Raw genomic sequence first — 144,179 nt, 5'->3', positions numbered from 1 at the left:
ACATTTACATGCACTTATGCTCGATTACACCTGTGCATGTGAACATACTTAGTGAGATTGTAGCATATTTACTATGTGATAAAAAAAATAATAATAATTGGACAATATTTTGTATAAGGGAACAGGTGTCCTTGTAGTTTTCAGCTTGTAGCTTTCTCTAAATATATTTGTATGTGCTTTTTGCCTTACTTTGTTTGTAAAAGTATTGTACACTAATTGAAGGCTGTTACTAACAGGTCTTCACACTCTACATACACAAAATTGACTTGTCATTATTTATTCAAAAATGATGAATTTTTATAGACTCTTAATGTAGCCTTCATGTATACAATAACAATTTATAGTGACTATGTCCACGGGCCTGTACAATGAAGCTGGATTAGCAGGCTAGCCAGGAAAGTTTCAGGTCATTTTGCACCAATCCTGGGTTTTAGGTACCATGTAAGTGGCTTGGCTTTTAGCGGCATTCACTTCCATAGTAACTTACACTCCAAGGCTAACCTGCTTCAGGGCAGGTTATGTTCTGGGTTAGAGAGCTCAAACTGAATGTGGACCAATCAGATGTGAGAAATGTGACACATGTCTGACACAGAGTCACTCCCCTGTTTTATCTTGCGCCAAATTAAAGGTCACTAATGGCAAAAACAAAACAAAACACTGCCTTTAATGGTAATTACGGAGTCATTTTATGATTTATATAATTATTATGATTCATATTATTATTATTATTATTATTATTATTATTATTATATTACACACAATCAATTTTAGAATAGCAGTTAGTATAAATCATTTATTTTAAATAAATAGTAATGTAAACAGATCATGTAATATAAATAAGTTGTAGTATTGCACTATTTAAAACATAAAAAATCTGACCTTACATGTTCGAATCTCTATCACTGTATATTTTCAAATGTATAAACTAAGTTAACAAGTATCACTTGTCACCGCATTGATAGAGCATATATTTTTCATATGATGTTTAAATCTCTTAACCTTAGGCAAAACCTTTAACCGTTAATCCATCTTGCTGGGTCTCTCTCGATAAGTAAATTGAACTTGCTTTGTTTTGCAAGGCTCATGATTGGCTGTTCACCAGTGATGTCACACATTTGTGCACACGCTCCACAATCTCTGGATCAAAGCCTGAATTGACAAAGAAAGTTGATGATCAGCATCATGGTACCAACAAAGCTGGATTGGAGAGGTTCGGTTTTGTCAACTCAAAATTAACTCTGAATTTGTTCAGCTACCATTATGGTACAGGCCCCACAAGGCTAAAAAATCATAACAGCACTATAAAGTACAAGTATCCGAATCCTTTCGACAAGTTAAGGGGTAGACTAAAATTTAATTATTAATTATTGATAAATGCTCTTCACACAAAGTTATCGTATGACTTTTCTTTGGCATGAAATACAGAGCATGTCATATAGACTTCTTTATAATATATTTTTTAGTGTATTTAGACATTGTTGAAACTTTGCATAGACACTTTGCATAGAAAAGAGACATTACTCCTTACGAATAATGTAATATATTAATGCATGTGTGTTTGGAACAACATGAGGGTGAATGCATACTGGGAGGAGGGGCATTATTTCACATAATTAAGAGCACAGACTTTGAGTATGACCTTAGGACCACTGGGTTTATCTGACACCAGCTAAAGAGGTTTAAGTGCCTCCAATTAGAATGTCATTTATGCTCTAATTCCACAGACAGACACTATAAGCTACACATGCATCCAAATTCCACAGTGTCCCTTCCCAGAACTGTATTATGCTTATGTGACATTCAGGAACCTTTTTCTGAGTTTTATAAATAAACGTTAACTATTGAGATCATATCAAGCTTTATCATATCAAATACACTCCCCACTGCCCCATGCCACCTCCTCCTACACACAGGCTCACTCAGATAGGTTTGGAGGCGTATAGAAAGTCATCGCAGATGCATTAGAGAGAGAGAGAGAGAGAGAGAGCGAGCGAGCTACCAGCATTTCCATAATGACTGTGGATTTCACAGCTTTCGTTCATAAATGATTGTTTAAATATTAAAAAAGAATGTGTAAAAAGCTATGCGAAAATGTTATTCAGCCATTTACTAGGGTTATTTTTATTTGTTGTGCTATAGCGATGTGACTATGTGCACACTGTGTTTACTATCGACCCACTCAGAGAAGCTGCCATTTGGGGCTGTGGGAAGAGAGGCACCCATCCTGTGACCTTATGATTGGACAGCTCTCCGTATCTAAATGAATCTCTGTGATTCACTGGACGCTTGACACCCACCAGGGCCCACCCACACACAGTATGGATGCACAAAGAGTGTGAACGCTGCAATATTATTCATTTCTTGGCACAGACTTTTATAGAGTTCTTGTGCAAACAAAGCCTTTAGCTCAAGGTTAAAAATACATAGCTGCCCATGTGTCCTTACTTTGGAATTTTTATAAGTGAAGAGAAAGTTTTTTTTTTTTCTTTAACAACAAATGTATATAATCTTTAGTTAGTTGCTGCTGCTTAAATTGTATAAAACATGAATTCTAGGCTGAAGGATATTAATTTTAAATTGTGTAAATGTTTGAACAATGTAAGTACGTGAACGCAGATGTAGCTTGTAAAGTTAATGTAAATGTCGCATTCTCAGTGTTGCAGCAAAAGGTGCAATAGCCGGAATGGTGCATACAAGTCCTGTTGAGAAGTTTGTATTTACATCATTACGGCATCATGTGGGTTAAAATAACTTTGGTCAGAAGAAGAGGATTTTTTTAACTCCACATTTGCAAAATGATGAATAAAGAATGTGCTATGTATCGAACGGAATTGTACAATACTGTGGCATTTTATACATCCAACTTTCGAATACTTCAGAATTTCCCACTTGTAAATGTAGCTTTGTGGTGATGTTTAACTTGTAAATACAACTTGAACGCACCATTAGTGTAGTTGCAATGTTTTCTTTTAAGGTCATTTGTTAAAGTCAGCTAAATTTTGTGGGCAAAACAAATCTATCAGTTGTCTATTGCCAATTAGTGTAGTGACAGAAGAAGCACAGAAGTCACTTTCAAACCAAGCCAATTTCTGCTAGGACCAGTAGGTTATTGGTATGGAAACTGGTTATCCCTTATGAAACAAAAATATATTGCAGTATATTGGAAAATATCATGTAATATATTAGGCATATATTCTTATATATATTTCTTTTTTCCAATATATTGCAATATATTGAAAGTGGCAATCATTTGTATATTTTGCAATATATTATATAATATATGTTTCATTAATATATTATTAAATGTATTCAAATATATAATATATTAGGAAATAAAAAGGGAAAATAATATATTACAATATATGACAATATATTTTAAGAAATATATTGGTAAATATATTTTCCTTTCGTATGGGATGGTTGAAACACTTTTTTTTCAGCATCTGTAGCTCACAGAGTTTTCATGCTAAAGTAATCAAACTTTAATACGAGGTACCCAAAATTGTGTACTACAAAATGCATCCATTGAAACCTCTTCAAGAAAATAACTTCCCTTATAAGTTTTTTTGTCAAATACATGGAGTGCCTTTGTTACAACTACCCCACTACTGGATGTAACACATACTGGGGTATATTGTCACAATTAGTAAAAAAAAAAAAAAAAAAAACAATAACAACAAAACCAAGCCACATCATGCAATATGTTACAAAACAGGTTTACTGAAAAATTCCAAAAGAAGAAACCAATACATGAACATAACTCAGCTCCACTTTTTGTCTAACTCACGAATGTGAGCATGTGTGTGTAAATTGCTCTACTAGAACAAACTTGCTTAACTGCATTTATTTTTAATTAACACTCATGTAATTTAACATGTAAGTCTAACAACAAAAAACATCCATGTTTGCATGTTTGTATATCTATGTCTGAATTCTCAATCAGAGTCAATGGTGACGAATGAATGTTGTTAATCATGGAGTGCAGGCTTGGTGGGCCCAGAGACTGCACAGAGAACATTTTACCCACACTTTCTTTGACTTTGAGTTAGAAAATGGCTCCATGCAGACAACACAAATGTTTTCGTCATCGGAGGTCTCCAACAATTTCTTTCCATGCTTTCTCTGCTTTTTCTTTTGCTTGCCTTTATTCTTTCCTAAAATACTATTCCTTACATATTTTCTTCCTTGTCTCTGTTCTTCTTGCATCAATGCTCGCTTCACTGGTGTATCAGTGAGTAATTCAGTCTGCCTCTTTTTCTTGATCTGGACAGTTGTTTTTCTTGGCCCTGCTTTTGGAAATGGTTGGATAGCTACCTGGAGGAGAGAAGACCATGGACATATTTTCTCAAAGATCAATCAAAAAAAAAAAACAAGATCTCCAAAACAGGTTTAATATACTCAATACTTGGTTGGTGCTCCTTTTGCATGAATTACTGCTTCAGTGCGGTGTGGCATGGAGGCGATCAGCTTGTGTCACTGCTGAGGTGTTATTGAAGCCCAGGTTGCTTTGATAGTGGCCTTCAGCTCTTCTTTATTGCTGTCAGATATTACTTATCTTCCTCTTATCTTCCTACCCCATAGATTCTCTGTCAGGTTCAGGTCAGGTGAGTTTGGCTGGCCAATCAAGCACATTGTCAGCAAACCACTTGGAAGTGGTTTTGTCTCTGTGGGCAGGCGCTAAAGTCCAGACTCCAGACCTTGATTTCCAAATAAAATTATAAATTAACTTTCATCTGAAAAGAGGACTGTGGACCACTGAGGAACAGTCCAGTTCCTTTTCTCCTTACCCCAGGTGAGATGCTTCTGACATTTTTTTCTGGTTCAGGAGTGGCTTGGTTCTAGGAATGTGACAGCTGTAGCCCTTTTCCTGAAGATGTCTGAGTGTGGTGACTCTTGATGCGCTGACTCAAGTTTCAGTCCACTTTTTGTGAAGCTCTCCGAAGTTCTTGAATCACCTTTTCCTGACAATCTTCCCAAGGCTGTGGTCATCCCTGTTGCTTGTGTACCTTTACCTACCACACTTTTTCCTTCCAGTCAACTTTCTATGAATATATTTTGATAAAGCACTCTGTGAGGCCTTTCAGAAATGACCTTCAGAGGCTTATCCTTTTTGTGGATGGTGTTAATGTTTGTTTTCTGGACAACTGTCAAGTCAGTCTTTCTAAACTAGCCCAAGAGGTATCCAGTATTTATACTCAAAATTAATCAAACTAATCAAGCTAAAAATTGAATATTCAATTTTTTTGACATACTGAATTATTAATTTCCCTAAGATGTAAGTCGTCACCATCAGAATTAAAACAAAAAAAATTATATACTTGAAATATTTAAGTTTGTGTGTATTATGAATCTAGAATAAAAGAAAGTATAAGAATATAAGAAAGAAAAATAAAGACCTTTTCCATGATATTCTTATTTTTTTGAGATGCACCTGTAAGTAAAACAGTTTTATCAGCAATAGTTTAAGTACTATAAAAATATAGATTTGGTAAAAAAAAAATATATATATACACACATCCTTACCACAAATTTTTTTTTTTTCTCTATACAACTAGCACGTGTATTTCCAGCCTTGATAACCATCCATGTGGATCTGAGAGGAAGTGGGTACACACTGGAATGATCATGTGACTCCTATCCTATCCCTTATTAGTGGAACTGGTAGTGTTACAATTCTCCCCATGTTACAACCATAACCGGTCTCCCCTAAATGCTGTGAACTTGTATAACTAGAATAAGCCTGTTGTGCAATCTGCTTGAGGAAATATTTTGTGTGGATTCCTACTGAAATTGCTGGATTTTGTCCCTGGAAATTCACCAAACAACAGTAAATGCAACTGCATCTTTACTCTCTGACCACCAGACTCTCAGAGTGTGTGCTGGCAAAGCGCTTTTGTCTGCATTCACATACTTGTATACTAGCTTAAATGTTCTGCTTAAAAAGCTTGGCTAATGGTGAAGGGTGCATTTTGTTTAGATTAAATGAGTCCTTTCATATAAAAAAAAATCACTGTGTATGTAGTCTGAAATTTAACAAATTCTAGATTTATATATAAATAAATATTTTGTCTCTGTGAATGTGTTTCATGTTATTGTTATTATTATTATTATTATTATTATTTAATTTCTTCAAACTAGAATTATCTAAGGCTCAGATGGACTATTTAATATGATTTTTCTTTCTTTTTTCCATTTTAATCATAGCAGCTGGATATTTTGGTTGTTTGCATTTGATTGAATTAGTTAAATTAATCATAATTATGACAGTGATCAGGAAAGAGGGGAACTGTAACAAATAGGATGTCATTGCTTACAACAAACACATTTGCTAACAAAAAAACAACACGGGCATTGAAAATGGGCACAATTACATGGAACTTGATCTTGAAATGGCCTGCAACTAAATTTAGCTTGACATAACAAGAATGCATATTTTCGAGCACCAGAGTGGAACATTATGTTGCCTTGCAATTGTTTCCGTTTTTTTTTTTTTTTTGATGGTTGAGCATGAGCAAGCCAGTGATTGCACAACAACGCAAACCAAGGACTGTTTTGAAGAAAATTCAGTCCTTAAGGCTGAAGTGATGATGTCAGAGGAAAGTGAGATCAATAGTGCTTCCCATCATAAGCTTAAGACTACAAAGGCAGTCAATAACTGACGATGTCTTGCTGTTTTCTTTTAAACCTAATAATAAATATGCCAAAGTGTTGCAGCACCTCAACCAAACTAGTGTCCTTGACATCTTGACAAGTTGTTGATGGTGAATATGGCTTAGTGATACGGTCAGGCTGCTTTCAGCAATGTCTGAGTGATGGAGGCCCATTTTGGAAGCCTTCCTTATTTGCGCTCTAAATGATTTCTAAATGAACTTATTAGCTGAATGTAGTGTGTCAGACCAAAAAAATAAACAACAACAAAACACACACACACACACACATCTTCAATTCCACATCCAGTCTCATGGTATCTGTAAAAATGTATAGTTGCTCCTGTCCCAAGGAGATTATTTTGAAAAAGATTCTGTTGTCACGGCTCTATTAGGGTTGATCAATGTTCCTAATGACATGTTTTTCTTTAATGTATCTATCTAGACATTTTTCAGTGGAGTGACTCATTGGCCAATTATAGTTAGGATGTTGTTAAAATAGAGAATGTGGGCTGCTTCATCAGCCAGAAGGAAAGGTCTAGTAATTTCTCTTTCAATTAAATGCTCACAAACTCCCTGAACCTCTTCTCTTTAATTTCAACTCTCGTGTAATGGTGTTCATTATGCTGGTGTTTGGGACACAGGCATCACAGATGAAAAGAAGAGAAAAAAGTATGTTGTAGGATTCATGGAAACCAAGTGTACACAAACTTCCTGAAGCGGTATTATGACATGAAAGACTGACAAAGACAGAAAGCGGAGGAGTGAGGAGGAAAACAGCAGAGCTGGAGGTCAAGCGCTTGTACTGTAAGCTCAGAAGTGTATTATGTGGATCTGAATGGGTTTAAAAACAAACTTGAAGGTTGACATCTGCATCTCTCAGTGCTACCAAAACATTACACAAATTGTATACACTTAACCTGCTCCATCAAAAAAAAAAAAGACAAAACAAATAATATTAATTGTGTAACATTTAATATTTTTATTTTTATTTGAGTTTTATTATTTTTCATAAAATATTAAATCTTTGTAGTTAAGGTTAGCATATTGAGCTGTAGCAAGCAATCTAAATACATTGAAATCTGCTTTAAAGGTGCTGCCACATTTACTGTTGTTCGGACAAATTTTGCTGGTAAAATCCAGTCATTTTAATAGAAATCCAACGAATGGGGAATTTTGGTTAAGGGTGAAATATTTCCCATGCAGATTTCGACACCAGTTTAAGTCGGTCGTGCGAATTCCCTTCACTGACCAGCAGAAAGCTGTTTGGTTTGCTTTTTACAAAACACTGTTTACAATATAGACAAGGGCTATTTTTGTCCAATGGTTCTGCATCTTAACTGAATAAAGCTGTATAATTTCACTTAGAGACTGACTAATCATGTCAAATGTATTTTTCTATATACATTTACATTATTAACAGCTACTAGTTCTTTCTGAAGAGCACAGTGGCATCCCACTGTCCCTGGTTCATGTCCTGGCTTAACCTGGGTGTCTTTCTGTGTGGTGTTTACATGTTCTCCACATATCTGCATGCTGCTCTGGTTTCCCTCACAATTGACCTTTTTCACATTTCCAGGTTCTCAGCAGCAGAAGACATCAAACTTCAATAGCAGTGAATGGAGACCACAAATATATATTTTTTGCACTCCCATTTGCTCAAATAGCAAAAGAAAAATTCCATGATAGTGTTTTCATGACTTTCAAAAATAAAAAAATTGAGAGTGACAGTTTATTGTTTTACTGTTTACTGACAATTTACGATGCTGGTGACACTTAAAATGCTTCATCTCAGTCTTGTGAAAGGGTCAATCCAAAGATATGCAGCGTAGGTGCAGTGGACACTATATAGTGCCTGGAGGTGTGTGTGAACCCTGTGATGGACTGGCCATCTGTTCAGGGCGGCCTGAGATGCTGGGTGTAACGATGAGCCAGAGACTTTCGGATCCATATGCAAAGCTTTATTATAAGGATGGTCAGACAGGCAGAAATCAGGAACGGTGTCAGGTATGTCAGGGATATCCAGAATCATAAACAGTAACAAGCAGAGATCAGGGCAGGCAGCAGAGAATCAGAGTCGGTATAAACAATCCAAAGGTCAGACACGGAAGGAACAAATACAGGGAAAATGCTCAGAAATGTCAGACAGAACTAAACAAGACTTTTCAAAGTGTCTGTGTGTGAGTGCTGCTTATATGTGTGTGTAAATGAGGTGCATGTTTGGCAAGGAGATTAGTTGATGAATGAGGTGCAGGTGTGGCAAGGTGATAGTGATGCAGTGACTGATGGGAGATGTAGTTCGGGTGTGGTGCAACAGTATGAGAGGTGCTAGTGTCCAAATGATATGGTTACATCTGGTGGTTGATGGGTGGAATGGTCCTGGGTGGAGTGCCCTCTGTTAAGTTCATGGGCAGTTCAGCTAATGTTCGTGACACTAGGAAATTGGTATAAAAAATGAATGCCAGATTGTCATGCTTCCTCGCTTCTGCAAAACAATGCACAAAAACAAATGTCCTTAAGTGATCCTGTTCTATAGGTGTATGACTGCTGCAAAACACTCAATGAAGAAGAAGCAGGTATGCTACAGGAAGAAATGTTTCATGGAGGCCTTTAATACATAGCAGCTGTTGATCATTTCACTCCCTGAACACTGGAGAGATGCAAACAACTCAGTTATCTTTCCAATTGTGCATAAATTCTTACATTTATGCTAAAGCAGGTGTACTCTAATACTTGCAGGATGGAGAGCCCTGAGAGGACATTACGTCAAAGTGTCAATCTCAGATCCTTCGCTCGTTTTTTTCTCCACAATTATTTTAAAGGCTATTTGGGTTATCTCTGAGGCAGCAGCTCCTCAAAAACACTTTGAAAACTGAGGCTTCGTTAATCAAAATTTTCCATCTACCTTTGCAGGTGCGTGCAAGACATCTTTCTTTGTGAACCAAATTCTGCCATTATGCTGCATTTCTGCACACAATATTTTTGTTTTGTTATTGATTTGCTTTTGGTGAAACAGGTGCAGAACCAAACATGTATTCAAAGGCAAAAATATGTTTACCTCTTGCTCTAAATATCATTCTCATTACATAGTTAGACATTTTTAATGTGATTTTTTCTTAATCCTCATCGTGTCAGGGATGGTAATAACAGGCTCTTCAGTGAGGTACAGCGTACTGCTGTGCAACCCGTGGACGACCTGGAAATGAATGACAGGCCAAGATGTAAAACAGCTCATCTGCCCTAATTGCAATCCTTCATGAGTGCTGGAGAATGCTTCACCAAAGGAGCCAAATTAAATGTCACCACCTCTAATTTGCTGCCTCTTAGTATCACATACTGAGAGAACACTCAAGGTATCTTGTCTCTCAGCGACTCGAGTATTTGCAGAGTGCAGCAACCTTTGCGCAGCGAGGATTGATTGATTTCTCCTTCTTGAGAACCCCAGAGGCTAGTGGCTTTTATGGAAAGACTGTTGTTGTATTGCAGTGCACTGAAGTCTCTGAGAAGAGTGATGATCTCTGCTGCCGTCCCAGAGATTCTGATGACTTTTAGTTCTCACGTGCACCCTTATATGTTCATTTTAACTCCAAAGTCAGAATCAGAATTAGAATGAGCTTTATTGCCAAGTATGTTTACACATACGATGAATTTGTTTTCGTGACAGAAGCTCAGCAGTGCAACAGAATGACAGCAACTGAACAAAAAACACATAATAAAAGAATAAAAAATACAAAGTCATTCCTTGTCTGCAAAGGCTGTTCTGAAAAGTTTTGTTTCAGTTTAACGCCCTGAATAAACAGAAACCAAAATAACAGCATTTACATGTGCAACGAAATGGAAGCTGATAGAGAGAAATCCAAACTGTAATTCACATACATTTCGTAACTTCACTCTAGCCTCAGAGGAAATGATTCACGTTGCTAAGAGACCAACAGGCTGAAGACAATAACAAAGAAAGAAAGTTTCATGTGGTGATATTAGATAGAGTGGCAGGTAAGTAGGTGGTTGGAGAAACAAAGTAGTTGAGAGACTGGAAGAAGAAAAGAAAGTGAAGTTATGTAATATCAATAATAACAAGTGATAATGTTATTAAATTAATAGGATATCAGTTTTGCATACCTTGTTTTTACTTTACACTGTTCACCTACACTAAAGTAACAATTAGTTGACAGTGACACCATTAAAACCTTAAAATTACATGATATTTTTTTACATTTTTTAAAGTATCATTTTTAATGTTAAATATATATATATATACACAACATGCCGTTTTTAAATTACGGATTTTATTATTAAGGGAAAACAAAATCCAACGTGTTTACTTTTGACTAATGTTTAAATGATGATCTGAAACATTAAATTGTGAAAAACATGCAAAACACTTTTTCACACCACTGTATATAGGGTTATTCGATGAATACAACAGAAACAGGATTTCTTTTAAATATACATCTTTTGTAACATTAGAAATGTTATACTGGTTTTGAGCAACTGATTACTAAAATGATTTTTTTAAATGCTTTGATAAATATAATGTTCAAAAGAGTGGTATTTACTGTATTTGAAATAAAAATGTTTTGTAGTACATACACCTTGAGGAGGAAACAATAGCATTTAATTCTGGTTTGTGTGTTTGTATTATCCGTTGACCTTTCCTCACTGGCTCAGCTCAAGACACTTCCATTACTCTTAATCAGTTGATGTCTGATTGGTTCTCTGCACCTATTATCTCCCTGCAACCAACTGTGCACAGTGATGACCTCATGGGTCAGAGCTCTGATCTTACACTTCACCGGCCGTCAGCTTTGATTTATCGCTATAAAATGTGAAGATTCCACATGCAAGCAGGTTTAGCATGGTCACACTTTAGATTGGGGACCCATTCTCACTATTAACTTCAGACTTCATTAATTCATAATTTGCTGCTTATAAGTAGTTGTTAATTTTAGGTATTAGATAAGATTAGGGGATCTAGAGGTCATTCAGATTAAAGCATTAATATGTGCTTTAGAATTACAAATAAACTGCAAATAAGCTAGTAATGCTAATAAGCAGCTAGTTAATAGTGAGAACTGGTCTCTGAACTACTGTTGGTGTGCACTAAGTATGCAATATGGCTTGTGTGTCCAATGAAAATGGACATAATATTAAACATCCAGACAGGTCAAAAACCATCTAATGAGTTATTTTGCCACGTCATTTCTGATTTGTTGCAATATTAACCCGAAAATATTGCCACTTTGCCAGATAATTGAAAGTGTAGAACATGGTCTCTTACCTAATTGACAGACGTGAACTGTTTCATCTTATACAACGCAACACATCTTATACAACACAGAGTTTCTTTCAAAGCTATATTGTTGTATGCTGACAACATTTTCATTGTAATGTTCTGGTAAAAGTGTTCAACAAATCTCAGCATGTCACTTTAAGACACCAACTGTACAAAATCTAGTGCTAAAGTGTTAAATAAATAATTTCTTAGATTTCACAGTGTGGCATTAGCAGACACATTAAACAGAATATTACAATATGAACACTGACATTCTTTCTCACTCACTCAGTTTAAAGATAATGCTCACAAATGTGTGTTTTTTGCCTCAGGTGTAGTGAAAAACTTTTCTCGCGTGACTGCAGATCCAGATGTGCCATTATTAGAGAAAGAAGGATGACACCGCTCTGCTTTCACATATCAGTGTCTAACCTCACATAACTAAAATAAAGTGGCGCTCAGTCCAGAGGGCAATTCCTTTCATTAGCAAAAGCTCCCAAAACATCAAACGGACTCCCAATCTCTCCTAATGTGAGCAAGAGCGTAAAATATGCCTCATCTCTATTGAGCCAAAGATAAAACGGAAGAGATGTAAAATACCAGTAGAGAGAATCCCTAAAATAGATTGAAGACATGAGAGACAGCACACATACTCTCTTAGATGTGTACAGGAAGCTGTAGGGGAAACAACATCAGGGAGCCCCAGACCCACGCCACCAGTTGATCTGGGATATTTAGGGAAGCAATTGGATTTGTGAGGCCCAAATCTAACTAAACCCAGTGAAGAAGCAGTATTTCCAGGAAAAAGAAACCTTTTCAGCGCCTCAAGGCATACTGTATATCATCCTCGGGATTGTTATATCAGTCCAAATCTGCAGTTTCTTACCTTTCAATACAGTCTGAACTGTTTTTTCCAGTATAAAATGAACACTGAATGTCTCAGCAAGTATCCCATCGAAGCTGTCAAGTTACACAATGCCATCAGTCTATAACTTTGACAGGGTCTGTACATGAATGCCTTCATTAGTTTCACGTTGAATGAACAGAAAGACAGCGCAATTTTTACTGAAATGCCAGTGTGTCCCATAGGACCTTTTTGTGTTTGTGTCAGACTACGCTGATTCTGGCCCCATTTGCTGAGTAGTGCACTCAACTGAGTGCTCAGCATCGCTTTTTTATACATCGTCTTGGATCATAGCATCTTGAATAAATGAATAAATGCATGAAGCTTTTCACACTACAAGGGCTCTCGGCAGAGTCTGAGATCTGAAATGCATAAACTGGTAAACTGGCCTGGTATTAAGCCTTTTATCACTGTGTGTGTAGTATAGAGTGAAGGAAATGATGCAATGGGGCTAGTAGTGAAGATAACACATTTACAGTTTACATACTTAAAAAAAAACTGAATAGCCTTAATCCAGTGGAGGTTTTTGGAATAGTGAGGGAATGCAAAAAAGATACACACAAGCACAAACACAATGCAAATTAATAGATGGCCTTCTTTTGGGATTTTTTTTTTTTTTTTTTTTTTTTTTTTTTTTTTTTTTTGTGATAGTGTTTATCTCCAGGAGGCCGGGAACTTGGCCCAAACATATCCTCAAACTGTGCCGCCTACACTGCGGTTAACTCAACTTAACACATGCCTTGTTGACATGCACATGAATGGAGTTGAGTGGGTTTTGATGCTCTTCAGAGCAATCACTTTCTACCTAAAATATTAATTACCTAAGAACAAAAAACAGTTAATCAAATATAAAAAAAAATACTGGAAAAGCAGGTCAGAGTTGAAAAGCAGTCACACTGTAGAGGCTGAATAAGTTAATGTGACAAGAAAATCATACTGTATTTACGGTACTTACTTTATTATTTTCACACACTACAAAAACACCAAGATTTGCAAATTTACTGATATTTATGTTTTTTGGCAAGAAAAAAACACAAGGACACACTGGGATTAAAGGGTTAGTTCACACAAAAATCTAAATGATGTCATTAATGACTTACCCTCATGTTGTTTCAAACCTGTAAGACCTCTGTTTATCTTCCGAAAACAGTTAAAGATATTTTAGATTTAGTCCGAGAGCTCTCAGTCCCTCCATTGAAGCTGTATGAAAGGTATACTGTCAATGTCCAGAAAGGTAAGAAAAACATCATCAAAGTAGTCCATGTGACATCAGAGGGTCATTTAGAATTTTTTGAAGCATCGAAAATACATTTTGATCCAAAAATAATTGTCTTCTCTTCCGGGTCTGTTGTGAGAGAGTTCAAAACAAAGCAGTTTAGTGATATCCGGTTCGTGAACGAATCATTCGATGTAACCGGATCTTCTTGAACCAGTTCACCAAATCGAACTTAATTGTTTGAAACGGTTCGCGTCTCCAATAAGCATTAATCCACAAATGACTTAAAGGTGCTGTAGGGAACTTTTGTAAAAATATTTTTTTACATATTTATTAAACCTGTCATTATGCCCTGACAGTAGAATATGAGACAGATAATCTGTGAAAAAAATCAAGCTCCTCTGGCTCCTCCCAGTGGTCCTATTGCCATTTGCAGAAAGTCATGCGCTCCCGGTAAGAAATCAACCAATCAGAGCTGCGGTCCGTAACTTTGTTTGTGTTCAAAATGTAGAAAAATGAACATAATAAGCGAGTACACCATGAATCCATTTTCCAAACCGTTTTTTCAGCTTGTCCTGAATCACTAGAGAGCACCTATAATAAGTGTTTATATTCAGACTATTTTAGATTGCTTCGGGGGTACCGCGGCAGAGTAACCCAGTACCTTTGTGATTCTTCATAGACATAAACAGAGACAAGTAGTTCCGGCTACAATGTTCTTCCGCAAGACGCAAGCAGTTCTGTTTATTAACCGCTAGAGCGTCAAAAGTTCCCTACTGCAGCTTTAAGCTGTTAACTTTTATTATGTGGCTGACACTCCCTCTGAGTTAAAATAAACCAATATTCCGGAGTAATTCATTTATTCGAACACTATACTGACTGACACTGTTTCTGTCGGACGCGTCTGATTCGAGAATCGAGGAGCTGATGATACTGCGCATGTGTGATTCAGAGTGAAGCAGAATGACACACAGAGCATCAGAACCGGACTGATTCTTTTGGTGATTGATTCTGAACTGATTCTGTGCTAATTTTATGAGCCCAGGTAAACTGAAGGCTTGAAATCAAGGGCAATCATCGCCAATGACACCATTACGTCAAGCACAAAAGAACCGGTGAACTGGTTCTATTGAATCGAACTGTATAAAAGAAGCGGTTCGTGGAAAAGAACCAAACTTCCCATCACTACTGGTGAGCTGGAAATCAATGCAACCGGTTCTTGACTTGAGAATGAATCAATCTTTCGTTCGTTATCTGGCAGTTAGTTATCAGTTCTCTCTTCACAGCAGTTCAGTCAGTGTACTGTTCGAGTAAATGAATTACTCCGGGATATTGGTTTATTTTAACTCAGAGGGAGTGTCAGCCACAAATAAAAAAGTTAACAGCTTAAGTCATTTGTGGATTAATGCGTATTGGAGACGTGAACCATTTAAAACGATTCAGTTCGATTAGGTGAACTGGTTCAAGAAGATCCGGTTAGATCGAGTGATTCGTTCACAAACCGGATATCACTAAACTGCAGTGATTTGAACTCTCTCACAACAGACCCGGAAGAGAAGACAATGCTGAATAAAGTCGTAGTTTTTGCTATTTTTGGACAAAAATATATTTTCAATGCTTCAAAAAAATTATAACGGACCCTCTGATGTCACATGGACTACTTTGATGATGTTTTTCTTACCTTTCTGGACATGGACAGTATACCATACACATAGTTTCAATGGAGGAACTGACAGCTCTCGGACTAAATCTAAAATATCTTAAACTGTTTTCCGAAGATGAACGGAGGTCTCACGGGTTTGGAACAACATGAGGGTGAGTCATTAATGACATAATTTTGATTTTTGGGTGAACTAACCCTTTAAGTCACTGTTTCCTATAGTGTGATGTGACAAATGTATTTATAATTGTTAAAATAAATTTGTGACCCTGCAAAACCTGTCTTAAGCTGATGGGGTATATTTGTAGCAATAGCCAAAAAAACATTGTATTGGTCAAAATTTTATTTTATGACACAAATCATTAGGATATTAAGTAAAGATCACGTTCTATGAAAATATTTTGTAAATTCCCTACTGTCAATATATCAAAACTTAATATTTGAGTAGTAATATGCATCGCTAATCACTTCATTTGGATAACTTTATAGGCGATTTTCTTTTTTTTTTTTTTTTTTTTTTTTTGCACCCTCAGATTCCAGATTTTCAAATAGTTGTATCTCTGACAAATATTGTCCTATCCTAACAAACTAAACATTGATGGAAAGCTTATTTATTCAGGTCCAGGTCCATGGTCGGGTCTGTGGGCACATTTAGTCATTGAAAATCTATAAATTAGAAGTTACTGATATACCATCTTGATATAACAACATAAACAAACAAACAAACACACTCATCATGAAATGAGATATACAAGCCTGAGGACACGGGGAAAATGGTGATATACCTGTAGGTTTCAAATGCTGTAAATGTTTCAAATAAATAAATAAAAAATATTGGCTTCATTATTCTTAAAATTAAAATGTGGGTTATTTATGTTTAAGACAGCTTTAAAATAGATATTTTAACATTTGTAAAAAAAAAAAAAAAGAAAAAGAAAAAGTAAAAGAAAAAGAAATTAGGCAAGACTAGGGACACAAAAGGCACTGACTAACAGGAATGACACAGGTGAAAAATAAATAAATAGAAATGTTTAAAAAAATTAGACAGACATAGCTTCTCACAGCTTAGAAAATGTCTCAGCAAGTGTAAAATTCATCTCACTGTAATGCAATACCTCTCTCAATAGATCTTCATAAATCTTATGCGAAACCAGTCTTAAAATTAGTTCCTTTATTTATCCCACAAAAATAAGTCAGGTACACTGGCATTAAACATATAATAAAGATGTTTTAAATGTACAGACATATGATCCATTTATTCTTTAAATTGAATATCCTGTTTGTGTTTTCAATCTAAATGTTTTTTTATATTGTTGTGGACGTATGTGCACTTTTGTTTGTAATACGTTCTCAAATACGGCAGACTTTTATTTTATTTGTGAAGTGTCGTAAATTTGGAGTCACGCGTTCCTTTACGGCACGGGCTCTCACCATACCGTCCGGGAGTAGTCGTGCAACCTTCAATAAATACGAATTCTTGAACTCTAGAAAAGGTAGGTTTTGCTTGAAATGACCTCAGATGGTGTATTATAACAATCAAGAACAAAGGCGAAAAACACGAAGAATATTCCTGAGATCAGTTCGTTCTCGTCTAATGAGAGGACGCATGTGCGCTGCTAACGATCACGCGCTCAATTCTTCCGCGCTGCTGTTCATCACTCAGACTCCATTGTCGACACACTGTCAGCGACTTCCGTAGAGTAATAACATATGCCTTTTAAAAAATGTGAATGTTGTCAAATGACCACGGAAGGGTTCTTGTGTGTGAATTTTTTTTTTTTTTTTTGGGTGAGACTTTTCATCATGGCCGCTCGTAAAATCTCTGTCGTAGAAATTGTCCTGCAAAGTGATCATAGATTCGAGCATCCGCAGTCCTGGTCATCCCACGTGCTATTTTGTTTGCGACAAAACGTTCTAACGAATTTGTTCTTTTTGTCGAATTCATTCAATAGCATTCTTTTCGTGCTGCATATCGATTTTTCTTGTTTCGCCAGTCAAAAGAGTACTCCCTGACCAATGAGAACACATCTGTAGGTCATGTGTCCGGAACCGGCTTTTACATAGATGAAATCTGAATTAAAAAGTATAGTGATTGTGTTGCGTATTGCAGTTTTTTTTTTCTCAAATGATAAAATAATGCAATTTCTTTTACTTGCATTGCATTAAATTTTTGCTGTTAATTATCTACTTATGCTAGTAATGTTTAATGTAAAGTCAGTGCTCAAAAATAAGAAACAAGGCATAATAGAAGTATATATCATAAAATATAATACATGGAAATTACTTAAGTGGCACCTTATGTTATACTGCTAATTATGTACATCATCTTTCAGGGAATGGCAAAGTTCCATGCACCTGTGATCCAGGACAACCCATCAGGATGGGGTCCTTGTGCTGTTCCTGAGAAGTTTAAGGACATGCCCTACCAGCCTTTTAGTAAGGGAGACCGACTGGGAAAGGTAAATCCTCTTAAATATTCCCGGGCCAATTCCATTATGTTGTTAGACTATGAAAGGTGGATGATTGATTTTTGCCCCCCACCCAAAAAAAGGTAATTGCAGTAATTTTTGTACACAGGTAGCAGACTGGACTGGTGCAACATACCAGGATAAGAGATACACAAGTGAGTGTTTGCACATTTATTTTTATTTGCATTTGCCCAACAGCAGCTGCTATGAATGTGAGAGAAATATCCTTCCTGTTTTGGTATAGTCCGTTGTAGGGGTGTAACGGTATGCAAAAATCACGGTTCGGTACGTACCTCAGTTTTAAAGTCATGATTCGGTTCATTTTTGGTACAGTAAGGGAATAAAATGCAAGCATTAAACTGCAGGTTGTTTATTACTATAAACTTTTTTTAACAATTTGTTTACAAAATACTTTTTAATAAAATATATATATATATAATAAAAAAAGAATAGGAAATAAAACACTGCTGCAAAGTTCTCCACGAAATAAAATACTCTCAGTCTCAAACTAATATCATATAATAAAATATAATGAAAAATATAAATAAATAACTATGGTTACAGTGCAGCATTACCAATCCCAGCTTGTAGGCCTGCTCATATTTAAAAATATATAACTTTTCCAAAGTGTAAGGTGCAGCATCAACAGTTTCCGTTTTTAGACCTGCTCAAATTTCGTTATTGTGTTGGACCGATAAGAATTAAGAGCAAAGGTCTGTTTAAATGCCAACGGGAGCTGCGTTTGAATTACAAATGTTCTTTTCCTAGTTGTGGTGATGTTCATACTCGCGTGATGCCTTTTGAAAACCTTAGGCCGGTGACACACTGGCATATTGTACCTTTCAAACATAGTCTATTTTGCCGTCAATACTGTTGACGGTGTCCTTTATCAGTAGGCTTTATATTTATGCTCAACATGAAGTATAGATATTGTTGTCGTGAAGACAAGATCCTGGTCTGTCGGCGGTCTCCCTCTATGACACCTACAAAAGGAGCAGCATGCCAGCACCGCGTCAGGCACGATTCTGGTGTATAAAGATACAGAAAACGCAAAGCAGCCGTCACGCAACTGACCCCCAGCAGAAACGCCACGCTCACGCCATGCAGCCAGTGTGTCACCGTCCTTAGAATCAGTTGCAGGGCGGGATTTGAGCTGAACACGGAGACTTCCGCCACTTAATATGTTTGTTTGGAAACACAAAAATGTATATGTTCCGCACACAAAATATTGCATTCGGTCATTCGGTACACACGTGCACCGTACCGAAAGCCCTGTACCGAAATGGTCCGGTACGAATACACGTACCGTTACACCCCTAGTCCATTGTAATTCATAATCATAATGGTTGTTCTCTGTTCTGTTTAGATAAATACTCTTCTCAGTTTGGAGGCGGCAGTCAGTATGCTTATTTCCATGAGGAGGATGAGACCAGCTTCCAGTTGGTGGACACTGCCAAGACTCAGAAGACCGCTTATCAGAAGAACCGCATGCGGTTCGCTCAGGTGGGTTTCTGAACATCTACATGCTTGCTCTCTTACTCCAACTGCACTGTTCTATAAATTTCTAAGTCTTTATCATATTCTGTGCTTCTGTTCTACAGAGGAATCTTCGGAGAGATAAAGATCGCAGGACCCTTACTCAGTTCAACATGCAGACCCTTCCTAAGAGCGCCAAGCAGAAGGAAAGGTGAGTTCTGCTTAACCACTTAATTCTGCTAAATTCAGTTGTGACCTGTTAACACAAACTTACCCTCATATTTCTCTGAAAAGGGACCGTATGCGCTTGCAGAAGAAATTCCAGAAGCAATTTGGGGTTCGGCAAAAGTGGGATCAGAAGTCGCAGGTATGAAATGCATCTGTTTTATCTCTTTTCATCTTTTCTTTGATCTCCAGCACAACCGCATTACACCTCCACTTTCATTTTCTTATTTTGGTTTAAATTTTGATGCACACTGTTGCTGCCAATCATGTTTTCCACATCTTTTTTCAGCATTTGACTTTTCATTCATCCCTCAGTGAAACTGAGTTAATATAGCATAACACCATTAAATGTTTCTCTATTAAATAGTCATTTTTCCAAGTTTATTGTCAGATATTTTGTATGGAGATTTTGACCTTTTTTCATATCCTTTTACATTTAACTGACTGTTAACATAAATACTTCATTAAGATTCTGTATTATCCATAAGAGACTATATAATCAGTCATTTCTATAGTGGTTATGCTCATATGACGTTGTAGTTCATTTTCTTGTGTTTTGAAAAAAACAAGCAAGCAATTTTGAAATAGATGAAGCTCAATAAGCAATGAAAAAGAGCTCTATTTGTTTAACATGCACACGGAGGCTGTTCACACAACGTTTGAGTTCTGACATTAGTTATTTTTCATAACTTATTGTGCTTTAAAATCTCAAAATTGCTGTCTTTGAATGTGTGTATATGTAAACACAGTTGGTTAGAATCAGATGTGTGTCAGTATATTAGAGCTGTGCATTAGGTCTTAATGTGACAGAATAATAATCTAACAAAAGACTTGTAGATTTAATAAAAATGAATCTATATTTAATTCATACAATGAAGACTATTGTTTTGTTTTTAAATCTGATGATATTATTTGTGAAGTATTTGATATTTCTGATAGCTAGACTTACCTGAATATTGTCAGTACAGTTTCATTTGTATCTTTGTTCTATTTTATTTGTTTGTTCTGTTGCTCATAATTAGTTTCTGTTGGTACAGTTTTTGTTCTTATTTTATGAATTTCTATTTGTCTTCAGTAAGTCTGAACTTTTAAATCTGCTTTATTTAGTCTAGCATTAGTTGTTGCTATGATGTTTTTACACCTATTTACAAATTGAAATTAATAAGAGCTTTGTTCAAGCAAAAATAACTATAATGTGATAATAATTTTAGTGAAATAAAATGACTCTTTTTGTGATATAAGTTTTTGGTCATATTGGCCACACCTAGTTTTAGTATTGAGTTTCTGTATCAACTGGGTACAAAACTCTCTTGCTCTTCACTTCCCTGCTCCTTCATTGGCTAAATATCATTCTGCATTAATTTGGACTCTCTCCTCCGGTGACCTCAGGCCCAGCTGAAGCCCAGGGACTCCTCTGTGGAGGTGCGCAGTGACTGGGAGGTGAAGGAGGAGATGGACTTCCCCAGGCTCATGAAAATGAGATACATGGATGTGGCCGACCCGGCTGACATGTAAGCACTTGGATGTCACTGACAGATAATTTTGTAGGAGTTGCTCTTGAGGGAGTCCTTGATTGACTTTCTTTTCCTCAGTGAGTGCTGTGGAGCTCTTGAGCACTACGACAAGGCTTTCGATCGCGTCACCACACGCAACGAAAAACCACTCAAGAGCATCAAGAGGATCTTCCACACCGTGACCACCACTGATGACCCTGTGATCCGCAAGGTACTCTAACGCACACACACACACACACACACGGCCACTTCAGTTGTCATTGCTGCTTGTGTCTGATAATCTCATAGATGTCTTTTTTTTCTAATATAAATGGCAATGCTAATTTGTTTTGTTCTGAAAATAACATCCACAGTTGGCAAAAACCCAGGGCAATGTGTTTGCCACTGATGCCATCCTGGCAACTCTGATGTGCTGCACACGCTCCGTCAACTCCTGGGATATCATCGTTCAGCGTGTGGGCAACAAGCTCTTTTTTGACAAGAGAGACAACTCTGATTTTGGTAAGCATGTGCTTCAATGAGTGTGCCTCATTTTGATGGGTGTCAAAGTCTTATGCTGGCCATATTCGTACTTAACTCGAGGGCGCTTGCGTTCCCTTTTGTATTGATATGAAGGGCTCAAAAAGGGATTGCGTGAAGGGGGTGGCTCACCAGACGAGTAGCGCAATTTCACACCTTGCCACATTTTTACAACACATTCCCCCAATTTCACAGACAAGGCTTAAACCTAGTCCCAGATTAAAATGTAAATCTGAGCTGGTTCAACTGAAAGAAACTTGCACTGATTGATCTAAAAATAAATAAATGCCTTTGTTTTGTGTCAAGAGGGACACCAGTAATGTTTTTTGTAAGGCACATTTATAAAAAAAAATACTTAAATGTTCTAATTGAACTATGGCTTAATCCTGGTTTAGTCTGTGCCCCGTCTGTGAAACCAGGCCATTGTTTTCTATGTGTACACAGACTGGTGTTCGCCATTCAGTGTCAACAACACAGGCTTGTCAGGCTCAGGCTGTCAAACTGCTGCTGAATGTTTGTATATTTGTGGCTTGAATAAAGTCTGTATGGTTCATAGAGAGCTATAATCATCCATAGCATAGATCATCCTTTATCATTCCATTTTGTCCTTTTCTTTTTTTTAACAACGAACTTCAAACTCATTGACACCACTTTGTTCATTCTTGAAATTAATTTCTGACTGTTTGGAGATTAGCTGTACTGTTTTGGGCTGCATTTATTTGCAATAATATTTATGCATTTTTTGTTTTTGAGCAATCTTCTTGCAGATTCTGAAAATGTAAATATTTCACCAAAGTATTTTTTTTATATATATAGTCTTGGGACTTTCAGTTATTAAAGATGCTAAATGAAAGTGACGTGTGAAAGTGAAGTGACATTCAGCCAAGTATGGTGACCCATACTCAGAATTTGTTCTCTGCATTTAACCCATCCGAAGTGCACACACACAGAGCAGTGAACACACACACACACTGTGAACACACACCCGGAGCAGTGGGCAGCCATTTATGCTGCGGCGCCCGGGGAGCAGTTGGGGGTTTGATGCCTTGCTCAAGGGCACTTAAGTCGTGGTATTGAAGGTGGAGAGAGAACTGTACACGCACTCCCCCCACCCACAATTCCTGCCAGCCCGAGACTCGAACTCACAACCTTTCAATTGGGAGTCCGACTCTCTAACCATTAGGCCACGACTTCCCCACAAGTCGTGAATGTAAGAATCCGTGAATCAGTACAACTGTCAACATGGTGTTATGTTAATCTGCAATGAAAGCTGGAAATTATAGACATTTTATTTCATTGAAGATTTATAAAAAAATTATAACGCGTTTATTAACTCTAACCTGTAACATTGAATGAAAAACATATTTATCTCGGACCTCAAAATGGTTTCAGAGATAAAAAAATTTTTTTTGATAATTTCCTTTATTGTTGTTGGTTGAGTCTTTGAAAACTAATGTGATAACTGGTGAAAAGAGTTAAATAAAATCCTTACTGTAAAGCCCTGATAATCCAGTTATTTATGTTTTTGCTGCATAAAGTAGTATCTGCGCAGTTTTAAAGCTTAAACCTTTTCTCCCTTGTAGACCTGCTTACTGTGAGTGAGACTGCGAATGAGCCTCCTCAGGACGAGGGCAGTTCCCTTAACTCCCCCCGAAACCTGGCCATGGAGGCCACCTACATCAATCACAACTTCAGCCAGCAGTGTCTCAGAATGGTACGCCTGTGTTTCTCCACAGAAAACAGCCATTAACACAATTCATGAACATCCATATTCCATTTCAGAAAAATACATTCGTTTGAATGTTTTTTGTTGCTTTGATGTCAGGGAGGAGAGAGGTACAAGTTTCCCAATCCTAACCCATTTGTTGAGGAGGACACGGAGAAGAGTGAGGTGGCATCTGTTGCCTACAGGTTTGTGCTGAGCTCTGCTAGCCATACATATGTGCACACACACACACATATATATCAAATTTGTTTTTTTGCACAATTTACCAATTTAGGCTGATTTCCTCATCTATTTTTTGCCTTTTCTCTTTTTTTGTTTTCTTTTTGTTTCCATATGTGGCTTAAAATTTGATTTGACTTTAATTTTGTAACAGAATATACATGGTGTTTGAGCCTAGAAATTGTATTTGAGTTCTGTTTTAACAGCCTTAGAATGATGAATAAATATAATATAAGGGATTATTAATTGCTAACAAAGTATATAAAATTGGAAGTCGTGATGTTACCTGACTGATTCTCAGGTACCGGAGGTGGATGCTGGGGGATGACATTGACCTCATTGTACGCTGTGAGCATGATGGAGTGATGACTGGCGCCAACGGAGAAGTCTCTTTCATCAATGTCAAGACCCTGAACGAGTGGGACTCCCGAGTAAGACAGAAAGAGGGCTGGATAATTGTATTTGGAGTTTCAGAGATAAGGGTGATCTAATTCTGTGCTCTCGACAGTACTGCAATGGAGTGGACTGGAGACAGAAACTGGATTCCCAGAGAGGAGCGGTGCTTGCCACAGAGCTGAAGAACAACAGTTACAAATTGGCCCGTTGGACCTGCTGTGCTATTCTCGCGGGATCTGAGTACCTCAAATTAGGGTGAGTACCATAGAACCGTTTCTATGTGATGTTGAATTTTCCAGTCATTTCCTGTCTGATTTCTCACTGCACATCCTTCGCTCTGTAGGTACGTCTCCCGTTATCATGTCAAGGACTCGTCTAGGCATGTCGTCTTGGGCACACAGCAGTTCAAGCCCAATGAGTTTGCCAGCCAAATTAACCTGAGCATGGAGAACGCCTGGGGCATCCTGCGCTGTGTGATCGACATCTGTCGCAAGCTGGAGGAGGGCAAATACCTCATCCTCAAAGACCCTAATAAGGCAAGGAGGAAGCTGTGCTGGGATTCTAGTCTGATGCGTTGCAGAATTGAGATATTTGATGCTCCAAATCTACTAGAGGAGTCGTTTTGTTTTAATCATTTATAAAACTCATCTAAGCATTCTTTATTATGAGCAAACCTTGAGTAGAAAAAAATAAGTACACTGTTTAACAAACCTGTGTGGTATCGGTGGTGTTAATTTTAGCTGCAATACTGTGCCAGTAGGAATCACCTTGGCAACTTCAAAGTATTTTTCTGCAAACAACATAATAGATATATAACTTGTGTGTGTGTGTCCCTAACAGCAAGTAATTAGGGTGTACAGCCTGCCTGATGGAACCTTCAGCTCAGATGAAGATGAAGAGGAGGATGATGAGGATGAGGAAGAAGATGAAGAGGGTAAGGATAACATTGTTTCTCACTTTCTTTTTCCATACTATTTAGTTTTTATCTGGTTACCTTGGTTTCTGATGCTTTTTGAATTTCTCCCAACAGATGAAGACAATTAAAGACATCATTACCTACCACAGTTGCTGGCATTATGTGTTTCACTGCTGTCAAAGCTGAATAAAGATAATTGATTATTAATTTACTGTGGTGATGTCTCTGTCTGTTTAAAAATGAGCACATTCAGGTTTGACTGCTTTGCCTATTTTACTCATTATAGATTAGGTTCTGGATCTTAAGAGCAATATAGATGGCCCTTCATTTACCAGTGTTTCCGCGGAGTCTTAAATTTAGTTTAAGGCCTTAAAAAGTTTTAAATTGAACAAGATAGACCAGAATTTAGATGAGGATGAATGTGACGATTAAACTTCAGAAGGCTATGATTTCATTGAATATACACGAGAGCCACATTCAAAGTCCAGTGCTGCACTGCTTTGTGTTCTGCCTTTACCTGGTTATATTTCGATCAAACACTCCACCTGCTGGACGAGAATGAATGAGCATTTTCAATAAAACTATCGACCCGTGTTTTTTCTCTGCAAACACGCGAAACTTTAAATGTGAACTTCTGGATCGATAAGAGGACAGTGTAATACAAATATTTAAACATAGGGGTGTGCAATAATATGAACAATGTGTGATTTGATATGATTATATCACGAAAAGCAAAAAAAAAAAAAAACTATAGAGTGCATGCATACATGAAGGTGATGAAGTCTAGTAGTTCAGACTAGTGCACATGAATCAGTCTATTAAAATGCATAAAAAAATATCACATACTTTAAGTCAGAGGCCAGAAAATGTATTTATATTACTTCATATAGTTAATATCACACGAAGAGTAGGGTTTTTTTTTCTCCAAAGGTAAGCATGATCACAGATGTGATACAGTATTGTTCAAAATAATAGCAGTACAATGTGACTAACCAGAATAATCAAGGTTTTTCGTATATTTTTTTATTGCTACGTGGCAAACAAGTTACCAGTAGGTTCAGTAGATTCTCAGAAAACAAATGAGACCCAGCATTCATGATATGCACGCTCTTAAGGCTGTGCAATTGGGCAATTAGTTGAATTAGTTGAAAGGGGTGTGTTCAAAAAAATAGCAGTGTGGCATTCAATCACTGAGGTCATCAATTTTGTGAAGAAACAGGTGTGAATCAGGTGGCCCCAATTTAAGGATGAAGCCAACACTTGTTGAACATGCATTTGAAAGCTGAGGAAAATGGGTCGTTCAAGACATTGTTCAGAAGAACAGCGTACTTTGATTAAAAAGTTGATTAGAGAGGGGGAAACCTATAAAGAGGTGCAAAAAATGATAGGCTGTTCAGCTAAAATGATCTCCAATGCCTTAAAATGGAGAGCAAAACCAGAGAGACGTGGAAGAAAACGGAAGACAACCATCAAAATGGATAGAACAATAACCAGAATGGCAAAGGCTCAGCCAATGATCACCTCCAGGATGATCAAAGACAGTCTGGAGTTACCTGTAAGTACTGTGACAGTTAGAAGACGTCTGTGTGAAGCTAATCTATTTTCAAGAATCCCCCGCAAAGTCCCTCTGTTAAAAAAAAGCATGTGCAGAAGAGGTTACAATTTGCCAAAGAACACATCAACTGGCCTAAAGAGAAATGGAGGAACATTTTGTGGACTGATGAGAGTAAAATTGTTCTTTTTGGGTCCAAGGGCCACAGGCAGTTTGTGAGACGACCCCCAAACTCTGAATTCAAGCCACAGTACACAGTGAAGACAGTGAAGCATGGAGGTGCAAGCATCATGATATGGGCATGTTTCTCCTACTATGGTGTTGGGCCTATTTATCGCATACCAGGGATCATGGATCAGTTTGCATATGTTAAAATACTTGAAGAGGTCATGTTGCCCTATGCTGAAGAGGACATGCCCTTGAAATGGTTGTTTCAACAAGACAATGACCCAAAACACACTAGTAAACGGGCAAAGTCTTGGTTCCAAACCAACAAAATTAATGTTATGGAGTGGCCAGCCCAATCTCCAGACCTTAATGCAATTGAGAACTTGTGGGGTGATATCAAAAATGCTGTTTCTGAAGCAAAACCAAGAAATGTGAATGAATTGTGGAATGTTGTTAAAGAATCATGGAGTGGAATAACAGCTGAGAGGTGCCACAAGTTGGTTGACTCCATGCCACCCAGATGTCAAGCAGTTTTAAAAAACTGTGGTCATACAACTAAATATTAGTTTAGTGATTCACAGGATTGCTAAATCCCAGAAAAAAAAAAATGTTTGTACAAAATAGTTTTGAGTTTGTACAGTCAAAGGTAGACACTGCTATTTTTTTGAACACACCCCTTTCAACTAATTGCCCAATTGCACAGCCTTAAGAGCGTGCATATCATGAATGCTGGGTCTTGTTTGTTTTCTGACAATTTACTGAACCTACTGGTAACTTGTTTGCCACGTAGCAATAAAAAATATACTAAAAACCTTGATTATTCTGGTTAGTCACATTGTACTGCTATTATTTTGAACAATACTGTATATTCATACAACCGTTCAGTAAACAAGTAGTTAATATTAAGATACTTAACGTTTTTAGACGCTATATTTCCTGTTTTTGCTATATTTCATCTCTAACAAAAAATTATTCCAAACACAGCCACAGCGTTGTTTTGCGTCTGAGCAACAGGACGCTTTTTGTTCCTAAATGAATCACCTGTTTAAATGATTCGGTTCAAACGCAATGATTCACTTATTAACAGTGACTTGCTGCCGCATGCTGGCAGTTTTCATTTCACGTGTAATGTACCATTTCATTTATATATATATATATATATATATATTTCAAACATCAGTTTTTAATGTTTTATGTATAAAATATCAAAACATTATTTATGCATTTGTAATTGCAGATCAAAGTATATAATGTCCCTCAGACCTGCATTAAACATTGTGTGAATAAATCTAAATGACACTTCTAACACAGCTTCTATGTTTCATCTGCATTTCAGAGATACATTTTGTCGATACTGATTTAATTTGCTTGGTAACAACCCAAATGCAAGAATTTGACTCAAAAGATGGTGCATACTTTTAGAAAAAATGAGTTAAAGTTAAAAATGCCCGAAAAACTTGTCAGAAATTATTTATTTATATTACTGCTGTGAACTGACCACACAGAATATGAAGAAAATTTGAGGAGCCAGCTGTCCACGGTAGTCCTTAAGATATCAGCACAATGACAGGCAAAATATTATCTAATAATCGTTATCGATAAATTCCCTGAATATTATTGAGATATAGTTTTTGTCAATATGGCACACCCCTGATTTGTTTGATGTAATAATTTGATAATAATTGTTTAAATTGATATAATAATTAACACTTTTGACTCGTTGACACGTTTTCTTAACAATAATTTAGAGGCTGAAATGTTTGAAAAGTTGATCATTTTATAAAACTTTCTTGTGAAAACATATCTGAACTGTAAATTATGCTTTTTACAGTAATTTTTTAAGTTAAATATGGTACTATAGACATTGCCCTACCCCGCTCATATGGTATTAATTTGATTTGTGCACGTCTTAAAAAGTCTTAAATTTGAGCTTAAAACACCTACAGAAACCCTGTTTAAAAACTCTGATAAATGCTGATAAATCTTATTTAATCTTAATTGATGAAACATTGTTTTAGAAATGCCAAGATCATGGGTTTGATTCCCAGAGAACAAACATGCTGATAAAATGTATACTAAACTAGAACTAGAATTATACTAAAAGGCCTTTTACTTTCTAAAAAAGTATAATCAGATGATAGAAAGCATGTGGATATGGTTTAACCATTGTTTAGCAAAGTTTTGACTATATTCATTACTCATTTTGGAAATCAAGATACATTATGTAGGATTATTTTATGAAGAAAGTTCAATAGAACAGCATTTACAGTCACTTTATATCAGTGGTCGTCAACTCTGGACCTTGTGATCCACTTTTTAACTCCAACTTGGATTAAACACACCTGCCTAAAACTAATTATCTTGAAAACCTTGAATAGTTTGCTCTGGCTTGATGTGGGTTGGAGCTAAACTCTGCAGGAAAGGTCTCGAGGTCCATGAGTCGAGGACCCCTGCTTTAAATCAAATCAATGCATCCTTTCCAAATAAAAGTATTAATTTCTTTATTTTTAAAATATAAATAATAAAAAAAAACTTCAGAAACGATAATTTGGAAGTTTTTAATATTAGATTTACCAGTAAAAAGTGTTTAAGGTCCAATGGCAAAACATGCTAGTTCTCTTGTTTTGTGAATAGTTTCAATTGGTTTTATTGTCAAAGTCCCAAATGAAGTGCAGCGGTACGTTTTTCATTCTTTCTTCAAAGATCTGGTCAAACATCTCATTTTGTGCCACAGTGAATGTGTTCTTCCAGTCTCCTACTGTGCCTGCAAAATCAGAGCAATTATAACAACCGTGGATTATCTACACTTTAAAAGATTATAACCTTTGAACACTGACCTTTGCGCATGAACTGGGGCTTAAGCAGTAGATCACCAGGAATGAATTCATAGTTTGCCCTTGGATCCTTCTTCATGTTTCTAAAAGTGGCCTTCTCCACAATATGTGCGATAGCAGCGTCATCCAGATTTTTCTCCAAGAACTTGCAGATTTTCTCCACCGCTGTCCTGAGATCCTGAATGTGGTTCCAAATTCATCAGTGTAAGGAAGGTATACAAATAAATCTTTAATATTTAGCATCCTGTAAGTGGTTTTGACATTTTGAGGCTGTGATTACTCACCATTACCATGTCCTCGTATGACAGGAAAAGGATGCTGTATTGGTCTCTTTTACTGTACCACTCTCGGACATGATCAAACCAAGATGAACCGCCAACTAAAACATGAGGTATGACTTGATAATTCTGTTTAAAGTGACACCTATTGTACAAAAATGATTGATCCTGAATTTAGTGTTTACATTTAACAGGTTAAAAATATTCTAACGTGCTGTATTGCTTACCATTTCCTGCTAGATACTGCTGCAGAAAGTCTTCAAAGCTCTTGGGTGTCTCAAGCTTGGCCCAGACGAGGCTAAAGTGATAATACGACACTGCATTGTCTTTTGGATTTCTAAGCACATACACGATCTGTTATTTAAAAGACATGAAGAGCATTGAGGCTTAGACCAAACAAAACTTGATTTAAAATTAGATTTTATCACCAAACAAGTGGCTGATATAGAATTTGCTCACACAAAATAAAACTCATTGAAGTAGTTATTCATTTTAGTTTTTGCATAAGAGAATGCCTAAATACTTACCTTTCCTCTTTTGTCCCTAAGGCCTGGTGGCATCAGTGTGGGTGTGAGATGGGTGGCAAATAATCGTGGAGACGGGCGCAAGGAATAGTCAGGTCGACCTTCACGGTACTCTAACCAAGGCATCTTCTCAAGATTGTTGGGAAATTTCGTTTGGTCGGTAGCGTCCTCACAAATTAAATTGATAATGTTCTGAGTCCATATTGTACCTGCAAAAATATGGTTCAGTATGTTACAACCAAAGACAACACACACACACACACACACACACACACACAGTTAGCATATAAGTCTTAATAAGGGAGACTGGGACCAGATGTCATGCAAGTTTTTTGCAGTGTTAGGAAAAGTTACTTTTAAAAGTAATGCCGTACAATATTGCATTACTCCATAAAAGGTTAAAGGGAAAGTAATTTTACGTACGTACAGTAGAATGCAGAAGAAAACATTTAAACACACTTAAAAAATAAAAAAAGACACACAAATGTTTGTCTAGTTATTTTTTGCTTATTAGTATGGTTGAACTGGATAATGGAAGGTCAGAAGCAAAGCCATTGGTTTATAGAATGGGATTAAATACATAAAGGATATTTGTGTGGTTTAACAATTAATTATTGCAGGTTTTCGTCATATTCTGAGTTGCATTATTTTCATTCATTTGAGGAATACTGAATCTGTTTTTGATGTTGTTTTCTTGATTGAGATGAATTAATGCATATTCATATTTATTTTAGAACTACAGTAACATATGATTTCTCTCAACATGGGGACAGGAGAGCTGTCAATCAATAAATTGGGAAAAAAAAGTAACTTGCTTTACTGATTTAAAAAAGTAACTCAGATATTCTCTTGTAAATTAAAAAGTAACGTGTTACTAGTTACTTGAAAAAAGTAATCTGATTACGTAACTCGAGTTACTTGCAATGCGTTATCCCCAACACTGGTTATTTGTGGTGTTTGCTATTGGTACAGTATCTTAGCAGTATCTTATTTATTTATAATATTTTGAGTCTCTAATCTACTTTAGCACTTTAGCACCATGTAGTGCCACCATTTGGATCGCGAGTCATAAAACCCCCTTTACTGATCTTTTTTGTCCATTACATTAACATGAGCCAATATAGACGAATGACTGTATAGCCTTAGAAGTTTTTACAGTAAAATGTGAAACATTTGCTATATCTTGTCCTGTTAACAGAATCAATAATCATGCCCCCTCCTTGATGAAACCCAGTATAATAAATTGATTCATGTAAAGGAAAACACATTTTTAAACTGAAACGTTAAAAATATTTCTTAATCATCTTACCTGATTTGGGATACGTCACCAAAAAAATATCACTGTCACGAATCTCAAAATGTTGAAGAGAGTCAATGTACTCCCCGGTGGTTTCGCCTTTTGCGAAAACATAGCCCTTATATTTAAAGAGATAGTTGTTAAGACTTTCCATTATGCTGCACTTCTATCCACCCGCAGTGTGAAGAACCTGCAAAAGCAGATGACCTTTGGAATCAGCGTGGAAAAAGAATTCAGTGTGCAAAAAGTGACAACCCGTGCTGGATGTTAATCATTAATTATAATAATATAGAATGATATAGAATCCATGTCACATATTAGCATTTATTTAGCCTATTATATTATTATAACTAAAGGCATATTTTCATCAGCCCAGAATAACATTATCATTTGACTTTATATTTTAGAAACAATAGTTTAAAAATTAATATAACTAATTTGAAAATAAAACAAATACAAATTCTTAAACAGCATAAAAGTTAGTAAGCAACAGGTGGGGTCTTCATAGTTTCTGTTTGTACTACACGAAGCCTGATCGGAACCGATACATGATTGATCTGACAATATACAGAGAAAACAACATTTACACAAGAGTGCAGTCTAATTGTTTCAGCTGTAACAGACAAGTAGGAAAATAAAGAAAGTTTTGTAAGTATAGCAGCAGATTTGACCAATGAAACGGTGAACAGACTGGATCAGAATGGATGAGATATCAGAAGAGTCATGGTCAGTACACTCTTCTGGATAGGCTGTCCTTTATTAAATGTAGCCTACAAGTTACTGAGATAGTAATGAGTTAGACTGTGTTAATTGTCATTAAAACATTGTAACCACAGATTAAAATTGTTTGTTCAATGCAGGTTTTTTAGTGCAGATTATGTGTTTGTTGTGTCATTTAGAAACTAGACTAACCACAGATGTAGTTAAAAATGAAATTCCCTCACTTTCCTAACCAAAGCGTTATAATTTCATTTTACAGAAAAAATTGCTAATTTTACTAAGTTTTTTCTAAAGGGATTGATCAGAGATTATGATTACTGTTAATTGTTAATGAATGTTAATTAAATTAGATGGGACACTTAACGAAAAAGACCTAGAATAAACTTCAATCGATAACAAAAATTAATGAAGCAATTAGTGTCTACAGACCAGTCTGGTGTGTGCTTATTATATAATACTATTATCGAGGGAGCAATAATTTCAATATCCAGCAGCTGCTATTGAATACAGCCTTTTATTGCTGTCTTTACTGGCAGCAATTTAGACCAAGCAACACAAAGTTGTAACGTAACTTATGGTTAATGAAACTGCTCATATGGGAGGTGATAGAAGATTATTTATTCTTACAGTTTTCTAAAATAGTATTACATTTATTTTGGTTATCCCCTGTCATGTTATCATATAGACATTAAGATTTGAAACCTAAATTTAGTATTATCTGAATTAAATATAAAAATGTTAAGCTAATTAACTTGAAATTATATTTGTCTGTGATATATTAATAAAGACAGTAAGATTTCTGTAATACTAAAACTGCATGTGTTTTAAATGCATAATAACCAGGTTTATATATTTATCATCAATTAATCCAAACATTTCATTGTTTTGAACAAATCTGTTAATGAATTAATGAATTTTGAAATTAAAATTATGGCAGTAGGCCTATATTTTTTGTGAATCTCACTTACGTTTTAGTGAATATCACACACTTTTGGGGACCCCATAGATCTGTTTTATTAGTAACAGTAATAGAAATTATAAATGTTTTTACCAAAGAGTTACAAATAAAATAAAATTATGGATCATTTCAGCATTTCAGGCAACTTCTAAACACATTTTAGTTTAACTATAGAAAATAAACACTGATTACACAGAGCAGTAACAGGAAGGGCGTGAGGTTGTCATGACAACCAGATGCACTGACGTGAATTACGGCTGTGCTTCTATTCTGTCACACTAAACTTAATATAAAAACAACAATAAACACGTTGAAAATAATACATAGCTTGGTGCTCGGATCCGATCACAGCCCCCCTCAAGCAAAAAGTAAGTAAATCAGAAATCGTTGTTCGAGGAAGGAACAAAAAAATGACCAATAAAAAGGTGTCAAGCACCAAAAGCAGCCCATGTTAAATAAGCTGTCTTTAATTGAAAAATACGTATTTTCTATAGATAGCCTACGTACAGTTGTTTAACAACACCAATTGTTCAGATGATAAAACGGCTTTTCCGAGTAACGTTAAAATATCAAATAAAAACTCCATTAGACCGTTTTGAGAGTTGCGAGTTGTGTTGAAATTACTTGATCCTTTAAACAGTGCGTGCCACTGTAAAGTCTTTAAGTCTGTCCCTCACAATCTTGTTTTTAAGAGGAACAGAAATGCTCAGCTAGGTACAAGACCAGCCTCTCGGTGGCAGAAGTAGCGTTCATCAGAGATGGAAAGGGTCAGGAGGACCCTTCTTTTACTGTCTATGGGAGGACCTCATTAAAAACATCCACCCCTGCAGCATCAACAACTCACCACCAGAGGCCATCATAACTTCACATCTGTTCCTGATCCTGTGGAAGAATAGTCATGCATCCACATGTGGAAAACGCAATTGAAAATACAATTTGCAGTTGCTTTTGAAAAAATTCCTGAATATTCTTTTATGGGATCAGTCACCAGAGTGATGACATCAAAGCAGCTTATAAATTAGGAAAATGAACTTAACTGAACTTATTAACTTGATTTATTGTTAATGATTTCTATGACCAAAGCTCGGTCATAATATATTGTTGCAATGTTTTGCATTCAAACTTATTACCAATTCTGAATATGGGTTACCATACTTGGCAAATGTCACGATTATCAAATGTCACGAGTCTCATGACATGTTTGACATACACAACATTCTGCTTTGGGTTTTCAAAAACATTTAAAATGTTCAAAAAGAAAAAAGAAAAAAAAGTCTCAGATTTGTATGCTCAATTAAACCAGATTTTATTTTATGTTTTGCAACATTTTAGTAGTGAAGCTGTATCTTATAATTAAGCAAATTCCTGTAATATGCAAAAGTAGCCTGTTTCTGTTTTGCTGCTTGTCTTTGAGGAAGTGTAAAAAAAAAAAACACACTAACATTTTGTAATCATTTGTCGGCTGGAATCCGTATGTGGTTTTAAGAATTCCCCTTTATGCTTATACACCCATGTTATCACATCACTTGATCTGTCAGTGTTTAACTGAAGCAACTGAAACTCACACACCACCCTAAGAGCAAACAACAGACAATAAACAGCAAATGCATTTACTCTCTACAGGTGAGATCTAACCAGACTATAAACACTCCATATAAATCGTAAGTCCTAGACACATAAGACCCATTAATGCAATGTTTTTTTTAATCGGTTATATTCAAATGTTGTTGTTTTTTTGACATGTAAAATGTACAAATATAAAGAATAAACAGATTTTTTTACTTGGACGTAGCTTTGTCCAGTTGTCCAAGTTGAAGAAAACTGAGCAGGTCTCTGTAAAGCTTATATTTTACTAACATGAATTATTAACAAGTTAATCAGCTTGAAATAACACAAGTATTGATAATTGGTTACTGTTGCAGGACAGAATATCTAACTGTAATAGTTACATTCATTCATTTAAATACAAATATTTCTTGTTCATCTCAACTCTTCTTGAATCTTGACATGTACTTTAGTAGCAAATTACTCAAACAAATTTAAGGCAGAAACAGTTGCTCCAGCACTTCCTGGCTTTTCCTAAAGCTCCATATTCCTATGCATAAGGAATCATGGATCTTCTGCCAGGCCTCCAGCTCAGATTTCCACAGAGCTGCTCTGGAGCGGATGAGCTGAGAAGCCTCACTCTTGCTCCCTCTGGCCAGACTTATACTATCTTTGCAAATGAACAGGACATCTATGCCAATAAAGAGGGCATTTAGAGTGATGAATCCAGCTCTAGCAGACTTAGAGAGCGCTAGGGGCGTCCCTTTTGCCAGCTGTCCAATGTCGGGCAGGTCTGCAGCGAGTTTGGGAATGCTGCGTGCACTTTGCGCCTCCTGGAGCCCGACCTTCGCTGCAGTTGCAATCACCTCCTCACTTTTGAGAACTTTAACAGCTGAAGCTGCATCTACCAGGGCATCAATACTTTTGGCCACTCCTCCAGCACGAGCTATCAACTTTCCTGCTCCAATCATCATATCTACAACATCAAGCCCTACTAAACGCTCCTCACGACTTGCCTGCTCCAGACAGTCTAGAATCTTCCCCACATCATTCATGTATCTCTGGAAAATGCTCTGTGCATTTTTCCCATGGTGGCTGTTGACTGCTGCCTCAGTGATGCCTGTTACCACACTATTGACACCACTGGTCACCCCCAGACCAACACCGGTCAGTGTCAGAGCCAGGGACACTCCTGCAGTGACAGGGGCAAGAGCAAGACCAACGATGGACAAGACACCGCCTGCTATCCCAACTGAACTGCCAGCCACAGTGGAGATACTGGCCCCCATCTTCATCCTGTCCAGCTGAACTGCACTCTCCTCCAGATCCGACAGGAACTGCTCCATTCTAGAGCGACGCTGACTGAACACACCAATGAAGTGCAGAGCGTGTTCCTGAAAAATTAAGGACAGCCTGGTGTCCAGGTCCATCCTAGATAATACAAAAGATGAGTTTAAAGCCACCATTAACAATGCACCTGAGAGTGAAAACAGCTGAAAAAAGAAAAGAAAAGAAAGGTCTCACCTTATTTTGCACAACTGCTTCAAATGATTAAGCATTTTATTCATGGAGTCCTCACTTAAGTTCAAGCTGAACTTCACTATAGGCTCACCCTTCTTAAATCTGTAAAGAGTTTCACTATGATTAACAAACATATATATATATATATATATATATATATTAGGGGTGTAACGATACGCGTATTCGTATTGAACCGTTCGGTACGACGCTTTCGGTTCGGTACGCGGTACGCATTATGTATACCGAACGGTTCGTTGGAGTAATTAATTATATTTGGAAAAAAAAAAAAAAAAAGAGAGAGATAGAAATATAATGATATGCGTTCAACAAGGTAGCCCAATAACCCAAACAACGTAACAGGCAACGCCCCTGACACTCCCAAAGAAGAAAAAAACACCATCTTATATGTTTATGTTAGGCTACTCAGCAGGCGCTCGCTCACTCAGTACACGCTGAAGGCTCGTTGCAAAATAGCCAATGCGTTTAACAGACTAGAAATGATAAGATCCCCCAATAACCAACAGGTCTGGTGTTTGGGTGCACTTTGGATTCCCTTTAAGCTATAATGGTGATGGCAAGAGAGTGGTGGATAAAAAAACAACGGTATGTCGCATCTGCAACATGACAGGGTACACCAGCGGGAATAAAAAAAAAAAAAAAAAAAAAAAAAAAAAAAAACACCAGCGGGAATATCTGGGATATATGCGTCAGTACTATCTGGGAAAAGACGAAAAAAAGGAGAAACATGCACGCAGCAAACTATCCCTGCAGCATTTAGACACTATAGCTTACAGGGAATCCAACCCAAACACCAGACCTGTTGGTTATTTTAGGATCTTATATTTCTGGTCTGTTAAATGCATTAGACATTTTGCAACGAGCCTTCAGCGCATGCTGAGTGAGCGAGCGCCTTAGGGGCCGTTCACATATCGCTCCTAAAAACGCGTGGAAAACGCTAAGCACGTCTTTCTCCTCCTTTCCAAAGCGCTCGGGCAGAAGCGCTCATGAGGCGTCTGTCTTTGCTAAGCAACAATGACGTGCTCTCTCCATGAGACGCGGAAATTTCAGCGAAGGATAAATGGATTTGCAGCTCTAAAAATCGCTTGCAGTAGCTCTGCTACTAAATTTATTTCAAAATTGCAATCCATATACAACTATGATCAGCTGTTCCTTCATCTTGGCTGAGCTCTCAACCTTGATACGGGAAAGGATGAAGCTGATTGGTTGGTTCTTGTCACATGACCCGCGGTGCGCTTGCGGCATTCTGAAAAGTTGAGATGTTTTTACATTTTGCTGTATCTAAAACGTATCGAACCGAACCGAACCGAACCGTGACATCAGTGTATCGTATCGAACCGAACCGTGAATTTTGTGAACCGTTACACCCCTAATATATATATATATACACACACACACACACACACACACACACACACACACTTTTATATATAAAACTACATCTTTAAAGTATTTCTTACCTATGGACATCGCCGGACCAATAAACACTCTTAGATCTTTGAGAAAATAAATATATAAATGAATAAAACAATGGAATTATGGAACTAATCCTTAGATAAAATGTAGTAAATACCACTTAGATGGGTGTATTAAGAGGTTTATACAATCAGATAACTATCTTTTTAAAATCAACAGTGCAAGAATATTAGAAACTAACTTCTTCTCCATCTTCTCACAGATCCGTTCAGTGATACGCATATATTTGTCTAGTTGAAAGGCCAGGACGTCCAGGTTATTAAGTGAAGGAAGGAAGAAGGTTTCTGGATTTCGTTTAAAGTGGATGAGGAGAGGAGAGGCCATTCTGGCAGCTGTGATGACCGATCGCACACTTTCAGGACTCTCTCCTTTTGGCAAGAAGCTCCGTCCAGTGAAGACAAACAGTGAGGTGACTGTGAGCTTCTCCACTGCATCCAGAAAGTGGTGAAGTTTCTTCAGCCCCTCGAGTGTGTCCTCCAGGACAGCGCCCAGTTCCTTCTCCAGCTCCTGATATCTGGAGTCAGCGGTGACTTGAGTTAAACCACTCCACAGGAATTGCCCAAAAGCCTTGGCTTTGTTCTCGGAGCGCTGAACATGGTCAAACTTAAGACTGACTTGGTCTGCTCTGTCCTTGATGTCTCTGATGTTATCCAGCTCTGTCTCTCTCTGAAGGGTCCATTTTTGTTGTTTGTCACAGAAGTCCCTCACTGTGGAAATGCAGATGAGTGTGTCCTCTACATACTCTGACAGGAGCTCCTGTAGTTGTTCCCTGACAATCAAAACAAAGGACTTAAGTTAGGAACAATGGTATTTCTTCTCTGAATAAAATGATTAATGCATTAAACTATGGTTAGTTAGTGTACTAAGTAGGTCATCCTAAATTGCCATACAAAACAGCTACTGTGATAAGAGCTATTTTGTAGTTCCTCTTAAGATATCTAATGTCTAGGTTAAGTTTTTGACTACGGTTTGTCATGGTGCGTTTAGTTTCATGGTTGGGTTTTTTCTTACAAATGAAAATATTCAGTCCGTGGCATATCTGGCAAACAACTGATTCATGCTATGGATATTACCAAATATTCAGTTTTAAGAATCCGCTACTGACAATTTATCATCACTCTATTTGCCTGAAACAGTCCAGGTTCAGTCCCGGTTCTAAAGGGGATGCTAAGTAGGCCACCCTCAAATGTATCAATAGCACCCGCAATTAAAGCTGTATTAATGGCATTTTGTTGCAGATTTGGCAAACTATCCAGTGCATTATGGACGGTTTGCACTCTGAAGATCAATTTCTATTTCAATGTGTTTTTGCAGCGTTGAGCAATGTAGCCAATCACAAACAGCCTATTTGTTGATTACCTGAATCAGAGGTGTTTAAGTTATGCAGAGTTTACACTGCACGATTTAAAGGGGTCATATGATGCTGCTAAAAAGAACATTATTTTGTGTATTTGGTGTAATGAAATGTGTTTATGCAGTTTAAGGTTCAAAAAATCAATTATTTTCCACATATTGTAAATTATTTCTCCTCTATGCCCTGCCTTCTGATTTTCACACACCGCAGCCTCGAGTGAGGCAAATCGGTGCTCGTTCACGCGAGTGACAATCACGCAGTGTGAATTGTCAAAGACGCAATCAAAGGGATTCGCCGACGCCCGCTAAATATATCGAAACCTAAATATCTGGAGCCGATTCACAAATCACACGGTGTGAAATGATTTCTGACTGAAAATTACATCGGCGATCACTTGCAGCTAATGGGATCAAGATACAGGGCAAAGGGGATTTCGGGAGGAGTTACATACCAGAATATCAGTATTTTAATAGATACATGTCATATATATCATAAGCACAAACATTTGCTTGACCAGCTGCAACATCAGCATAATTACTGTTAAATTATTACCTCCGACTCTCTGCAGAACACCCAATCACTGTTCCCTGCATCTCCTGCTGCATGATTTGTTTGTCTTTTTCTCCTTGTCGCTGGAAATCAGTGCACAGACAATTTGCAGGCTATCATTTTATATACAGATATTGCGCGAGAACTCCAGTCTGGCGCACGCTGGTTCTTACGTCATTTCCTTATTTATCGTGTGTGTTTTGTTTTGACACGTGGTTTGCAGACCAGACAGGGTTATCTGCCTTCTGAATCTACTCACCTCTCAAATCGCTGGAAGTTTTGTTCAGGTATTGTGTTCAGCGTGAATCTCATTATATCAAAGTGTTGACGCTAGGTGAATAAGAGATTCGATGTGCGGCGTAGAAAACTATTGATAATAACGTGTCTTTGTGAGATTGCGATGAACTAAGATGAATGGCAATATTTTTGTGCCATAGAAACGGACGCCACTAATAGTGCAAGAGAGAGATTTAATTCTGGAGCTGGTTGTGCCGAAATCGGTCATCCGTAATATGGATTTTGGGTAACACTTTAGAATACTGTTTCTTACTTACTACATAACCAATAAGGAATTATTGAAGAACTAACAGGTGATTTTTCATTAACACTTAACTCACTGTTAACTACTTAGGCAGGCCCGGCGCCACGAGGGGGCAAAAGGGGGCAATGCCCCCTCAGATCTGACTTGTGCCCCCTCTGTTTCATTTTTGCATTACTGCCAGATTCAAATATCTTTCGCGTTGGTTGGCGCTGAGCCAGATACGGACGAGCTCAACGCTGTCATATATCACAACTATGTAGTGTTTTCAACCTCTTAATGTTTATTTTAGATTTCATACATTTAAATAGGCTACACGTAAGCACTGGTAAAACAATAGGCTACATTTGGAGTCTGTGAAAGCAGCAAAAACAATCTATTCAAATGTAATTAGCCGGCGTGTGTTTTTAAAATCAGATAAACACAGTGGAAGTATGCTATCTATAAAGTTTACTCTATTGTTATAAAGATTTTAAAACGACCAAACACACTCACTTACACATATTTGAGAATCGGCATATAGGATAGTTGATGACATGGTAAGTAAGTTTGTGAATATTTCGAATAAAAAAGGAAAAACGAAATGAAGGATAGGCTACATCTGTTATACAGTTATTGTGGCTGCTGTGTTTCACGTGACACATATGACGCGTTGCCATGGAAACATTAAGGGGGAACGTTCTAAAATAACTGTCGCCTTGACAAATCTTACTCTCGGGAGTCAGTTAGAATATTTTAAACTTTAGTGTGAAAGGGTTAATTATTCATAATAAATGACGCTGGCTTGGCTGTGTGATTTCCTGATGTGGGTATTAAAGGTGCTGTAGGGAACTTTTGTAAAAAAATGTTTTACATATTTATTAAACCTGTCATTATGTCCTGACAGTAGAATATGAGACAGATAATCTGAAAAAAATCAAGCTCCTCTGGATCCTCCCAGTGGTCCTATTGCCATTTGCAGAAACTCCTTCGCTCCCGGTAAAAAATAACCAATCAGAGCTGCGGTCCGTAACTTTGTGTTCAAAATGTAGAAAAATGTATATAATAAGCGAGTACACCATGAATCCATTTTCCAAACCGTGGTTTTGGCTTGTCCTGAATCACTAGGGTGCACCTATAATAAGTGTTTATATATTTTAGATTGCTTCGGGGATACCGCGGCGGAGTAACCCAGTACCTTTGTGAGTCTTCATAGACATAAACAGAGAGAAGTAGTTCCGGCTACGATGTTCTTCCGCAAGACGCAAGCAGTTCTGTTTATTAACCGCTAGAGCGTCAAAAGTTCCCTACCGCAGCTTTAAATCACATGGAAAATACAGTGGTTTAAATTTAAAGCAAGGGGCGTGGTTTTATCCAACCCCGCGCCATTCGGTGTCCATCGAGCAAATATCTGAACATGTGATATTATCAGCAATTCAGTTTCAGCTAAAATGTGAATTATCATTAATATCATTAAAAATGGACATAAGAAAGTATATGCAGCGTATTTCAGACCACAAAAAGAACACTGAAAGTGTGATTGAGAGTACAGCTGATGAACATGACAGCCATCAAAGCATTTTGATGGTGTAATAAAGTTAAGCCCCCTTAACAATTTCACATGCCCCCTCAGTCATTTCATCCTGCAGCCAGGCCTGTACTTAGGAAGATATGTTAATTCATCAGTATGTAATACAATTTTATGATTGTGTTAAGTAACAGTTAGCTATAATCATTAACTAATGAATTCTGTCATACCCACTGAATAACTACTATTAATTATCTACTAGTTAGGGTTCAAGAAAAATAACTATGAAGTAACTAATGAACAGTTATTTTCATATAAAAAACACCCTTTCATATAAAAGTTAATAGCAGTTGTAGTAGTATAAAAATGCAATATTAATAAATGCAATACATTTTATTGAGGTTTTGCCTGTGTAGTGAATTGTTTTGTGAGTGTGTTTTGTAAGAAATCAGCTTCCAGTAGGAACCTTACCACGACTCCAGTGCCTTGCGATAATTACCTTAGTTTTTATATTTTATAGTACTGTATGTGTGCCTCGTCAGCATATACCACATTACCATTAATTAAATTTCTTTATGTAAGGCAAAGCCTGATGAAAAGTGAAAATACAGGTAACCAATTAGTAATTAATACATATTTATCATATACTTCTGCAGGACTTATCTGAAACCTGAAACATTAGGCCTATTCTAGAGTGAAAATATTGGGAACCCATTAGTAATTAATAAATAATTATCAAATAATTCTGCAGAACTTATTTAGAATCTGAAAAATTAGGCCTATTCTAAAGTGAAAATATTGGGAACCCATTAGTAATTAATAAAGAATTATTAGATAATTCCTCAAGAATTATCCCCCCCCCCCCCACACACAGACGCTCTGGTTGGTGTGATAGCGTCATGTTGAGGAGACATGTTGTGTTTTTAATTGTAAAGGCAAGTTTGTTTTATTTTCACTGCCAAAGAATGAAAATCAGAAGAAACAATGGCTAAAACTCATTTTTACCACAATACCAGAGCAGTACAACAAATCCCTTTTGTTGTGTCCACAACATTTCACTGATGACTGCTTTTCTAATCTCGGTGAGTACAAGGCGGGATTTTCAAAGCGTTTGGCCATAAAAGATGGTTCATTACCAACTTTATTTAGACCAACGATCATCTCCGAATCACAACGCGAAGTATGATTATGAAGTTGTGTGTTTGTTTTCTCCCGAGCGTCTTATCAGTGTGCTGTCTGCAGCCTGTCTGCGCTGATCTTCATTTACAAACACGTCATTAAAATGAAGTGTAACTCCGTGAATACTCAACGAAGAGACACGAGAGAGATATCTATAGAAAGCTTGCCATATCTACTTTAAGTCTAATCAAGTGCTGCCGAAAACAGATATTCTGTGGTAAAGTAATCCATATGAAAACAACGCGATGTCTGTTTTCCATGTCTCCCTTCGTTATATCTAATGTGACCACTGATCTGAACGCGCTATTCAGATTCAAACTGAAGCGCGCGACTTGAATACGCCCACACAGAAGAAAAAGCAGCGAGACTGTTCAAGTTTTTTATTTTACTGTTTGCTTCGCGATGAGAGGATTAAGACATAATTCACCCCAAAAAGATGCTAACGCATTGTTTACCATGAAGTTGTGTGCGGAACAACGAATCAAACTTGACTATGTCAGTTGACCAATCAGAACACAGTATGCTACCGAAAGGTGGGGTTTAAGGAAACTGAATTTTTTGAACAGCTTCGCGCGAACCGTTTGGGGATCTCTGAGAATTGAGGTAATTTTAAAATGATATTTTGACAAAATGACAATGTTTTTTAACCTTGGATGGATTTAAACCTAATGTACAGGACTTATAAACAGTGATAGGAAGCTTAGAATTTTCATCCTACTGGCTCTTTAAACAGTATTCTAAAGTGAAAGCATAGGGAACCCATTAGTAATTAATAAATAATTATCAAATAATTCTGCAGAACTTATTTTGAACCTGAAACAGCAGGCCTATTCTAAAGTGAACTTTACTTCATAGTTATTTTTCTTGAACCCTAACTAGTAGATAATTAATAGTAGTTCTTCAGTAGGTATGACAGAATTCATTAGTTAATGATTATAGCTAACTGTTACTTAACACAATCATAAAATTATATTACTTACTGATTAGTTAACACATCTTCCTTAGTAGTTAACAGTAGTGAGTTAAGTCTTAATGAATAATCACCTGTTAGTTCTTCAATAATTTCTTATTAGTTATGCAGTAAGTAAGAAACAGTATTCTAAAGTGTTACCGGATTTTGTCTGGTTGTTTCAGACTCGGTTTGCCCCTGCCTGGATTATTGCTGTTATCTGGATTTTCCCCATTTGCTTCACCCTCAGGAAATTGTTAGCCACCGATCGACCATGCCGTTTTGGAGTACTCTTCTGTCTTGCCCTCAATATACCCGTTTGCTTTTGTTTGACCCTCGCCTGTTTTGACCATGTTTAAGAATAAAGCTTTGCACATGCATCCACATGTCTCACGTCTCATCAGCGCCATTACAATTTGCCAAGTATATGTTATTTTTGATCAAACATTGCAATAAAAACACTGCAAACTCACATATAGACTATGAAGTGAGGAAACTTGCTCTTGAGCAAAATGATGGCTCAGGAAGTGATGCAAGCAGCAATGTGATTGGCTGATAAATAACACGTGTTGGATCCATTGTGTTGTATTTTTTTTTTTTCTTTTTAACACATTTAACACAAAACACACCAAATTGTATTTAAAATTGACATCCTTTTTTAAGAGTTTATGACTTATGGATCAAACTATTTTTGTTTTACATTAATGTTTGCATTAAATATTAAAACAATTGTATTTTGCTGAGATACTCCCATGAGGTTTTACTGCCTTAGTTTTCCTAGAAAAGTTAAATAGTTATAGATGAGTTATGATTGAGGTAGGGTACACTTTTTTAATATAGACTATGCCCTATATATATATATATATATATATATATATATATATATACAGGGCATATATGTAAAACTTTGTACTGTAATAATTTAAAATAATATTTTCTGATTTTTATGTTGCTATGTTCTGAATACCTTAAGATATAAAGGATTTGCTGCAATGCAATTTTGTCTAATGTGAATTATTATCCTTTTTTAAATAGTATTATCCATGCAGCAAATGCTTTAAAACAGCTTTTAAAAATGTTTTATTGCATTCCAGACGTGTTTAAAGTACTTTTCTCTATATTTTTTGAGGTATTGAATGTAAAACATTGTCATGAATTCGTTGTATTCCCATTTGTAAAATAGCCAACAAATAATTGTTGCTGGCCAAACCAATCTCAAGATGAAATATAACATGATTTTCGGCTTCTATTTGGCGTAATATGTAGCTATATGCAGAAATTGACTTTGCCATGCAAAATACTGATAAATTATAAAAGATCTTGCATCTGTTACGACTGTCAATAAAAGTAAATTTTGTATGCATCTTAACTCAAGCTTAGTGCTTTATAAACAATAAACAAAAGAAAAATAAACAAGAAATGAACATTAAATATTATTAGTAAATGTATTATTAGTGCAAAACAATGGTAATTTTATGATTAAATGATCCTTATTTTGCAAACACCACACACCACACCCAGAGCTACCAATCTGCTCCTGGAGCACCATATGCAGAACTTAGTGCGCTTGTGCCACTGCTCTCAAATAATAGTCGTGAGCTAATAAAAATATTAGCAGACAGCAGCATTAATGTTTAATTATTTTCTATATAAGTATTTAAATGCTCGTGACAATATCTAGTTTGTCCAATGGATGTTTTCTCTATTAAGACAAAACATTTTACAGCATCGCTCAGCTCCTCTGACGCTATCTAGTTCAGCGTCTGATATGCGCGCTCCCGTGTAATTTTTTTTTTAACAAATATTTACACTTCGCCAGACTGATCTTAATTTGTTAAAACGTATTTTAGAGCTTTAACGTTGTTACACACGCTCTCTCTCTCTCTTTCTCTGTCTCTCTCTCTCCCTGAGAAATATGGCTTCCGACTTGGGTTTTTACTTTTTATTTAGGCTAACTTTGTTTGACTATAAGAATATAAAAAAACTACTGATTTAAGTATTACAAATAATACCCACCTGGTGTCCATCGTTTTTCAGAGTAGTCTGTAGATGAAATGGAAAGTTGTGGTACTGACACTTGTCAAACTGAGGTCAGAAACCTGGAGAGAAATCATTTGTTTTTGCTCCGGACTGAATTAAGTTTAAGTTTCGCTTTCATTTCTAAATGTTGTTGCTCCGCCCGTAGCCACAGGTCCAAGGGTTCAAAACAATACTCGAAGCAGAAATGCTACTTTCATGAAAAGCACTCAAGTTAGCTCTGTAGCGGAGGGGGGAAGCCCAGGGGTCAGAAAGTAGAAGTCCTATATGTTTATACCGCTCATGAACTCAACCAGCTGATTTTACTATAGTTCTACCTCCTGGCTGAAAAACGGTAGGCCTACTTATTAGAAAATCCAAGAGACTGGAACAAAACACTGAGGAGGAATTTTTCTTTCTAAACCTGGACTTTCCAGCTCTGTTCTGTATGTTCTGATGACACTGACACATTCCACAGCTCTCACATGCCTCTTGGGACAATGAAGTGTTTGTTCCGTCCACACGAGGACGCAGTAAACTCATGTTTACGCTCTGGGCGCTCACTTCGGGAGCGAGCAAAATTATACTAATATCCTAAAATGTTTAAATCCCCTGCTTTAAAAAGTTATTTTATATATCGTGGATAGTTGATATGTGCATTTAAATGGATTACTATTTAACATAGCGACAGTTATCCAGATAACCAGGTAGAAAACTAGGCTACTAACTCTTTTATTCACACACACACACACACACACACACACACACACACACACACACACACACACACACACACACACACACACACACAAATGCTTTAGAATGTCAAATCACATAGGCTATATCTGTAATAAAAGCTAATGGAACTGCAGTAGGCTAATGTCCTATACTCTACAGCATTCTTCAATCTTAGAAACTTTGTGGAGCTCTACATTCTGTGTTCTGTTGGGGTATTCTATTCATATTTTTCAGATGAACGCTAGAAATACATTATTTAGGTAGTAGCCTACTTTACAATAATTAACACGTTAATACACATTAATAGCTTACATTAAAGGCCGTGTTGCAAGGTTAATTTTTCAACAAATTTGTGCAATTTTCTTGTTGGTTATAAACATTTAAACTGTTATCCATTGTATTTTATGTTGTTAGGTATTACAAAACGGAATATAATGCGAAAAAGTAGGTACTATCTTAAAGCGGTTTGCAACGATTCTCCTTTCCCCCACAGTGCATTGCATTACGTCATGTTGGGGAGACAATTTACCAAAGCCCGCCTTCAGAGCATTGAGAGTGACTAGAGAGACGAGTAGACAAGAGTATTCAGATAGATGGTTTGTTTTAACTCAGAGGGAGTGTCAGCCACATTAAAAAAGTTAACAGCTTAAGTCATGTATGGATTAATGTGTATTGCAGACGCCAACCGTTTAAAACGATTCAGTTCGATTTGGTGAACTGGTTCAAAAAGATCCGGTTACATCAACTGATTAGTTCGCGAACCGGATATGACCAACTGCTTTGATTTGAACTCTCTCACAACAGACATGGAAGAGAAGACAATGCTGAATGCTTTGATGATGTTTTTCTTATCTTTCTGGACATGGACAGTATACCGTACACACAGCTTCAATGGAGGGACTGAGAGCTCTCGGACTAAATCTAAAATATCTTAAACTGTTTTCCGAAGATGAACGGAGGTCTCACGGGTGTGGAACAACATGAGGGTAAGTTATTAATGACATAATTTTGCTATTTGGGTGAACTATCCCTAACTAACTTAACCTAATCGAACCTTATTATAAAGTGTTGGAATTATTTGTAAAGAAAGTATATATATGGTCTCAAAAACACTGTTAAATTAAACAGAAAAGCAAGAATGTGTGCATGATTTGGACGTGGCAGCCAATACAAATAATAACCGGTTCCTTGCCTAAATCATTTGGACTAGATCGGTTGCTGAATCACATTTGTGCTTCTGAAATTATTATCTTTTTCTATAAAGTGTAGTAGCTTTCTCTGTGTTGTACATTGCCACTTGTCAAGCATGAAAAACATAAATTTTATAAAAATTCTGAATATAGTAACGTATACAGCACGCAAAGAGTGCTCCCATTAAATTTATTCATAACATTTCTTACCAGGGAATTTGACATTTTGAATTTTTTTAAATCGTAGCTTCACCAGTGGTAAAAAAAAAAAAAAAAAAAACATGGTGACTTTTATAGCACGTGGTAGGTGAAAAAAAAATTAGGCCATGATTCGAAAGAGCTAAATGGTCTGAAATACAGACCATTTTTCTGTGTACAATCTATAAAAAAATTGCTACGGGACTTACTCCCTTTTGCAGCCAGCCTCAAGTGGCCAGTCGATGAATTACAGTTTTAGTCACTTCCTCGTTGGCTTCACGAGACAGAGAGAGATGTTGGCGCTCGCTCGGTTTCAGCACGATAGCGCATTTAGAAAAATATTATTTCCCGCCCCAGAAAAAAGAAATAAATGTTTTCCACCGCTGCCTTTACCTAAATTCTGCTTGTAAATTAAAAGCTTTTAAAACAAACACTTTTAAGAAGTGATTTAAACAGACTTTCCACAAATATGTGCCTTAGTTGACACAATCCTTTTTCTAAGCTCAGAAGTCAGTTCTTTCAACCTCCTGATCCCCCCCCCCCCACTGATATGCATTTTCAGCTGTTAGACCTTAAAGGGGGGGTAAAATGCTATTTCATGCATACTGAGTTTTTTACACTGTTAAAGAGATGGATTCCCATGCTAAACATGGACAAAGTTTCAAAAATTAAGTTGTACGTTTGAAGGAGTATTTCTGTTCCAAAAATACTCTTTCCGGTTTGTCACAAGTTTCGGAAAGTTTTTTTTTCGAGTATGGCTCTGTGTGACGTTAGATGGAGCGGAATTTCCTTATATGGGTCCTGACGCACTTCTGCCGGAAGAGCGCGCGCTCCTGTATAGAAGAGCATAACAGCACAACAGACTTCACTGATCAGAGCGAGAGCGTCGCAAAATGTCCCAAAAGGAGTGTGTTTTTGGTTGCCAGGGCAAGACAACCCTACACAAATTACCAAAAGAGAAACAGCATTAAGGGACCAGTGGATGGAGTTTATTTTTACAGAGCATCAACGGAGTTGTGCAAGTGTTTGTGTTTGTTCCCTGCATTTTCGAAGATGCTTGTTTCACAAACAAGGCCCAGTTTGACGCCGGATTTGCACATCGTTTATTTCTTAATGATAACGCATTCCCAACGAAAAAGGGCCACGATCGTGTGTTGGAACCGCAGGCGGTGAGTAAAACTGCTTCAAATATCTCTGTGTTGTTAACTTAGCTATCGGCGTATGGGAGGCCCTTTCAGCATAAAAACGTTCCAGCGTTACTCGTCGTAATTATATTTTTACTAGTAACAATTCAATTAAAGAGCTCTATAATTTAATTTCTACTAGTAACAATTACAATTATAGAGCTCTATAATTCAATTGTTACTAGTAACAATTATGATTGTAGAGCTCTCTAATTGAATTATTACTAGTAACAATTTGATTATAGAGCTCTATAATTAAATTACAGAGCTCTCTAATTGAATTGTTACTAGTAAGAATTAAGTTACAGAGCTCCATAATTCAGTTCTTACTAGTAACAATTAGAATTAGAGAGCTCTGTAATTGCAATCTTACTAGTTCAAATTGAATTACAGAGCTCTACAATAGCAATTCTTACTAGTAACAATTGCATTACAGAGCTCTGTAATCGTTGACATATCATTATGCTAATCGTGCCTTATGCTTATTCAGCTGGGGTATATAAACAGGCAGGCGGGAAATTTTGGCGCCCCCAGCTGACCTGGACGAAGTACACGGTGGAGAGGCAGGGCTGAGCAGTCTGCAAAATCTGCGATTTGTAGCCAAAACATTAAATTCAAACACAATACCATTTTAAAACCCCCAGGACGTCTCCTAACAAAATAAAAAGAGAAAATGCAGATAACACATTCATAAAAGAAATTATAGACATATTAGTGCTCTTAGTGCAAGTTGTCTAAAAACAATCTGGTGCTTCCTACACTCAAAAAAATTTACTTTCACTTTTGCCAATTTACATTAACAATGTGAACTTAACTTAGTCTAGTTCGTTCAACAAAAAAGTGTGTATTGTCAGCTTTACTTAAAAATGATTTGTTCAGCCAACATAACTGTTGCATAAAAGTAACAGATTAATAAAACCAATACAGACTTGAATCTCATTGGCTGAGGATTTTGCAGTGTATTATGGGTAATTGTTGTTCTGTCACCCTCTTGCAGAAGTGTAGCACCATTAGATAGGTACCTGAGTAATAACAGATAACAGTTGAGTTAATGAACTTGTTCTAATGTAATTTAGAACAAATTACACAAGTATGTTGTAGGAAATGTAACATTGCATTTCAAACCTGTGTTTGTGGTCTGTTTTGAAGAAGCGAAGTTGAAATGTATTGAACCACTGCATTCTTATTCTTATTCGGTGTTGTAGTCTCATTAAATCCTTATTGAAGGGGGCAGTGTTTCTGAAGTGGAATCATTAATTTTTCTTTGTCATCATTAATTATAATTTTCATGTACAATGAACTGAATTGTTGTTTGTTGATTCTACTAAGGTTTGTTAATTAAAGTTTACTTTAACATCTTTTGTAAAATGAACTAAATTATTGTTTGTTGAGATTAGTTAAACAAATTGTGTGGAACCTGTTGACATAATATTTTTAATTAAACCCAACATTTCATTTTTCTTTAGTGATAATGTGGGACACTGAAAGGTCTATGATAAAAGTCCAAAATCTATGATAATGATGATAGTAATAGTAATGATAATAATAATAATGATATTGATAATAATAATGATCATAATAGTAAAAGTTCTGAAAAGGCCAAAGTCTATGATAAAGGCCAAAATCTATGATAATGATGATAGTAATAATAATGATAATGAAAATCGTCTAGTAATTATCTAGGTTATGGATGGATTGATTGATAATTGAACATCATCAGACAAATAATACAATATGATAGTTTTTATGCATTTACAGTGGGGATCGAAAGTTTGGGCACCCCTTGCAGAATCTGTGAAAATATGAGTAATTTTCAAAAAATAAGAGAGATCATACTAAATGCATGTTATTTTTTATTTAGTACTGTCCTGAGTAAGATATTGTACATAAAAGATATTAACATTTAGTCCACGAGACAAAAAAATTGCTGAAATTATTAAAATAACCCCACTCAAAAGTTTGGGAACCCTTGGTTCTTAATACTGTGTTCTGTTACCTGATGATCCACGACTGTCTTTCTGTTTTGTGATGGTTGTGCATGAGTCCCTTGTTTGTTCTGAACAGTTAAACTGAGCAGCGTTCTTCAGAAAAATCTTTAAGGTCCTGCAGATTCTTCAGTTTTCCAGTATCTTTGCATATTTGAACCCTTTCCAGCAGTGACTGTATGATTTTGAGATGCATCTTTTCAGACTGAGGACATTTGAGGGACTCAAACACAACTATTTAAAAAGATTCAAACATTCACTGATGCTCCAGAAGGAAACAAGATGCATTAAGAGCTGGGGGGTGAAAACTTTTGAACACAATGAAGATGGCCAAATTTTTCTTATTTTGTTGAAATATAATTGTTTTCCATTTAGTTCTGCCCTTCGTAAGCAACAGAAGATACTTGTATGTTTCCCGGTACACAAATTAAGTACAATTTACCTTGATCTTCAAATTCCAAAAGTTTTCACCCCCCAGCTCTTAATGCATCTTGTTTCCTTCTGGAGCATCAGTGAATGTTTGAATCTTTTTAAATAGTTGTGTTTGAGTCCCTCAAATGTCCTCAATGTGAAAGGATGTATCTCAAAATCATACAGTCACTGCTGGAAAGGGTTCAGATGTGCAAAGATGCTGGAAAAAATAAAGTGAAGTAATTTTTCAAGCATTTACTTTTTATTTTAAAAATAGTAAAATAAAAAAGTAAAATAGTTTTTTATATAAATTAGACATTTTGACTAGACATAAGAAGTATTTGGTAAGATTTAGATTTTTTTTTTTTTTTTTGCAGTGGACCTATGAATTTAACATGATTTAATGAGTTAAAATACTCAACAGCACTCCATTTTCTGTTTTAATGTCAGGAAATAAAGTTGATACCCATGTAGTGGAGTTGGAGGATTTAGATGAGAGCAGATCTGAGAAAGAAGGTAATGGCGTAGACATGGGGCAACAAATAGAAGAGGAAACGGCCAGTAAAGCCTCCAGAGCAGAATCAGATCCTGATTTATCGTCAAATAGTGAAATCGATGACACTGTCTTGGATGAGGACTATACACCTGAGAAAGATGACAGCCCAGATAATGGTAGTGATACAGACACAGCTCAAGGAGCTGTCAGTGAAGGAGATGCAGGAGATGTACTTGAAACTTCTGCTGTTCAACGTCATAGGCGCCCAAGGCCAGATATGTGGACGAGAGAGCTGATAAAGGAGAAGCGTCTTAAGGGGGAGAATTAGAAGAATCCAATGGGACAGGAGAGACCACCAAAGACCATGGGCCCACCCTACACATCACATCACTGCTTAAAGTCAGAGAAACTGACTGAATAGCATGGAACAGATATCTTCAACAATTTCTGGTCCATGCCTTTCTGGGAGACACGCAAGCTGTATATCCAGACTCTAGTCCAAAATGTGCCCATAAAACAGAAGAAAGGTGGTGTTGCATCTAGGAGAACAAAGTCCCTATTATACCACCTGCAACTGGCAGATAGACGTAAACTACCTGTGTGTAAGAATCTTTTCTGTTCAACACTTTGCATCGCCCCCAGAACCATCGGATCATGGTTAAAATCCAAAACTGATCCGTGTAAACCCGAGATCAACAAGACTGGCCCATGTGTGCCCATATCAGATGTTGACCAGACCTTCCTGAAAGAATGGCTCTCTGGACTGCCTACAGTCCCATTCCATTACTGCCGTCAGGACAAATTACACATCTTGGTAATATTTAGGAGAATAAAAAAACTTTGGTTATGTTTGCACAGCACCTAAGTGGAACTTCGATTAAGGGTAGAAAAGGAAAACAGTGGTTAAGGTTAGACATTAATAAGAAACAACTTGGTTAGGGTTCACAAGTTACACATCTTGGTTACAATTAGGAGAGTAAAACAACTTTTGTTATGTTTGCATTTTATATGTAAGAGAAAGTCATGGCATATTCTGCCTAAGTCACTTTTATGGTTAGGCAATTTAATGATGGATCTTTTTCTTTTTGCATACTTGTTCACACATCTGGTTGAATGTACTGTTATAATATCAATAAAAAATAACAATGTGATTTCTAAAAAAAAATTTTTTCTTGTTTACCAAAAACATTGAAATATAACTTTTCTCAATTATGATAGGAGACTAACAATAATATATATTTTTATATATACAAAAGAGTTAAATGCACAGTCAGAATTCCTCAGTATTATCTTGTTCATTTTACTTAACAACAAACACATGCAACCACAACAGGCATAAGCTTATTTGAAGGCAAAATATAAAACAATATTGCAACCTGGAGAAAAAAAGAAGAAAAAAAAAAAAAAAACTTGAAAAAAACTTTAGGCTAGATTTAACCTCGAGTCACAATTTATAAAAAAGTTTAAGACTATTTGGCCTAATGTTTTCTATTTTACTAAACAACAAACACAATCATTCTATTATTGCATATCAATTCTAAACACTGTAAATATTCATCTCAGGCATCATCTTAATTTTGCTTTAATGTGAACATGATTAATGTTACCTAAGTCTGTAAAATATTTCAGGATACTTTAGAACCACGCTACAGGGCTTTTATTTTGAAACGCACTGTTGTAGGCGGGATATCTGCAATCTGTTTTGCATCTCATGAATAGGAGTTTCTACTAGTAATAATACAATTATAGAGCTCTGTAATTGGAATTGTTACTAGTAAGAATTGAATTAAAGAGCTCTCTAATTCAGTTTTTACTAGTAACAATTACAATTAGAGAGCTCTATAATTCAGTTTTTACTAGTAACAATTGAATTAGAGAGCTCTCTAGTGGAATTGTAGAGCTCTGCAATTGGATTATTACTAGTAACAACTGAATTACAGAGCTCTGCAATTGTATTCTTACTAGTAATAAATGAATTGTAGAGCTCTCTAATTGGAATTGTTACTAGTAAAAATTGAATTATAGAGCTCTTTAATTCAGTTGTTACTAGTAAGAATACAATTGCAGAGCTCTATAATTCAATTAGAGAGCTCTACAATCATAATTGTTACTAGTAAAAATTGAATTATAGAGCTCTATAATTGTAATTGTTACTAGTAGAAATTAAATTATAGAGCTCTTTAATTGAATTGTTACTAGTAAAAATATAATTACGACGAGTAACGCTGGGACGTTTTTATGCTGAAAGGGCCTCCCATAGTAAGAATACAATTGCAGAGCTCTATAATTCAATTAGAGAGCTCTACCCAGACAGCAAGCCAACATTGAATAAACATTGTTTTTCCATCTGAATCATCATTATGGTTGATATTGAAATTTCAATGCAAAATAAATGTTGAATCAACATTATCATATCGATGAAAACCTGATGTTATTAATGTTGATGGCAACAATATTGGAACAACATTGATCCATAGTTATCTTTATGATTGATTAAGCATTGATATTTGGTTACCGGGTGATCCCTGAATGTGTTGAAAAGTAATTGATTTATAGTGGACAGAGAAATGATGCTGTTGTTGAAAAGTCATCGAAATATAGTTGACCGGGAAATATGATAGAAAATGCATCGAAATATAGTTGACCAGGAAATATGATTGAAAATGCATCGAAATATAGTTGACCGGGAAATATGATTGAAAATCCATCGATTTTTGGTTGACCGGGAGATCAACGGGTGGTATACCCAACGTACTGCACCGGACACAGCTCATTTCTGGACCCTTGGCACAAGCGTACAGGTAAGCTTGCTTAATGTTCGATATGAACCCAGACAGCACAGGCACGCGGTGTGTTTTTATACAGTCTGTGGGCAGCTGAAGAGACTGGCTCATTTTCAAATAATGTTACCGTTAACTTGTTTAGACAACGGTCACGGTAAATTAATGTTAAAGCCTTGAGTTTCCAGCAGTATCTCGGAGGGAAAATGTAAAAGCGGTTTATTAAAGAGAAGTCCTGACTGCTTTTTCGTCGTGTTTTTCACTCTTTTACAGGCTGCCAGAAAGAATCCGTCTCTATAGTGAGTGATTATTGAATGAGGCTGTACATTATAAATGTAATGTTTTAACTCGAGATGTTTGTTTGTGTGAATGCTGTGTGTGCGCTGAGTTCTGCGCGAGCGGGGAGCAGAGTTGCCATGGAAACGGGGCGTCAACACAAAAACGTCCCCGGTTACTCACGTAACCTTAGTTCCCTGAGAGGAGGGAACGAGACATTACGTATGGGGAAATCCATTTCCTCGAAATTATGAAGTCTGATTGAATAACTCTTTTGCTTGCAAATAGCCAATGGCGCCCTCGCCCTCACCTGATTGGCTGACAGCCATCAATATAGGTGACGGTGGGCGCCAAAACCCTCAGAATCTTCCACTGAACGAGAGTAATGAGGCTGGAAGGTTTTTCCACACGGCAGGTTACGTAATGTCTCGTTCCCTCCTCTCAGGGAACTAAGGTTACGTGAGTAACCGGGGACGTTCCCTTATCGAGTCGGTCTCTCGACATTACGTATGGGGAACAATAAAACCCCCGCCGTGTGGGAAATACTGTCCGGCCCAGCTCGCATCGAGCCACAGAAGAGCATAAGCACTAGCTCTTACAGCGCGTTAGCTCTAGGTCGGGTACCGGACCTGGTTGAAACACCTCTTGGCACAGAGCCAAATCAGCTCTTACCATCGTAATCCAGTGCACCCAGATAAGCAAAACTGGTGTGATATGGGGAAAATGCAGCAATATGTTGGTGCTTGGGAATACACTGCCGGCTTATAATGCGGGCATAATAAAGGGACCACATTAGATAGTGAATGAATACCTCAACCACAGCTATTACAACAATAACTGACGCTGACCTGGTAGAAAGAACCACGGCTAGTGCACGCGCTAGGTAGGGCGTGCCCATAGTTTAGTCCAAAGACTGCTCAACTCCCTCCTCCTGCACTGACAGCACATGTGATGCGAACGAGGGAATGTCCAGATTATAGAATCTCGCAAACGTGTTGCGAGACGACCAGCCCGCTGCGAAACAAATGTCCTGAATAGACATACCTTTCGCCCAACCCCATGACGACGCCAAACTCCTTGTGGAGTGGGCGTGCACCCCAATTGGGCAGGCGGTTCCCCGGGAAGCATAAGCTAGTCGCACAGCCTCCACTATCCAGTGTGATAGCCTCTGCTTCGACAGCGCGCTGCCCTTCTTGGCACCCGCGTAGCAGACGAAAAGCTGCTCTGAAGTTCGAAACTGGCTAGTTCTGTTCACATATGCACGCAGGGCACGCACGGGGCACAAAGCGCACTTCTGAGACACTGAATTACTGTCCTCCTCGGGGCAAAATGCTTGAATTGTAACTATCTGAGCTCTGAACGGCGTTGAGAGCACTTTAGGCGAATAACCGCGTTTGGGTAAAAGTCTGACCATACAATCGTCCGGTCCAAACTGCATACACGCGCTGTTCACTGACAGGGCATGCAAGTCTCCCACTCGTTTCCCGCAAGCTAGCGCGAGCAGTAGCGCCGTCTTAAATGAGAGCACTTTAAGGTCGCTTAACTCGGCTGGTTCAAAAGGTGGGTTGGACAGCGCACTAATGACAGGTCCCAGACCGGCATCTGACGAAGGCGGGGTGGATTAAGCCGCCTAGCTCCCCGAAGAAAGCTCGTTATCAGGGGGTGCCTCCCCACTGAATGGCCGTCTAGCAAGTCACGAAAAACGGCGATAGCGGCCACGTAGACTTTCACTGTAGATGGGGTACTGCCAGCATCCAGACGTTCCTGTAGGAAGGTCAGAATAATATAGATATTATATTATTCGCAACTCCTGGGGTCCTCATTTTTGTCAACACACCAGTTAGCAAATACTTTCCACTTCAGAGTGTATAAACGCCTCGTCGAAGGGGCTCTAGCCTCTGCTATTGTCTGCAGCACTCGCTGATATACTCCACGCTGATCTGCCACACATGCAGATCCCAAAGCTCTGGGTTGGGGTGCCATATGGTGCCCCTCGCCTGGGATAAGAGGTCCCTTCTCGGCGGGATCCGCCACGGGGGAAGCCGCGACATGTTCACCAGTTCCGGGAACCACGGCTGGTTGGGCCATTTGGGTGCTACCAGGATCAACGCACATCTCTCCTCCCTGATCTTCTGCAGCACCAGCGGCATTAACTTGACTGGGGGAAAACCATACTTCCGTCCCTTTGGCCAGCGGCTCGACAGCGCGTCTCCCCCCAGGGGGGATGCTGTCAGCGAGAAGTACAGAGGGCAGTGGGCGTTCTCTTGCGACGCAAAGAGGTCGATCTCCGCTTTGCCAAACAGATTCCAGATCATATTTATCGTTTGCGGATGGAGCCTCCATTCTCCGTGTACAATGCCGTCCCTGGACAGCATGTCCGCGCCGCAATTCAAACTGCCCGGTACGTGCACTGCTCGAATCGACAGAAGTACCCTGTCCGTCCATAACAGCAGCTGTCTCGCTAATCCCTGCAGGGATCGCGAACGCAAACCTCCCTGGCGATTGATGTACGCCACCACCGCCGTGTTGTCCGTTCTGATGAGAACATGACGGTGTTTCACAAACGGAAGGAAACTCTGCAGCGCTAGATGAACCGCTTCCATCTCCAAGCAGTTTATATGCCAGCGCGTCTGGTCCCCTGTCCACGTACCGAATGCTGGTCTGCCATCGCATAGGGCTCCCCAGCCTGATAGTGAAGCATCCGTAGTGACCACTACACGTCTGACCACTCTGCCCATAGCAGCACCCTGCTCGAATATGGTCGTGCCGAACCAAGGCGCCAGAGTCTCGAGACATGAACGCGTTATGATAAGGCGTTCCGTTCCCGCTCTCCACGCCCGCGGCTTCACTCGGCTCTGTAACCAGTGTTGAAGCGGTCTCATGTGTAACAAGCCCAGTCTGCAGACGGAGGCTGCGGCCGCCATCAGACCGAGCAACCTCTGAAACGTTCTTAAGGGGATAGCTCTGCCTTGAACGAAGAGGGCTAGTGTATTTTGAATCGACTGGATTCTCGGCTCTGACAGCTTCGCGGTCATAGAGCGCGAGTCCAGTATCATACCCAGGAATGTGATATATTGGCGCGGCTGCAGTGTGCTCTTCTGAATGTTCACAGACAGCCCCAAACCTGTCAGATGGGCGAGGAGTCTGTGTTTGTGTTCCTCGAGAGCGTTTCTCGACCGTGCGATGACTAACCAGTCGTCAAGATAATTCAGTATGCGCATTCCACTGAGCTTCAGGGGAGCGAGCGCTGTATTCATGCATATTGTAAATACACGGGGAGCCAAAGCGAGCCCAAACGGCAACACTTTGAACTGGTACGCCACACCCTCGAATGCAAAACGCAGGAAGCGCCTGTGATGTGGGGCTATCTGGATGTGGAAGTAAGCATCCTTTAGATCCACTGCAATGAAGTAATCGTCGGGCTGAATGTGCGCGAACGTGCGTTTCGCGAGCGCTTTGTTCAGTAATCTCAGGTCTAAGATGGGGCGCATACCTCCGTCCTTTTTCGGAACTAGAAAATAACGGCTGTAGAAACCGGAATTTCTCCGTTCCACGGGCACTATCTCTACTGCTTGTTTGGCCAGGAGAGAGGATATTTCTGCTCGTAGCAGCGGGGCGCTCTGTTCTGACACTTCTGTCATAATCACACCGCCGAAGCGGGGTGGTCTGCGAGCGAACTGGAGCGTATAGCCGCGTTTTATCGTGTTGATCACCCAATAAGATGCCGCGGGGAGCGTCGCCCACACGCTGAGATGACTCAATACGGAGGGTATTAATGCATGCTGTGGCGGGGCGTGCGCGCCAGCCACTGGGGAAGCGTTGACCGCTATATGAGTGGCAGGTGACTCGTTCGCGGCTTCTTGCACGGGAACATACATAGTCACCTCCTCGGGTTTCCCCGAGCTTCCGCTTTGCGAAGCGTCTCTCGGAGGAGAGGCTTCGCTTATGTAGCGGGTAATAGTAGAGGGAGGAAGAAAGCTCTTTTGCTGAGGCATGTAATGCATGTTTATTGAAACAGAACATAGCGGTTTCATTCTCACAACATTCACATCTTTGACGAACTCTGGGCGGGAACACGCCCTTTTCGCCGCGGGTCCGACGAACACGTCCCGCGCTCTCTTCCCCCTGGCACGAGCATCAGGAACGCTGCTCCTTCTTGCCAGCCGGGCGCCCTTGGCTGCTAGAGGCCGGTTTCGGACCAAAACGGGGCTTCCTGGGCTGCCTCTGGCGGAATGGTGGCTCTGGCTCACGACGCTCTGCCGCGCTCGGGAACGCGCGCCTGGTATTTCCCGCTTGTCGCTGTGCCGAAGAAGATCTGGACCTCGCTGCAGGGGGGGCTTGAGACCGTTTCGGCAAAAGATGAGGCATCACCTTAGACTGCTTGACGGTCTCGGCGTATTTCTCCGACAGAGATTCCACCGCGACACCGAAAAGACCGGTGGGGCTCACCGGTGCATCCAGGAACTGCCTCTTTTCGGCATCGCGCATGCCGGACAGCGTCAGCCACAGATGGCGATGCAGGACCACAAGGCTGCTCATATTGCGGCCGATTCCCTGCGCTATCTTTTTCGACGCCGCTAGAGCGAGATCCGCCGCCGTGCGCAGCTTCCTGAGCGACTCTAGGTCCGGGCTTCCCTCATCCAGGGACCCAAGGAGCCGAGTTTGGAAGACCTGCAGGATTGCCATCGTGTGGAGGGCAGATGCTGCATGTCCAGCAGATATGTACGCCTTCTCAGCGATGTGAGCAGTAGCTCGACATGGCTTAGAAGGCAAAGAGGCGGTTTTCCAGCCGGGAGAAGACGCGAGATGGGCCGCGATAGCATCCTCGACGGGAGGCGGTCGCGCGTATCCCAATTTCTCCGCCCCTTCCACCGTCGTCAGCAGCTGGGTCCCCTGTGCATGGGCTCGGGCTGAGTAAGGGGAGCGCCATGACCGGGTGAGTTCCTCGTGGACCTCAGAGAAAAAAGGCGCGGGTCTCTGCGGGGCTTCAGCCTGGCGGCCCGCGCCGAGGAAAGAACCGTCCATCCATCTCTTAGACGGCAGCTCCTTGGGGGCTGTCCACTCCAATTCCATATCTGCCACCGCCTCCGTGAGGATCGCCATAAGCTCGGCATCCAGCGAGGCGGGGGCGGCTTCAGACGGGGCCTCGGACCACGCTCCCGGGTCTGAGGCATTAGTAGACATGGCGTCGTCCTCGTCATATCCAAACGAGACCATTTCCCGCGCTTCTAGTGGAGGGCGGTAACTGGCCTCAGAGTATGAGAGGGGATCTTCCACGTGAGGGTGGCGTGGGCGTTGGGCCGACGCCAGTACCTCGACAGAATCCGTCGACGGAGCTCTCTGCAGTCTCCCGGTTCGCGGCTCGACGGCGGCGGACGGGGGAGAGGCAGGAGATACAGGGCCACCGTTACGGGTAACGGCCAGCCTTGCATGAAGGATCTTGATGGGAAGCTCCTCACAGGCACGACATCCGGATCCTTCGAATGCCGCCTCTGCGTGAGCCCGACCCAGGCACAGCACACACTGCTCGTGTGCGTCCGGGAAATCAATGGGCCCACCACACATGCGGCAAAGAGACATTTTAAAAGTAAAATCACCGGAACGCGAGAGGGGATAATTTTCCACAATTTTCCGCTCTGTATGCGTGAATCCACGGCGAAACCAGACTCAAGTGAAGAAAAAAGATTCTGAGGGTTTTGGCGCCCACCGTCACCTATATTGATGGCTGTCAGCCAATCAGGTGAGGGCGAGGGCGCCATTGGCTATTTGCAAGCAAAAGAGTTATTCAATCAGACTTCATAATTTCGAGGAAATGGATTTCCCCATACGTAATGTCGAGAGACCGACTCGATAAGGGAACCGTTACTGGCAAGCAGTAATCTCCGTCTCTTGCTGCGGTTTACGCTGTTTTAGGTAAGTTTAGTCGCTAAAATCACACAAATATGATATACAAATGTTTCTGACAAGTTTCTTACTTGTTATTGACATGTTTCAATTAAATTTATTTTATAGAAATGGTTTAATGTCTTCGAAAAAGTCCGTTAGCGTCTTAGCAGTTTTCAGGTAACGTTAGGCTAATTTTGAGCTCTTGTTGATGAAACTCTGGGCTTTTCATCAAATCTTCGTGTGTGTATGAGATATTTTGATGGCTCTGTGAATGTTTTGCTGGTGATATGTCAGTGTTTTTTTTGGAAAAGGCTGATTTACTGAATCGATGACGTCACTTACACTGAGAGTGTAACGTTAATCGGCTGAAAACAAGTTCACATGAGTGTTTATATTTCATGATAAACAGATATTAATACAAATTGTTCTGTGATTTCAGGAGGACAGAAATAAACTATACAGAACAAAGTGAAACTCCAAGATTTTTGAAAAGAAAATTGGTGAAATATATTCTGAAAAAGGCATATTAATGTATTTCATGAGCTTCTTCAGTAAATCTGTATTTCTAAGTCAGTATCTCCCTTCAGAAATGTTGCTGAAGGGAGATACTGACTTAGAAATACAGGTGAACTCATGAAAATAAGCTCATGAAATACTCATGAAAGAAGCTCATGAAATACATTAATATGCCTTTTTCAGAATATATTTCACCAATTTTAAGGAGTCCCTGACATCAAAACGTAAGTCACACTCAACCTAAAATTAAAAATATAGATTCTGTTATTTTAAGATTATATTATTAGTAGTAGAATTTGTATATTACATATGTTATTATTGTTGTTATATATATTATTCTGTCTTTTATCTGCATTTTACCTCTGCTTTATCTTGTTTCCTTCTAATGAACCTGGAACTGCAGAGTAAATATTGTTGACTCTGTGTCAGATTGCTTGTTTTGTTCCTGGACTCTTCAGTGATGATGAGCAGAGTCTGAGTGAACCTGCTGTCAGACAGTAAGTACCCTGAGTACCCTGGGGTTTCAGTCAGGGCCTTCAGTAAACAACTGAATCAAACAAAATCCTTAATGGTTAATAGTTACTAGTTAATATATTATTAATCACTTATAAATCATTGAAATGTCAACATTGTACTGTTATCTCAATAAACATTATAAATATTATACAAAGCTTTCTGCACCCCCTAATCTATAAAGTGTAAACTACTCATCAGTTGTACTCATCGGCTTTCATTTGCTTTTGGATGTTTGCGTCACAAGTGATACAGCATTGTACTTGCACAACTATTGTACTTCATTTTAATACCCAAACCCAGACCTCTGACACGCCAGGCAAAAGTTCTACCACTGAAACATTTGAGCTGACAAACATATATATTGTAGCTTGATATTCACTATAGGAAGAAAGTGCAGCATAAAAAATAGCATATTTTAGCATTAAAATCCCTTTAACATGTATGGTGATCTGAGAGGCCGGGGGAGTCCAGTTAATGGGGCGTAATTCATTAGCTTTAATGAGAATTGTATATTTTATAGGCCTACATTAAAGTGTATTTCGTTTTTTATATTTTACATTTATTTCTTGAATGCTACTATTACATCAACTGTAGCTGAAAAGAATCAACCACTGTATATTTAATTTGTATATTATGTTGTTTATATTCTTTGTTTTTATATTTTTAATAACAGATTGGTTACCTGAGTACATATGTATAAAGTACAGTCACACTGTATGATTGTGAATTTTAATTGCTGTTTTTAACAGAAATTTTTGTCTTTTCTGTTCTTTTACAGATCACTATTGCACACCAAGTAAGCAAAACAATATTTTTGATTTCATTTTATTTTATTTCTGCAAACAACTTGCACCACTTGCAATTGGTTTTCCAGCCCAAAACCTCATCAAAAACTGAATGCAACGGTTTTTGTCTATGATTATTTTGTCAAAACATCTTTTGTCTATGGTAACTCTAATCTACATTAACTATTTAATTAGTATCCAGTTATTTATATTAAATTTGTGGTGTTAACAACTAGTTCTGAACCAATAAAATAATAAACATAAACATTTTTGAGTCAATTGGCCTCATACATTTTCCTTATGAAAGAGGTCACTGCAAGCTAATCCTTTTTGCCTCCCTTTAATTCGAATACATCCATGAACAGGCAGTTTTGAAAAGTGCTTTGAATATAGGGGAAATATGATCTAGCCTACAACACGAGAACTTATTGCCTTATCCGATCATTGAAAAATCATAGGCCTAGGTTACTGAATTTGTTCAAATATATGTTCTGTTTAACTTAAATGCTAAATTTGTTTTGCATTGTGATTTTATCTTCTGTTTTAGATGCTCTTACTTAGCAGATGGGGACAGCTACCATCACCCAATTTTCACCCAAAAGTGGCTGCGCTATGCGCCAGACCGGGCAGGAGGGACTGGACGACAACTTATGCAGGCATCAGATGACAATGAAGTGTAAATAAAGAGTAGAGGCTAATAAACAGGAATTTGATTTTCAATAGTGTGGTGTGTTCTGTGTTTTATACAAGATTTTAAATGTTCTATTAATTTTTAACATCCTGGCTGTAGATAAAGCAGGCTATTTAATTTATGGCATTACATTTAAAATTAACATTTAAAAATGATTGAAATTCCATTGAAATCACGTTGATCCTTAGTTCAGTTGAAATTTCAACATTGTTTCAATATTCCTGATAATTGAAATACCATTGAAATTCCGTTGATCTATGGACAGAATTTCAACATTGTTTCAATATTAAATCAGGGTGCAAAATGATGTTGGATCAACATCAGAGTTCGATGTTGATTCAATGACTTAATGTTGACAACGGGATGTTGATTCAGCATAGTTTCAATGACTGTTTGCTATCTGGGTACAATCATAATTGTTACTAGTAAAAATTGAATTATAGAGCTCTATAATTGTAATTGTTACTAGTAGAAATTAAATTATAGAGCTCTTTAATTGAATTGTTACTAGTAAAAATATAATTAAGACGAGTAACGCTGGGACGTTTTTTTGCTGAAAGGGCCTCCCATAATCGGCGCGTAAGCACATCAAGTAAACAACATGCGATGTTGTCATCAAACTGCACTTTACACATGTACAGCTTAAAAAATAAAAATAAAAAAGACGACAAAGTGAAACTTAGTCACACAGTTTAAGTACATACCAAATAGAGACGTCGTTGCTGATGCTGCTCTTGTTAAATTTCAGCCTCTGGATCTGATTCTGGATCATAAATATACGCTGAATCTGACTGTTAGCCATGGTTTGTTTTGGATGTTTTTTTTTCCTCAGGGTAAAGTCACAGCTTCCACATGCTCTCAACGCAAAACCCTACTCGCGCTCGTGATTCTTTAGCTCCGCCCACACGTCACGCCTCCAGCCAGTCGTGTTTTTCCGGGAAAAATCGGTACAGACTATCTTTCTCTTATGAATATAATAAAACTAAAGACTTTTTGGAGTTATGAAGGATGCAGTACTACTCTATAGGTACTCAAGATTAACAGGATATTGAGTGAAAATCATGTCCAATCAACTGAAGTTGATTTAAGTTCATATTACATAGAAATGTGTCAATGCAATGATGATCCAGAGATATACAGATGCATCTCAATTTATTAGAACATCATGGAAAAATTAATTTATTTCTGTAATTCAACTCAAATTGTGAAACTTGGGTATTAACTTACACTCCTTGTGAAGGGTGTCAATGATCGTCAGAGGCCATTTTGAAGGCTCAGGAAACCTTTGCAGGTATTTTGAGTTGATTAGTTGATTGGCATGTCACCGTATTTTCATTTGTTGATATCTTGAATTGGTGGGGTTTTGTTCAATTTGAGCCAAAATCATCACAATTAAAAGAACCAAAGACTTAAACTACTTCAGTCTGTGAGAAACTGAATTTATTTAATAGCCTACATGAGTTTCATAATATAAGAGTTGAATTACTGAAATAAATGAACTTTTCCTCGACATTCTAATTTATTGAGAAGCACTTGTATTTCGATTAAAAATACAGATCAATATATAATTCATATAATACAGTCATAATTCAGATGCATCTCTGTTTGGAGGTATTTGATTTGTCTGTCATTTGTTTTCTGCATGTGTTCTGACCTGTAAAATAGTGGCCACATGATGGCGCTATATAACAACTATACAGCAGCACAATTATAAAACAACGTCTTTGGAGTTCAATATTTCAATAAGGGATAAATATTCAGATAAGACACATTTGTAATTGTATTCGTTAAAAACTCACTGTTATATATATTTTTCTTCTTAAACCCCTGATGTCCAGAATTTAAAAAAGCTCAATAACTTTCTGAGAATTCATAAATCAGAATCAACCAAAAAGAGACATGACAGAGAAACATTGAAAACTTGATGTTTTTTAAAACGTGAATTACACTTAAACTGAATGAATTATTCATGTGAATGATTGGCTATACTGTGTGTTTATAGTACTCAGAGCTGGTGTAGTGGTGAAACACTGTTAGACTAATTGGATTGGATTGAGAAGTATTCCTGGGAAAGGAGTATTTGGGAAGGTCAAGCATTCCAATATCACTGAAGCAAGCAGAATTTGATTGGTCGCAAGCCTGTGTGCATGTTAACACCACCACAAAACCCCTACACCCTTCTCTTCTCTCTCTCTCCCTTTCTCTTTCTCTCTCTCTCTCTTCTTCAACCTTGTTATTAATAATATGAGAATAAACAAAGAATGTCAGCAGTAGTGCAGTAGTGTTATATTAGCTGTATGAATTTTGGATCACTGCATCATCAATATCTCGCTTTCATTTACAGAGATAAATGGGTATTGAGCATCCATCTTTTTCTTTCTTTCTTTCTTTCTTTCTTCCTTTCTTTCTTGTTGTGGCAGATGGTAAATGATGGCAAGTCCACATTTGTTTCAAAGCAGAGACAGCGTTGCAGATGGACAAGAGCGTGGAGGCTTTATTAAACATCCAACCTCATGTTTCTGCATATTGTAGAGCAACGGGGGTCAGTTTAATCAATTTAGTCGACTTAATAAAAACAAGGAGACAGCAGGAAGGATGCAATTGTAAATTGCAAAGCCTAATTCATCCTGAAAAGCCACTGTTAGTCTCATACCATAAACAAGTGACATCATTTATACCATGAAACACTTGTACAGTCATTTTGCACAGCCAAAAAGATATTGTCTCCTGGGGCATCAATGAGATTAAAGTAGAAGAATGAAGAGATCCTTACCCGGGGTGAGCTTTATGATACACACATATGAAGAAGAAGCATGTAATGCCTGGTATTTATCAGTGTCTGTGTGAGAGAGAGAGCGTGTGTGTGTGTGTGTGTGTGTGTGTGTGCGCGTGTGTGCGCGGAGGGGTAAGGTTATGTCTGCCATTGCCATGGAAACAGAGCCCCTGTGTAAATTTTGCCTATACCAATGCTTTATTTCTTTGTTCCACTGATCTCTCTTTCCCTCCCTCCCTCTCTCTCTCTCTCTCTCTCATTCATACAGACCACATCACATCACAGCACCACAAGTAACTTTAATCCTTATTGGGCTGGTCTGTTGCTTTCTTTTCAAACTGGTTCAAAGAATCAACAGTAGACATTATGTATGGATTTATAAGATACATTTGGGAGCAAAAAAAGAAAATGTAAGAAAATGTAAATAGTGGTTGCCCATACAAAGTTTAGCAACACAGTGCTAATGTGTTCTGGGTATGCTAAGGATCTTCGGTGGTTGCTAGGGAGTTGTTATGCTATGCTATTCTGAGTGGCTGAAAAAAGGACGCTGCCAGGTGGTTGTTAAGGTATTTTGAGTGGCTACTATGGTGTTGAAATTCTATTTTGTGTGGTTGCTAGGTATTTGATAGATAGATTTCATAGTGATATTAATTACATACTGCAGTTATGACTTCATATTCAGCATGAATCTGTGTTTTCAGAGATGCGGTGAACGGTGGTGGCAGTGTGGCGTCTCTCTCCCTCCTTCTCTTGCCGAAAGACTTAGAAAGAGCAGAAGCTGTAATTAGAATGCGAGGGAGCAAGTCGCTGCTGCAAATTGAAAACATATTGATTCTCCCTCAGCTCCGTTCTCCCTAGCCTGAGAACAAGGATGAAGATTCACACACAAGGTAACAGGGAGCAGGAAAGAGGGGTTGGTGGGAGAATTGAGAGAATATGGAATAGAGAGAGGGAAGGAGATTACATCATGCAACTGGACTTTTTTGTTCTGAAAAATAAATGGCAAGGATTTTTCTATTAAAAGTTTGGGTTGAATCAAATCTAGTCAGGGAAATAGCTCTGCCTGTTCATACAGCTAAATTTTGCCCCGCATAAGATGAAAAGGGGGATTTCTAGTCCACTGTACTGACGTTAAGGGTAATAGTTACAGCAAAATAGTTTGCTAGAGGGAGTGTATGTGTGTGTCTGGGTACAAGCACCAAAATAAGAGCAGAATTGGTGAAGGCAGATGGTAAGTCAGAAGTGTGAGGCTGTCAAATGCAGTCATATACTGTGTTGTATGTCAGTGTCTCCCCTCAGGCAATACAATAGCTTCCTCATCCAGAGCAGTGTTTCACAACTCTACAATCCTCAGGATTCCAATGACAAGAAAAGTGATTTTTTTTTTCTGTAATGCCTTTTGTAGCATATGATTTGAATTCATTTAATAAAAGAACTGAATAAAGCATTATATCGCAGAGCAAATATGTTAAGAACTGCTTCAGGGCATTGCTGTCAGAGATACACACCAGGTGCTGGTGTCTCCATGTAGCTGGTGTCAGTGTGTTAGGCAACAAGCTAAAGACACCAAACACAGCCTGTTGATGGAGCCATGCACTTAAAATACTGCCACAGAATAGTTGAATGTTTGTTGGTTTCGGGCTGTGCACTGGAGTTTCACATTAGTAATTTGTTAATTGTTGTTAAGTTTCAGATGACAGCTACTTCATAAAACAGCAAAGCACACAAAAGCACCAAAAGCCATGCATAACACAAGTAAACTCGTTAGATATAACACCAAATAGAAATATAAATATTTTCTAAATAATAAAACATACATTTTTTGGAAAATGAAAATAATCATTAAAAGTAAATGTTGTGTATTTTAAACATATTTGTGTAATTTAAAAGGATAGTTTAATTCACACACACACACACACACACACAATTCTGCCATCATTTACCCACCCTCACATCATCTCCAACCTGTACTTAAATGTATTTCTTCCACAAACACAGAAGTACATATTTTGAAGAATACAACATCATAGAACCCCCAATGGCTTTCACAAAACAAAAATAAATATATAAAAATAAATACAAAGAAAACAAACTACTATAAAAAAAAACTATACAAAGATTACAAAGTCTTTTGTGATCCACAGAAGAAATAATGTGATACAGGTTTATGTTGATGGAATTTTTATTTTAGTTGAACAGTTCCTTTCACATTTTACAATAAGGACTTCAGACATCATTATTCAAAATCTAATTTTCAAAATATTTTAGCAGAAATCCAAGTAACAATGTGTAAGGTTAATGTAGGCTACAAAATTGTCATTTTAGCCAACCAAAACCTGCATTTTTTTTTTTACATCCATGTTGCATACATAAAATGAAGGATGTGTCATTATGCAGCCACTAGATCCTGAGTGATTTATTCAGACCTCAAAAAACTAGATCTAGACTCCTGTGTTAGAACAAAAGCACGACAACACAAAGAAAATGTGTATTCAAACCAGTGTATCAGTTATCTACGGGACCTTCAGCAGAGGGAAATAGTGTCTACCCCTAAGACAGAGTGTGCCCTGAGGCGAGTTTTACCAAGTGACTCCACATAATCACATCCAATTAACAAAACCACAAAAAAGGAGGCAGTTCAAAGAGCTACCTTATCCTTTGTTTCAATGACTCATTTATTCTCTCTCTCTCTCTCTCTCTCTCTCTCTGTTCTGCAGAGCACAATTCACTTTAAGCATTGCTTAAGCCAGTGCTAAAGGGGTGTTTTAACAAGCAGTTGATTAGTGCTGGTATTTCGCAAGTTAATTTTTAGCTGACATTAAAATTCCATGTGGGAAGTTTGTGCTGTAAACAGTCCTCAATCGTAGGGAATGAATTTCAGAGTTTTCCATGTGCCAGCGGGGCCCAAACCAGCCGGAGCCACACCATCAGAGAGCCATTTTGGCAGCAACTCCAAAACCACACCACGGGTGTCCAGTGCTCAGGGATAATGGAATCGCGCTGAATTTCAGTATCACTTTAAAATCTCTGATAGTAAACTCCATGCAGCTAAAAACATTAGCCGTAAACTGATAATAGACACAGCGGTAGCTCAGGTAATATTTGCCAGTAAATCTGTTGCCTACAATAGGTTCACTTCAGGCAAATTTCTACGACACTAACATGGCTGGGATTTCATATCATACATTGACACTACACACCAATATGCTACGGCATTACTTACACACCTCTCTCTCTAAAATACCCATTCACTTATGTCCATTTAATCATTCCCTGCTGGTTCACAGTAGATCACACACTCAGGCTCAGTGTCCAAAGCCAGAACTCCTGTTTGCTCGTTGTTCATTCCAGTTATCATGACACAGCTAATAGAGGCTGGATTAGTGTGCAGGAACAGATTCAGCAAACATACAGAGTCTAATGATGGAGACCAGCCAGTCTGCACAACTTTCTCACGCTCTGACACCACCTCTGTCGTGTTTGCCCCCTATATTAATCTGTGCATATTATGATGTTGGCATGCACTGGCAAGTTAGGGTCTACTGGATGATATTCACCTATTTACACCCATCCTTCTGCCCCCATTGATAATCATAGATTTGGATGCATTAATATGCAGTTTTATATTATTATTATTATAACTATTATTATGATTTATGCTTGTGTACACAAATAAATGTCCTATGGGCTACATTTTTTCTCTGCAAAATCTGAAATCACACTCCCCAATTCCATGCTTCAGTAAATTTACTACCCTATATATTCCTGTCCCCTTCCTCTCTGTATCTGTCAGTGTGCTCTCCTCATCTGTCTTCTGCACTTTGAATTCGGAGTGGTCCAGCACTGTTCCAGACTAGAATTTTAAGCATGTCCTTTGGTCAGGAGAAGGGGACGTTAGAGTCGGTTGCTGTATGCATGAAACTTAAAAGGACTCTAAAGGAGGCTCTAGGATTGTACCATGCTGTTTTATGTGATTTTGCATGCCTTTGCACTGCATATTAGGGAATTGGCCTTTTTCTCACTTTTGTTTTTATTAAGCTATATCGATATTGTATATTATTTTCATCTGATAATTAATTTAACCATTTAACTGATGACAGAAGAGATAAATCAAGTGGGCAATGGGAAGATGAATAAGGACATATTAAGATCATACAATCAACATGAATAGCAAATAAGCCAATAAAAATGTAGTCCCCATTAAAAAACAGCATATGCTGGTTAGGTATGTTTTGATGCTGACATGCTGGTTTATGCTGGTCATGTGTTGGCAAGGGATCAGCATAAACCAGAAAAAGGACAAGCATAAGCCAGCAAAGAACAAGCATAAACCAGTAAAGGACCAGCATAAACCAGCAAAAGACCAGCATAAACCAGCAAAAGGACAAGCATAAACCAGCAAAGAACAAGCATAAACCAGCAAAGGACCAGTATCCCAGCGTCAAAACATACCTAACCAGCATACGCTGTTTTTTGCAGTTGCAGGAGGCGACTGCATCAAAACAAATAAAAAATAAAAAAATTTAAAAAAGGGGGGGGGGGGGGGGGGTATAAAAGGGCTTATAATAATAATTGTGTGTACTGCATTAAAAGTGCAAATACGTTAAAATGCAATATGCTAAAAGAGCGCGGTGACGCTCTCGTGCAGAACTTGAACGTCTGAGGTGGTAACCACAGCAACAGTATGCTTTTCTTAAGATCAGTATTATACAAAATCTTGTATCTTTTTACATTAATATATTTATTTACTTTATTCAATATTATTTATACAAATACAAAAATCTGTTTTTAAAAAGTCAACTTAATGATAGTTGACAATTAGCAACGTGATCTTGTGTAGATTTCCTGCAGGCTGTTTTAAAATGCAACGTGGCCTATTACAAGAAAAAAAGAAATTTCTGTCAAAAACTTGATTACATAATCCACATAACATGTATTCTGAAACAACCCAGCGCCTTTAGTCAGCATTTCATCGATTCGAACCACTATATTCGTTCAAGAACATGAGTTAATATCTGTATGTTTCGCTCTGTTTAAATAAGAGTTTTAACTGCACCCTTTTCTGTCGCCGCACATCCCTTCCCTGTTGTATAATTCTCTCTCTCGCTCGCTCTCTCTCTCTCTCTCTCTCTCTCTCTCTCTCGCTCTCTCTCTCTCTCTCTCTCTCTCTCTCTCTCTCTCTCTCTCTCTCTCTCTCTCTCTCAGCCACCGCACGCCTGCCTACATCCATCTCCCAAATCTTCACTAGCACACAAGCAAAGGGGACAGAAGCAGACCCGTATCCTCCTTTCCCAGCACACCACGTTCCTCATTCTCAGGTCTTTTTGTCTTTTACATGGCGCAAGGGCTCTGCAAGCGGGACGGTTCTGGGTGCGAGAAAGCCAGCGCGGATCTGGATAAGCGAGCATCAGTGGCGGGTGTAGAACACAGCAGTTCCGGTGCCTCCGCCTTCTCGGTCTCTTCTAGCCGGCTCTATGTCGAGTAATGGTCGGCTCGTTCTGCTGGAAGCTCCCTGCTCTAACCGGATCTTCGACGGCACCATATTCAACAGCAGATTGCCATTTTCGGAAGAGACCTTCATAGAGCTAGGATATACATATGGAAACTGGGGATCAGAATTTTAGGAAAAAGGATATATAGTAGTGCTTTATTTTATTATACCATCTTGCTAATTTATTTTTCATTCTCGATTAGTTTTCTCATTCCATCGTGACTGACTTGATTTTTCAAATTGATGCGAGAGCGGCAGCAGATTTAGATTCACCTGGACATTCTTTTTGTTGGTTTTAAACTGGACTATTCTGGCCATCCATCCATCTATCCTATATTTTTTTCTGCTTCTGCACTTCAATAGAGCTTTTCTTGTGCCCCCCCCCCCCCCTCTCTCTCTACGTTGATTATAACAGACTAGGGTTTTCTTAGCCATATTAAGAGAGGACATCTTGTTTGTAAAGCAGCTACGTAGGTCAACAGTTGTTGTAACACATCGAATTGATATATATTATATATATATTACGATCCGAAGCAAAGCCTTCCATTACTCCATCAATACCAGTCTGAATCTCACATTCTTCCTAAACCAGTATTTATCCTCATTTCCTAACACATCAAATCTAAGCGACTAAATTGTCATAATCAAAACCGAGTATTGTTCAACGTTGGCTTAATAGCTGTGGCGTTTGAATGGCATGCTCAGGCCATTATTAAAGGCCTCGGCAATTAATTATCTTTAATTAGTGGCTTTGCAGCGTGAATGTTCGTGTAAGTTTAAGCTGTAGCACTAGCTGCTGCATATCTTACCTTGTTTAGAAAATAAAATAAAAAAGACAAGGACAAACGATTTAGAACGGTAAATTGCTCTTTGTTGGAACAGTGCGGAAAGCGTACCGTTCCACTCCGAAAACAAACGAAAAAGCCAGAAAGGCTCACCTATTTCTTCCTTAATCGGTTCTCACCCAAACGCAACCATAAGGTTCCTACCGCATCCTCCCTCTTCCCCCTCCTTTCGCTCAAGTATATCCCATTTTTTTAATTTGGTTTGGTCCCGTAAATTTTCAAATATTTATTTCCTATACATCAAGAGGAAAGGGGGTCCCCCTTTCATGGAATGCGGCAACATGGGTGTGTTTGACCGCGGAGTTCAGATGCTATTGACCACGGTGGGCGCGTTCGCCGCCTTCAGTCTCATGACCATCGCGGTCGGCACGGACTACTGGCTGTACTCGCGCGGCGTGTGTAAGATCAAGAGCAACAACGAGAACGAGACCAGCAAGAAAAACGAAGAGGTGATGACCCATTCGGGACTGTGGAGGACATGTTGCTTGGAAGGTAAGACAAGTCTCATGCTCTCTTTCATTCACCAAATGACATTAAGCGGTCCCCCATTTGCATTAGAGGGTCCATCTCGGCATGTGCACACGTGTTCCTGTCGGTTGATACGGAAACGCAACTTAGGCCTGCTGCTCTCATGAGGGTTTAGCGACTCAGCATTCAGGACCACGGACAGCGACAGCGGCGCACAATCATACAACTCAGGCGTACTTTGCCAGATAGTCCAAACACAAGGACACAGGACGTTTTGTAATAAGACAGAACTAATTAACATATTTCTTGTTTGTATAAGAAGCCCATGTTCTAAAAGCCGGTTTGAACGCATTAATCTATAGTATTAACTCACATTAGCTTGTTGTATATATTCCTGCTGCTGCTCATGACCAACTTGGACCAGCTAGAAACCATCTACCAGGAATACCAGCTTTTTTGAGTTCAACCAAAAATAAAAACATTTTCATCATATGCTCACCCTCAGGTCATTCCACACGACTTTCTTTCCGTTTCCTTGAAAAATGTTTTTGTCCATACAGTGGCAACACATATGCTCTTTGTATGGACAAAAAGTACTTTTTCTAAATATCTTATTTTGTGTTCTGCAGAGGTCAGTCATTCATACAGGTTTAAAATGAACATTTAAAAAAAAAACATAAAGGTATTTTATTGGCATCTATGGTTCCTTGAAGAATATGGGGTGTGGGGTTCTTCTAGGGCATTGCTGTGAAAACCCCCTATTGGAACCATAATTTTTAAGAATGGATGAGTAAATGATGACAAAAGTAACATTGAGTTTAACTACCACTTTAAGATAGATTTTAGCGCAGGGGGGAAGTTGGATGTAAAAGCAGATAAACGCATGTGTGCACTACTGGAACCTCCACTGGGGGAAACCTGGGGAAAATCGCTACTCATATATGCACCATGTTCAGAAAGGCTCTCTGTCAGGTCAACATACACTGACTGTTGATTGCCTGTCATGCCTCAGTGGCTGCACTGACTGTTGAATTTGGCCTAGCAATGTCACCTTGTGAGGTCACAGAGCATAACATACAAGATGGCCTGGGTCTGTGAGGCACATGGCCATATGCTATCTATACACGTCCTTTGCTGAATCTAAAGCACAGGAAGAATTATGGAAGAAAATCTATGTAGCATTATATACGGTCAAATGAGTTAAAATACAAGGCATGTAGACAAGAGAGACTGGATGCTAACCTTGATCATCACTATGACAGCATGAGTTCTCATAGCCATATGTTGACTAAGGCAAGATGAGTGATTGACCACATCTGTGAGCGTATCCTTAACATCGGCTCTTTCATTTTGTCTGTCAGTTTAAGATTTGACTGCCAAAATGACCTGAAAGGCTCAAGGCTTACAACCTTAATGTGCAGGAATCTCTTGGATCAAAAGGTGCTTCATGAGAACCATCCAAGTGGGGCCTGATGAACATTTCCATGTAAAATAGCTCTTAATAGCTTCTTTTGTAGTGCCCCTGTGTGTCATTGGCACCACAAAATTCCACATGGTAGTCAGTCATTTGTAATTTGTGATTCATTTTAGCTCTCAGTTACACAGATAAAGCAGACCGAGGTCAAATTCTTTGGAATAGCAATGCGGTATAATTCAGTTCAGCTAATAAACTGATACTACGCTAGTAGAATTAAACCCTGAAGAATTAAACATTTGCCTCTTTGTGTGTCACAAAATAAATCTAACAGTTTATGAACAGGCAAAATGATCACTGGATAAACAGCACACTTAAATAGTAGAACTTAAACTTAAATTGTCGATTACAGCCAGCTCATTTGCAGAATTAGGTGTAGATCTATGATAAGTTTTAATTAGAAGAGGACTGTGCTGCTTAAATGTGAAACATCTATTCCTCGTGTTATCAGTTCAGGCTCACACAGATCTCACGCTCAGAATACGACAAAAGCAATTAGCTGCAACAGTAAATAACACTTATCCCTCAACCTACACTGTTGTATCCATCAACCAGGTGCTGCCTCTCAGAGCCCGTCTTGCACTGCCATCTCATAGACTGTGTGTTGGCAGGCCAGGATGTAAATCTCAGTGGTCTGTGCAGAAGATGATTTGCTGGGGAGGAATAGATTTACAGCATGCAGGTGGGCAAGAGTGTTATAGTGTAATCTGTCCCTGGAGTGCTCCAAACTGATGAGAGAGGGAAAACACCCTCACTGGACTGTTCTCAGCAATATTAGCAATGCTTCAGATATTTAAGATCTACTCCCCCACCCACCCACGTATTAAGTACACTATAGACCAATTCAGAGAATCACACCTACAAAAAGACGTACATATCTTGAACAGCTTGGCTCAATCAGATGCATTATAATTTCCTGAGCAACAGAAAAGAACTAATGTATATTACACTATCTACATGAAAAAAGTTATTTTCCAATTGGTGTCATTATTTGGAAAGCATCTTTATAGTATTTTTGGTTTACTTAAAAAACATGGGGTCAGTAAGTAGTGTTTTTGAAAAATTTCTCTCATTATACATTGTGTAGTATTATTACAATGTACAACAACTGTTTCATATTTTAATATATGTTAATATGTAAAGTATCTCTGCATATGGTGTTCATTTTCAGCTTGACATTTATGTGGAATATATTTTTTTCAGGATTCTTTGATGAGTAGAAAGTTCAAAAGAACAGCATTTATTTAAAAAAAAATTTAAATTAACATTTGTTTCTTATGTCAGCCGATCTACTTTGTTCTTCATTAACTTAAAGAAAAAAAAAACATGATAAAATTGTTTTAATTGATAATATAATAGACACAGACACAAATGTACTCTACAGAGAAATTATTAATATCCTGTTAGAAAATGAACAGTACATTTCCATTTAGATTTCCTTTATTTACAGGGTACAATGGGCCTTTTCTTTTGAGTGTCAAAGCTTAGTTGTCAAACTAAGTGGATTATGTTTATAGTTAATGTAATGAACTACACCTGTGGTTAATCTTGAGCTAAACTGACAGAAAATGATAAATTACTATGAAACCAGCTGATTAAAAGTAATTTTTTATAGTAAGAAATGAGAAGTTATTCCTGCAAAAAAAGCATAATTTGTTTGCAGATGCCACTTAGTTTGACATCTTGTTATCTAATACAATTCATAAACTTTTAAACCAGGCTTAAATGTCTAAATACTTTTAATGGCCACTGCAAATTTTTAACTTAGGACTTTTTTATTTCCACAAAGGAAAACATTTTTTTTTATCAGATAATTAGGGCAAAGTTTCTAAAAAAAATGTACAACACAAAAGCAAAGCACAATGCACTTGCTGTTATCGCTCCTCTCAGTGAAAGATGACAGCTTGTTAAGGTCTTGTTCTGGACACCCACAGAGCCATTATAGTGCCACTGCAGATTAGAATGTGCTCCTATAGTGAGTGGAAGCAAATATGAATCAGCATGACATTGCAGTACATGCATGTACACAAGAACAAGCATTGCCATGATAGAACACAAGCAGGTATAAGGTGGGCCGCCATAACCATAGTGACTCAGACCCAAGAGTACTTCAGCAGAACTACAGGTAATCTGTGTTTTAAATCTTCATTATGCTAACAATGAATGTTAGGGTACAGCACAGCAAGAGCACAGCAACAGTGCAGCAAAGTGACAAAGGAGATGCAGTTATATTCCTCGCACACCCAACACTTATCATTCTGAATCTCTGTGACAGCAACTTTCCTAACAAGACAGATCATTCTCCTGAATGCTTGAGTCGTTGTGAATATTTGCTGGGCCACAGCGGGCTGCTGCTAATGAATGGACTTCCTGTGCAAGTTTGCCATTTGCATGTGGCCAAAGTGTGTGTTTGAAGACATAACCAGCGCTGTCTCAGCAGGAGGGGTGAAAAATACTCTTGCATTTTCTCGCTAGTTCATGCTTGCAAATCTGCTCTTTGTAATCAAGTGTGTGTGTGGTCTCATACCTGGCGTTCATCCAGTTCGACTGAACCAGTGTGGCAGCATTGTGCTGCTATTTGTAAATCATATTTTGGGAACCTGTGTGATCAAAATGATTACATGTGAGACTTTTTGGTTTAAAATTTGATATTTTTATATGTATACGTGTGATATAGACAGACAAGCTGTGGGTCTTCGTCGTGTCTGTATAGAGATGGATTACACTCATAAATTGATCAGATAAGGATTACCAGCCTGGCATGGATCTGTCCAGCTAATGACACAAGTCCAGAGTGGCATTGCACAGTATTACAACACTACTGCATGATTCAGTTCAATCACACAGGCCTCTGCCCGCAAAACAATCTCAGTTCAGCTTAACACTTACCAAAGGAAAAATCCAACCATTTTTTCTTTGGCATACCCACTCTCTATAGCACTTTACTACTATGATCCACTTATCCTATAAACACCAGGGATGTGATGAACAGCAAGGAACAAAAACATCCTGGAAGCCAGCATATACACTGCCAAAACACCCTTCAGGTTAACCTACAGTATAACAGAAGAGCGGCTTCATTCAATGCCTTTTCTCATTGCCTTGTCAGATGATCATTAGAGATTTGAGGTGACATAATTCTTGCTTGATATATTCAGCTGTGATATTAAAGGGATTTTCAAAGTGAATAAATGATGATAGTTGATAAAATAATAAAAGTTATCACTGGAGAAGATAGCAAGGATTTGTTGAATTGAACAGCGTGATACAGAAAAGACATTTACATTGCTATAAAAAGTAAAGACATTCATGTTGTTCTAGGATCATGTGACACTGAAGCCTGCAATAACGGCTACTGAAAATTCAGCTTTACAGGAAAGAATTACATTTTTAAACATTACAATAGGAATCAGTAATACTATTTCACAATATTATATCAGTTTCAAATAACTCGTGCAGTATGTTCCAATTCTTTTGAAGCCAGATGATGGTTTACATTTGCATTTATTTGTTTAGTAATTAGAGAAGTGCAGCTTGAACATTCTGCTATAAATATCTCTTTTTGAGTTCCAGAGAAAAAAGAAAGTCATATGGGTGACATAAGAGTGAGTAAATGATGACAGAACTTACATTTTTTGGGTGCACTGTCCATTTAAGGAATGATAGAAGCCATTTATTTAGAAGAATAATGATCTAATTTATAGCTAATGTACTGGCAAGCCGGTTCTCATTTTGAACTTCTCAAATGCAGGACATGTATTCAAAAAAAAAATTTTTTTTATTTTTTTTAGAGACATCTAGACAACCTCTGCCAGAATCAGAGGACAAAATTCTGCTCTGCCACTCAGACAGGAAGGAACATAATGAGGGTCTCAGGGGCATATTAATATTGGATTGGGAGAAGGCCCAGGTGGAATACCACTTGAATCATCCTCATTCTGATCCAGCTCTGAAAGCAGGTTGAATGTGACGGTCGTGATCAGAGTGTGACAGAACAGTCTGTTCCACATCTCATTTCTCACCTTCTCTCTTCTCTATCGCTTTCTTTCTCTCTCCTGCTTTTCCTTCTTTCTACCTGAACGCTGGCAGGTGCATGTGTAGGAGTACTCTTGCTATTCTGGAGCTTCTGTCTCCTCCACTCAGATGACCCTCCACTGGGGATGCACATCTGCATTAGTAATATCCTTTTTAAGAGCTTTCCTGCATTACTTTTATTTTGGTTCCTTCTTTGCAAACTCTAAGGGAATGCTAAATGATCACAGAGTCCCTGCAATAAACTATACATGGCGTGGTGAAATTAGAAAGGATCATAAATGTAACTCTTTGTCAGTCCTGTCGGGGGTAGGAGGAGCCCAGTGGTGTTATTCATCATTCCTCCAATCATCTTCTCCAGAGCTGCAGGCTGCCTTCATCAGGGGAATGATTGAGTGACACAGGCTTCCTGGTTGCTTTCGGTCCTGGCGCACTGTGTGATTTTCTCTGCACTTTGACCCAGGAAACAGATCAATAGAGGAAGCTCCCAGGATCTGTGTGTGGGGAGGCCCACAATATAGTGTAACATCACTGATTATAACTGATGACTGAATGCAACTTCAGATAAGTGGAGGCACATTGAGTTAAAAAGAGATGTTCAACATATAACATTTTGAGCTACATAGCATGTATGCCTTTCTTTCCTCTGTGCAACACAAAAGGAAGATGTTTAGCAGAGTTTTGAGGCTGCTGTTTTCCATTCATTGAAAGTCAGTGATAAGAAACACCATAGAAATGGGTCACATGACTTGTGCACTAGACGTATGCTAGGTTTTTTGTTTGTTTGTTTGTTTTGGTGAGGAAGAGTAACATATGTTACATTATATATTAAGATATAGTACATACCATACTAAAATGATATACAACTAACATTTAAAAGCGTCATTTATTTAATAAAAAATCTGCAAAACCAGTAATACTGTGAAATATTATTTAGATAGTTTAAACTGTTTTCTTTTTTAAAATGTAATTTATTCCTGTGATGGCAAAATTGAATTGTCAGCATCATTATTCCAGTCTTCAGTGTCACATCATCCTTCAGAAATCAATCTAATATGACGATTTGCTGCTCAAGAAATTTTTATTATTATCAATTTTGAAAACAGCTGTGTTGCTTTTTTGTAAAAACTAAACATTTTAGGATTTGATTAATAAAACGTTCATAATTTATTTGAAATATAATTTATTTTAACGATGTAAAGTCTTTACTTACTATTAATTAATTGAATGCATCATTGGTTAGTATAATTATTAATCTCCTTGAAACAATACAATCTTACTGAAGCGAAACTTCTGAATGGTAGTCTATATTTGATCTAGTTATGCTTCTTTTTAATGCATTAAAATTAATCAAATGTGGTGCATCAAAACATCTTATGATGCTCTTAGAATTAGACATTGAGATTTAAGCCCAAAGGTGTTAGAGAAGATTTGTCTGTGTGTTCATCACTGATCTCATCACTTCAGAAGACCTGGGATATAAATTATATAGATTATTTTAATGGTACTTTTTGTAAAGAACCAGAGATTAAGAGCCTTTGGTCTCCATCTAATAATTGTATTGAATAGACCATCATGAATTTCCTTCTTATATGATGTACTGAAGAAAAATCAAAAAATGGGTTTGAAATGGCATGGTGAGAAAAATGGTAGAATTTCATTTTTGGTTGAACTATCCCTTTAAAGAGATTCTGTCTACAGCACATAGTAAAGAGTAGTTTTGTTTGAAATGTTTGGTAAAGATGCAAAAAGGATTTGATTATATCGCAGCTCATTTCATGTCTCCAATTACCACAAACCTCTTTTTGCCATGCAAAACTCGACATGCACATCTACACAAAGAGGTCTGTGGTGATTTAGAAATTCACTCTCTCGCATGCAGTGGCAAAATCTCTGTCATACTATTATACTGAGCAAAACCAATTATATAGAATTGATCTCATTTCCACTGTTGTAGACTGTGCAGTCGGCATTAGGCCAATTCTGTGATAACGTTTAAAGGGGATCATTCATTTATCCCCCACGCCCCTTTCTCTGATGGCCATTTTGCAGATTTAAAGCAGTGAGAGGAAATCCCACCATAAATGCTGATTAACTCTATATCTGCTCCATTCATTTTAAGTCAAAGCGTTTTGCTGTTTTTCCCCTGAAAGCAGCAGTGGAATCTGCGGCCCTCTCAGGTGTGATGAATTGGTGGTGTCCTTGGCACAGTTCATTTGCAATCCATTACAGCGCATTAGCTTTGTGTCAGAGAGAAACCCAAACACCATGCATCAGTAAAGTGAGGGGATGCGATCAGATACCCCAGCTTACACCCACATAACATCGATTTGCAAAACACGTTTGAATTTCAATTTGTTTTTATAAAGTATGTTGAAATTAGGCCAGAACTGTTTAAAGGAATTGTGAAATATATAGAATAAATAAATAAAAAAAGCTTAGCTTAGGAAATTTAATGGAGATTCAATTGATGTTTCATCTAAGTATCACCTTTGTCTTTGACTTTAGGAAACAAGTGATATTATTTTTGACTTATAGAGAAAAGTATACACAGTATAGTATACAATATATAGTATAGAGAGAGTACATACTCCAAATATATACAGTATAGTAAAAAAAACTGTATGGTCTGTAAAGTAGGTTTTTTTATCTTTTGAAAATAATATTTTATGCTCAACAAGGCTACATTTATTTGATCAACAATATATTACTAAACCACAGTAAAAACGTTAATATTATTAGAATTCAAATTTTTTTTTTAATTTGTTTTCTTTTTATTACAATTTCTGCAATCATTACTCCAGTCTTCAGTTTCACATGATCCCTTCAGAAATCATTCTTATATGCTGATTCATTTTTATGTATGCATATATAGTGCTCAGCAGATGCTGCCATACATATGCATATTATCTGCTTAGTACTATTTTTCTCAATTTCTGTCTTGTTCATCCATCCATCCATACATATATACACAAAATACTCATATACTGTTATTGCATTTAACAATTTTTTTTTTTTTCTATTTTCTATTTTGTGTAAATGTATATGTGCGCGTGTGACAATCTCAGCGCAGTGTGTGACATTTAAATCTCTTGTGAGTCTCTAAAGGAGATGTGAGATTACTTGAGTCTTTTACTCAAGAGAGCAATTTAAGAAGCAGTAGACTCCATTTGCTCTCCATTTTCTCTTATTGCCGTTGAATCTCATTGCTGTCAATTGAGAAGTTAATGAGATCTTTTTTTCTATCCTATGGGTGAGTCTCATCTTGGAGAAGATCATATCTTAGCACATGCTGCTTAGCGTTTGCTTCAGTCCTGATATATTACAGGTCTCAAGTGTAATGTTTCATATAGAACAACACTCCGACAGTCCATTTAGATGTCCCTAAACATTATCGTCTGCAATGTAATGTTAATTTATTTATGTTCTTATACGCCATGGGTCCTCACATAATGAGCATGTGTCTTTTCTGGCTCTGTGGAGGATGTACTGAGATGTTTCAACCTCTGCAGACCCTGGTGAGGTAGCAGTAACAATAACAGCCCAGCCTCACGTTGCATTCCCTTGTCCCTCTTGAATCTGAAACCACATGACCAAGTGCACTTAGTTAAATTATGCGCTTGTTTAGAAATGAATTACCAAAACTACAAGATGCGCAATCTGTTACATCTTACTCATATTTCCTTTCCTTCTCTAGGTGGGAGATCAGGTATAACGGTTCACATTGTGACTGTATTGATTCCAGCTCTGTTAGGGACTTTGAAGACTATTGATGAGAAGTAAATGGTGCCCTGTGTCTCATTCTGATGGTACGAGCATCTCCTCCCCCATCGTTTTTGAGTGTGTGTGTGTGTGTGTGTGTGTGTGTCCCACATTGTCTTTTTCTCTTGGGTAATAACACCCAATTCAGTGCTGAAATTTTAGTAGCAATTCTCAATGCCATTGTATGGTGATCTAGGTTCAAAGGGGTAAAGAAGTGCTGTGGTTGAGCAGAGCTGATCAGATGGCTGTGTTTACATCAGGCACCAGTGCTGGCAAAGCCTCCAGTCACAGCAAATGGTGCTGTTGGCTAAACATACTGCTGTCAGGAGACTCCCACTGTCAACTTCATCTGGAAGAATTCAGCAAGACTGGCTATCTCAGGGAAGCCAAAGTCTTGCGGTGCACTATATATTTCAATGCTCAGCCTAAGAATCAAGCTTATATCTTTAGATTGAAGGTTTTCAGAAGAATATCCTATATAGATGTATATATTTGTGATTGGTATGGAAGTTTGAGTTGCATTGAACGTGTTGCTTTTGTAGTATTTCTTTTGTAAATGTAGTTTTCGTTTGTAAATTTCTATGTGGTTGCTAAACTTTTATGGTATTTTTGAGTCATTCTGTGTGGTTGCTTAGGTGTTCTGAGTGGTTTAGAATGTTTCTATGTGGTTACTAAGGCTTTTGGGGTGTTTTTAACAGGTTTAATTTGGTTTCTAAGGTGCTCTGAGTATTTATGCATCTTTGCATGATGTAGACATATGTAAAAAAAAAGAAAAAATAAACTTTATCTTTTTTTATTTTATTTTTTATTTTACATATACAGTATGTGTTTGTATTTATATGTTTGTGTGTGTGTGTGTGTGTGTGTGTGTGTTTGTGCATAGTTGAGTGCATAAATCATTAGAAGAGTATAAAACCAACACCATGAAATCAGAAAATAAACAGTTAATTGGCATGAAGAACATTCATTTGATGTCACTCTGAAATCAGAAGCTGTTCTGAGTTTATAGCAGGAAATGATGTGCACCTGGCATCATCATTTTGCAGACATCAAATAATTCATGTGTAAAAAACTATTCAGTGCTCCGTATGTGCCAGGACCCAAAGGTTAACGCTTGCAAAAATAGCTTACCAGAAACCTGTCTTCTGAAGATAACCTCAGGAACAGGTTGCATGAGATGTAGAAAGAGACTGCTGTTGTAATAAGTAGATACGATAAGATATGCAGTTTGGGTCATGGAGCTCATTCTACATCTATCAGCTGTGTCATTCTTCGCCCTCATACGCCCACGTTTCTCCACCCGTCTTGGATCTCTGCTGGGTTCTGAACTTGGAATAGGCCTTTGTGTGTGTGTGTGTTCCTGTCTTTTTCTTAGCGTAATAAGGAACAATATACATTTTTAATGAAGAGCAGCATGGCTTCTCTTTACTCTCTCAGATCACTGACAAGGAGTCTCTAATCTTCACATTGCCTGTATGTATGTGAATGCATATGTGAATGCATTCACAAGCTCAAGAGTCAACACAGACTGTGGATCTTAAATTTGAGGCATGTCATAATACATTCAACTATCCCGGTTCAATGTGCAGAGTCAGCTATAAGCCATTCATATACTGATTTCCTGAAAAATATAAATACAGTGGCTCAGAAGTATAGAGCACAATAGGGTATTTTTCTCCAGAGGCATTTCAAAAACTTCAATAACAAGCAAATACCACAACATTTGATGCAAAGTTGAAAAATATTTGAAAATGTTAAATAAAAGATGAAAGATATTCAACGAGCACATAGCGGGACCAGCACAACCTATTTCAAAGCTGAATTTTTGAGTCTTCAGTGTCCCAAGATCCTCATTAAATCATTGCAATATGTTGATTTGCTACTCAAGAAACATTTCTTATTATTATCAGTGCTGAAAACAGTTGTGCTGCTTAATGTTTTTGAGGAAATGGTGATGCATTTTATCATGATTTTTTAATAAATAGGAAGTTCAAAAGAACAGCATTTATTTAAATTAGGAATCTTTTGTTACATTATAAATGTCCTTACCGTCACATATGATTAATTTAATGCATACTTACTGTATTTGCTCTGATTTGTGGATCTGTAGTTAGTTTAGCTCTTCCTCTTGTAACTAAGTAATTAAAAATAATAATAATAAAGCTGAAACCACACTAACTTATGGCTTCAATTCTTGCTTAGTCATGGCACTCATAGTTTTGTCCAGAAGGCTTTATACTTAATTTTCAGCATAGATTGTTTTTGTTTGTTTGGTTTTTTGTGCAGAATGTAGCTACTTCTGAAAGGCTTCTGTCAATCTGTGCTGGGAGAGGAATAGGAAGTCAAAGGCAGATGTAACAGGGGTCCAGGGACACTGACCTCTGACTGTCCACAGTGCTTCTAGATGCAGTGCATCTCTGCTCAGCCCTGCATGAGCCTAATTAAAGCAATTAATCAGCTGAATTATGCTGAGATCACACACACCACTCCACCAGCAGCTCCCTGGGGTCCTCTAGAGAGACCAGAGCTAGCATGGAAGTAAACCGCTGCTTCACTGAAATCAGGCTTTTTTGGGGGGTTAAAAGTAATGAGGCATTCTGAGTGAATGTTTTACAAATCGAAACACGAACACATCCATAGAAATGTCGGGCAGTGTAGTGTAGTGTAGTGTAGTAGAGCACTAAGGCTTGAGAGACAGGCAGCCATCTTGGATTCATATCTTTCTCTATTACGCTCTCATATTTGCTCAATCTCTCGCAGCCCCACAGCCGTACACATGGACCCAGACACAAATGCTCTGAGGGTCACAGTGGCGGCACTGACACAACACATTCTAATCTCAATACTCAGTTTGTGTGCGTTGTGTCTCTGCGTGACTTAGACATTGTGTCTCTATGTTTTGGGGGGGGGGGGGCAATGGTAGACACACTAAGTCAAGCTGCTTTGTGTCACTATCAGGAAGTGATAAGATGAGATGACAGCATCACAAGTCATGGGCTCATAGCAACAGTAAGAAGACAGACAGAGAGAGGAGGGAAGGGGGGAGAGAGGGAGAAAGGGAGTGGGGAAGATGGTTTGAGAATGAATTAACACCTTTAACGACAGCAGCCTATTAAGACTGCAGAAAAGCAGACAGCCACAAAGAAAGAGAGAGGGAGATTGAGACACAGCGTAATGATGGATGAAACATGCATACTGATAGTAGTGTAGAAAATTGTACAGCATATGTATGGCAGATGTGGGGTGGCTTTTTGCAATGCAAATCTATGCATGCAATGCAACACATACATCAGAAAGACGTCTATTTGACATCTGCAAGATGTATTTTTTAGAGCATTTCCTCATCTGCAGTACGTCTATAGGACATGTCCCGTCAGACGTTAAACAGACAGCTAGAAAATGTCTTCAAGATGTTTATGATTTAGAATGTATGTAATACTGACATCTTAAAGGCATTTATCAGATGTTTTTACACAGCAGATTATTTCTAGATGAAGTGATCTTAACAGACATCTTGCAGACATACTTGTGATGGGTTATGTCTGAGTTTAGTTAAAAAATAAATGTAACAAGTTACAATAAGGTCCCATTAGTTTATGTTGCTTAATGCATTAAATAATGTTACTACTGGTGTGTTAATGTTATTAAAAGATATATCTTTTATTTTAATAAAGTATAACTAAATTTCCAAATGAACAAATGAAAATGAATTCATATTGTAGGACTATTTTTAACTAATGTTAACAGATGAAACCTCATTATAAAGTGTTGCCACATTAAAATCACTGCATTTTATAATACTGAACTATTATTTTTAAAGTCTAATATCTTATCTAATATTAAAATTATTATTACAGTTATTATATCCACCTTTCTCCTGAGTAACAGATGAGCGCTGGCATGATGGATTCTGACTTCCATTTGGATGCTCTCATGTTCTGGTCTCCATAGAAGTCAATGTTAAAACGGGGTAAAAAGTTTGAATTAATGAATTAAACTGAAACTCTTTAAATATAACTAAATATAAAAATGTGCGCATGGTAAACTGTGCTGTTGGTGGCTGCCCCAGTAACAGCAATAAACCTAAGGAATTCCCATAAAGTACTTATTTTGTGCACTGAATTGGGGAAAAAAGGCATTTCAATTAATTGCTCCCTTTGCCTGGAATAACTTGCAAGTTTAGTTGCATCTTAGGGAGCTAGTTTCATTGGATGTCTTTTTAAAAGATTTTAAACAATTTGTAGACAGAAACATCAGGTTGCAGATGTTCTGACTAGTTATGTTTTGATATTCCTTTTTCATTGAACAATTTATTTTGGAATTTGTTTTTAACTTCCTTGTGTGTAAACGTATGGATGGATGTTATCTTTTAAACCCACGTGAGCTGTGTTGCTGTCAATCTTGGTCAGGACAGTCTTGTAAAATTGATTTTTAATCTCAGTGGGCTTCTTTTCCAGGTACAAAAAAAAGGTTAGAACTAGCAAATCAATCTGTGTTCATTATATTATCGCTTGAAAAATATGTTTATTTGACTAGAAACATCAGAGACAGGAAATGTAAAGGATCGTTCCAATATAAATCAGGTGAGAATTCCATGTCAGGAAAAAAGTGGATATATATATATGATATTAAACTATTATAAATATGTGTGTTAATGTGTTAACATATTTTTAAAAATCTTAGAATATAGATAAAAAATTTAAACCAGATTAGCAAATAGTTTTTTTCCTTGTATTCAGCATTAAACTAGCCAAATGTAGTGAGATTTATTGTTAAAATCTATTGGCATAGGTTCAACAATTTGCAGATGACCTTTGCACTGTTGGTGTAGACGATTATATGACATCTGAGAATTTCCAGTTGCCAAAAAAGTGAAAAAAGGGGAAATATGGATAAAAGGAGGTAGGAGAAAGTGGAGTGGAGAAGAGAAAGGCAGAGGGGAGGTGGTTTGACGCATCCAGACTGCAACCATTGGCTTTTTTCTTCATTGGGGATCAAAGAAAAGAAAAAACTGCAGCGAAGCAGTGCTCTGAATCCTGGATACATTCATCTCTCTGTACTTCTATTAATTCTTCACACCCATCCATGCACATCCATCTACTGTCATGACTAACATTTTCATTTCTTTGACTCTGTCTTTGTCTTGTTCTTTCAGCCCCCTATTTCTCTTTACACACTCCTTAGATAGTTCATCAAAAAAAAAAAAAGTGAACATTCTGTCATCATATACCCAACCTCATGTCATTTCAAATCGGTATCTTTATGGCTCTGTTTGAAATCCTAGTGAGCTGTTTAAATATGCAAGTTAGTAAGATTAAGCTTGTTTAGACCAATTTCTAAGGCCAAAACAAATGTCCCCATGCAGAATTCAGTCCTAGAGTGGAATGGAAATATATATATCCAAAAGCAAAAATATAACTTGTAACTTGAGAACTTTTGGAACACTGTGTTCTTTGTGAGACACTGCAACAGTTATGAGCACAATGATCCAAGATGTCCATCTAGCAAATGTTTGCATTCCTGTTCTGAGTGAACATCCCATTAGAAGTGAACTGCCTATGTAGGCAGCAAAGTAGCACACTAGGTTTTGGAACAGAGATTCTTTCATCTTACATCCACCTTACAAGTGGATGGGGATCGTCTCGGTTATGTATGGTAACCCTCATTCCCTGAAAGAGGGAACGGAGACATTGCGTCAGTGACTGATGAATTGGGATCTCACTAGAGAGACAAATCACCTTCGAGTGTTAACAAAACAAGCCAATGAATGTTGGTGTACAAGATTTGAATCACACACTCCGCCCCGCAGCGCTGGTATATAAGGAAAGCGCGTGCAGTCGCACATTCAGTTTTACACTGAGGAGCCGTGACGGTGTGCCTCGGCCGTACAGCGGTGGTACAGCAACTGTGGTTACCATACGTAACCGAGACGAAATGGCGTACATATGGAAAACGCCATTATTGCTGACACCCTCCACCCTCCAAAATCCCCCTACACCAGTTGGGGCAGAAGATAGGACAGGGCTTAAGCAGGGGAACCCGCCACTGCTGTTCTATACAGTAAGATATGGATAACACTGGGAAAGAGTACCCAAGTAGGGGAACGCTACAGAGCCACATCCTGCGTATAGGAGGTAACGTGGAAATTACATATATGGACTGGTAACAGGGCAGTGCTACATATGGAAGTCCCTGCGGTAGACTGAGCCTGTCTGGGGTGAGATCACTACCTAGCAGAGATGGCAGAGAGATCAGGGAAAGACATGGGCTTACCGTGATGGACGCCGTACCTTGGAAGAATACACATGTGGGATCACCCGAAGGAGGAATCACTACACACGGGCACTTAGCCCAGCACAAGGGCTAACCATGGGCATACACACAAGTGCTGGACCTGGCATCTGGTGCTCCGCCACACTTGACTGCGGAGGGTGAGGGAGGAACTTTAACAGTGTTCGCCAAAGGGAAACTGAGAAGCACTCAGGTGCACATATCCAGTCACTGAGCGAGTCTGGAGCTACTGACCACCTAAGGTTCTACATGGAGATTATAGAGTTTTGTAAAGAGTGTGCTCTCATTCCGAGGGGGCACAGTAAATGTTGGGCCTCATATGCCAAGACTATAGTCTCCACTGCTCAAAAGCAGACAAAGAGCTGGTCTGAGGTCCTGAAGCTCTGCGTGCGGTCCATGTAAATGCACAAGGCGCGAACAGGACAGAGCAGAGCAATGGCTGGGTCTGCCTCCTCCCGGGGCAGCACATGGAAGCTGGCCCGAATTTAAGGCATGTATCATTGACTGAAAATGCTTGCAGGTCCCAGACCCTCTTGGCTGAAGCCAATGCAGTGAGGAGCACTGTCCTTAGTGACAGAAACTTCTCATCATTCAGCATCGATTGAGCGTGCTCTAACGAGAGATGCATGTCAAATGCCATACTGAGAAAAGAGATCATCTGCACAGAAGACAGTTTGCTCTTTTCCCGGTTGACCTGAAGCCCCAACCGGCTGAGATGACTGAGTACCACATCCCTGTTTTTGCATAACTGAGCTTGGGACTGGGCCAATATGAACCAGTCATAGAGGAAGTTGAGAATGCGAATGCCTTCTTCCCTCAATGAACAATGAAGTAGGGACTGTAAAACCCGGACTTCATCTCCGCTGGAGGGACCGGCTCTATTGCGTCCTTTGCCAGCAGGACTGCGATTTCTGCTTGCAAGATGGGAGCATCTTTGTCCTGCACAGAGGTGAACCAAATACCCCTGAACTTGGGAGGATGTCGGGTCGAACTGAATCGCATCGCCGAGTCTGAGGGTTCTCGTGAGCCAGCTAGACAGTTTGGGGAGTGCTAGCCAGGCCCCCAGAAACCAAATAAGTGGAACTAGGGGTACCACCGACATACCCAAAGTGAGGCAGCGAGGTGTAGCAAAGGGACTCGACCAGGAAGGCACAGTATCCCGGAGTGGGGTCTTTTACTGAATGTTTGGGTACCGCTGGCTCCCCAAAACAAAACTAAAAGAAACACAAGATTCTCCACCCTGCCCTCCTCATTCTCCGGGTCGCCCATCTCAGGGGCACCGCTGGCACTTTACGGGCTGCGCCCGTTTCCTGGTGCCAGCTCCACGCCACAGCCAGTCTGAAGGCTGCTGCTGTGGCCGGGCTGGAGCGGAGGTGGAGAGAGCAGGAGGGTGCCCTCAGTGATGAGAAGGCAGAGGGGCTGTGGCCGGTGGCGAGGTGACGGCAGAAGCGGCCCACTGGGACAGGATGTGCTTAATCGCCCCCGTCTGCTTCTGTGCGGCAGAGAACTGTTGGGCAAAGCTCTCCACAGCATCGCCGAACAAGCCAGCCTGGGAGATTGGAGAGTCCAAGAAGCGGTGCTTGTCGGACTCCCTCATATCTGCCAGGGTAAGCCAGAGGTGGCATTCCTGGACCACCAAAAAAGACATCGTCTGACCCGTGACAAGGTCCGTCGCAGTGCACAGCTCCTGGATCACACCTGGGTCAGAACTACCTTTGTGCAACTGCTTTAGTGCCTTGGCCTGGTAAATCTGCAGGAGGGCCATGGCATGCAGGGCAGAGGGGGCTTGTCCAGCAACTCCTTAAGCCTTGGCCGTCAGAGTGGACGAGAATTTACAGGCTCTGAATGGGAGGCATGGATTATCCCTCTAGGCAGCGGCACTCTGCGGGCAAAGCTGCATCACAATAGCATGCACGACTGGGGGGATCTCCAGCTACTCCTTAGCCACCCCGCCATCGAGGGTAGTGAGGACGGAGGAGGCACTAGATCTGCCCTCCTGGACCTTGTAACCTCCTCATGCACCTCCGGGAAGAATGAAACCAGAGGTGGCTGCCGGCAATCAGCGTGTCGCACTCCCAGGAATCACCCCCGAATCCTCATCTCCAGAGCCTAGCTCATCCCCGATTCAGTGATCGACATCTCGTTATCTGCTGGTGGACTGGATGAAGTGCTGGGCCCCGCCCTGTCCGACGCCTCAGCATCCGCATTCCGGTATACCAGAGGGTACGATGAGCTGGAAGAGTGAGGGGCCCATGGAGACTTGCTCGGTGGGGAAGCCCTCACTGTAATCCTCAGATCAGCCTGGCCATGAGCCAAACTAGTCCGGGGCATGGAGAGGGAGACTTCTCCTCGTTTGATGAAGAGGAGCCATGATCACAACATCGCAATGGTCATATTCCCGCAGGGAGAACATGACTCATCCAAGAACACTGCCTGCACGTGCTTGAGGCCCAGGCACGCGATGCATCGCTCATAACCATCAGATGTAACCAGAAAACTACCTCACCCAGAAACGCACGAGTGGAAGGCCATCTTTAAAAGCTCTTTTAGTTAATTGCTCTTTTAGTGAAAACACTGAAGTGTTGAAGTGCCCAGGAAGAGTTGCAGCATGACCGCAGAATGGGAAGTTGCAGCACGCTGAGATCAAAGCACCACTGTCAACCCCCGCTGACATGCCGTAACATCAACACTCACAGTTTACTTGGCTGTCTTGAAGAAACTCATGCTTGGCAGCTGAAAGGCTCGGCTACGAAGTGAAAAGCTGAATGTGCGACTGCACATGCTCTACCTATATACCCGCGCTGCAGGGCAGGGTGCTCAATGCAAATCTCGCACGCCAACATTCATTGGCTTGTTTGTTAACACTCAAAGGTGATTTGTCTCTAGTGAGATCCTGTTGAATCAGTCTGACTTAACCCTCTGGGGACGGATTAGGCGGTACCGCCCAAAATGGCATACTTTTACAAATGTGTAGTTATCTCAAAAACTATTAATGCTAGAGAGATGCGGTTTTTTTTGCCGTCTTCCTCAGATTCCGCTGAAAACAGCGGTGTCCAGTTTGTATATTAAACACTTCCCTTATTGCGCAATACCACTGCGTAAACAGGCCAATGAAAACGATTGTGCTAGGCAGATTCAACACGCAACAGCCAATGGAAAAATTGCCGCTGGGAGGAGTCTTTTTCTAACCCAATCAGAGGAAGGTTATGTCTTCTAGCGATTCAGAGGACTCTGTAGCTCTGCTGTAGCCTTGTAAAAGCTGGCTGGACTAAAGTAAAAGACATGTAATCAATAAGCGTTCAGAGAATCAGCATCAGGGTGGAGAAAGCAGAACGCGATCGGAGTGTTACAGGGAGCGATCGGAGTATTAGCGAGCACAAAGAGCTAAATTCGAGCGATCAGAGAATCAGCATCACGTGGAGAAAGCAGAAATTGATCGGAGTGTTAGCGAGCACAAAGAGATAAATTCGAGAGAGATACAGCATTATTACAGAATTGTTTTATCAAAATGGCAAGCAGTAAAAGATTAACAGCAGAACAAGCTCTGGAACAATTACTGGAAAGGCCTGGAGAGGCCTTGCTTTGCTCACTGGCATGCCTAGGACTGTTTTTAAAAAAAGTTAATTATTTAATTGTTCTTTACACATTTGATTAAACAATAACACATTTCTGTCAAGCAAAGAGTTTGAAAAAATATATTTTCTTTGTTCAAAAACTGTTCTATATTGTGTGTTTTTCAGTAATAAATGACAAAAATCTAATTTTCGTTTTTGAAATTCTCTAGTTTATTGTAAAATTTTTCACTCATACTTCCTTTATATAAACATATTGCATGCATGCTTATGGTAGCTTAGGGTCTTCTGAATCCATAGATACCAAACACAGGGTGTTTCATCTCCTTTACATATGATTTATAAGCCCAAATATAAAAATAGAGAAAACAGACCAAAAAGGGCTTAGTCCCAAAAATAAAAAAAAAACGCCTAGGACTGTTTGTAAATAAAGTTAATTATTTAATTGATCTTTACACATTTTATTGAACATTAACCCATTTCTGTCAAGCAAAGAGTTTGAAAAATATATTTTTGGGTCAAAAACTTTTAACTATTGTTGTGTGAGGTAGGATTTTCAGTAATAAATGACAAAAATCTCATTTTCGTCTTTGAAATTCTCTAGTTTATTGTACAATTTTTCACTCATACTTCCTTTATAGACATATTGCATGCATGCTTATGGTAGCTTAGGGTCTTCTGAATCCATTGATGCCAAATACATGGTGGTCCATCCTCATTACATATGGTTTATAAGCCGAAATGTAAAAATAGAGAAAACGGACCAAAAAGGGCTTAGTCCCCTAAGGGTTAACATCAAACGTGACTGAATGAAAAGGAAAAAGCACAGTCATGGTGGTTAAAGTGGTCTCTTCTATTGCAAGAAAAACACAAAAGAAATTGATATGACTTTGGATGACATAAAGCTGACAGAATTTTCCTTTTTGAGTTAACTATCCCTTTGATATCTCCATTGTCTTCTCATACCTGTACATCTCACACACAGTCTGTCTTTAACTTGTCAGTCATTCTCGAGTCACTGTCTCTTTCTCTGCCTCCCTCACATACATGCATACAGACTCTATGTGCTCCCTTGGTCACTCTCTCGGCTCAGGAAGAGAAATCAATAGCAACAAATTAATCATTCTGCCTAAGGCAATCCAGTAGAAAGGGGAGGGTTGGAGAGGTGTGCATGTGATTGAGTGAGTGAGTGTGTGTTGCTGAGGAAAAATTATAAGTAGTACATGTTCTGACAATTGATTTAAGTTCTCCTTATGGCTAAACCAACATTATTTCATATTGGGGGTGGAACTGATACTGTTACCCTAATGGTTATTTTGCTTGCTGTGGTGTTTTGTTATTGAGCTCATTTTTCTTGTTCTGTTCAGATCATTTCAGTCTGCATTATTTACAAATGCAGGAACCTGTAGGAAAGGACAGGATACTTTGTTTTTTGTTTGCTTATTTCCCAGTTTGGTCTGATCTGCTACTTTTTAAAGGGTTTTGGCAAGCCAATTTAGGAGATTAGTTTGAGCACACTTAGGCAAAAAAAAAATAATAATAAATAAAAAAATAATTATAAAAATAATAATTATAATAAATAAATTTAAAAAAGGGTGCAAATACAGCTTGACAGCTTGTCACTTGGCATTAGTTGGCAGTACTCTTAAAATACAACCTTACAACTTATCCACCCCTAAAAGGTGCACATTAGTAACTTAATGTAAACTTAATAAACTCGCAACTATGAAGGGAAAAAATAGCTTTTGTGTTTTTCATTTAAAAATGATTAGTAAATATAAGTAATTAGAAAGAAACTGCAAGTGAATTTGCAAGTAATTTTGAAATAGAATGACTGAAGTAGTATTTTCGGTAACACTTTCTATGAAGCCTGTATTTATAATATATTATAAGGGTATTCTTAAAGCATTATAAAAAACCTTATAATATGTTTTATCAACTCATGAATAATCATAACAACAATTATAATACATCATAATACTTACATATATGTGGTTATAAGTTTAAGAGTATGATTATTTATAAAACACAATGAACGCCATATTACAGTAAGTCTACTTCATACAGTATAATGGACTGTATCATATCTTGACATTGTTCAAGAGCTTACTACAGCTTGTGAGTGGTTAGATGTTGAGTGTTATTTGAGTGTTTCTGTGAAGCTAATGTTAATTAACTGATGTGAGCTTAATACCCCAACTGAAAAAAATTCAAAGTTTTATATGGTTACATTTTATTTTGATGGTCCCCTTAATCAATCGATTATAATAAGGCTTATTATAAATAAAGGCTTCATAGAAAGTGTAACCATATTTTCTTTTAAAATGTACTCCAATAATGTTTTATTTACAACTTCAATAAAAACAATTTTACAATGTAGAATTATGTAACCATAAGGTACTGTTATGAACATTTTAGTGGTAAATAAGGTACAGGTTGGTTTTCAGAAGTGATGGGGGTGGGGGTGGTATTATATAAGTATATAGCAGGTAAGGTTTCCACAACTAATAATTTTTACTAGTCATCCAGAAAAGAGTCTGACTAAGAGGTTGCTCAGTATTTTCTGTCTGTAAATAACTTATCATATACCATGCAACATCACTGGTCTTTGCTGTTTCTGGTAAGTCTGTTAATGGAGAGTGTGTGAGTGGAGAGAATGAGATGAGAAACGGAAACATTCATATCTTCACTGCCAGATTCATTCTGCTTCCACTGTCATAAACAGAGTAAAAAGTCATATCCCACTTATAGTTTCTGTCAGGTTGTGGGCGACACTTGATTAGTTTCAGAGCAGTTTGCAAGAATTTTGGCTTGTATGTGTATGTGAACACTTTAACTTCTGTCCACAGCCCACATGTGCAGGATCCTCATAATGTGCTTTGTGAACTCAAAGCATTACAGGTTTACTCTATTTTCACTTCTGCGTAACTCCAAACATAAAAACAACAACAACAATAATAATAATAGTATTATTATTATCATTATTATTATTAACATCATCATCATCATCAATGGGTTCACACAGGGATAAAAAAGAGATGAGTTATTATGATGTATTATGATATATTATTATTATTATTATTATTATTATAGAACAAATTTTCCAGTCAATACATCCAGCATTTCTTTCTCATCATCATCTCTTTTTTGATCCCTGTTTGTGATCCCATGAACTATATTTTTTTCCTATAGGTAACACCTATTAGTTGCTTATTAGCATGCATATTACTAGAATATGAGCCATGTATTAGTGCTAATTAAGAACATATTAATGCCTTATTCTACTTGACCTTATTCTACATCCCTAATCTTACCCAATACCTAAACCTAACAACTACCTTACTAACTATTAATAAGCAGCAAATTAAGAATGTATTGAGAGAAATGTCGTAGATAATAGTTAACAAGTGTTACCTGTTCTAAAGTGTTACCGATATTATTTATGGGTATTACTAAATGAGTGACATCATACAACACTCATATCTGTGTGTAGACACTGTAAAATTGTATAGTACATTTTACAGTAAAATGTGGTTAAATGTACAGTTTAGGGACGTTTTTTCAATGAGGAATCATAAACTGACAAATTTATGGTTTTGCATAGGAATGAATGAATGATTATTGTTGTTGTTATTGTACATATACACTACGGTTTTATGTTATATGATACGTTGTTTTATGCTGTTATATTCATTTTTATTGCATTATTTTAATGTCACGTGTGTTATCATGATAGCTTGTTGAAAAGCTTGTTATGCATTTGATTAATCATGTGTCTGTCTTCACCACCTGTGTTTTAATAAGGTTGTGAGGTAATGAAATATACTTTTTTTTTACTTTAAATTTAAGGACAACCTGCAAAGTTTAAAATGCTGCTACTGTATTGTTTACAGTGAAGTTCTGGCAACCACAGCTGTTGGTTTTACTGAGGATATGTATATGTTGTGATGTATAGTACTATAATCAATGTCTGCTCTACAAGAGGAGGACTCTTAATTTGTGTTGCTGCTTTAATGGCAGTGGTCCTTTCCTTGCACAGGTTCATTTATAGGATATTATTTAATGAGCTTTTGAATTGATTAGAAATTACTGGCACATTTGTATCTGTAAGTTTGAACTCCAGGCTCATGTCAGTGATTGAATTACTGCTAAAATAAAGTAACTTTTGTGAAATGTGTGTGTTTGTAGTAAATGTACACTAATGTAATTAATTATAATTAATACGCAAGCTCACAGGTTACAGCAATTGCATGTGAAAAAGTTAAACACGTTCCACTTTAAAAGCGCTGTGATGTAAAAGTGAAAGATGGCAAATTAGGTATTCTACCTGAGAGAATTACACAGGAGGCATAAGAGCAGATATTATTGATTCCTCTCTAGCCCTCCCTCCCTTCTTTCTCATTCACACTTGCATGATTTTTCCCTTTGCCCCTTTTCCCTCTACTCCTCTTTTTCTCTGGGCATCTGCTTTTTACAGTAAACTTTATAATCTGGGGACAAAGCCACATCGATTGCCTTTGATTTGTGATCTTTTATGGTCACTATTGCAAGCAGTCCAGCAGATCCATGCTCCAGCATACACCTGCTGCTATTAAAAGAGGGCTAGATATCCAGCTGATTTACATGTGAGTAGAGTCCTCTGTGTGATCCAAGGATTGCTGTTTGAAATGGCAATTTATGGGACAAAGTTGGCGCCTGTGCTAACTGTGCACATTTTAACGATGATAGCTCAAGCTATTCCTCACCAATATGGTGTATATCAATATTTGTAATGGCCGCAGAGATTCCTAATGCTTCCAGCACTGTATGGAAATGCTTTCAGAGGCTGATTTTAATGAATGGAGCATTAGGTACTCAATCTCTTCTTCATTGCAGGACAATCAGTGTTATTTTACTGAAAATAAAAACACTCCAGTTACTAATGTAATCTCAGTTCCCTGAGATAAGGGAATGAGTGTTGTGTTGACATTCTTATGGGCAAACTCCTGTTTACTCTGATCCCAGACAGCAAGCAGTTTCGGCCCAGAACCTGCCCACATCTGGCCCTCATGGATTTCACGCGGGCCAGATGCGGGCCGGTTCTGGGCTGAAACTTCTTGTTGTCTGGGATAAAGCCTGATTTGATCACATTCATGTAGCTGCATGAACCAATGGTGCTTCAACCCACCAAAACGGGAGGAGCTGACCGCTATATAAGTTGGCTCTGAGTGGCATTTTGTCCGAATATTTCAACTAAAGCGACAGTCATCGATTTGCGTGCAGCCTTATAGCAGCCTACGCAATCCTTGTTCCATTATCTCAGAGAACCAACATTACGTTACTAACTGGAGCATTCCCTTTTAAACGGTCTCCTGTTGCTCTTCCAGAGGGGGGAAGTTGCTATAACCTATTTTTCAGTGCCATCAACAGTGGTGAGAGTAGAGGGATTAACACACCGAGTAGGGGGTGAGCCACGTCCTGGTGAGTCCCTCATCATTTACTGGCAGGATTGGAACGGGCCATTGGTGGGATGAATGTTGACATCATCCCTTTAGGTACCACTCATCTAGAAGGCCATGGATGGGCTCGAGGCTGAGATACAACATGAATCAGCTTGCCGTCTAAGTTGAGCCATGTTGTTTGTGTCAGAGGCATGGTTTCGGGCTCTTTGCTTGAACATGCCGACTGGATGACTCCAGTCTTCCTCCTCAGATGCTGGTAGCCAATGAGGGGTGCTGATCCTTGCATATGAAGCATATCGAGGAATTGGGGAGAAAGTGAAGCATGTAGGAGCTGCGCCGACCTGAGTTCACTTTAACCTGTTGTTAAAACCCCGCTGCTCTGCTGTTGGGAAATGGGAGAGCAAAGTGAGGAGGCAAGACTCATGCTCTCACAGTGAAACCATTCGAAAGGGAACTAGTGTAATGGGAGAAACTGAAACCAAACTATGCATTCCCAATAGGTTGTTTAGATTTTTTTTATATATTTTTGAAAGAAGATGTTTATGTTCATCATGGCTGCATTTATTTGGCCAAAAATACATTAAAAACAGTAATATTGTTAAATATTATTGTGACGAGTGGGGCGGGGCTGAGAGCCGTGGGAACGGAGCGAGTGATTGGAAATGAACAACACCTGTGACACTCACTGCATTTGAGTCCCACGGAGGAGATTGGAAGGATACAAAAGAGGAGCGACAACAGTGAAGGACGTGAGAGGACAAGGCCTGGGCTTTATTTTGTGTTTGGTTTTTATTTGTCATCCGTGAGGGGCTGTCGCGCTGTTTGTGGTTATTTTGGTAATTAAAGTCTTTTTTTGATTGTCTGCCGGTACCCGCCTTCGTCTTCCCGATGATCATGAAGTTTGTACTGCGTTACACTGGTGCCGAAACCCGGGAACCGGCGGACATTCAAATAACAACTTTAATTATAAAATAAACACAAAACAGCGCAACAGCCCCTCACAGACGACCGTCGTGCACAAATTAAAACCAAACACAAAATAAAGCCCAGGCCTGGTCCTCTCTCATCCTTCATTGTCGTCGCTCCTCTGTTGTATCCTTCCAATCTCCTCCGTGGGATTCAAGACCAGTTCATTTCCAATCACTCCACCGGCCTCACTCCATTCCCACGGCTTTCAGCCCCGCCCCACTCGTCACAATAATATTTCAATAGTCCTGTAATTTTGTACTTGAATATATTTTAAAATGTAATTCATTTCTGTGATGGCAAAGCTTAATCTTCAGTGTCACATGATTATTAGTATTATCAATGTTGAAAACTGTTCTGCTTTTTTTTACAATCACGCCCTGCTCATATAAAAAAAAAAATGCAAAAGTTAAGCAAAATAACGTAATGCATTACTTTCCATAAAAAGTAACTACTGTAAGTAATGTAATTTGTTACTTTTTTAGGTAGCAACACAACACTGTAATGCATTACTTTTAAAAGTAACTTTCCCCTAACACTGGATATTTTCTTGTTCGAAAAAGTTTAAAAAGGGAGGCCATTATAATAGGTGTTATTTATTCAGGTCTGTAAATGTGTAAGCATATTATTTTATATTGCCTGTGTATTTGTGATATTAGAATAGAGGAGCAGGTTTGACGGCCTGTGTCTCAGTGGTACAGGAATGGCTGCTGTGAGCTAAATCAAATTAGCACCTGGTCTGTGAGGATTTTTGGCTGGTCAGTGGCTGTGTTAATGAGAGCAGCCTAGCCTCAGTCACTCTGTGGGTTTTACAAAGCATGCACCACAGTGAGCCTGCACACACGTGCACACATACTGTGCAATGGAAGTGTGAACACCCCCCCACCACCACCACCACCATGAATCGTGTATTTGAAGAGTGATTTCACATAGAGCAGCTGTTACTACACAGAGCCGTTGTTAATAGAGAAGATGCGCAAATCCACTTCATTTTCAGCATTTTTTGGCGCATCTTCTCAGTTAACAACGGCTCTGTGTAGTAACAGCTGCTCTATGTGAAATCACGCACCTGATGGAATTAACAGCTGATTAGAAAACCGGCTTTACTGACGAGATGCGCATAACGATCGGCCGATCGTGATCGGAGCACCCCTAGTTAAATGCAGAGCATGAATTCTGAGTATGGGTCATTATACTTGGCTGTATATCACTTTCACTTCACATGTAATCGCAGTTTTTAAAAAATATGTGATTTTCCTTCTTCTGTGAAGGTTTGGTCTGGTCTGGTCTGGTCCAACAAATGTTTTAGTTTTTTGTGTCTCTGTGTTTCTCAAAACAGAATATAAGGTATGTAAATGATGCAGAACTAGAACCTAAAACAAACTAGCTAAAAGTAAGGTATTCCCTCAAGGAAATGTAAAAGATATATCACATAGATGATCATTGATCAAGTACAGATTTAAAGTTTGATAAATTAAAGCCTACATGACTTGTCACATCATTCTTCTTGTTGGCACAGTCAAAATTCAGAAATATGATGAATCAGGACTTGTGTAATGTGCTGCAAAAAAAAAAAAAATTCTTAATCAGCATCAAAAGCAAAGCTGGATGAGATATTTGCATGCATTTGCATAAATTTAAGGAAATTTGTGTGATTTATTCTTAAAACAAGAAAAAAAAATCCTTTGGAGAAAGGAAAAAAAATATATACTTAGCTCAAGATTTAGTTTCAGCCAAATGTATTTTGTTTTAAGGAGGTTAAGATGTGTTTACTGGAAAACAAGACAAAAATACAGATTAAGAAAAGATTGTTCTTCTAGTGTGTATGTGGGATTAAACACCTATCAGGCGACATGAACATGGTGTGCCACAGCCTGATATAGATACTGAGAGACGGAGAAAGAGAAGAGAGAGGCGAGAAAAGAACAGCACATGCAGATCTTTGACCAGCTGTTTTTAGAACGCCCTCCAGTCCTCATTCCTCACATCTCTATCCTCCTTTTCCTCTCTCTCCATGTGCTCATTCACATGTTTTAACCCCGTCACCCCTCACCCTTTTTACTGTGTATTGTCTTTCCCATAGTTTGTTGAAGAACCATTATAGTCAATGCCTACTGCCCTCTTTCCATGCGCTGTCAAGGAAACAAACTTTTGCACTACTTTACCTTTTATTCGGTCTCATTCACGTGTGTGGGTCCTGTGGTCCTTTGTTTAAAGAATCTGTCCATATCATTCATTTGGAGTTCTGTTCTGTTCTCTGCGCTTTTCTTGAAGGTGAAAAATTAATCGAGGATGACCCAAAAAAAAGTTTGCCTGGAAACTAGGATAAGAACAACTGTTGTCCTACTAGTGACACCATGTGCGGTAAATAGACAGGGTGACATCTAAAGTGTAAGCTACTCACAGTTCCCACTTCCCTCATTTTTATTTATGTTCAGAAGAAACAGAAAGAAATAAGGTGGCTTAGGAGTCACTGACCAGTGACACAGTTCACGTGCCTATTTTTGAGGGGCACCAGTGACCACCCTGGCTCACTTGGTACCCTACATGAGAGGAGAATTGGAAAAATCACTAGAGTTTTACCATAAAAGAACGACTGTTCATATTCTGCAAGCAAGCAAACCCATATTTAAACTCCATCTTAAAAACATGTTTTTATAATATGATAAAATAAACATTTATATTATTGTTTTTTTTTTATAATATATGTACACACGGTACATTATATTAATAACAACAACAAATGTACTATATCATTTGTTCATTTATTTAAATTATAATTAATTTAAAAGATTATATATTAAAGAAATATTTATGATAATAAAAAATATAATGTAATATTTATTTATAATATACAACACATAGATATACTATTATTATTATTATAATAGCTGTGTGCTATATAATTTTATTATACAAGTAAAAAATATAATGTATTTGGGCACATCCCGCCAGTTTATGTGGGAATGACTACAGTTGACTACTCCCTTGACACTGATTGTCATCTTTCATTTGTGAGATCTTTTTTACTTTTCCCACTTTGACTTTTGCTCTCTGCCATCCAGTCTAGCATACTCTTCTCGTAAACATTCTTTCCATCTCTCATTCTCTGGCCATCCTGTCAGTTCTGATGACCTGGTTCTTGGTAACCGGTCTGGAGTCTTAGATTAGCTCTCCAGTGGAGGGAAAGAGTGAAGGATCATCTCTATAGCTTTGCTGTGAATTTCAGCTGGGTCAGATACTCTTGACTGTAGTCTCAGTGTAGCCCATTTGTATTTGCTGGACAGCGGTACCAAAGGCATAACATTTTAGGAATTTATGAGCTTTGGTTAAGATAGAACATCAGCAATTCACACACTTCATACGCTGAGAGAAAGCTGATATAAGTGACATAACTGAAAACCAAAGGAAGGAAAAGATTTTTTAAAAAGAGGTCATATGAGAAAGGTCTGTCAGGGTAAGGGGGATGGGTAGACAGAGAAAGAGGTGATGTGTGTGTGTGTGTGTGTGTGTGTGTGCTCTTGTTTTTGTGACATATCAGGACACAACTCTGTATAATGACATGGGTATGACAAAGGTATTACAAGGAGAAGGTGACTTATGAGGACATGACCCATGTCTCCATTTTTCAAAATGCTTATAAATCATACAGAATGAGTTTTTTTGAGAAAGTAAAAATGCACAAAGTTTCCTGTGAGGGTTAGGGTTAGGTGCAGGGTTGGTGAAGGGCGATAAAATATACAGTTTGTACAGTATAAAAAACATTACGCCTATGGGATGAACACACTTTTCACAAAAACAAACATAATAAAAAACATATATAATTATTACAGTAGTCGGTTTAAAAAAACAGAATGGCAGGATGAAGGGAGAAAAAGACCCATTTAATATTTTTTAACCGTGAAACAAAAAGAACATGAAACTTCCTACAGTGGCCAAAGATGTCAATTTGCATGTATGCAGAGATGAACAATTTATAAAAATAAAAAAATATAGGAATACAACATGGTGCCCTGTCTGAAGTTTAGTTTAAGAAAGTTTAAGCTCTGTTCTGGAACCTTGTATGGTCCAAAACACACACCACCTTTACACCAATCTAGCATCATTAGTTATGCCAGGGCTCATGCACACACATACAGAGCACCTGCTGAGAATGGTGTGAGCAGAGCTCTCCTGGCGATTTACTCCAGCGTGTACCTCACCAGCAAGATTATTGAGATTGATAACCTGTGATTATTAAAATGAATACACCGATTATGTCTGTTGTGCCTTATGCTGCCACTATCGTTAATTAAGGCCAAATCGTAAGCAGACCACCGGCAGATACTTACCCCATACCCATCCATCCCCATCACTGAGGGCAACAGTAACCACAAATTTTTCTCTACACCTCATTGTGGTTTTGGTATAAAGTGTGTGGTTATAAAGACACAGTACCAACATTAGAGGCACTTTAGCCAAAACAACACACTATTTAAAATTGTTCAGTAGCTTCCCTGCTGACAAAAACAACCTCAAACCAGCCTAAGATGGTTAGATGGTCTCCCTGCCTGGGCATGCTGGTTAGTTTTGAAGGTTGTAGACAGGCTGAGAGCCAGCTATACATGCTAAATACTAGTTTGGAAGAATAACCCTAGCTTGACCTGTATAAGACAGTGCTGGGTAGTAACTGATTACATGTAATCTGCATTACATAATCAGATTCCCAAAATTGTCTTGTAATTAGGTTATATTACATTTTTAAATACTTATCAGATTACAGATTATTTGATTATGCGATTGCACAATATTGACACAATAGCAATAAATAATTCATAATTTATTGATTCTTCCTAATTATAATTCTTCTTTTTTATAATTTATATTTTTCTTTGGAAAACATGTTAGGCTTATACATCCATTTGATATAACCATCCAATAGGCCTAAACTGTAACCATGGAAACTAATAATGCATGGCTCACGAGGCTGCTGGTAAACTTTCTGAATCTATTACACCCACCTGCAGCAGGCTAGTAAAAATGATGCGATTGGGAGGAGTTTGCTGGAAAAGCCAAGCTTTCCCTCTCGCAGAGAAAAAATCTGGCCTACTCCTCCACGGTGCTGAACTGAGCTGATTGACACCCCCTACACATTCATTCACACACACACACACACACACACAAATCCATCAAATACATACACACATGAACCCTCTTCAGCTCTGTCTTTAACTGTGTGGGCAACAGCATTGATTTTCTCTTGAGCTGAAGGGATGACATCACTGTTACAGGGGAGCAGCATGTGGGCAGTTGCTCACATGCCTGTCTTTAGTTGAGTGGACAATGATAGGACAATGGCCGCAGAGGGTTTGGGGACTGTGTAAATATCCTTGTCCAGCAAGAGAGAAAGAGAGCTTTGAAAGGGGTCAGTTATTGTTTTTCCAACCATTAACGCATACATGCTCACATAGCGTAAGCGAGAAGGGCTGTGTAGTGACACTGACTTAATAGGGAAGGCGACTTCAGATGAGCTGCATGAAGGGTGGAGATGAGAAGAGAGGAGGACTGCAGGAGAATGCTCCCAATTATTTTTAATAATCCCTCTGTAATCTTTCACACTGAATGGAAATTGTGCAGTAGGTAAAAGCATGGGAAGATAAAGATTACAGTGAAAGTAAAAAATCATTTTTTTTTTTCATGCAGTAATCTGCCATCGTTAGGCAATGAGCTTCATGGTTTTTCTGTGGTCATTCATCTCTGAGAAGCTGAAAGAAATAAAAGGGAGAATGAAATAATGAGGCCAAAAGAGGGAGGACAGGTACCAAAGTTGGGTACAACGCGGTACGCAGTGACGTATTCTAATTACTTTTCCTGATAATGCAGTAATGTAATGCGTTACATTTTTCATTTATGTAATTTGATTATAGTTAGGGCTACTGATGTCAATAAAATTACGGTACTTAAAATACAAATGCAGTGTTAAGAAAGGAATATGAAGTAAAGGGATTTTAAAATCATGTTTTGCACGTCAATATGTCCTTGACATGATCAAATCACCAGAGAATGCAAGCTAAAATGCAGACGAGTCAAAGAACATTTAGATGCAATGAAATGTTGCCTATTATATTTCAAAATGTTTTACTCGATTTCACATATTTTAGTCTGCCATTATAGATTGTTTTCTTTATTTGACAACAAATTATTCTTTTGTGTGATTGTACTCAAATAAAAGCAGACCAGTTTCAAATGATGTATTACTCTTATCTGTACCTTATGATCAAAAATGACAATACATTTTAGATTATTCAGTAAAAAAATTTGATCGTTGAAGTTGCTGTTTTGATAGGTCTTTTTTTTCAATATTAAATTACTAAAAGAACTATGAGTTTCACTTCGTAGTATATTTTTAAGTTTTATATTTTTTTTATTAAAAAGTAAAATGAAAGTAAAGTAATTAGTAATCTAATTACTTGTTAAATGCAGTAATCAGTAATGTAATCAAATTACAATTTTAAAGTAGTAATTAATCATTTGTAGTGCATTACTTACCCAACACTGACACCTACTATAGATATACATATAGTTACTGACTTGATATTTTTTCAGTAGACATCCTGAAAAGACCAGCTTTAATCTGGTTAATGTTGGTTAGTGATGGTCCAACATGTGGCAATACTTAGTTGGCGAAGCTGGTTTATAAGCATGGCTTTACAAATGATACTGGTTGACCGAAGATGTCATATAAATGCCTTAAGGCTTAGTAGCATACCAGGTCATATCAGACCATACTTGTCTGCTCAAGCAAAACTGCCTTAGCAGTTGTGTATGTATATATATATATATATATATATATATATATATATATATATACATTTTTAAGAAATTTGTAAACCTTTATTTTGAACTGAATTGAACTCTTTTGAATTAAATGAGTATAACTGAGAGAAAGGGGAAGAAAAAGTAAAGAAATGAATAGCGAGGAGTTTCAGCAGGGAGAAATTGTCCCACTTTAACCAGCAGTAAATCCCACGCAGCACAGCCTTACAATCCAGCATTTACTCAGAGAGACGGATGAGAGAAGACTGGGGGGAAGGTGCGTAAATGCTCCAATGGCCTGAGCACAGAATGAAAACATTACTGTAGGGAATTAACTTCACATCTCAACATCAACTGTGTTCATTAATAAAAATGCATAATCTCTTCATCTCTTTTTTGACATCCAAAACAAATTTTATTTATGTGTGTTTCTTCAGCTATCTGCCCTTATCCTGTGTACCCAAAAAATGCCTTTTACACCCTCACTAGTTAAGTTTAATTTGTCCACTAGCAATATCAAATAGTTGATGTGAATAGAACATCAAAGGAGAATTTTCTTTTTCTTTTTTTTTCTATTAGCAAATTATGGATTTTGGATTAAAAAAATGGATTAAATTGGCAGACATTTTTGTATGCTAAAGCAAATTACATAGCTAGCTCTTCGTGTATCCTAAATACAACTATAATTGCAATATTTTTGTACAATTTGGGAACATGTAGTTTGACTGGAAATCTGCACAAATCTACACAATAAAACAACAGTGTCCACAAATTATATTCTCCCAAATTTTTATTTTATTCCTTTAATATAATAATATTTTCTCTCAATAATTAATACAATAAAAAAATAAAACGGGGACAAAATTGTCATGGATGGATGGATGGATAGATGGAATATTTGTATTTAACATTTTGTTTCGATTATTATAATTTGAAAAATGTAATTATGATGCAATATATAATTATGTAATACTTATTTTGAATTGGAAAGTCATATTTACGGCTTAAATTGTGGGTCTGGGACAAGAGTAAAATAAATAATTTCTATATAAAAAATTGCATTTGGAAAATAATAAAAAATAAATCCATGATGAAGTTTTCAAGATGGTTACTGTTACAAAATATCTGATATTGTAATATAAATCCACCTCTGGGACATAAAAGTGCATGCAGTTGAAGAAACACCCACATACATGTGATTGTTCCCAAGCAGCCTCAGTTCTCAGGCAGTGTCTATGGAAACCGAATATCCACTGACATGAACAGAGAGAAATAGCTAGGAAATAGAGAACACAAGACACGGAGGTTCATCGACTGATGGTGACTGGGAAAGCCTGGTGTGTGGGCTGAGCGGGGGTTTCTGCCGCACAAACACTCATAAATTTGCTGTCTTCCCTCCATACCAATCCCTCTCTCTCTCCTCCCTTCATTCCTGACCCCCTCTCCTTAAGCATAATCATAATTGCATACTTTATGAGGAACTGAAACAGGAGGGCAATGCGTAGCTCATCTACACGTCACGTGATGGGATGGGTATCACAAACCCTCTCAGCCATTATAGTGATTAAATAAGACAGACTCTGTCCCTATATCAGTGATGCAGATTATGGGCTTCTTCAGCCCTTGATACAGGAAGGTGAATAGATTCAACTTTACTTCACCATATGTATGCATTTAGCAGATGCTTTTATCCAAAGCGACTTACATTGCATTCAGGAGAACAATTTTCTGCATACAATGTTAATTGCACCAGGCAAATAGCAAATATAATTTATAAAACTTTGATTGTGTGTTTTGTGAAGTCACAGTCTTTAATGTGCCCTAATTTATGCACAAAATGGGTGTGTTTGCCTTGAATACAATAACTTAATTTAAATAGACCACAGTGCATTTTCAGCACATAGTAATAGCACTGTGAGTGGCATGTAAATAAGATGCAGATATTTATAGTTGGCATACCATATGCAAAAGTGGTGAAACCATTTCATGAATTTCCCCATTTGTCATTATACTCCAGTACTGCAAAAACATGTCTAAATATGTCTAAACATTCATCGATAAAGACAAAAGCAAAATGACTTAAGATGAATTAAGCTTAAAGTAAGAAAGAAAATATATTGCTAAAGGTTAGAAAAATAAATTTAATTCAAAGGGAAAGGAAGTTTATTAATGTGACCCCATTGACATTCTTATTTTGAGCTTAACATTTGACAGAAAACAAGATTTAATATATTATGACATTTTGTTTCTCAAATATATCTTGATTTAACAAACTTGATTTAAGTTTAGAGATTTGCACTGGAAAACAGGTACAACTGTTTTTTTTTAAGTGAACATTTTTCTATGTGAAAGACACAAGCATAGCTGAATTGGAAAATATGAAAATGTTTTAAAACTCTGAAAAAGTCATATTTTCAAGTTTCTCTTCTGATATTAAAGTTGTGGAATTTGAATATAATGGAACTATATTATCATATGTATTTGGGCACAAATAACCTACAGTACAGAACATTGCAGACATTAAACATTTGTACTTTTGAGATATAACTGTTTACATTATCAATACACACTGTATCGTATTCTCTGTTTTACCTTAAGGATACATTTTCCCTTTCATTCTATGTTTGTTATCTTTGTTTGGTTCATCCTTCTCTGTCCTGTTCTCCCCTTTTATCTTCACCTTCTGTCTCTCTCTCTCTCTTCTCCCACACCTGCTCCAGCTAATTGCCGCAGAGCTCACTGATAGAAATCAATGTGCAATGTCTGATTTTGAGCCAAAGCACAGGAAGGTGAGGTAGAGGAATGGACATCATAAATACACAAATATACATACTCAACACTTGCGTATCTGTTCCTCGAATGATTAAGAGGTGTCTCACACAACACTGTGTATTGGGCTTCCCACAGATCCCATGACTAAAGCCCCGAATCAGTCTGACCATAATAACATTAACTATATATGATCATACATATTATTCATTTATTGCCTTAAAGTGAACCCAAAATGGCTTTGACTAATAAATAACTAACAAATTCAACAGAGTAAAAGAGACTGGTACTGCTATGAAAATCTATCAGCAAACCTTTTCAGCCTTTTTACATTGAGGATAGTTCACCTGAAAACTGTCATTCTGTCATCATTTACTTGCCATTATATCCTTCCAAACCTGTATGAGTTTCCTTCTTCTGTAGAAACAAAAGACAATATTTCTAGAATATCTCGATGTTGTATTTGACTTCAGTGACTTTCACTATATGGACAAAACAGATAATCATCAATCAGATTTGTAATGACTTTGAATGTGGATGAGTAACAGCATGAAAATGTATCCTTTATGGATGAAAATAATTATCATCCTTATGGGAAAAAAATGATTAAATCAATGAGGAGGTCAGGGTTCACTTCCAAGGGGCCTTCAGTATGAAGTATAATTATTTTAATTAATTATTAAATGAATTACCAATTTAAAAAAAATATTATTAATATTACTTTTAATAAATTGAAAGAACATAACAAATGTTATAATGCCAAAAAAGCATATAACCTATTATTTCATTATTTCCCCCTCAAGTTTCCCAGTTTCTATTTATAAAAATTGCTTTTGAATATTGGAGGGGAGGGGTCAAAAAGGTTAAGAACGACTTACTTGTCATCTTATTGCAGTTAGTTAGTCTAACACAGTGCAGATTTTTTTTTTTAAATAAATAAGCAAAAGCAAACATTATAGAATAGAATATAATAGAATAGGTAATCATTGTATTAACTGGTCATGTGCTGTTAAAATAATTAGATTTTCCTATTGTTGCATAAGGGAAATCTACAGGACCGGGCCGTTGTACCAATATGATCTGTGAGGCTTAAATTATCATCAATCACAACTACAAGGTTCCTGGCTGCCCTGTAAGGAGTTATGGTTGAAGAACCTAGCTGTATAAAGAAGTTGTGATAAAGTACTAGGTTGGCTAAGACCATGAGAAGTTCTATCTTAGCAAGGTTAATTTTAAGGTGATGGTCCTTCATCCAGCCAGATATGTCTATCAGACAGGCTGCAATGTGAACAGCTACCCTTAAATCATCTGGTTGGAATAAAAAGTAAATTTGAGTGTCATCAGCATAGCAGTGATCGGAAAAGCCATGTTTCTGAATGACAGATCCTAATGATGGCATGTAGATGGAGAAGAGAAGTGGTCCAAGCACGGAGCCCTGAGGAATGCCACTAGAAAGAAGTTGTTACTTACAGTAGAAACCAGGAGGTTGTACTGTGTGAGAAACATAGATAATTGATTGAACACCACATGTTCAAGTGTCTTTGCAATGAATAGAAGAAGGGATAGCAATTTATAGAGTGTTTATTAAGTAGTGCGTTTACACAACCCTGCTTAAATGCTGTGGGAAATGTACCAATGTGAAGAGAGGTGTTGATAATGTGAGTGAGTGCAGGCATAACTGAAGAAGAAATGATCTGAAGGACATGAGTGGGAATAGAATCAAGAGGACAGGTGGTAGGATTTTTTGAAAAGGATAAGATTGGAAACATCTGCCTCTGGGAGTGGACAGAAGGAGAGGAGAGTGTGTGTATTTATTGCTATGATGTGTTTGTCAGTTTGTGGTGTGGACAATTGGCCACTGATGGTTCTTGTTTTATTTATGAAGAATATTGCAAAGTCATAAGCTGTAAGAGTTGATGAAGGAGGGAAGGAGGAGGACAAAGAAGAGAAGGTTTTGAAAAGTGTGCGAGAGTCAGAGCAATTTTGTTGTGGTAGTTTGTCATTTAGAGAAATTTGCAGAGAAAGAAGAGAGGAGTAATTGATACAAACTAAGGTCAGTAGAGTTTTTTTTATTTGCACCACTTCCTCTCTGCAGTCATGAGCCTAGAGCCATGTTCACAGAAAACATTGGACACCGAGGGGACAGAGGTTTGGTGTGTGCTAGTCTGGATGAAAGGTGGCAAAAGTTATCCAAGCAAGATGTTAGAGTGGAGCAAAGAGTGTCCGTAGCATGTTAGTGTTAGTGTCCAGTGCTAAAAACTGAAAGGATGGAGGAAGTGAGAATAGGCGAGAGGGAGAGAGTGAGCGTAGGTTACGCCAATAGGTGACCTGCGGAGGAGTGTGTGTTGTGTCAGGAGTCAGTTTGTGGTTAAAAGTGATGAGGAAGTGGACTGGGGTGTGCAATGGAGTAACTAAAGTGTTTTCAGTGGAGCGGTATTGTCCAATTGGTTACCTGATTTGTGAGTAGCCGTAGTAGACACTTGCTTGAAGTCAAATGAGGCAAGCAGAGTGTTGAAGTCAGCAGCCTGGGGTTTTTCTATGTGGACTCTTCCAAGAAGTTACCCAGATGGCTCAAGGGATGATAAACAACTACAAAGTGGATTTTAATAGGGTGGGTAATAGTAATTGCATGTGATTCAAATGAACTGTTGCCAGTAAGAGATAGTAAAAGATCAAATTTCCATTCATTTCAGATAAGTAGACCAGTACCTCCATTCCTCCCAATCGGTGTGGGGAAAAAGAATTAATGGAGAGGGCTGAAGGAGTGGCAGTGCCCTCAGGTTTGATCCAAGCCCCAGTAAGGGCCATGAGGCTGAGACTTGAATGAGTAGCATTAGATGAAATAAAGTCTTTAGATTTGACTAAAACATGTAGCTGAGAACAAAATGTATAAAAATTAAGAAAGAGGGGGGGGGGTCAATATTCAAGTGTCTTTTCTGTGTCCTTGATAGGTTGAGTCGTGCAGGTAGAGTCGCTGGTCTTTACACTTGTCGGTCTCCACACGGGGAGGGCTTTGCACGAAGGCAACCACGGTGATACTAACCAATTATATCCTCACCTGATACCTCGTTATTAAATTCAGCACGCCAAGACTTACTGCTTAGCAAACCAAAATCAGAAAGGGACGCAATACATTCGAGAACAAATATAACTTCAGGACACGTTTAACAAAGTAAGGAAAACAATGTTATAGCAATGACAACCATACTAAAATTTGCAAAATGAGAAAAGAAACAAAACTCTGTAGCTATAGTCAGTTTTTAACCAGTGACCAATTCTTTTAGAAGACCCCACCACTCAGGACAGTCACTAGTAAAGGATATGTGACTGTGCACATTCTTGTGCTGCCATCAGCCAATCAGCATCGTCATGAAGTTTTTGTTGTTGTTTTTTCTTTGTTTGTTTGTTTGTTTTTTCAGTTCTACTGTGATTAGTCACATGACATTTTAAAACTTAAGTGATTGCTCATGCCTGCTCAGTTCGGGATGCAATTGTTTTTGCAGATTTTAAATCGCAAACTTTCAGCCCCAGCTAATAAGCAACCATTGAAATGAACAGCAATGCTAATGGATTGCTTTCTCAAGGTATTACGGATCTGCTCATTTTGACAACAGTCATTACGCTTGGCACAGAAATTACACACTTCACCTCTAAGTATTCTTTTACAATGCATTATTCTATTATCTTTAAGCCAAAGCTGTCATCTTGAACAACAAAACGGAAACCAAAAATGACAGCCAAAAAAAAGACCCCTAATAGACTAGCCCTATAAAAGCAGAAGGTACTGCTTGCCTGGTGAAACAGACTGCATGGAGCAGAGAGACTAGTGTAAATCTGTCTCCTACATGAAAGTGTCTTTGATAGGCCTCTACTCTCATCTCATCTCCACAAGCATGCCACTAATGTTCTGCCTCCCAGCCAAAATATCCCTAGCAACACCTGGCACCATGAAGCAGAAAAAAAAAACTAATTAAATCATTAGAGAAACACATGGGAGGATGGAAAAGAGAGAGTGGGAGAGCAAAGAGGTAACGGGGGAGGGATGAACAACTTCATAAGCTTGGCACTGTGATCCTGGTGTCGTGCCCATTGTTCATGTCCACACACATCAAAGGCTGCAGTAATCGCTGCTGTTTGTGGGCCCACATCTCCAGTTCACCTTGCCTGGCCTGTTGTATGCCACAGGCAAGAGCAGTGCTGGAGGATGGCATTCCTCGCTGAGCAGGCCAAGAAGTGCGTGAACCTGGGAATTAGAACCCCAGTACACCTAATGAATGAACGTTAGGAGATGAGCTTCTTATTACAACAGCATTCGGAACTCTTGTTTACAAGCCACCGCTTGCTGGTGGAGTGGCCTCATGACAAGAAGAATGTGGAAATGTAGTGTTTGAAATCACAAACCTAACTCTGCAACTATGTTTCTCTGTTACAGGAAACTTCAAAGGAATGTGTAAGCAGATAGATCACTTTCCAGAAGACACAGATTATGAAGCAGATGCCTCAGAGTACTTCTTACGTGAGTGCCTCCTTAGTGTTTCCGTGACAGTATTCATGTTCTCACCATCTTGTTCTATCTTGTTCAATCTGTGAGGCATTTCAAGTAGTACCAGATATGCTATTTTTGCCCAAGTGCTGTTACTGCTGAAACAGTTTGGATAAGGTCATCACCAGGCCCGCAGAACTCTGCAGATATCCCATTATTCATAAAGTTTTACACATTCTTTGCTAATAAGTAAAATATTAAAAGGAGATATAAATTGTCCCTTGATCTTTTGACATATAATAGTCAGTGTTCTAAAAAAACATCCTGTAAGTTTCAAAACTCGAAACTTTCTCATTAGTTTAAAAGCAGCTTTTATTGAAACCAAGCTCAGAAAACATTTTGAAATGTGCCACATTATAACATGATATTGTGGCTAAGCTCCACCTCCACAGGAGAAGAGCCTGCTTCTGCATCACTGCCTCTTTAGCTCCGCCCACTGATAAATGCCAGTAGAAGGAGGGGAAATACTAGAGAGGCAAACACAGGATAACTCCATCAACAGAACCATACGGATGACATTAAAAGATTACAATACACTGCATATACAATACAATACAATACACATAGTGTAAGTTGGGAAAAATAGTCTTTGAATTGCCTTTCTTTTGCTAACACATCTAGATTGGATGTGAGCACATTTTGCATCACGTTACAAATAAATTTTTCTTTCAGGTCAGATGCAGCGTGGATGCTTGAATGTCAGAAATAGAGCAGGACATCAGTTTACTTTTGGAGATTATTTATGTCAATCCAGTATCCAGTGTAGACAGAATCATCGATTATAATGGGTTCTGTTGTCTATAGTTGCGTTGCACTGCTTGCGTCTGATGTAAACACGGGGTCAAATTAGCAAGAGCACTAGATCACATCAGTGAAACACTTTTTGTTTGCTTGCTTTACTTTGCTTTGGATTTGACTCTGGTTTTAAACAAGACAGTGATGCAGGCTTTTCAGAGAGACTGTAAGTAAATGATGATGCAGTGCTGAGTCTGACTAGAGTGGATCTAACAGTAATGTCGCAACACATAAGTGTGAGTAAACATGCTTTTACAATTAGATTAGATTAGATTCAACTTTATTGTCATTGCACGTGTAAAATAAAAGGCAAATAAATGTGGTTAGCATCTAACCAGTAGTTCAATAAGCAGTAAGTACAGAATATAAGGTGTCTACAATATGTTATAAATGTAGAATAAATGTACAGATAAGGCAGTACTATGGTGTTGAGTGTGATGGTGGTGGAGCAGGTGTGGCCTGACCTAACATGTTGAGGTCTGTTGGTCAGAAAGTCCATAGTCCAGTTGCAAAAGTAGCTGTTAATGTCCAGGTCTCCAAGTTTTGTGGTCAGCTTGGAGGGAATTTCAGTGTTAAATATTGAGCTGAAATCAACAAACTACATCTGTACATATGTGTTGTTATTGTCCAAGTGTGTGAGTAACAAGTGCAGCACTCTGCATACTGCATCCTCTGTGCTCCTATTGTTATGGTAGGCAAATTGGCGTGGCTCCAGTGTGGGTTGGAGGCAGTCCTTGAGGTGTGCTAGCACCAGTCGCTCAAAGCACTTCATAACAATAGATGTGAGTGCTAAGGGCCAGTAGTCATTCAGGCACATCTGGGAGGAGTGTTTCAGGACTGGCACAATGGATGTTGACTTAAAGCATGTTGGGAAAGTTGCTTGGGTGAGGGACAGGTTGACCATGTCTGTGAAGACCCCTGCTAGCTGCTCTGCACATGCCCTAAGCACAAACTCAGGAATGCCATTGGGGCCAGCAGCCTTGCATGCGTTGTTCCGGCTCAATGCAATGTAGACATCTGTGAAGGTGTTTTTTAGGGGTAGGTGGTCTGCTGAGAGTGTGATATTGGTGGCCCTCTCCTTGCTGTCACTGTTGAAGCGAGCATAAAGTAATTTAGCCTGTTAAGAAAGGAGACGTCTGAGACCGTTGGAGTGGAGTTGCTTGACTTGTAGTCATTTATGACTTGGATGCTCTGCCATATGCATCAGGAATCAAAGTTGGAAATGTGTTCCTCTACCTTTAGCTTGTAGCAGTACTTTGCCTTTTTGTTGCAGCTTCTCAAGTTAGCCCGCAGTTATAATGGTGGAAGTGAACTCCTGTGGCAGATAAACAGGTCTAAGAGAAACTCTTGCAAAGCAAGCTTTGTTGACATGAACGCACAATCTGCCGCCTCTGGTCTTGCCGGAGTCATGTGCTGTACTATCTGCCCGGAGCGTGCAGCGTCCGGCTAGCTCAATAGCATTATTGGGTACATCTCTGTGTAGTCATGTTTCTGTGAAAACCATGACATTGCAATTTAATTTTTAATTAAAACTGCAATTAATTATAAAATAAGAACAGATAATGAAAAGTAAAAAATATTGTGGTTTGTTTTACCTATCAGTTACAAATAGAAATGTTATACTCTAACCACTGTTTAAATGAATAGTTATTCTTTACTTTTTTATGTAAAACTTTAATAAAATATACACATTTTTATAATAATAAAAAATACTAAATATTGTGGGCATTTTTAGATTTTAACTAATGTAGAAATGTAGTGCTGTTTATAAAGAATTATTCTTTATCTTGTAATGAAAATGTAATATAAGTGTTGTATTAATAATAAAAAATATGAAATAAGAATGAGATTTTATACACATTTTACAATGTTTACTGTAAATTATTTTTAGAAAATTCAGCAGATTTTCTCTAAAATAAAAAAAGGCAAAAAGAATAAAGGAATTGAAAAAAAAAACTCTTACACTAAATGAATACAACAGAGCTGTATTTCTAGTAATCCCCTAGTCTTTACTTTGTTCAACCTATCTTTGGTTTTCTCACACTGTTCAGCTGTGTAAGGATGGTCTGTTGTCTCTGCGGGAGGGTGTGAATGTTTCCTCACTCTGTTTAGACTCTCAGCAGCGGCAGACTCTCTAGTTCGTACAGTACGGCTCAACTAGGCCCGATTACAGTACACTGGCTCTCTCATAAACACATAGCATTGATTTCCACTCTTTTTTCGTCTGCGCAAGCAGAACCGGGAAGTGAGTGTCAAACAAGTCACATGCATCAGTCCTAAACTCACAAGCAGGACTATCAGTTACTGTCATCAATACAAGGGCCTGAATTGACCAGAAACAACAAGGTAACAATCAACAGTAATTAAAGATTCTGAAACCATTGCGAAGGGAAAAAATGGCAGGAGAGAGAAGGAAAATTTGTCTAAAGCCTCATTTATACAAATTACATCTTGGTTTTTGGATTGTTTAAAAACATACTGCAGCTGTGTTAATGTCATCAGTGAAATGACTGACAAACAATAATGAAGACAAAAAAAATTACAATGCATCATGATAATAATTCCTCGATTTTTAATTAAAACATATCCACTTTTTTCTTCAATGCGGAAGTAAGCCTATGGGTGAGACTTCCGGTTCATGAGCCGCTTATAGGTAAATAACGAGGAGAATAACAACGTGCAGTAAACATAAGAACAGTTTGCAGTACAAACTAGTATGCTCATTATTAAGATCATATATTAAAATTAGGGCAATTAAAATGTGTATTCTAATTAATTACATGATGAGGTGATTAATTAATCTAATTAATCGCACATCAGATTTGGAAAAATTAACTCTGAAAAGATAATTTAAAGTCATTGTTGTGCAAAGCTTCAAACAGAGATTACAAAAAGTAGGTTCATCAAGAAATATTTTGTTTGATAAAATTTATTACATACTCTTTTGGACCATGTGAGTAAATGATGACAGAACTGTCATTTTTGGTTTGGTGAACTATAACTTTAATCATTTATTTTCTTCATTTTATTATTATTACTATGAAAATATAAAATTATTTCTTTAATGAAATGATACTCTAAATAATAAACTAAAACTGTCAGTAGGTGGTGTTAAATGTCTTATTGATTAAGTCATCGAGTCATTTATTAATTCATTTGATTCGTTCAAATGCCTGATTCATTCAGGAGTGAAGTAAATGGTTCTTTATGAATGGTTCATTGAATCGTTAGGCTTGTTCAACTTGAAGCGGGTCATCACCATCAGACCGATCGGTGTGTGACATCAAAGTACCCCAAGCAGAGCAGACGACTCCTTGTGCTTTTGAATCGCTCTCGTGGTAATTTGATGTAATACACCGATCGGTCTGTGCAGCGCCACTTCAAAGCCAATGCATATGCCAAACTGCCAATGGTTCAACACGCAAAAAGGTTCACCAAATTCGTTCAAAACATGGATTAAAGAAATGAAATTCTGCCGTGGGATGCTCAGTTATGACACAATCTCAAACTGCCGTTTTGCCTCATATCTTGAATTTTAGGGACATTTTCTAGGCTCCATCATGCAGTGAGTTGTTGCCCTGCCTCATATTAGTCATCAATCGACAGTATGAAATGGCAGATGATCCACATAGGTCAGGGAGGGGCAAGTGCGTTAATAATTTTAACATGTTATTTTTCGAATTAACACGTTAAATCACCAGCCCTAATTAAAATAATATAATAAGACACACCAACTTTCAATATCAAGCAGCAAAACTAACTGTTTTGGTCAGCTAACTAACTGGACGTAGTGGACGCAGATAAGACCGGAAGCCAGACCAATACCCATTTTTACGACAAGAAAAAGGTGGATATGTCGGTCCTCGTAGCAGCATGAAAATAAATAATAGTCTACCAGTACTGTTCGGTATGGTTCACCTTTAGGGGTTTTCCATGGGGTATAGTACCTAGTACTTTTTTTAATTACCACCTCGGTTGAGGTTCCAATGATGCTTTTTCACTGCGTGGTATAACTTGGTTCGGTACGGCTCAGTACGGTACGGCACGACTCAGGTCGGTTTGCATTTCTGCATCTGATCATGGATTGACCGGAAAGAATCATCACTACCTACATCACTGAACTTGCGACAAAGACACAAAATAACCACTAGGTTTAAATCAGCACAGCCAGCACTATCAAACGCAACTCTTTTGAAGAGCGCACCTTTTTAACAACCTGAAAATGGCTGTCGTTGTCTGTTGAGGAAGTACAGACATTCCTCACGTTGATAGCAGAGGAGCGGATCCAGTGAGAGCTTCATAGGGCGATGCGGAATGAAAAAGTTTTGATAAAGAGGCAGCGCAACTGTAAAGACATATGAATAATCCCGCCCACTCTAATGCGGTACTAAACGGCAGTGGAAACTAATAACTAGCCGAGTCGAGCCATGCTGTACCATACTGTACTGAGCCGTACTGAGCCAAGTCGCACCATGCAGTGAAAAAACTGCCATAAGTGATGTTGTTGAGATCTCTTTTAAAGCTTTAAAGGAGACCATTGTGAGATTTGAGAAGCCAGGAGACCAGTTTGAGAAGCAAGAGACTCCATTCAATCTTAAAGTAACCTAATTTCTGTTTAGGATAAATATTTGAGACGTTAAAGAGATTGAATCAGCTCAGACTTTAACATTTATCAGTAATATGTTCAGCCAAAAGTCTTAGAATCACAGCTAAGGAATCAGGCTTATCCTTCACAGCATTTGCCCATCCTGTCAGAACCGTTTAAAACTACTTAACCAAACACCCATTGTTAAGATGATGATATCAGATAAAAGACCATACAATTATCCCAGTACAGATCCTTCTTCGGTATTAAAGCTTCATACATCACCCCAAACAGGTGGCTGACCTGCTGTAATAGACTATTCACTGAGTCTGTGATTATAGCTCACATGGTTAAACAGCGAAGGTTATGCAGTTATGTGGCAGCACTGACCCCATTGCGGTTCATTGTTAATTGGCACTGTCATTATGATGCATTCGATTTCTGAGCACCCAGGCCTCAGTCTGAACGACTGGGTCGGAGCTGTTCAAGTGTTTCTCACAATTTGGGCTGCTAGGTGGGTGCTGAGCCGGTTACATTGCGTGCAAACTTCACAGATAAAGCCTTGCCAGTGGGTCTTGATGCTTTGAGCACTTGAGCTGTCGCATATGCAGCAATAAAGACAGCTATAGTAACAAGATCAAACTGCTCAGAGAATAACACCCAGACAAAAAAGGCTCTGACACTGGGACTAATGGACTAGCCAGGTCATAGAACTACAGCAAACCTCACAACTTAAGTGTGTGCACACATATATGAACGAATGTGTGTTTGTCCTTTTCCTGAGCTGCGATTGGACGAATAGGCCACAACGCTCCCAGTGGCTTGTAAATTAGGACATTCACTTCCATAAATATTTCAGCCTCTTTCTTATATAGGTCAGCTTTCTGTCTCTCTCACTTTTTCTCCTCTTCTTCCTACTTCTCTTCTCTTATACTCTCAGACATCTGTTCTGTAATACATTGGTCACCAACTGTGTTCCAGGTTAAATTAGAGTGATAGGAGATCTGCGGAGTGAGCAGATAGAGTGACATAGGTTTCAATGGGGGAAAAAAAATCAGTTTTTGTTTTATCCAGCTTTATTTACCCAGTATAACTTAGAACATCCAAGTGAAAGATATAACACTAACATGTCATAAAAAAACAATAAAAAAAACAGAATCACTGAGTTAGAAAAAGGATCAGCTCCTAAAAATGACTTGTAAACTCAATCAATTTCATGCAGAGCTGATCAAAATGAACACATTTGACTCACATTTCGAACACATTTTGATCAGCTCAGCATGAAAATAGTTTTCCTGGAGCATTTCAGTCCTTGGTAGTGCAACTGAAGCAAACAATCAACTATGGGTGGCAAGAGACTGACAAAAGATCTCCAGGATAAAGTAGTGGACAGGCACAAGTCAGGAGATGGATAAAAAAAAGTTTCAAAGGCTTTATCAATGTGTGCATATGACAACATCACAAATTGTCTGTAAATGTGGCTTGTATGTGAGGATTGAATGAAAAAAGCCACTCCTCAAGAAAGACCATGTGCAGTCATGACTGAATCTGCTAAATCTGCAAGAAAGTTGTCAATGGGAAGAAGGTTTAACTTCCAACATGACAAAGATCCAAAGCACACAGCAAAAAAGATCAAACAATGGTCAAATGAGAAAAAGGTGAATGTCCTTGCATGACCTAGTCAGAGCCCAGACTCAAACTCTAATAAAAAAATCTGTGGAAGACTGCAGTCCACAAACGCTGAGCAAATAAAGCAGTGTGCATAGTAGAGACATATCCCAGTATTTCAACAAATACTGACACAAGAGGTGATCTTTATATATACAGTATATAATATATGGAATTTAAAACACATTAATAGTTAACTTTTTTTAGTTAACTTTTTCTAATGTTTAAGACTAAAGCCCTATTAGCACGGGATTAGTATTACCTGGTGACCTCCAGTCATTTGTAATAATTGCGGAGGTTTAATCCCGTCCATATTGGCCATGTCTGTAATTTGTAAAGTAAAAATTCCCCCGCAAATGACCTACCATTTTTCGACGAACACAGAGGTCCTGTGATAATATTAGTCCCATGCGAATCGATATCTCTGTGATTTGGCAAGTATTTGTATATCTTTTTATCCATCTTTCGTGAAGAATGGAGCTTCATTGTAGTCTTTGATAAGATTTTGGGTGCTGTCATATTGCAACACCATACAATTTGCAGAAAGAGAAAGCTGAAAAGGTTTTGAGGTTCATGTATTACAAATAAATCAAGCGTAAAGCTTGAGATATTATTTTAACCTGGTGAAATGTAAATGACACAGCACACAAGGCTATATTAGTTTCTTTTTTTAAATCCATCTAACCGGACCATAGAACGGGACTCTCAAAGTCAGTAAAATCGAGTAAAATCACAGGCTTTGCTTGTCCCGTGCGAATGCACTACACAAAATTCAGATGTGGGGGTAATTTTTCAAAATCACACAAGTTCCCAAGATAATACTAACCCCATGCGAATGGGGCTTATTGCTGAATTCGGAATAGCACACTACTGTTATTGATTCTGCAATATTTACACTTATATTTAGTAGACACTTTTATTCAAAGTGACTTACAAATGAGAAACATAACAAACAATTTGTCATAAGCTCCAACAATATCTGTAGTACTCGACCCAATGGCAGACATAGTAAGAGTACTATACAAGTAAGCTATTCAGCCAGAATACAAGTTAAAGTGGTTTCCTGTCATTTCTAATCATGCAAGTATCCATAAAAAGTTGCGTCAGCCAATAGAGAAAAAGGAATATGCCTTTGAGGGGGAGAACGCCATCTCATACAAAAGTCTTGTTAACAATACTCCCTCTTGCATACATTTGGGGATCTACAGTACGCCTATGAGCAAATATACAAAGAAAGGCTGGAGCTTTCAGACTAATTCTGAATAGGAGGGGTTTATATGCACCTCACATATATGTTAGTATCATGCTTTAGTAGACACTGTGGTTAGGATGCTCTCATCTCCACCACCAGTAAAACAGTTATGTAAGAATTGTGAGCCTCGACCGAGGAGCCACATTAGTGAAGTGACACATAAGTGATGTCATAGAGAGCGTCATACAGTTCAGTGATACACCAAAGAATTGACGTATATTGAAAATACACACCACTCTAATGAAGACACAGGAAAAACCAGGGGAAATAAAAACAGGTCGGCATTTACATCCATTCTAACAACTGCACATAAAAGGGTATGTATATTCATGCCTGTATTTTTAGAACCAATCATTTGCATACTTGCATGCAAAATTACTGTATGGATTCATGCACATTTGAATATAAAGGAAATTGCAGGCTGATTCTCAAGCACCCAAAGGCATTCGCTCACAGAGGGTTATATATGAAAAGAAATAGATATGAAGTAGTAACAGCACATCATCTGCATGCACAAACACACATGCATGCATACACATTCACACAGGCCCTATCAGTGGAAGGCTTCTCTTTTTTACTGGAGTGATCACGGGTTGAATCAGGCAGTTCACACATCCACACACAGTTATATAAGAGTGCTGAAGCATTCTGAAGCGCCAGTGGGTTTTTAGATCATGCCGTGTCAGAGCTGAAATCTTCCACAGAGCTACTGAGGTCCAAACAATGCTGGGAGAGGGGGAGGGGAGGATGAAAAAGCAGGAATAAGAGGGACTGAGACTGAGAGAATGAGATAGAGAGAAATTTTAAAAAGAGAGCCTTGGAATATGTTGGAAGAGAAAGACGTTGGTATAATAAGATTAAAAACAATAAAAGAGATAATAGCTAAATTCATTTCACATGTATTTTTATTATGCCCTTTATTAGTTCCTTTCCTCTTTATCGCTGCGATTTTGTTTTGCCTTCATCCAGCTACTGGGAGCCACAGCATTAGCAATTCACTTTTAAAATACACTAGTAACAAACACTGACCCTGACCAGTGTGTAATGATTTTTTATTTTTTTTTAAATGTAAAATATATTTTTACTTCTACCCAATGTAACACGCAAATTTCATACGTATATATGTATGTATGTATATATATATATATATATATATATATATATATATATATATATATATATATATATATATATATATATACATTTCAGTGTAGCCTTGGTGAGCATAGAAGACTTTTTTCAAAAATATTTAAAAAATGTTCCCAACCCCAGAGTTCTGAACTTTAGTGTGTGTGTGTGTGTGTGTGTGTGTGTTCATCTCAGATAAACTGTTTTAAAGTTTGAAAACACCTGCTCTGACTTAAACAAATAAAGTTTATATATTCAAAGCCATGTATCAGCAGTTTGAATGAGAATGACACTTCTGCATTAAAATACACTGACTAAAATATTTAAATGTATCACAACAACAGTACACCACAGAATTTCACACAAGAGACACAAACATTTCATAAAGACAAAGAGTTTGCAAGTTTCAAAAACAATGTGTTTTGTATTTGTCATAGATGGTGAGCTCTGAACAACATGTCGACTCTAACCAGGTGCTCTGGAGTATGAGTGTCTGTATGGCTCTTACCCTCATGGGCACGTGGTGTGGCCAAAACTGGCTGTGAATGGATGACTCAGACACACACACACACAGACACACACATTCCGAAACGCTGGCCGATAAAATCAATGAGGCTGGCCGAACAGCAACGGGTTTGCATGTGCAGAGGCTGCAGGAGGTTAGCTCAAGGCAGAGGGTGGACTGATGCGATAGTAGACAGCAATAAAAGAGCAAGACACCGTACGGCATCACAGCGTATAGCCTGATTGCTGGGACAAGCGGGGATTTAGTGAATCATCAGTCCCTCGCCACCTCTTGTTCAGCCACTCTCTCTTCCAGTCACTATCTCTCTCTCATTTTCTTAGTCCAAACATGACAATCCATCATAGGGCTGGCAGGGGTGGAGGTGGGGGGCTGGGTCACATGCCACTGATGCCTGAGGCAGTAGGGATAGAGCACATACACACAAACACACACATGCACACACACATGAGAGTCCCGGCCACTAACTGTGTCACCTGATATGACATCGCTTAGCCTATAGAGAGGCCACACACCCAGGCGAATGGCCCACGATCATAATAGCAAAGGTCATGCTCGGCATTATTGATATATTTAGACCACAGTTGTCCTGTAGTTCATGTGAATTGCATCACTGTGTACTGTACAGGTAGCTGTGATTTTGCTAAGCAAGACCTGCTCCTGGATCAGCATCTTTTGATGATCCTGGATCAACATTACTGTCCAAAAATACAGATTTAACCCAATACCTACCCTAAACCTAACCCGACCCATAATTCATTCCTAAAATCAGAGGGAAATGATAGCTGATTAACAAGGTTGTAGAAGCACCTAATCCTGGTTTCAAGCCTAAAACAGATATTTTCTGAAAATGTATATCTCAAATCTGATTGGTTGATTGGAATGTTGTTCCAGGATCAACAAGGATGTTGATCCAGGAACATGTTGTACTTGGTGAGATCACACTCGCCATACTGTACAGTAGCCGCTCACCAAGCTTGAGAGGGGTGAAATATATGGGACGATCCTGCATATTGTGATACAGATCAGTGGAGCTCAATGGGAACAGGTGAAGGCTTTTGTAATAATTTTGTAAAGGAGACTTAAATTATGTATAGTGCGCAATTTGAAATTATATGGGTGTTGTAAATCATAAGTGGATATGTAAAGGTCTTGGATGGACAGATAAAACACTTTATAACTGAAAGAGGTAAACAAACAGGATATGATTGTGACAGGGGCTTAAAGTAATTCCAAGTTTATCTATTAATTTAATGAATACTAGGCTAGTAATGAGAAAAAAAAAAAGTTCTGTAGGGCCCGTTTCACACTAGCCATGTTAGCAGCACATTTTTTCACTGCAGTGTCTATTTTTGCTGGCCTGTTTATGCTGAATTAAAGTGACAGTGCATTGTTCATGGTCAAAATAAACATGGTTGACAAAAGAGGAGCAATTTCACCATGAAAAGTATGTAAGGGAAGTCTACTGTGATTCACAGTCACCATATGCATGAAGAGAGAAAAAAAGTACGGTGACTGAGAGACCTCAACGTGCACTGCAAATGAAAAAACACATCAATATAGAAAATCTTCATCAATTTGACAACACACGCGCTGCAAATGCTTACAACACAAACAAATAAAGAAACCTACTGCAAATACTCACCGCACAACCAAATAAAGAAACATAATGCGTTGAAATGAAAAACACATGCAAATAGAAAAAATACCTGCAAATTAAGAAAACATCTTCAACAATTTGACAACACTCATGCTGCAAATGCTCACAACGCAAACAAATAAAGAAACGTGCTTCAAATAGGCACAGACCACATCGGAAATGTTTAAGAGAAATTCAAAGTGATGAACATGGCTGGGACATATTTAGTAATGTTTGCTCTGAAAGGTGAGATTGTTTATTTTAACATCCTGATCATAAGATTTGCTTCTTTTATTATTTTTTATTATTATTTGCCTAAATAAGCTGAAGAAATACACAATTACGCAAGAATTAACCATACTGTTTTACTATTAAAATTAATTAATAAATACATTTATTATGCTACTATAGTTATACAACTGTGGTTATACAAATGGTAATCAATACAAAAATAAAAAACAAGGTTAATTTTCATTTTGTTGGGGTCTGTACTTTCGTTGTAGTCTGTACTTGCGTTTCTGTATTTGGTTGTGGTGTGAGTATTTGCAGCGTGTTTCTGCAGTGAGTTTCTTTTATTTGGTTGTGTTGTGAGCATTTGCAGTGTATTTTTGTATTTGATTGTGTTGCGAGTATTTGCAGCCCATGTGCTGTCAAACTGATGAAGATGTTTTCTTAATTTGCTTGTGCTTTTTTTATTTCCATGTGTTTTCTGCAGTTCCAGTGCATTGAGCTCTTGCGGACACCGAACAAAAGGCACTATTGTACCAGTAGTAGCAAAACCCATAAAAGCATGTTTAAATGATTTAAACTACAAGTACAGCTTAAGCTGAAGACCTGTATTTACATACAAACTACTACTTAGTGGTTCTCAGCTGTTGGCTTGTGACCCAAACATGGATCACAGCTCTGTTTTCATATAATAGCTGGGGGAAAATAATGCTAAATGCAAATAATAAAATATAGCTACCATATGACAACATAAAAAGGCTTTCAAAAGGAAGAAGAAACTGCTTCCAAAATATTTTATTGCTAATGTCACTGACAATGCATCAAATCAAACTCTGGTATTTTGCTGAAAATTTGTGTCTGAAAATAACATACATTTTATTATTTTAAATTATTTTGTAAAATTATTTTGAGAAGATTACCAAACAGTCAAATTTATACAGTAACGTGAAAGTTGAAAATACAATTAATTATATTAATAGTAAGTCATGACACGCATGGAGCACAGGTTCCCGAAAATGACCATGCATGAAGCACATTTTAATAGCATTTATTGATGTTTTTGGTACTACTGGCAGGGACCAGTAGATTGTGGACCAGATCACGTGATATAGAGCTGAGTGATGTCAACATGCATACAGGGACTACAGATGCACATCAGCTTCTGGAGCTGTTACCCTCATGTGCAGTGTGTAGTGGGCTGTCTTGCAAGGTCATAATTGAGATAGTTCCTAAAGGGTTTTCACTATAATTGTGCTTTCTCAAGTAATTCTCACCGCTTGCTTAAAATGAACTGAAGTGTGGACTCCTTTAATGCACAAGTACTGTCAGTGTGATTGTATCTATTCGCACTTACTCAGAAATAATTGTGACAAGAGCTTAAGCTGTGTTGAGACAAATTGCACGTTCAATGACAAGAGATTTTTCTATTATATATATATATATATATATATATATATATATATATATATATATATATACCTGAATGCACTAAGTTGCTTTGTATAAAAGTGTCTGCTAAATGCATAAAATTAAATTTTTATTTTATTTTATATATATATATATATATATATATATATATATATATATATATATATATATATATATATATATATATATATATATGAAAGATTTAAAGAGTTTTATGTCCAAAGTACATCAAAGCTAAAGCACAATATGCACACTACAATCCCATACAGCACATCTTAAAATAATCATCATCATCAAAATAATATCACAATAGACTAAGTATACAACCAACATGACTCATCTATCTTCTCCTAATCCATCTATCTTCTCCAAACAAATCTTAAAATTTTTTGCTTTTGTTTTTTGTTTTTGAGTGTCGTGCCACAAACATTGCAGGCTATTTCAAGTTAAAAACAGTCCATATTTTTAAAATCCAGTCCCAAAATCCATGATTTATGTTCCCCTCTACTGTAACCTTTCTAGATGCTACTGAATGCAAACCATTCAGGCCCATTTAGGTTCAGATGAACCCAAAATCTACCTAATTATAGAGTGCTGCCTTAAGACTGATTCATTAACTAGTTTTAGAAAACCCACAGACTAGTTTTAAAAAATATGTAATTTTGCTCACCGTTAATAGGTAGATGGGTGACGATCGCACTGCAGTGTGTGTGTGTGTGTGTGTGTGTGTGTGTGTTTGTGGAGAGAGGGCAAGATGCTGGGGCAGGGCTGGATTAATATGCGTTTGTAGTATTCAATCAATGTGCCTGCAAGCTAAAGCACCTGATTAGCATGACCCTGTCCTGCACATCAGCACATTCAAGCCTGTGGGAGGCTGATTAAGTGTGAATGCTAATTTTCTTCCACAATGCTGTCAATGAGCATGAGAGAGAGAGTGAAGGAAAGACCGAGAGCAACGGATAGAATGAAAATTCAAAGACATCCACTGTCAAGAATCACTTTGTGATTCATGTGAATGTGAGAGAGCACTGTATATGCCCCATGTGTTTAGTTCATATCTATCTGGACGCAGTCAGCGTATTCAACTAAAAGGTTTTAGTTCAAGAATATCTACAGTCACCACTGGTGTTCCCCAAGGTTCTGTTTTGGGCCCGCTTCTCTTCATTATATATCTGCTCCCTCTTGGTAATATTTTAAGGAAATATGGTATTAATTTTCACTGTTATGTGGATGACACCCAACTTTACCTGTCTGCCAAACCTACCGGTTCTTTTCCTCCGCCATCTTTGTCAAGCTGTTTAGCTGAAATTAAAGACTGGCTTTCAGCGAACTTCTTGAAATTAAATGGCAATAAAACGGAGGCTCTGCTTGTTGGCACTAGATCTGTTGTGTCTAAATCTAATTGTTTCTCTTTACACATTGATAATACTGCAATCTGTCCTTCCTCTCAGGTTAAAAGTTTTGGTGTCATCATGGATAGCACATTATCTTTTAAAGCTCAGATTAATAATATCACACGGATTGCATACTTCCATTTGCGCAATATTAATCGTCTACGTCCATTTCTTTCAAATAATAATACTGCAGTTCTCATTCACGCACTAGTCACCTCACGTATAGACTACTGCAATGCTCTTCTCACAGGTATTCCCTCCAAATTGCTACATAAACTTCAATTGGTTCAGAATTCTGCAGCTCGTGTTCTCTCTAGAACACCTTATACTGATCACATTTCTCCGGTTCTCCAGCAATTGCACTGGCTTCCAGTAAAATATAGAGTTGAATTCAAAATCTTGCTACTCACTTATAAGGCACTTCATAATCTTGCACCACAATACCTTACTCAACTTCTCCAGGTTTATACTCCTTCACGTGCACTTAGATCTTCATCTTCAATTTCTCTTGTGGTACCTCGGATTCGACTTACTACTATGGGTGCCAGATCTTTTAGTCATGTTGCCCCCCGCCTATGGAACTCCCTTCCCCTCGATGTTCGCAATAGCGATTGCTTGTTGACTTTTACAAAGCGTCTTAAGACATATCTTTTTATACAGGCTTTTTTATAATTTTTTTTATTAAGACTTAAATCCACTTTATATGTATATGCTGTTTGTTTCTTGGTTGTTTTGTCTTATGCAGTGACCTGTATATTGCTTGTAAGGTGACCTTGGGTGTTCTGAAAGGCGCCATGAAATAAAATGCATTATTATTATTATTATTATGTGTAGCAGCTCAAGCAGTTGGACACATATTTCATACATGCAGCATTATGAAATCATATCCGTGAGCTGGTGGGTTAAGCTGCATTCAAGGGATAAAAGTTTGATTGTTCAGCATAACCCAGTTTACCCCTGTAAAATATCAGACCTTGATGTGAATGGGAAATAAATAGCTTTCAAAACAGAAAGTTAAACCTGAAGTCCTGTGCTTAAAAAGCTGCTCATCGTCATGTGTTAGTCATGTCTCTGAACAGATCTCCCTCTCTTGACTGATATGGGACAAGAACTTCTGTTCACACCCTCTCATCCTCGCTAGCCATTAGCAGGACAAGATTATAAACACATTTTATTAGACTGTTATGAGACATTCGGAACTGAATTGAAATGAAATTGAAACTGAAATGAAAAGAAATTGTAATGACCTTTTTTTTTTTTTTTTTTTGTGGCCAAACTTTCAATGCTGGCATGACAAAGCCTTGTTTGAAAGTTAAAAAAAATAATAATCATAATAATTTATTAGACAGGTGGATAGGCAGATAGAAAAACACATGGATAAACGAAAGACGGATGGATGGTCACCGTGGTATTTTCTGATAGCACACAGCTCAGGCCCAGTACTTTTTTTATAAGTGCCGATTCATTTTTACAGTGACCACTTTGAAAAGCATAAATTAAAGAAAATGGACTGGTAATATAACTTAAGCAATAGCAGCTCTGAGACTGAGAACAGCCTCTGATAAAAGCCCCAGTTCACCAACACAGCGCGCTAATAGAAGACAGCTTAACAAAAAACCCTTTCCTCTCTTTTCCTTGCTTCAGGCTTGACTTGCCCCTGACTCCTCTCTTCTCTTTGCCTGTTCCACCATGTTAATAACAACCCCGCAGGCAGTGTTTCTGCCCCTGACAGACCCTCAAACGCTACACAGGGCTTGTGTGAAAATTTCCTTGTGCTCCTTGCCAGTGTCATGCCTGGGGAGTCTGGGCAGATTGCCGAAAGAGACACGCTTACCCTGGGGCATCATTATCAGTCCAGCTCCCCAAGAAACCTCCATCCTAAAGCCCTCGGTTCACATAGCCTCACAGACTCACGTGCAGAGTGTAGATGACAAAGAAAATGCACATATTCAGACGTACTGTAAACTGAGAAGCCTATGCCAAAGCCAAAGCCAAAGCCACAACAAATGTGAAACTTGCAGTGGATCACAGACAAAAAAATATATGCATTACCAGGATTAAACAAATATTCACAGGGCTAAATTGTAATGAAATCCACCCCTTTAAACAAGGTGGCACTGATGCAAAAATACATTTTGTCATACAACACATACATGCACCTTTCAGCATAGGGAATTTCAAAGCGAACATTAACATGCCTAATGGAATTATTTTAATACCTGTGAAAAATACGCAAGATTACCTCCATAAATTGCTGGAAAACTGATTATCTTAATTGCTGCAGATATACACTTCCCATGCATGGGGAACATGAGCACTTGCAGGAAACATCTCTGTCTGGTATTTTTTAATTCAATGCATTTATTACTTACTTTATTACACTATTTATACCATTTAAAACCTTGGGGTTGGTAACAATTTTTAACACTCTAATGTTTTTTTAAGTTATTATCACTAAGTCTGCATTTATTTGACAGTAAAAACTGTAATATTGTACTATCAGTTATTACAATTTTATAAAACTTCTAACTCTAATATATTTTAAAATGTAATTTATTTGTGTAATGGCAAAACTTAATTACTCCAGTGTCACAGGATCCTTCAGAAATCATTCTAATATACTGATTTGCTGCTCAGGAAACATTTCTTATTATTATCAATAGATTTTTCCAGTATTTGATGAATAGAAAATTTGAGAACATTTATTTGCAATAGATTCTTTGTAACAATGTAAAGTCTTGTCACTTTTGATCAATTTAGCTCCTTGCAGAATAAAATATATATATATATATTATTGACTGGTAGTGTATATCAGCAAACTTTGAAAAGAAACCAGGTTTACAAAGCGTTCATGAAATCCAGCAGAAAGTCAGTTGCAACTGTTCTACATCAAAAGCTCATATTTCATTGGTCAGTTTTTTTTCTTTAATGGACTAACCCCCTAAAAAACGTTTCATGACTGACGAATGTTTGTGCATTATGTAGTATATAAACCCATTGTATCTATTCAGTATCTTGTTTGCAGTGTAAATTTGCCAACAAATGTTGGGTCTGTGTGTGAAAAGCCCTCAGGCTGGTCAGTCTCCGGCTGTGATCAGTGCAGGCAGCCCGGGGAGAATCTGCTAAACTCTCTTCCTCCTCCAGAGCCTCTGCAGCCAGGGATACAGCGCTGCTGCCTGATCTGAGAGCTCAAAGCCAAGGTCACAGAGCTGCGAGTGTGCCGGCTGAGATTTTTATGAGTGAAAGCATGTCTCTATGTGCCCACGTGTGTCCACAGGGCTGATTAAGAATGTATGAAGTCTGTGTGCGAGATTCACTCCATTTCTAGGAACATCTACAACCTGTCCATCTCGGCCTCCCACTGACTGTACAGATGTCTTACTCTAAGAACATATTACAGATTATTATAAGTATTCTGTTATTTATGTAAAGCATATTCTGTCTATTGAAAATATCTGTCACCTTAAAGCATGAAAATGATAGATGAGACTCTCATTCACAGCAGATGAAAATTAACACAGCATCCTGGTCTCTGAGGACGCTTCTGTCCCCTTCAAGCCTGTCGTTTTAAACGCTTGTGTTAACAATCAATAGATTTAGGTTATTATCTTTTCCTTTCCCACTTTCATATCCTTTCCTGCCCCCTTTCCTCTTGCCTTTTGGTGTCTCTGTGAATGAGGCTGACGGATGAGGAGTGGTGCGTCCTCTCTGTGCTGTGACTGGTCATGTCAGTATCCCCGGGTTAATGTTAGATTGGGGAGAATGTGTGTGTTTGTAAGAGAGAAAGAGAGAGATTTGCGAGAAGGTTGTTAGAGGGCAAGAGGACCGGGGTCAGCCCCCAGCACACCTTAATATTTAATCAGACCATTCCCAGCAACTCTACACCCTACAGAGAGAGGGATGAGAAAAAGAGAGGAAGACAGGATCAGGAGAACTCGCAAGGACATCCATCTAAAGAAATCCACCTTTATTTAGATGCAGTCAGGGTCCAAAATTAACCTTTCTGCCAATGGCAACGGAATAGAGAAAATTTACCAGCCATGAAATTCAAATGCTGTCAGCTGATTGAAATTGTAATCAATGCAACTGGATTAATAAAATAATATCCTGATGGGTTTTATCAAATCAATCACAGTTAATTCCATATAGTGATATTTGCTAAGCCTAAGCATCCAAATAAAGCCAATTTAAAAGCATTACCTCATTTTGGCATAGAAGTAAAATTTACAATAAATATTACAGAGTATTTATTAAGTTTATACGCTCAATATATTTCTATTAAACTAAAAAAGCGTCATACCTAAAAGGTATGAAGATAACAAATTTTAGGGAGTAATATGAAATATGCAGATGTTCACTATTGTTATTTGTATGCCTAATATTTTACAAATGCAAAATTATTTCTTGTCTCATTAAATTCAGTTATGACTTAAATAAATCATGTTCCTCCTAGCATTGTTTACATTTTAAATGATGAAATTTAAGGGGAGGGGAAAAAAAGTCTAGTAGTTTGTCAAACAACATCCTTCCTCACACTGTCTCTGTTAAAACTGAAGCACTGCACTCGACTCAACTTCTGTAAACAGTAACACCAGCCTTCTTTGACATGATAGAGCAGCTTGGTGTAGATGTCACAGTCACCTCGCTTGCAGCTGCATGTGCATTGTGGTGGCACTGGTAACAAGTGGCGGGAAACAGGTACAATCCTTGGAATAAGATAATCTTTTTTATTGTGCAATGGGAATGGGAATGCAAATCACTTGGAATACTGTCATCAAAGACACCATTTGAAGTTCAACACAGACTATGGACAGACTATGGATGAAACCTGCTATGATTACCCTATTTCTAAGGCCTGAATTTGATTTAAACAACAGGTCTACATAATATTCACATGTGCAGTTCATTGGGGACATATTGTATTAGCTACAGTTACAGCATAAAATACTATTTAAACCTATAACAATTTACATAACATTTACCTAGTTAATCTCACAATTCAGACCTTTTTCTTGCAAATACACGTTTGCATCTCATAGTTCGGACTTCATAACTCGATTTAACTCAACAATTGCTAGTTTGTCAATTCTGAAGGGAAAAAAAGTCATAAGTGTGGGATATCAAGTCATGATTCTGGGCCCAGGGGAAAAGAGAGAATGATGATTTTTATTTATTTTTTTATCAGCATTGTGAGATATAATCTCGAAAATGTGTTGGGAAAAAAAGTCAGAATTTTGAAATATCAACTCAAAATTACCTTTTTTTATTATTTTATTTAATGGATTGAACAGACTGCTACTCTAAAATTGTCATTTTCTGCCACCAAATAGGCTCCGCCCACATAAACATCATCATTGTTTGTAAACATCGAAATTGGTCTATCTACATGTCATACATTTTGACATTGATGAGTACTGATAGACCACTGAGGCAGACCGACCGAAAATGTAGTAATGTTCCATTTACGGTGATTGTTTTAAACCAAATTCTTATCTGAGGTATCATATATTCTGTGGGTTATGGTGTTTGTATGGGCATATTTTTTATATATATATTTTTTTGTTGTTGTTGTTTTTAATGATTATTATGACAGATGTGATCTATTATTTTTGTATGTTTCTCATGCCAATGTTAAATATACATTTCTGTCCAGGAAAACTTCAAATATAAATAAAGTAAAGTAATGTAGTGTAGCAGAGCAGTAATATCAGAAATATCAAATATGGCACTTTGTACCTTTCTTCTGAGTGTGTGTTTATATATACACACTCAGAAAAAGGGTATGTATATAAAATAAGTCTATCACTGACTACGTTTACAAGCTGTTAAAATTCGGGTTATGGTCGGGTTAAGGTCACTATTTGGGTTTCTGAAACATTCGGGATAACCCGTTTACATGCGTGAGCAGAGAGAGTTACTCCTGTATACATGGAATGTGTAATCAGTCGCCAATATCCCGATGTAAATGGCGACACACGGTTAGCGCCTTGACGTAAGACGCAATATGCGTCATTTCCGATTCTTCTTCCTGTATCCAAAGACTCAAAAGACCAAGATTCCTTGCGAATAGAACATGCGCAGAACACACATTTTGATGGGGATATGCCGAAACGCGTTTACAAGAGCAAATACTCGGGTTAAAAAAGGGGTACCCCAGGTATAATATCCCGGTTTTTGCTGGTGTTTACATGGCCGTGCGCGACCGGGTTATTGCTAATATCCCGGTTTTGAACGGGTTATTGGCTGCATGTAAACGTAGTCACTGACTTCTACCAAATTTGTCAGTCCATATTCACTATTTTCTCTTGCATAGCTGTTACAAACAAACCATTCTCAGAATGGACCTTTGCTTTGGTAGTAAAGGAAGTGATCACAAACAGATTTAGATGTACAATTCCTGGCCTCATATGGTTTTACTAGTGGAACATCATGGAGGGAAAAGATAGCTGAGAATTAGGGACTAGATTGAGTGAATAGAGAGAAAAACAGAGAGAAAGTGACCGATAGGAGAGGATGGAGCAGAGCGCAAGAAAATTAAAATGCTGTTCATCACTTGAAGTGAAGTTTCATTTAGGTTTCACAGAGAGGAAGAGAAGAACTGCAGCAAGTAACCTTATCTGCAGTAACATGCAGCATATGAGATATCGTCATTTAGCACAGTGCATATTCAGTGCATTTACAAAGTTAACATTTTCATAAATTAACAGGGCTGAAATTCAGCATAGTTGTTTTCCCTGTGAAACAAGCACTTTTGTGGCAGCTTGACTTTGGCTTCTCATGTGATCTGCAGCAAATGGCACAAGTGCAGTGGATTTAGGGTGGAGGTGAGGGCAGGACAGGAGGGCAGATGACCCTCTCAGGGGGTAACTTCACTCCCCACTTTAGCCAGCAAGAGTTCACAGTACTGTCGTGCTGTCCACACATCAGCGTTTACTGCACAGCCGGGAAAGACAGAGTAAAGCGAGAGAGAAAAAAATGCTGAGCTTGCACACTAGAAGGAGTGGTGAAAATTTAACTAGCCTGATGAAAGCATAACTTTCCATGAGAAGTGTTTTAAAAGAGAAAGAGAGAGATTAAGGAGGAGAGGTAAGAGATGAGTAAGCAATAAGAATTGAGAAAGACTGGTAATAGGAAAAGGACAGGAGAAAATGACGAGACTACTATATAATGGGAGCAGAGTAAAGTTTAAAGTGTACTTCAATTCTGACATGAACACAGTATGTGTACTGCCTTTCAAAGCATTCTCCATGAACACAAGCGTTCGATACGTGGAAAGTTTCACATTTTTCTGAATTTCTTAAGCACTTGTGTCAATGCAGGTGTCTTTTGTTGTTGCCATTCCTAGTAGTTTGTTGTTGTTCTTTGTATAGATAGAAAAATTTGTCTTCACACATACAGTATGGGTGTACTGTGCCATGATGAAATTACGTAGCATACACTTTAGGCTTGAAATGGAAAGTTGGAAAAGCCTTTCCTGCTTTGAAATGAGTTAAAAGGCCAAAGTTTGAGCAGCTACTAAAAATGTTTCTCTAATCATGTCAAACTAGAAATAATAATATGGCCCCCCAACATCGCAGCCCAGAATATAGGCATCATATTTGAGTCTTATGATACTGACAGTATTAACGGGATTGTTCACTCAAAAAATTATTAAACTAATATATATATATATATATATATATATATATATATATATATATATATATATATATATATATATATATATATATATATATGTATGTATATATATATATATATATATATATATATATATATATATATATATATGTATATGTATGTATATATATATATATATATATATATATATATATGTATATGTATATGTATATGTATATGTATATGTATATATATATATATATATATATATATATATATATATATATATATATGTATATGTATATGTATATATATATATATATATATATATATATATATATATATATATATATATATATATATATATATATATATATATATATATATATGTATATGTATATGTGTATATATATATATATATATATATATATATATATATATATATATATATATATATAGTATTTCTAACCCATGTCATTCCCATGTCAATGATCTGATGTTGATCACAAAAGGAGATATTTTGAGAATATTTCTACCAAGTAAAACATTAGCCTGCACCATGTTTGATCCTAAACACCAATAAACACATGTCAGCACTATGGCAGAGGAAAGATTGCAAATGAAACGTGTTTGTAATTTCAAACTCACACAAGGTTACTGCATAGCTTTATAAGAATTGGAATAAAGTAATAATAACAATAATAATAATAATAAAAAGCAGGAAAAGTAAGAAGATTGGTACATTGGTGGTACTTTTTTTATTTTTTTATTTTTGTTCATTATAGCTTTCCTGTAGCTCAGGAAAAATCGAGGAAGAAGCAGAGCATGGTGATATATGCCAATGTCATGAGTTCAATTCAATTCCCATGAGAAAGCATGAAAATGCACACCTTGCCTAATGTAAATATAAAAAAGTAAATTTGGAGCTTGACACCTTCAAGTCACTCTGTGCTTTCAATGTATGGAAAAGATCTGCATTAACATTCTGCAAAATATCTCCTTTTGTGTTCCACAGAAGAAGGAAAACAGGTCTAGAAAGACACGAGGATGAGACAATTATAACAGAATTATCATTTTTGTGTGAACTATCCCTTTAAGCTACACAAACATCAAGTTGAAGAACTAATTGGTGAGTTGAAGGCTCGGCAGTCTGTCCTAAAAACATTCATTAACACGTTCACTTGTCATTTCATGGCTCGAATGAAGCCAGCTCTTCTTGAGGTCTCACTAGGAACATATTTTGTTAAAGCGTGTGAATGGCAGCATCTGTAAATGTCTCTGGTCCTGTTTATTCTTGGAGTACACAAGTGTTTGGTGAGACTCTTGCCCTGGGATTGCTCTTTTAAAGGGTGTGGGAGCTGTTTACTCTCCTGGAAAAGTGTTGATAGGCTGTACTCCGTGTGCTCAGAGAACAGCTGCTACAATCACCACAAATGACAGCTTTCTTCATCCATCTCGTTCCCTCTCTTTGCACAGATTCATTCAACAAGTAACAGTCTGGAACTCAAAACATCTTATACTCATCCCACCTTCTCTCTGTCTCTCTCTCTCCATCTGTAGGAGCCGTACGAGCATCTAGTATCTTCCCCATCCTCAGCGTCATCCTGCTCTTCATGGGTGGCCTGTGTATAGCTGCCAGCGAGTTCTACAAGTCCCGTCACAATATCATCCTCAGTGCAGGAATCCTCTTTGTGTCTGCAGGTGAGTCTATGGAATGAAGGAAAGAAGAGATACAAAAGTCCAAGTAAACATGTAAGACCCAGATTTTTGTCGTTGTTGTTGTTGTTTGCTATGCAAATACCTTGTACACCTGATTTCTACTAAAGCATTCTGATTTATTATCATTTCTGAGCAGTATTTTACCAGTAAATTTCTCCTTGCCTGCCATTTAATAATCTTGAAATAACAGTTTCTTATTTTAATATATTTAAAAATGTAATTTATTTATGTGATGCAAAGCTGAATTTCCAGCAGCCATTTCTCACTCCAGTCTTCAGTGTCACATGGTCTTTTAGAAATCATTCAAATATGATGATATGGTGCTCATTTTGTAGTATTATAAACATTGAAAAGCTTTGCTGCTTAATATTTTTGTAAAAACTGTAATAATTTTTTTCAGTATTCTTTGATGAACAAAGTTCAAAAGAATAGAATTTAACATAGAAATCTTTTGTAACATTATAATGTCTTTACTGTCACTTTTTTACATTCTAATGCAAATTATATAAAGAAAAAGAAAATTATATATATATATATATATATATATATATATATATATATAATTTTCTTTAAAGATAAAGTTTGCATTAGTTGCTGGAAATTATACAGTTACACAGAAATTCCTAAAACATTGAGAATTCATAAACATTGTCAGAATATAATGGTATACCTGGAAAAACTAATTCGTTTGTCATTTTAAAACCCGTCTTACTCAAGCTACCCCAGATTATTTTTAACCTCATTTAGCCTGTCAGTTTTACCAAGGTGACGAGTTGACAATCAGAATTTGCAACTAAATGTAAAAGAAAACCTGATGTTTAGGTTTGGAAGACATAATTCATACACATGATCAAACTGATTAAGGTGATGTGCTGATCCAATAGAGTTAAGTGACAGTTCAGTCAACTAACATAAAAATCTCTTACAAGGGTCTCAGTATTGTTTAGCAGTGCAATTCAGTAGAAGAAACATTTTCTGAAACCAACAGCTTTGGCCTTGATGCCCAGATCAGCACAGTATCACTTAGACACACCTAGCCTTGCACAATACTTGTTTTTGCCTCAGTGCTATACAGTAGCCAGTTAGCAAGTCGATTTCTTTTTCTCTGTATCTCTTCGGTCCTGATTCTGTTGCTAGGCTTAGAGGGGCCATTTGGGATTAAACTCTAAAAATATGGTGTCCCTGACACACTTTCCCAGTGATCCATCATGGTGGTTTCACTCTGTCACAGACAACTTCAGCAGAGTGTGACTGAAGTCAGCAGTGAGCCACAGATCATGTTCCTGTGAGGTCACCCACTCCAGTCTCTGTTAGAAGCTCACTTCTTCACTCCAATCTCCTCATTTACTTGCTCACTCTGACAAATTAAAGCACTCAGCATTTAGTTTATGGCTAAGGGGTTAAGGATATTGTGAAACTGGCTGTGTTAACCTTACCATTTAGAGGGCAGTTACACTTTATTTTGTAAGGCATAGAGATGACAGTAAGGTTCTGTCATCCTCAGCTACATCCAGGGTCTAAAATGAACTTTTTGCCAGTCAATAGAGAATTAATCAGCTGTGAAAATGTATTTCCATGCTATAATTACATATTTGTTTCTTATTCAATTTAGCTAATTAAGCAATTTCATCAGTTTCGTCCACAGTGCAGATCACAGAAAGATAAAGTCTGATGATAAACTTAGAGGTTTAGTCTAAGACACACAATGTATTTTAATGTTTTCCTAGAAAACAGTTTATGTGTCTTTATATGACTTAAAACATGTATGATACTGCAAAATCTTAAGACCTATTCAAAATCACAAAGCATGCAAACCAACAGAAACAATTAATTCAAATTAATTTCGAGAAAATTAATTGTTAAATGTGAACACAAAAAGCTTATTTGTCTTTTTTTTAACTCAGTGAACAGCTCCCATTAACCTTAGTCAAGGGATTTTTATTGTTGTAAAATGATGCCATTTTTAGCAAATTTTTATAAAGGGCAGATGACGTGTTGCATTCCCTAAAAAAATTTATTGTTATTTTTTAATTTCTTTTTAAAGCTGTCACTGTGGCGGTACCCTTTCAAGAGTATGGGATTCAAATATCTCCTCTCTTCCCCACAGGCCTCAGTAACATCATTGGCATGATCGTGTACATATCAGCCAATGCGGGGGATCCTTCAAAGAGCGACTCCAAGAAGAACAGCTACTCGTATGGCTGGAGTTTCTACTTTGGTGCTTTGTCCTTTATCATGGCTGAAATGGTGGGTGTGCTGGCCGTGCACATGTTCATCGACCGGCACCGGGAGCTGCGGGTGGGAGCACGGGCCGCAGATTACCTGCAGGGCTCAGCTATCACACGCATCCCCAGCTACCGGTACCGCTACCGGCGCCGCTCCCGCTCCTCATCCCGCTCCACAGACCCCTCACACTCCCGCGACGCATCGCCGGTGGGCTTGAAGGGTTTCGGGGCTCTGCCTTCCACCGAGATCTCCATGTACACACTCACCCGTGGGGGCGACACCCTAAAGGGTGGCCACGGCACTCCCACCACCACCTACAATTCAGAGAGGGACCACAACTTCCTGCAGGTCCACAACTGCATCCAGAAGGACCTGAAAGACTCATCTCATTCTAACACAGCCAACCGACGCACCACCCCCGTATGAGGCACAACCTCCACAGTTAGCAGAGGGGGCGGAGGCCCAAAATATTACAGATCAAACTTCATGTACCATGCGTTTTCACGATTTGGAGGATTTTTTACGCTTCGATCAAAGACTACACATGTATGCACGATTTTGCCATTGACAAAATGAGGCTGGTTTTTAAATGGAGAGAGGCTATAAAGGTATGCAGAAGGGTTCTTTTGGCCCGTGACACAGGAGCTGTAGCTTGTGGGATTGATTTGACATATTTTTGTTAAGGACGCATTTCACCACCCTTCGGTCGACATGGATCAGCAAGCTACTGCTCCCTCATAAGTCTTCTTCCTCTCTTCACTATATTCATTGTATTTATTTATTTGTTCATTTGTTATTTGCATTTAAAAAAAAAACTGTGAACTACTGCAGCAAGGTATTCAGTAAGAAATAGCCCGGTCTGCAATCTCTTACTAAAGGTACTATATATATATATATATATATATATATATATATATATATATACACATACATATATATGTATGTATGTATATATTAATTTTATAACTAAATTAACTTAATAATCAAGATTTTTCTGAGGCCAAAAAGTGAAACCACCGTTTGCTGGGTAATGATCTGTTGGAAAAGAGACTCTGTGTCGCTGAACTGTGACTGTAGCCAGACGATGGATGAAATCACAGAGAATCTTCACTGCAAAGCTGCTGTAACACGAGACTGACAAAGACGTTCAACCTTAGACAAAATTTTATTCTTTTAAAAGAACCTTCTCATCTTTTTCTCAGTCCGTTTGCTTCCTTTTTTTCTCTCTACTCTCGCATTCGGTTGACATGAGTGCGAACGACAGAAAAACTAACGCAAACCCCTTCACTGGCACGAGCGACAAAAAGGGGTCAGAGTTCACTGAAAGACTTCAGAAATGAGTGCCAAGATGGGAGGAGGGGGGAGGAAAAGAAGAGGATGCTGAACTCTAAATAAATACTTGCAAAAATGCAAGCGACAAATAAAGTACGAAATATTACAAGAAGCGAAGCTAAGTGACTCACGAATACAAAGATTAAATGCATGCTATAAATTTACAGCAAACCTGCTCTTGAAACTTAAGTTTTAAAAGATAATGATAATTATAAAGGGAAAAGCAATGTTAAGAAAAAAAGTTAAATATTAATGTTTTGTGTACTCTTTCTGTTTTGGGTTTTATTACTATTAATTATTATTATAATTAATCATTATAATAATATATTTGGGTGATAAACCAAGCAAACAAATAATGACAAAACTGCTTATTTAATTCTGAGTTGTTTCTTTGCATCCACCTGTATTTCTTTTGCTCAGTTTTCTCAGAATCTCACGCCTTAGCCATTTCGTATTTCTTTGGATTCATTTGAAACCTGTCGTTTTATTTGAAATGAAATCTAAAGGTGCCAAAACATAATGATCCTAAACTTGGATGCATTAAGTCCTGATGAATAAACAGACCAACCCAAGGGGGAACGAACTCGCTGCTTCTCTGTGTTTGCAAACCCTCACGCACCTGACGAAGTCTCGAGCGCCATTCAAACCAGCAGGAAAGCAGGCCGTGTTGTGAGGCTTTCCAAATGAGTCAGACGTGAGTAAGTAACAGTAGGGAAGTGAAGCAAGAGGCCACGTAATTACTCATCTGTTCCAGGCTCATCTATATGTGGGAAACGGTCTCTTAAGTGTGTAATGTATCTGTTGCGCTAATAATGAGTGTGATTGACTCGGCATGTTTTGCTCTGCTCTGATGGAGCGAACCCAAAAAAATGGAGGGAAAAAAAGGATGTGGTGGGAAAGTGTGCCATGCACCAGAGAAACAGAACACAGGTTTGTAATAAAACCTGTGACCTACTCAAGTGTTCTTCTACAACGAGCATACTAAAAGCATCACTTTCTCTCCTGAAGACCTACACGTAACAGCTTCAGAGAGCAGTAAAGGGCTTGAGTCTTACTTTGGGAATTAGTTCATATAAGCATAAATTCATGCTCAATAAGAGAATGTGCCAATCTAGAACAACAAACGTTCCAATGAGAAATTAATTTTCTCTGGCCGAGCAGTTTTTGCTGCTATGCATATTGGATTCATGCTTTCTTAAAATATTTTGAAATCTTGACTCGCCGTCTATAAGCGACAGCCATTTTGTGAGTCTTCGCTTGACCAAGGAGGCAGGGAGAGTATGAAATTACAACCACACACAAGCAGTGTTTATGCCTTTTTCAGTTCTCTGAATTAAAATGCTTCCCTCATTCTCCCACTTCATGTATTCCCTCATCCATCTCCCTACGTCTTGTTGGGCCAAAATGCTTGTCCTTAATTTGCCTCCCCTGCACAATCTTTCGTTTTTCCCTCCCTCTGTGAATCATCTACTTGCATGCTACACCCCTCCCCCCATCTTTCGCTCTTGCTTCTTTCTTTTCCTCTCGCTCTCTTCTACATCTATCCTCCTCTCCATTACACATTCATCACTCACTCTGTCCTTTTTCTCCTTCACCACAGTCCGACGTCTCTCGCATCAACTTCCCCATCCTTCTCATCCGACAAATCAAATTCTACCCCCCAGCTCCCTCTCTCCTCATTACAATATTGTAAAAAATCAACAGATTTAAACAGACAAATCAATCACCAGGTAATAGTCTCTTCGTCCCTGAGATCAAGATTTCTAGTTTCCTCTAAATGAGCCGCTGTCTCACAAACTATGCAATGGCTATACATATTGAAGCAGCATGCTAGCTGCCTCTGCTCATTATTTATTCTGTGGTTAACATATTTGTGTTTAGACAGATATTAGTTCTCAACCGAGGGGTAGGGAGGCAATAGGGGAATAAGAAAACATCCAAGGAGGCAGCAGAATTTAATCAAACAACCACAGTCATGGGGCCGTTGAATATTGTTGTGGACAATTAGGGGCTATGGAGTCAATAAGTTTGAGAACCACTGGATTAATATCCATTACAGTTTATGTGAGTTATATTTTAGTGACACCACACAAACTATAGAACCAACTTACTGATTTTTCTCCTAAAATTTCCTTTATACAAATAGAATTATGACACAAATTAAATGACACGTAAAAAAAAGAATGTGGCATTGTTTATATCTATTTGTTCTAGAAGAATATGATGAGAAATAATCAAGAAAATATGAGACATATCTATATAATTTATTATTTTTTTAAAACAACTGAGACATTAGAGGGGAGCTCAGTACATTTTGTTACTGGCCTTTAATGGATTTTTCAAAAGTATACTTCTTTTTGTATGGTCTTTTTTTTTTTTATGAGGACTTACTGAACTCATACATTTGATTTATTTTTCGGGGGTGGGGGGTTGGATTTTACATACACAATGCAAAATCAAGGTCTGTGTGTGTGGACATTGGTGCTGTGGCGCTGGCATACAGTGAGACCTACATTTCCCTCTCCAGTGATCCTCATCTGTGGCTGGGAGGCACAAACTGTCAGCCCTTAAAAAGAGTATTAAAAAGAAGGAGAGATATTCCATGTCTAAAGTGTGTCTTTTCCCCCCTCTATATCAACCTTACAGAGAATTAAAGCAACTAGTGAACAGAAGTTGTTTATTTTTAATGATCCTTTTCTAATTCATGAAGGAACAGTCCACCCACTGAATGCAAAATCATATTTTAGTAAATTGCATATATTTATATTGTAAAGGATATTTTGCCAGTTTTGGGAGGGCTTTTAAAGGAACAATTCACCCAAAAATGTGAATTCTGTCATCATATGCTCATCCTCATGTTGTTCCAAACCTGTATGAGTTTCTTCTGTTGAACACAAAAGATGTTTTGAATGTTGGAAACAGTTCTGTTTGCCATTGACTTCCATTGTATGGACAAAAAAATACCCTGGACAGCAATGGGAGCCAAACCTTTTTGGAATGACATGAGGGTAAATAAAGGATGGCAGAATTAAAATTTTCGGGTTGACTATCCCTTATACAGTATTTCTCTGTTCTATATGATTCGTCTCTGCCCACATATGTCACAGGTACAGAAGGAGAAGACTCGGAAGTAACGTCAACAACAAAGTCACAAGTAATTTATATAATTCACTGAAGATAGAATGCACTTAGCTTGAGCATAAGCAGTACTTTGTTTGTTGCATGTGCTGGTGGGTGTGCAGTGAAGGCTTAGTGAAGACTGGACACTACAGGATTTAAGCCCGATTTGCAAGTCAATGAGCTCGCAGACAGGTTGGGCTGTGAAAAAATAAAATAAACATCAGCGGTTGATCAGCGCTCTGCAATCTCAATGTGTGAACTACTCAACGACGCATCAAAGAGGGTCGCAGACACCAAACAAATATCTAGCATGCTAAATATCTGGACCTGTCGGCTGAAACAACATCACGTGGTGTCAGGTGTCTCAACAAGTTACAGCCAATGATAAGAGAGCAATGCATGGTTTGAGATCAGTGGAAGAGAATCAGCAGTAGCAATGTGGCTTTAAGTAAAGTTTGGACAAGAAATGGAGCTAATCTTTTCACTTCAGATCATCACACAAACTGCTTG

At 38.0% G+C, this 144,179-nt stretch overlaps 5 protein-coding genes and 1 long non-coding RNA gene across 10 annotated transcripts in view; 4 read left to right on the top strand and 2 right to left on the bottom strand.

The window, feature by feature from the left end:
- Positions 1 to 672, top strand: part of LOC113042845 (somatostatin receptor type 5-like) — a 14,607-nt gene extending 13,935 nt beyond the window's left edge. For both annotated transcript variants that reach the window (XM_026201842.1, XM_026201838.1), the window contains one exon: positions 1 to 672. This exon is cut by the window's left edge and continues 2,060 nt beyond it. The gene's annotated coding sequence lies outside the window, so the exon portion shown is untranslated.
- Positions 673 to 17,066: 16,394 nt separating this feature from the next.
- On the top strand, positions 17,067 to 25,365 carry LOC113042836 (eukaryotic translation initiation factor 3 subunit D). Its single transcript, XM_026201832.1, has 16 exons — positions 17,067 to 17,192; positions 18,033 to 18,158; positions 18,277 to 18,322; positions 19,534 to 19,670; positions 19,769 to 19,854; positions 19,938 to 20,010; positions 21,258 to 21,379; positions 21,461 to 21,593; positions 21,736 to 21,883; positions 23,485 to 23,615; positions 23,727 to 23,812; positions 24,148 to 24,277; positions 24,355 to 24,497; positions 24,586 to 24,778; positions 25,083 to 25,176; positions 25,273 to 25,365. The coding sequence occupies exons 2-16, from the start codon at positions 18,036 to 18,038 to the stop codon at positions 25,284 to 25,286; spliced, it is 1,659 nt and encodes a 552-aa protein (XP_026057617.1). The 5' UTR covers positions 17,067 to 17,192; positions 18,033 to 18,035; the 3' UTR covers positions 25,287 to 25,365.
- Positions 25,366 to 29,421: 4,056 nt separating this feature from the next.
- Positions 29,422 to 32,032, bottom strand: sult3st1 (sulfotransferase family 3, cytosolic sulfotransferase 1). The gene is made up of 6 exons (XM_026201823.1): positions 31,824 to 32,032; positions 30,518 to 30,723; positions 30,218 to 30,344; positions 29,997 to 30,091; positions 29,716 to 29,890; positions 29,422 to 29,642 (listed from the first exon to the last, which is right to left on the bottom strand). Exons 1-6 carry the CDS (start codon positions 31,963 to 31,965, stop codon positions 29,515 to 29,517), a joined length of 873 nt encoding a protein of 290 aa, XP_026057608.1. The 5' UTR covers positions 31,966 to 32,032; the 3' UTR covers positions 29,422 to 29,514.
- Positions 32,033 to 34,897: 2,865 nt separating this feature from the next.
- Positions 34,898 to 46,602, bottom strand: apol (apolipoprotein L). Of its 4 annotated transcripts, none has more exons than XM_026201805.1 (6): positions 46,142 to 46,602; positions 39,956 to 40,035; positions 38,231 to 38,818; positions 38,034 to 38,069; positions 36,559 to 36,657; positions 34,898 to 36,465 (listed from the first exon to the last, which is right to left on the bottom strand). In XM_026201805.1, exons 2-6 carry the CDS (start codon positions 40,006 to 40,008, stop codon positions 35,529 to 35,531), a joined length of 1,713 nt encoding a protein of 570 aa, XP_026057590.1. In that variant the 5' UTR covers positions 40,009 to 40,035; positions 46,142 to 46,602; the 3' UTR covers positions 34,898 to 35,528. The 4 variants fall into 4 exon arrangements, with proteins under 4 accessions (XP_026057590.1, XP_026057584.1, XP_026057595.1 ...); XM_026201799.1 differs by lacking the exon at positions 46,142 to 46,602 and adding an exon at positions 40,990 to 41,319; XM_026201810.1 differs by lacking the exon at positions 46,142 to 46,602 and adding an exon at positions 40,212 to 40,525.
- Positions 46,603 to 61,801: 15,199 nt separating this feature from the next.
- On the top strand, positions 61,802 to 63,324 carry LOC113042787 (uncharacterized). The gene is made up of 3 exons (XR_003275629.1): positions 61,802 to 62,025; positions 62,231 to 62,298; positions 63,096 to 63,324. It is a non-coding gene; the product is annotated as an uncharacterized LOC113042787 (long non-coding RNA).
- An 8,422-nt stretch (positions 63,325 to 71,746) lies between these two features.
- Positions 71,747 to 141,132, top strand: LOC113042773 (voltage-dependent calcium channel gamma-2 subunit-like). The gene is made up of 4 exons (XM_026201790.1): positions 71,747 to 73,394; positions 112,905 to 112,988; positions 136,833 to 136,973; positions 139,099 to 141,132. The coding sequence occupies exons 1-4, from the start codon at positions 73,169 to 73,171 to the stop codon at positions 139,641 to 139,643; spliced, it is 996 nt and encodes a 331-aa protein (XP_026057575.1). The 5' UTR covers positions 71,747 to 73,168; the 3' UTR covers positions 139,644 to 141,132.
- Positions 141,133 to 144,179: the final 3,047 nt, after the last annotated feature.

Source organism: Carassius auratus, chromosome 3 (assembly GCF_003368295.1).
Source record: "Carassius auratus strain Wakin chromosome 3, ASM336829v1, whole genome shotgun sequence".
NCBI classification, from domain to species: domain Eukaryota; kingdom Metazoa; phylum Chordata; class Actinopteri; order Cypriniformes; family Cyprinidae; genus Carassius; species Carassius auratus.
This window is presented reverse-complemented; position numbering and strand designations above follow the sequence as displayed.

Coding starts and splice junctions, on each gene's coding strand:
- sult3st1 (XM_026201823.1), bottom strand. CDS start 31,965: ATGGAAAGTCTTAACAACTATCTCTTTAAATATAAGGGCTATGTTTTC. Junction 30,724..31,823: donor GGTGACGTATCCCAAATCAG/GTAAGATGATTA, acceptor ATATTTTTGCAG/GTACAATATGGACTCAGAAC. Junction 29,891..29,996: donor CATACGAGGACATGGTAATG/GTGAGTAATCAC, acceptor AACCACATTCAG/GATCTCAGGACAGCGGTGGA.
- apol (XM_026201799.1), bottom strand. CDS start 41,028: ATGTCATCAACTATCCTATATGCCGATTCTCAAATATGT. Junction 36,658..38,033: donor TGGTCCGGCGATGTCCATAG/GTAAGAAATACT, acceptor AACTCTTTACAG/ATTTAAGAAGGGTGAGCCTA. Junction 36,466..36,558: donor AAGCAGTTGTGCAAAATAAG/GTGAGACCTTTC, acceptor TGTATTATCTAG/GATGGACCTGGACACCAGGC.
- LOC113042836 (XM_026201832.1), top strand. CDS start 18,036: ATGGCAAAGTTCCATGCACCTGTGATCCAGGACAACCCATCAGGATGG. Junction 18,159..18,276: donor AGGGAGACCGACTGGGAAAG/GTAAATCCTCTT, acceptor TTTTGTACACAG/GTAGCAGACTGGACTGGTGC. Junction 19,671..19,768: donor ACCGCATGCGGTTCGCTCAG/GTGGGTTTCTGA, acceptor TCTGTTCTACAG/AGGAATCTTCGGAGAGATAA.
- LOC113042773 (XM_026201790.1), top strand. CDS start 73,169: ATGGAATGCGGCAACATGGGTGTGTTTGACCGCGGAGTTCAGATGCTA. Junction 112,989..136,832: donor TGCCTCAGAGTACTTCTTAC/GTGAGTGCCTCC, acceptor CTCCATCTGTAG/GAGCCGTACGAGCATCTAGT. Junction 136,974..139,098: donor AATCCTCTTTGTGTCTGCAG/GTGAGTCTATGG, acceptor TCTTCCCCACAG/GCCTCAGTAACATCATTGGC.